The 132,918-nt window shown below is 40.4% G+C and overlaps 7 protein-coding genes across 11 annotated transcripts; 3 read left to right on the top strand and 4 right to left on the bottom strand.

Moving 5' to 3' along the window:
* Nucleotides 1-17,808: 17,808 nt before the first annotated feature.
* On the bottom strand, nucleotides 17,809-19,659 carry sox3 (SRY-box transcription factor 3). Its single transcript, XM_033632541.2, has one exon. It carries the CDS (start codon nucleotides 19,438-19,440, stop codon nucleotides 18,538-18,540), a length of 903 nt encoding a protein of 300 aa, XP_033488432.1. The 5' UTR covers nucleotides 19,441-19,659; the 3' UTR covers nucleotides 17,809-18,537.
* Nucleotides 19,660-43,150: 23,491 nt separating this feature from the next.
* Nucleotides 43,151-50,677, bottom strand: LOC117260459 (P2Y purinoceptor 4). Its single transcript, XM_033632403.2, has 2 exons — nucleotides 50,373-50,677; nucleotides 43,151-47,349 (listed from the first exon to the last, which is right to left on the bottom strand). The coding sequence occupies exon 2, from the start codon at nucleotides 47,315-47,317 to the stop codon at nucleotides 46,223-46,225; it is 1,095 nt and encodes a 364-aa protein (XP_033488294.1). The 5' UTR covers nucleotides 47,318-47,349; nucleotides 50,373-50,677; the 3' UTR covers nucleotides 43,151-46,222.
* A 6,805-nt stretch (nucleotides 50,678-57,482) lies between these two features.
* On the bottom strand, nucleotides 57,483-82,416 carry inppl1b (inositol polyphosphate phosphatase-like 1b). The gene is made up of 27 exons (XM_033633077.2): nucleotides 80,811-82,416; nucleotides 78,556-78,619; nucleotides 76,317-76,455; nucleotides 74,677-74,797; nucleotides 74,091-74,231; nucleotides 73,544-73,631; nucleotides 73,341-73,418; nucleotides 72,276-72,413; nucleotides 72,050-72,164; nucleotides 71,859-71,959; nucleotides 71,670-71,772; nucleotides 71,363-71,559; nucleotides 69,657-69,774; nucleotides 69,453-69,549; nucleotides 69,209-69,347; nucleotides 68,980-69,079; nucleotides 68,689-68,777; nucleotides 66,205-66,286; nucleotides 65,602-65,691; nucleotides 65,389-65,502; nucleotides 65,214-65,302; nucleotides 65,035-65,122; nucleotides 63,254-63,406; nucleotides 62,766-62,847; nucleotides 59,843-60,635; nucleotides 59,641-59,756; nucleotides 57,483-58,271 (listed from the first exon to the last, which is right to left on the bottom strand). The coding sequence occupies exons 1-27, from the start codon at nucleotides 80,945-80,947 to the stop codon at nucleotides 58,178-58,180; spliced, it is 3,666 nt and encodes a 1,221-aa protein (XP_033488968.1). The 5' UTR covers nucleotides 80,948-82,416; the 3' UTR covers nucleotides 57,483-58,177.
* Nucleotides 82,417-89,769: 7,353 nt separating this feature from the next.
* On the top strand, nucleotides 89,770-95,688 carry arr3b (arrestin 3b, retinal (X-arrestin)). Its single transcript, XM_078169397.1, has 16 exons — nucleotides 89,770-89,867; nucleotides 90,199-90,232; nucleotides 91,397-91,427; nucleotides 91,593-91,653; nucleotides 91,748-91,792; nucleotides 92,053-92,246; nucleotides 92,372-92,431; nucleotides 92,523-92,599; nucleotides 92,723-92,858; nucleotides 92,954-93,038; nucleotides 93,507-93,579; nucleotides 93,716-93,853; nucleotides 94,004-94,081; nucleotides 94,173-94,196; nucleotides 94,304-94,631; nucleotides 95,201-95,688. Exons 2-15 carry the CDS (start codon nucleotides 90,225-90,227, stop codon nucleotides 94,359-94,361), a joined length of 1,068 nt encoding a protein of 355 aa, XP_078025523.1. The 5' UTR covers nucleotides 89,770-89,867; nucleotides 90,199-90,224; the 3' UTR covers nucleotides 94,362-94,631; nucleotides 95,201-95,688.
* Nucleotides 95,689-98,506: 2,818 nt separating this feature from the next.
* rab41 (RAB41, member RAS oncogene family) lies at nucleotides 98,507-108,709 on the top strand. Of its 5 annotated transcripts, XR_004502006.2 has the most exons (9): nucleotides 98,507-98,689; nucleotides 99,838-99,896; nucleotides 100,328-100,381; nucleotides 101,281-101,386; nucleotides 101,721-101,832; nucleotides 103,393-103,486; nucleotides 103,884-103,977; nucleotides 106,366-106,432; nucleotides 106,656-108,709. XR_004502006.2 is itself a non-coding variant. In XM_033633277.2 (8 exons), exons 1-8 carry the CDS (start codon nucleotides 98,611-98,613, stop codon nucleotides 106,718-106,720), a joined length of 636 nt encoding a protein of 211 aa, XP_033489168.1. In that variant the 5' UTR covers nucleotides 98,507-98,610; the 3' UTR covers nucleotides 106,721-108,709. The 5 variants fall into 5 exon arrangements, 4 of the variants coding, with proteins under 4 accessions (XP_033489168.1, XP_033489166.1, XP_033489167.1 ...); XM_033633277.2 differs by lacking the exons at nucleotides 101,281-101,386; nucleotides 103,884-103,977 and adding an exon at nucleotides 100,674-100,779; XM_033633275.2 differs by lacking the exons at nucleotides 101,281-101,386; nucleotides 103,393-103,486 and adding an exon at nucleotides 100,674-100,779 and having other exon boundaries at nucleotides 98,508-98,689.
* A 5,011-nt stretch (nucleotides 108,710-113,720) lies between these two features.
* stard14 (START domain containing 14) lies at nucleotides 113,721-121,318 on the top strand. The gene is made up of 6 exons (XM_033633182.2): nucleotides 113,721-114,124; nucleotides 114,205-114,352; nucleotides 116,301-116,404; nucleotides 116,612-116,729; nucleotides 116,811-116,863; nucleotides 119,124-121,318. The coding sequence occupies exons 1-6, from the start codon at nucleotides 113,963-113,965 to the stop codon at nucleotides 119,331-119,333; spliced, it is 795 nt and encodes a 264-aa protein (XP_033489073.1). The 5' UTR covers nucleotides 113,721-113,962; the 3' UTR covers nucleotides 119,334-121,318.
* A 144-nt stretch (nucleotides 121,319-121,462) lies between these two features.
* On the bottom strand, nucleotides 121,463-131,085 carry pdzd11 (PDZ domain containing 11). The gene is made up of 6 exons (XM_033633183.2): nucleotides 130,933-131,085; nucleotides 130,247-130,354; nucleotides 127,258-127,398; nucleotides 127,028-127,126; nucleotides 126,691-126,751; nucleotides 121,463-123,427 (listed from the first exon to the last, which is right to left on the bottom strand). Exons 2-6 carry the CDS (start codon nucleotides 130,337-130,339, stop codon nucleotides 123,393-123,395), a joined length of 429 nt encoding a protein of 142 aa, XP_033489074.1. The 5' UTR covers nucleotides 130,340-130,354; nucleotides 130,933-131,085; the 3' UTR covers nucleotides 121,463-123,392.
* Nucleotides 131,086-132,918: the final 1,833 nt, after the last annotated feature.

The following is a 132,918-nucleotide window of genomic DNA, read 5'->3' as shown; positions in this document are numbered from 1 at the left end:
TTGTTTGTGTGAATTTATTTTGCTTGGCTGGCTGAAAGCTTAAAAATAATCTGAGGAGCTTATAACACCCCTGAAATGTCTTCTCAGTTTTGATTTAAAACAAGAAAAAGATCCTTCAGACATGATGGAAAATAGTAAGGAATGGCTCTAATGGAAGGCTGAACAAACTTAGAAAAGTTCACTATGAAATTAAATTGCTGCTGTTATTCAGTGGTGGATGAAGTACCCAGATCTTTATATAAAAAGTAAAAGTAGAAATATCATTGTGTAGAGTAGAAAAACTCAAGTCAAGCTTTAAAAAGTGTACATATACAAAAGTATTAACATCCAAACATAATTAAAGGTGAACACCACCTAAGTGAAGAGCACCAATGTTATTCGCATGGTCTAGAAAAGTTTAATCAATGTTTGTGAACATGAGCTACTCCCTCTCAAAGCCAGAAACCAGAGAAGTAAATCAAATTTGTGATCATCATCAAGTATAAAGTCTGGAGCTGCTTCATAGGCAGTGAATGGGAGACTGATTTTGTTGGACCCACAGATTTTTGTTTGCTCTGTTTTTTACGCCCACATGATTTTTACTCTATTGTAGTCTTCTCAGTTTAATCAGAAAATGTACCCATATAGACCAAATCATCATGATGTTGTGCTATAAACAATCAATTCCACATAGACACTGGTAATTGATTTGAATTGCAGAGATGTGTGAAATCTTGTGTTAAAAAAAAACTTGATTGGTGATTTCTATTGTTGTTTTCAGTCGTAACTGTAATATTTAAGGACAGTGGTTCTGGTTCTCTACTGGTGGGTTGCGGTCCAAAAGTGGATTGCACGTCTATTCTGATTACACCGCATGTCATCTCTCAAGACAGATTCTGCAATCTACATTGTAGAATCTGTCGGCAGCCCTGTGTCAAAGACGACTACAGAGGGAGGGGAGGACGGGGTTTTGAGTTTGAACGATGCTGCGCTTTAGCCAATCACAATGGAGGGGGCGTGGCCGAAACATGCAGGTGTCCCCAGGAAATGTGTACCTACAGAAACCGCAAGCTCCGCATCCATAGCGACCGCTCCACCCAAAACGCCGTCTCGTCAACGTGAAAATTTTTTTTTTTCCAGCGGATGTCTGAGTTACAACATGATTGAGCTAACTGGAGTAGTTTCATGTCGTATCAGACAATGGGAGGCTTTTAACAGATGACGTCCTGATGTCAGCTTTGCTAACTGTCCCTGTCAGCTGCAGCCACTGGTGCTTTCTAGACATTGTGATTTCCCAAAGCTGAATAAATACCACACATAGCAACACAAAACTGCTTTGCTAGCTCAATCATGTTGTAACTAAGATATCCGCTGGAAAAGATATTTTATTTATGAACCGTTTGAGTTATTACCTTATTTTTATACAGTCTATGGTTATTACAGACACCGCTAACGGCTACCGTTAACAGCTAACGGTTAGCCCAGCTAATCTACGATGTTATTATTGTTATTATTTACAAAACGTGTACACAGAAATAGTAACGTTTGTTCAGTCGTTGTATTTATAGACTTAACAAACATCAGATTAGTCTACACGGTGATATAGTGACGTGAAAAATGTGATATATAGCTAAACTCTGCTGGTTTTCTACCCGAAGTATTTGTAAACAACACGGCGATTCCCTGGGGGCACCACTGGAAGTGAAGGGCGTGAGCGATCGCCGAGGCCCCTGCACTTCCGTTAGTTGAAAAACTCCGGGCAGTGCCTCCAGAGGTAAAGGAAGAAAGGTGTTTTTTTTTTTTAACCGATGGATTTCCAGATTGCACCACATGTGACTTCCAACATGTCAGGTTTGTAAAAAAACACACTTTATTTGTAAAAAAAAAAGTGCCGTTCCCTGCCGTAGAGTAAGTGACTAACAGACAGATACTTAGCAGAAACAGCAAACTAGCTCAATAACATGGCTGCATTGCTTTGCTAGCCTCTTTGATAAACCAGATCCACCAGCATAGAAGCTCAGCAATGCTGCTGTGGACGAGGGCCGCAGCAAAACGCATTTTAGCCACCTAAAAATATCAGTATCCTTTTAAGCATATACTATATTGAGAATATTTTCTCTGCATTACATTGCATCATTAGCCAACTGAGGCAGAGGTAGACCAGCAACTCCTGTATTCTCAGAGTAAAATTACTATTTTTATCAATGGAGTCTGGTGGCTTTGAGATAACGGCATCAGATTCCTGTTGGAGAGAGCTGTCTGACAGGAAAATAAAGTGGTGACAGTTTTCTAAACATGGTGTACACTTAAACTGATATTGGCTTTATTTAGGTAGGCCTTTTTGTTAATGTGGCTAAAAACTAACCAGTTGAGGCAGCAGTTGTCAGTCAGTCTATACTCATAACAATCCCTGGGTGCTCTCAGTGTCATCGAGAACATCTTTTCCAATTAACTGTATAAAGCAGCTCCAGACTTTATACTCAATGACATCACGAATTTGAGGTCTAGCTCTCTAGTGTTTGGATTTGGGAGAGAATATTTCATGTTTGCAAATATTTTTTACACTGTCAGACCACAGGAAAAACATGTATGAAATTTGAAAATGAATAATGTATTGTATTATATAATTGAATTATAAATATTGATGCATTAGATTTTAGAAAATAAAACCCTCATCATGAGGATTTCATGTACTCACTATGGACAATTTTCAAAGATATTTTGTCATTAAAAAAACCCTGATTATTTTGTCTTGATTTATTAAAATAAGATTAGTTTTACCTACTATTACTGTCACTGCAGTTCATTTCCTGTGCCATCCAGTGATCTCCAATTGTGGTGATTTGAATCCTACTGCTTCTTAAAATTAAGTATTGCATTATTTTATAAGTGCATGGTCACGATGCTGAAAGCAGGGCTGGTTTTGTCACCTCGTGAAAATTGACTTTTGGATGGTTTTCATGGGTCAGTTGAGATTTGCTCATTTTACATACATGTTCTCCCTAAATGAAAGTCAAGCCGGCCAAAGGTTGAAAGCCGATCATGTGGCAGATCAAACTGATTCATAACGACACAAACCCAAACAGGGTGTAAATCTGGACGCAAATCTGCTTAAACTCACTCCTTCTGTGTCAAACTGCATTACGTCGTGCCCATCACCGGGGAATATGGCATAGCACCATATCAAACAACCACAGTTTGAACCTGTTGCTTTTGTGTTCCCCGTGCTTAATGATTCCCCCACTTTTCCTCCAACCTCCAGTAGACAAATCCTTCAGCTTTATTGCCCAGACTCAAGGGCTGCAGGTGCACAGGCCACAAAAGGGAGAGAAGAGAGGGGGGGAGTGGAGAGGGGTGGAGGAGGGGATGGGAAAGAGAATGGTCAGTCGGGAGATAAGAGAGGAAGGAACAGAGCCCCCCTACCCTGGTTTAACCTCTACACCCACCCATCCTACCCCTCACCCCCCGGCCCCGTCCCAGCTCCTGCAACACCTCTCTGTTTTGCTCCACCACCCTGCCACACGTGACGGGAGAGCAAACTGCGAGTGGTGCCGCCTGGCGCTACCAGGCCTTCCTGGGTGTGTATGTGTGTGGCAGGGGGCAGGCGTGGCAGAGTGGCCATGTGGCGGTAGTGGCCCTTTTCTTCTGAACCAGTAGAGGAGCAGTAATGACTATAGAGCTACAGCTGTGCCCACTGAGGCTTGCCCTACCTTGCCCTGCAGTGGCCCCTCAACCTCATCTCACCGTGCTGCCCTCTGCTTCTGGCCTCTGCTACTGTCAGTGGAAGCTACAGGGTATGAAAGTATTTATCTCCAACATCAACAACTGAGATCTCCTTATAGAACAACCTGCCCCTGCGTATTAAACAAAGACAATATTTAAAACAAAAGTTAAGGAGGATTTGTGAGGAGTGCTGATGATTCACCTTTAAGGGAGGGAGTTTGAACTGCAGACGTGGAGTTGCAGAGGGGGACAAGCAGGTTTATATTGTAATTTGTTTATTTCCATTGATTTCTATGCTCCCATGTGTTTTTTGTTGCCATTGAGGACCACTTTGGAAATAAGTGTTTTTAGTAACATAAGTGCTATACCTTTTATTAATACTACTCCATTGTGTCATCATGATTTTACAATAAAAATCAAATCTAAAGTGTTTAGAAAAAGGGGTCTTATAAGACTTTGTGGGTTACTAATAGTGAAGATGTTAACAGTATGGTATGTGTTATCTATTTCACCCTCAGAATTACTCATGTGCAAAATATATTTATCATGTGAACAAATACAAATCACTATGAGCACAGATAAATCAGAGAATTTACTTTAATGTATTGACACAAAGGCTGTGACTATAATGATCAGGGGTGTTGTAGTAAGGAAAAGAGTGGGACTGATTACACGGGGTCCCAATGGAGGGGGGACCCTCGAAAAACCTGTAATGAAATGTTTGGTTTTGTTTGCGATTCTTTATTTCTTAGTATTTAGCACCATAAGTGAATTAAAATTCACGAAATAAACTGGTAGACAGACAGAAATTTGTATTAAAAAATGTGAGAGCTCTCTGGGGCAAAATGGTTTAGTCCGCTCCTGCACTGTAGGATTCGTCTCTAAACAATTTCAATTTTCAGTTTTATTTATAAAGTCCAATATCACAAATCACAATTTGCCTCAGAGGGCTTTACAGCATACGACATCCCTCTGTCCTTTGGACCCTCGCAGCGGATGAGGAAAAACTCCTTTAACGGGGAAAAAAATGGAAGAAACCTCAGGAAGAGCAACTGAGGAGGGATCCCTCTTCCAGGATGGACAGACATGCAATAGATGTCGTACAGAACAGATCAACAAAATAAATCCACAAATCCATATGACAAAATGATATATAAAGAGAGGGCAGCTAAAGTTGAGCAAGTCACTGCTTATGCTGCTGGGGCACCAGCGTACACTGTCATGTCTTTTCCCGAAAAAAGGGAAATCGGGGTTCCAAAAAACAAAAGAAAGCAAACTGACTTTGTTAAAATAAATAAATAAATTTAAATATGCGTGAGAGACATCTATCAAGAGGGGAATGGCCGAGGGCCCCACAGAGACACTTATGCATGAGGTCTAAAATTTGGTGCTACATCCCAGCTAATAATCTGTATATTCATCTCTGGATTCAATGATTCATTGATTCATGGTTTGGTCTTTAAAATACCAGAAAACAGACAAACATCCGTCAGTTTCCAAAAGCTAATCTCCAAACAACTTTTTGTTTGTTTGTTTGTTTGTTTGTTTTTTTTTAGATGATATAAAACAGAAGAAAGCCACAAATCCTTGCTCTGGAGAAGGTGCAACCACAATGTTGAAAATGTATTTTTCTGTTGACTGACAAATCAGTTAATTAACCAACTACTGCAGCTCTAATTGAAACGGGTCGTGAGCCTTGGCTTAGATAATGTGATGAGAGAAAACAAAAGTCGATTTGATTTTGTTTTGTTTTATTGGTTTACTGTCCCCTTTTACCACCACTAATGTGAGAAACTAAATGAAAATGAAAGTGAAATGATTATTAGAACATTAAATGAAAAGAAACTAAAATTAAAGTGTGAAAGTAAAGTTTTTGCATTTGCAGATTTTATTTGGAAGCTTGGGACAGACACACAGGTACCTATAAAGGCCTCATATTCAGGCTTGTTGACTCTTGTAGGTTTGTTTATTTGTTTTATTTATAGTGCAACATTTCAAATCTTAAATTGAGATGTAATTAAGAACTCATTGAGCTGATATCATTAAATGCTTGTAAATCAATTTCGAAAGACCTGGAGATAGAATCATTAGAGTGTTTGTGTTTGAACAGATTTCTGGATACATGGCAGGTACTGCATTTTGTTCATTGTAGTATTATCTGTTTTTCTGTCCTGTCTTGTTTTTATCCTGTGCTGCTGCCTATTCTGGCCACGACTCTCTTGGAAAAGTTATTTTAACCTCAATGGGACCTATACCAGTTAAATAAAAATCTCTACATATAAATGAAGGTGGCATACTGTATGTTTTTGTATATAAAAATTTACATCTGCAAGTTCATATGTGTGTATTTGTAGATTAAGTCTTGTACTGTTACTTGGATGTGGTTTTACATGCCTGATCGGGTGTGTCATGTTTTTATAAAGACAAGAAAATTGATGTCATTCATTCAATCACTCACAATTTGTTCACTTACAGTATAATTATTGCTGCCACTCAGTCTGTGTCACACTGTGTTATCACCTTTTATTAAATCTGCATCTAATGCTGCGTCTGTTTCTAAATAAACTGTTCAGAGCTGCCGATTCTTGAGCTAAAAATGGAAAAGAATTAAAACCTCAACATCAAAGCAGGTGTGAGATGGAAAGATTTGTTTGTTTGTTTAAATGAGTCAGGTTCAGGAACGGCCTGAACAGGACACACCGTGTGAGTCACATATAGAGCAGAGGTGTGCTGCCAGTGAGGAAACACCTAACTGTACCTAATCAGAGAAAAACTTGGCATGCTGGGTCCGAGAGCCATCCGCGCCTCCATTTTTTCCACCTGTGGACAACAAGCTCTACGTGTTACCTTATAAGCACTCGAGATAATGCAAGCATAATACTCTGGCTCGCTCTCTGTGACACGTATGTACATAAACACACCGACCTGCCTATGTTACTGGAGCTGCTGTGCTGGGAACACACCCTCGGGGACAGGAATAACAGGCCACTCCAGAGCATGAGGACATCTGAGACACAGTGGCACCACACAAGCATGATGACTCTTTAACGTCTCCTTATCTCCATCCCTAATCCTCGGCCGCTTCACCGTCAGCTACTGTTTACACCAAGCACAAGTCAAGAGTAAAAGCAGAAAATGGACTTTCTTAATTCTGAATGACCAAAGTCCACTAGAAAGCCATTGAGGAAGGCCTCTAGTGTGGAGGGAGCCTCATATTGAATACGGATTGAAATTTACATGACAACTTAGGAAAAATGCTTTTTTATTACTCATTCATCCCCTAAATCACTTGGCTCCCCCACTCCTTTCCTCTGCCTGAGCTATTAAATCACCATCTTGACCCTGCGACCTGGGGCCGCAACCATAAAGAGCCCCCCGTGGGTCAGAGGCCTGATTGTAACATTTGAATATGAAATAGACTTGGTTGGGCCTGGAAACAGCCCCATGCGCTGAGACACTGGCTGACCCCCAGGAGAGAGGCCTGCCTCAGCAGCCCCGGGCCCGGAGGCTCCTTCTCCTCTCAGCGAGGATTTACTTGGACTTGAGAAGGAGGGAGAGGCAGGGAGAGGGCTGAAGTCGGGGGTGGAGGGTGAAGCGGGGTAGGGGTTGAGCGAGAGTGAGGGGAGAGGAGAAAGAGAGAGGGCAGACATTTGAATAAGACAAGAAGCGATTGGTGTTTGCATGACAAAGGAGCCCGCCATCTCCCCTGATTGGTGTCACAGCGCGGCACTAAAGCCATGCAGGCCCCCCTGGGGTGGGGTGATGTGTGGAGCACAGGCATGTTTATGCATCCAAGGTGTGATATTAGGGAGGGATAGTGGGGCCCGTCGTCAAGTTTCGGGTTAAGAAGTTTGTGCGCATATTCTTGAAAGGAGAAGACGTTTGCATCATTCTGACGATAAATTTAAAATTTTAAGTGAAAATCAAGTCCAGAATGTTATTTTTTCTCTTTAAGACTGCGCTTGAAACTTTGAGAAGCATTAAAGGATAAATAAAAAGTTTTTGGGGCCTTCTTTTCTATCAGATATACTCTCAAAAGTAATTGTTGAGATCTGTAAATATGGTGATATTGTTACAACAAAGTCCAACAGGGCAAGAAACACGAGCATTCAGGCATTCAGACAGGTTGTTAACAAGCCAGCAGTTTACTCACATTATCTAATTCTCCGTTTACACCAAAATTAGTGCATGTACACAGGTTTTTTTTAAAAAAAACATGGGGAAAACCTGCTTAAAATAGACAATAGAGTCCTTTCCCATTGCCAATAGACCAGAGACCTGGACACAGCTCTGCAGTTAACAAGTGTGCCTCTCTTGTTTCTACTAGTGTGTCACATTCAAAGTCTCAGACAGGCTGGAAAACAGAGTAGTAAACAGTAGAAAGCAGCATTGGGACCAAAAGTTATGTCTTTATTTATATTTTACGTTATATATCTCTTACTTGTTCAGTCTTTCTTTCAAACTTGGTGCAGACTAATTTGGAACAATGTATTCGTGTTGCTTGGGCAGAGACGGACAGTGTTTGTGGTGGCGTGTCATAGCATCTCACAGATTAAAGGGCTAAAATTAGTGCGTTCACTCAGGTGTTGCGTCTCCATCACTGCCAATCGGAGCCAGAGCTGATAAATATCTATGACTACTGCGGAGTCATTTCACATGGGTGTGAATGCCAACTGTAACCTTTCCCATTAGGCAGAAAAGTCAGATGTTAGCTGGTGTTAGTGGGATGTTTGTGCAGTGGGAAAGGGGCTAAAATCATTCACTACTACAGGGGAAACCAAAAGTGAATTCACCCCAAATTAAAAGAACAAGTGGCGATGAAGGCCGACAGTTGCGTCCCATCACATCCTCCCTGTTTCGCCCAAAAGGTTGCATCTGAACACAATGCAAAGACTACAGCCAACTAGCAGGTATGTTCTGCACCTGTGAGAGAGGAAACTGTCCACACCAGCAACGAACAGTAGTCTGTATTCATCATTCAAAAGCCCCTTTACACTGCCTGTTCAAGGTGGAAAAATGCTCCGTTATATGGCCTCGCTGGTTGGTATATAAGGTACAGTCTTGGAACGGGGAGACGGTGTAGTCTCGCCTTTAAGCTCCCACCGCCAGTAGTAACGGTAGTGAAACAGAGTCTGTATAAACACGTCAGCTGGCAGGACGGGTGTAACATTTAATCAGCATGTTATGCATGCAACCCATCACGGGAGATTTAAAATTTAGTACCTGCTAGCAGTTAGCGGCTGACTCGAAGAAGAAGAACAGTGGTTGTAACTGTCTGTAAATTGGAAAAACAATGAGGTTTAGGAGGTCCTTACCCTCTGAGCAGATGGCTAGATAAGCCGCCATATATCAGAGATGGTAAACAATTGTCATTGCCATATTTCACCATTGTTGTTGTGTTACATGTCATGCCTGTCATGCCTTTTTTGATTCTGCAATGCTGGCACGCAGTCTGTAATCACACACTGTAGAGGAATGACGCTGCCTTTGTTTGGTTCTGTGTAAAAATGCAAAGGCGGCATGCAGAAGGAACTTTGAAGCGGCCCTGTAGCACAATATCTGTGTAAAAATGGCTAAAAGGAAAACTAGAAGACCAACAGGACAGTCTCAAGATGCTAGCTAGCCCGAGAGCACATTAACGACAACCCCAATGTTGAAAGAACAAAGGATACTTACAGTGCGCTAGCAAACAATCACAGAAACAATTATGAACTGTTTCTGCTTATTAAGAGCTTTGAGAATAAAAAGATAAAAAGTCTGATTCAGTCTTGAGCCCTGCTGTTTTAGGTCATTTGTTTGCTTTCCTCACTTCCATTTCTCTTCACCTGCACTGTCCTAAACTGCCAATCAGATTGATTTAATTTATGGATGTGTTCTGCCATCTCCGGCACTGACTCAATATGCTGAACTAGCCAAAAAAAACAGCAGACAAGGGCTGACTAGTGCCAACGGTGCGAGACACGCTGCTAATACTAGAGCAAGAGGCACTCACTGAACACCCCATATTGAGCAACAGCAAACTGTCGGCTTGGCGTGTCAAGGCCTTTATGATAATAAACTGTCATAGCACAGAAAAACTGTGTGGCCACAACTGCAGTAAGTGTGAAGAACACTGTGGCTACCAATTTTACGTTTCAGTTCATCTGTTCATTCCAAATAAGTTTGAGTAGGTCGGGGGTTTCTGGGACAATGTCACCTACTTCAAGGGTTCATGTAGAAGGGAAAGAAGTTTAAGGGGGTCGAAACTCCAGCAACAAACTCTACTGCAAGACCAATGTGTCTTGGCTTACGGCCCTGATGAAGGCCAGAGGGCAAAAGGTGTTCAGGTAACTTGGGAGTTTGTTTAAAACTTGTATAGTTTTATGACTTTTCTGCACTGTCTCCATGTTCCCAAATCCAGCAATTAACTTGGCAAATAAAACTGTAGTACTATTATTAATAGAAAAAATGACCAAGGCCATGAAAATAAGCTGCAAAACAATGGCATTATCCTTTAAATCTTGGTGATCTTGATTAAAATAATCATCATCTCCACCTTGTTTCTGGAATTAAACACTGGTATGCTGCCCGTTGCCTCAACTCCCGAGCTCCCTAATTATTCCAGAGAGGTGTGAAGACCATCACCCTCATCGTCCCCTGCTGGGCTGTCAGTGGAGTCGTCAGCTACTGCAGGTGGACCTCTGGCACCACTGAGTCCTGAACCATCCATTTCCCTCCTGCACCCTCTCCTGCTAGCCCTCCTTCTTTATGTTTGATGGGAACACTGACAAATCAAGAACACAGTCGAGAGAGGATCATATAAGTAGGCAAATCCAGCTGCTATGAAGGGGATTTCACAGCTCAATAAGTTTGGACAATTTGTTTACAATCCCCATTATTACAGGCCCCTCGGGAGTAGGTGTACATAAATATTGATGCATTTGAGATACGAGCAGATTAGCTGGGTGTCTGGGCCGTGCAGGAGAATGATGCAGAAAAGCGCCTAAAGTGCAAGAAGAAGTACCACAGGGGGTCAAAAGAAGAGGGATGAGGATGAAGGAAGTGCGAGTGAGAGTTAGCGAGGTCACACGCTCTCACTCGCGCACACAGTGCACACAAGACGCACACACAAGCGCAGTGACCCCCTGCAGACAAAGCCTCCACAGGCTCATCTGGGCAGTGCTGCTGGCCCTCAGGGACACACCTCAAAGAGAGATGGCCTGACTAACTCTCCATGGCAACTAATCAATAAGTGACAGAGTCAGTCAGGACTGACCCATAGCCCAGTGTCTCCCACCTCCCCCCATGTTCCCAGGGTTACACTCCCATAAACCACACACACACACACACACACACACACACACACACACACACACACACGGGGCTACACTAAACTAAAACACAAAGTGACCCCACTAGGAAAATAAATCTTTCCTCCTACTTTGGGTGCATTTAATCATCTTTTTTTCAACATGTGCTTTTATTTTGAAGTGTGTGTGTGTTTATTGGGGATGCACACACACACACACACACACACACACACACACACACACGGGTACAGGTTACTGAATGGACTCAGCTTCTGACAATAGCGATATGTTCACACCACACCACTATTGTGTATCTGTCAATCTGTGTTCCCTCTCACTGTCCTCGACAAACACTAATCAATATCTGTGGCCTAGATGAGAGGCCTAATCTTCCCCCTTGTCACCCCCTTAAGTCCTTATCCCCCCCCCAGACTCTGCATTGTCTTGCAGCAGTCCCATATTTCTGCTGTCCCTAGGCACAGTATATACACTTGGCCCCATTTTCCAAGGCTTCCAAGACAGGTCAGAAGTGGGGTCAGAACTCTAGTTTGGTGAATTAAAAGCAACGCTACATGCTCCAGTGTTCATAGACAAAGTGATGGGTTCTTCAGAAAGGGGCCAGCTGCAGCAGACACACTTTTACACACTACAGTGTCTCACTTGGTGCCTGAGCAACCCAAACGCCAGAAAAAATGTTGGCATTAAACATTTCTGCAAACCACAGACATGTTACATTTGTACGTTATATATATAGCAGATACATTCAAACTTAGTTAACATGTTTTAGGCAAAAAAAAAAACACTTGGTTACGGATCGGAGAAGATCATGTCTTGGCTTTAAATACCTGGTTTGGGTGCACAATCCTCAGTAAAAAACACAGCAATGTCTTGGCAACAACCAACCACAATCAGTGCCACTATCCAGACAGGAAACACATTCATGTCTTGGCTTTAAAAAACACTTTTTGTGGCACTATACCTGCTGGAAAAAAACCTATGGGTCACTAAAAAAACACCCATGTTTCAGGGCTGAAAAGACGCTGGAAAACAGCTACAGGCCACTACGAAACACCCACGTTTGGGGGCTAGAAAGCTGCAACAAACACAATAGCGTGTACCTTACAACCACCCACATTTGGGTACTGAACAGCCGCTGGAAAAACAGCTTCAGTTTGCTGTAATACCCACACATTTAACAGGTGAAAAGCTGTTGGGGAAAAAGCTATGGGACCCTAAAACATCCATATTTGGATCAATGGTGTTCATTATGTCTTCAGTTTCTGATAATCACTTTAGTTGTTATTTTATCTCAGACATGTATTAAGGTTTTAAGGTGTGTCCGCCTTCCTCAGAAGCGTCACTTGGTGGTGGTTGTGACATGTCTTTATCAGCTTTATTTGATCTGTCAATCAACTGATGTTAGGGAGCCTAAAAAGGCATGTAATATCTTAAGACATGTCTGAGATAAAAGAACAACTAAAGTGATCCGTATTTGGATATTGAAAATATGCTGAAAAAACAGCTATGGGTCATGTAAAAACATCTGCATTTAAATACTGAAAAGCTGCTAGAAAAACAGCTATAGGCAACTAAAAAACACCCACGCCGCAGGAAACACAGCAACGGGTACCTTAAAAAACACCTACATTTGGATACTGAAAAGCTGCTTGAAAAATAGCCATGGGTCACTAAAAACATCTTTGTTGAGGGGCTGAAAATCCATTGGAAACACAGCAACAAGCCCCTTGAAAATTCCCACATTTCAGTGCTGAAGAAAACACACCAACATTTGAGGGCTAAAAAGCCACAGGAAACAAAGTGACGAGTCCCTAAAGTATCAAAAGCTGCTGGAAAAACAGCTGCAGGCCCCTAAAAGACACCCATGTTTGAAGGCTTAAAAATCCAGTGAAAACCCAGCAATGGGTCCCTTCAAAAAACTCACGTTTGAGCACTGGATTAATAAAAAACTTCCATGTTTGGGCGTTCAAAAGCTGCCAGAAAAACAACTACAGGTTGCCAAAAACACCCATATTTTAGGGCTAAAAAGCCAAAGGAAACAAAGAAACGGGTCCCTTAAAAACACCCATGTTTGGGTACCTCAAAACTGCTGGGAAAAAAGCTGCAGGCCCCTAAAAGACACCCATGTCTGGGGCTAAAAAACTGTCGGAAAAATAGCAACTGGCCCCTCAAAAACACCCACATTTCAGGGCTAAAAAGCCGCAAAACCATGCAAAAAAAACATGTTTGGCTACCTAAACACTGCTGGAAAAACTGCTACGTGCCCCTAAGAGACACCCATGTTTGGGCACTTAGAAGTCACAGAAAACAAAGCAACTACAGATTGCTTAAAAAACACCCACCTTCAGTGCCTAGAAAGCCACAGGAAACACAGCAATTTCTCGCTAAAAAACAACAGGTTTTGTTGTTCGTTGGTCTTAAAACAGTAGTCTGCAGCTTAGCAGGCATGTGACATGGTATACACCATCAACTCCCAATGACAATCTTTAGGTTAAATGTAACTTCAAAAACACTGATAATTATAAAACATGCAAATATATTAATTAGTGGTTTGCAGAAAAATGCAATGCAAACATTTTCTTCTGGTGACTGGTCTGGCCTGAGCGTTCCTCAGCGCTCATTAGAAACAACCGTTTGTATGTAATTGCCCTTACAGGTTATTCAGGAAGAGGCCTCTTAATCCAGTTTCATTCTTGGTTGTGTGCTCATGTGCATGTGTGCGTGTGGTTTTACACATCTTCCTCCAACCGCAATTACAAGCGAAAACAAGTTCAAGTAAACCTCAGTAGCTGAACAAAAACGTCAAAAGGATCCATGTCTGAAAAAAAGACTGTTAAACATACAACCCGGGCGGCGCAAAAAACAGAAACCTCCCATTTCAGCTGTTCGTGTGATTTGTATTTGTTTTGTTTGGGACAAAAGAGGCGGTAATCCCGTCTCATATTTGACAAGTCTCATATTCACACACACCTGCTGGGACAAAGTAAACACACCTTCAGAGTCAGACACCTTAATGGATGACCCTCGTATTAAAACCTAAGTCAGGATAAACCCTAAAGCAGGTATGTTGACATGACAGACGTGCCCATTCCGGATATGAATGATGAGAAGTCGCCACATCAGAGCCATCACTTGTGTACAGTGTATACAGTCTGTACATAGGTCGAACAACATCATGGTCGAGGTGCTTGGTGTCTTCTCTTTTCCCCACTTTTGAGATTTTAACATAGATTTTGGTTTGAGTCTCTGAGTTTAAAGGTTTGATTCCCTTCATGCTCTGTGGCACAGGTGTCAGGTGTTTCTCACATGTCTTTCAACAGAGATCTACTGAATCAGATCAAAGCTAACACAGAAAAAACAAACCTATCACACATCATTTTTTCCACTTGAACATATTTTTTTAAACGCATGTAATTTTGCACCCACGATTATTTCTTTAGGTACCCGACCTTATAGCAGCTCGGGCGCCTGAAAGTCTATAAGGCCTTAATTCAGCTAATTTACTTTCGACTGCCATAAACACAAGTAACTCGCTGCTGGGCGGATGCAGTTTCTTGAGTGGCGGCGTGCTTTCCTTTGAAGCATTTCCCACTCAGCATTCCTTGTGGTTGTGTAAGGCATGGCGATCCAACCACAGCTATCATTAATGAGCCATTTGCATCACGGAACAAGTCTGTCAGTGCTCACATGCGTTCAGGCAAGGAGCTGAAAATTGGGGATGTACTTAAAAGAGGAGAGGTATAAAAAAAAAATGGTCAAATGTGATTTTCTAGTGTCTGTGGTGAGTGCTGTCAGTGAATGAGTGAGTGAGTGGGTGAGTGAATGGAGAGGGGATTGAGAGGATGGTGCAGTGGAGAGGGATGGCTCTCAGTGGGTCAGCCCAAAAGCCCTGACCCCAGGAGGATTTGATGCCATTTTCCCACGCAGGGAGTCGACCTGAGAGGAGCTCGTTAACAACATCTGCCCCAGTTCAGGGAGATTAACCCCCACCCCCAACCCCCGCACCTCTACACACTCACACATACACACCGCTCTGCTGTCAATCTCAGTACCTCACACGAGTCCCACCGCTCTGGACAGGCCTGCCCAAGCTGGACAGGCCACTTTAGGGCCCTCCAGGCTCGCCTCAAAGGGCCTCCTGGAGATCCCAGCCACAGCAAATCAATACAGTCTGACTGTCATAGGTGCAGTCCCTAACCACGGTCACACACTGTACTCATCCACTCATCCGTTACATTCAAACTATGTTGTAAGTGATGTCTGATCTGTACATCAGAGGAGGTTCCAGATTTGAGTTTGAGATTATGTGAAGACTTGACAGTATTTTCAGAAGGTGTGTTCCTGCTGGAAGTTGCCCATCCAGTCGAGCAGGCGAGTTAGTGATGTCACCAACATCAGTCTGTCAGCCAGATTTGTGTAATGAGTTTTCCACTCATCATGCTGACGTCAAAAGAGACCTCAAAACACACTCCTGTTGCTTTTTTACCACCTTGTTCACATCTACTCCCACAAGACGTGCAACAAGCAGGGCATGTTCTGACATAATGTGAGGAGAGACATGTGAAAAACAGGATCGACTGAAACGCGGCCTAGAGCACTGCCGCTGTCGAGCTGGAGCCCTGCATGCACTGCACACATGCATAGGTGCGCGTAGACACACAGTGGCAGAATCCACTGGGAATCCGCTGAATCCATGTTCTACAGGGCTATAATTAGGTTAGTTTTTGGAGAGGGGGTTAAACAAACAGGGGCTGTGAGGTCATAGGCAGATGGAAGTGGGATATGCCTGCACTTGCTGAGTGGGCACAGAGCTCCACATGACAGGAGAGAGAGGCCCTCCGGGCACTCAGCAGGGGGAGAGCGAAGGGGGGGATGGGAGCAGGGAGCCCAACTCGGATGGCCTCACTGCCAGAACATTCAAACACGATCAATAGCCACGCACGGTCCAGCCACACACCTTACCCCAAACACTGAGTTTCACTGCTAAATCATCATTAGGCATGACATTTCTGTGCCAATCACACCGAGCCTCACTGAACTGTGCTGACATGTTCAAACTTCTGCATCAAACCTCAACATTTTGGTTGAAAGTTAACCCACAACTTATTTATTTATCAAAGGAGTTGTGCAGGTGTAAGCCGTACCGAGGTTACGTAATTTTCAGAGTTTGATAAATGACTGAAAACCATCAGTCCGTCTAGCCCACAGCAAACACCTCTGACACAGAGGAGCAGGAAGAGAAAAGCTGCTTAATCACAAAAAAATGAGTTGGAAAGTGTGATTAGGTGACGGGTGGCTGCTGGCACGCTAGAGTGACTTAAGACCCTGTCAGTGAATGCAGGGAGGTCTGGATAATCTTTCCCTCCACAAAGGTGCGTGGGGCTAATCCAGGCCGCTGTGCTGAGCTGTGGATCAAGTCCTACAGGGAGTGTGGGAAGGCCAGCAGGACTGCCACTGCTTCGGCCCTCTTGGTGGCCAGAGCTTATTTATCCTAAGGTACACTACAACAGCAGGCCGGTGCGCTCTCCAGCACACCTTTGCATTATCAGTGTCAGCCACAATGAGTGTTGTTCAGGGCTGTAGAGTTCATGAATGTGAAGCAATTTCAGTGTAATTTGTTAAAAATGAAATATAGATTATAGTTGCCTGATCATGAAATTTAACTCGGAAGGGAACACATCGCTGCAGAGCATTTTCTAAATGTTGCAGATGAGCACAACAGAAGTTTCTCTGCACACGTCAGGAAATATATCAAACACCTAAAGAGAAAAACTTGCGTCAACATGTAAAGTATTTAAATAAAATGCTTAAGCTGAAGTAATTTATTACATTATTTTCTCTGCCAAACGGAACGTCACAAATTATATATACTTTGGCACATCATCACAAAACTTTTCACAGCAAGCCTCTGATGTCATCACCTGCGCTTTATGGGTTATATTTACACAATTTATAACAGATTATTTGAAAAATGTGTCGGTTTACACCATTTTAAAATGTAATCTGATGCACATCTCATTTTTTTTAAATTTGTTTTAGTTTTATTTGCTTAGACTCTAATTGATTAGTTGAAAAAAGAAGAAATATTCAAACTAAATTCTTATGATAAAACACAAAAAACACATTTAAACTGAACAAGGCAACACAGTGATGACAACCTGTGGAATCATCACCACAAAAATATAAAAATGAGCTAATTAATTTAACTATATTAACGTGATAAAGCAAAACAAAATACAGGTTCTTTTCACCGACTGTTACAAAAAAATAAAAAGATGAAAAGTACCCTTATTTTCTATGAATGATATTTCTAAAACTAACAAGCCTGTAAAAAAGCTTTCAGGAAAGATCAGAATAAATAATGTAAATTTATATTTTTAATTTTAAATGGATGTTTAAAACAAATTAACATTTTAATAAGTCCACAAAAGCACTGTGTAATTATTTCACTGTTCTTTCAGGCTCGTAAAGGAACTGGAGAAACAATTTATTTGAATATTATCTTCTGCATGAGGAAATATCTGATGTGTTAAACTGGAAATATCACTGTGCCTGTATTTCTCTTTTTTAAATAAATATGCGGGCAAAAATGTTAAAAATGCAGATTCAACTTGTTTGAATATTTAGATATCTAATTCTATGGTTTGATCTTTACAAGATTATCATAGGGAAATAACAATTGTCATTCAGTGTGTTTGAAGATCTGTACACCTGTAAAAATTCTAGTTTTAGTACACCAGGTATTTTCAAAAGTCATATTTCCAAACCTCACATTACACACAAAAGACAGAGTCACGAATCATGTTTCGTACAAATTTATTCAGCATTTAAGAATAGAGGATGGTCTTAAAATATGTAGAAACGTCAGTTTAAATAAACCTTTTCGTTCAGGAGAATGAGTAAACATGACACTGTCAAAAAACCATCACAGAAAATAACATTTTACAAAAACAAAAAAACTTTGAACATTTTTTTTCCACGTGACAAAACATCGGGTTCACAAGCTAAAAAGAAAAAAAAAATCTTACTATAAATAAAACTTGCGTTTGCGACCCGCACAGTCTTAACATTTCATTTTAACCTAGGGGGTAATGAGGGAGGAGAGAAAATAAAAAGAGACTACAAAAAATTTGGACACAGTCGAGACAGCTGACATTCTACAAATTAAGTGTAAACATTTATGAACCAACTTTTTTCCATCCAGCTTTTCTGAAATACACCAGCCTCTCTTAATGAGGCCACATGCCTTTTCATAGAGAGAAAATATGGCATTAATTAAAATATAGAAGTCCAATTCTTCTACATAAGTTGATTGCTTATACTTGTGATAAAAAGCCTCTTTGCAATGCATTTTACTCTGATGGGCTCAACGTTCAGTTTCGGGTCCATTTCAGATTTCAAAATGGACAACTCAAAGAGATATTGAGATAAAATTGTTTTTTGAACGTTGTTTCTTTAGCAACCAAAAAGTTCAAGTATCCGAAGTACTTTTTTTTTTTTTTTAAAGTTTGAAGTCTCTTTCTTCCCCTCAGATGTGGGTGAGAGGTAGCGTCCCATTGACGCCAGTCCCTGCGGTCTGATAGTGCGGATGGACGCTGTGTAACCGGCTGCTCTGCAGGGAGGAATGCTCTGCGCTGTCCCCGCCGGGAGGCAGGTACATGCTTATCATATCCCTCAGGTCCCCCAAACACGCCCGCTGAGAGTGGGACGTGATGGCCGGCGGCGGTGAGCTCGGCTCGGTCTTGCACACGGACGCCATGGAGCTCAGTCCCATGGCGCTGGTGGTCTGCTGCGTGTACGCCGGAGACATGCTGTACGTGGAAGCCGCGTTCATGTAGGTCTGCGCCGAGGACATCATCGGGTACTGGAGCCCTGCCATCTCGTACCGGTGCATCTGCTGGATCTGGGGGCTGTTCATGCTGTGATGCTGAGGGTAGGCCAACTGGTCCTGCATGAGGGAGTACGCACTGTTTGTCCACCCGTTCATGTGCGCATAACCGTCCATCCGCTGCCCCACAGACACCGAGTTGTTGACGGCGTTGGCTCCTGGCGCCAACAGACCCCCGGGCAAAGAATACTTGTCTTTCTTGAGCAAGGTCTTGGTCTTCCTGCGGGGACGGTATTTATAATCCGGATGCTCCTTCATGTGCATAGCGCGTAGACGCTTGGCCTCGTCGATGAATGGTCTCTTTTCAGCGTCGGTCAGAAGTTTCCAGTCAGCGCCGAGCCGCTTGCTGATCTCAGAGTTGTGCATTTTGGGGTTCTCTTGAGCCATCTTCCTCCGCTGTCCCCGGGACCACACCATGAAGGCGTTCATCGGCCGCTTCACCCGCTCCTGGTCGCTGGCACTGTTGTTCTTAGCGCCCGGCGCCGAGCCCGAGTTGGACTGCGGGAGCGGGGTCTTGAGCTCGGTTTCCATCATGTTATACATTCAGGCGGCTTTTTAGTGTTTACTCACAGGCACATAAAAAGTTCACAAAACAGCGCCAGAAGTCAAAGAGGTAGAGGTACTGACCAGTCTCATAAGAAGATGGAACAAAAAGTTGTGCCCAAAGAGGCAAAATGAGTCTGCAGGTGCTTCTGGTTGCTCTCCGCTCAAAGCTGCTCTGTCCCCCACGGCTCTGAAACAGAAGTCTGTAAACTTGTTCGCCAAGCTCATCTGTTAATAGGCCTAGTGGTCGGACCATGTGATGTGGATTGACAGCATGACAATGAGGGACAGGCGACCAATCAGCGCGCAGCTCCCGTATCCAGCGCGTAACCAACCGGAGCGCGCAGCGTCGTGTTTTGGTTAGAGGAGGAGGGAGAGGTAAAGTTTTAAAACAGCAGCGCAGCTCAACAACGTGAGCGCAAAATGTTAGAAATTTACAACCTTTATAATGTGAGAAGTAACGGAAAATACAGCAGCTTTATTTTTGTTATTGAGCAGGTGTTTTTGGAGCTAATTACATCCGATGATGGGTTATTTTGTCAGCTCCTTTTCCACACTCGGGACTCAGCTGAATAAATCTGTATGAGTCAGACATGCAAAAACTTTTACAGACAGAAGGCTACACCTTATGTTAAATGCAAACGAGTACATATGCAGTACATACGCTGCAGGGAGTAAAAGTATTAAGGAATCAGTGTCATTAAATTAATTGCAGAGGCGAATCCCAACAGGCCACTTTAAATCAGTGCAAATACTTCAAGTAAAAAGTGGAATATTGGAATAAAATGTGCCCTTGGCAGATATAAATCGTTTCATCTCTACAAGCTGTCAAACACGCCTTTGTTGTTTTAATCACAATTTCGCTAAATATATTACCAACATTAAATATAAAAAATAATACACAGGTTTCGTTTTATTTTGGAGGCTCGGTGCTGTCAAAACCCTCAACACACTGATGTGATAAAAATGTTTCATGAGAGCATTTCTAGACCACCTGCTCGGAAGTTTTTCCTCCCTGAGCGCTGAGTGAATTTCCTTTAACCTGCCGAGTTTCCTTCCAGTGGAGGAATATCCCCTGAGTGTACGTGCGTAAAAATAAAACAGAAAAAGGCGCATGGCTCCACGGGTTAAAATAAATATTCGAAAGCATTATTTAATCTTAAAAAAATACCTAAACATGATTTGTAAAGCAGGACATTTTTAAATGAAATGAAAGGCACGTTCATGTGTCTGTCTGTGCTGCGTTCAGGTGCACCACAATGCAAAACTTTAATACATCAACGACCTCTTGTGGAGGGGACAGGCTATCTCTTTAATCCCCGAGGGAAAAGTTTACTTTGGGACTCTGCACACACACACACACACACACACACACACACACCATCTCCCACATACACGCACAGCTCGATCCGTCATGTGCGTGTCAGCTACTGTTTGCTGACTTGTTTTCTCTCGGCGGTGTTAATGCTTATTAAAATGATTACCGTGGAGTGGCCTTCGTTTGCATGTGTGTGCTTACAAACGACCTGAAACGCCGCTCGGCCGCTGAAACCACTCTGCAGCAAACCCCAACAGGGGCCAAACTCACACCTGCTAATGATGACGAGCGAATGGGCCCATCGAAAACGACTATTAACACCTCGGTATTTGCATGGAGCTCTGCAGGGATCGGTGGGGTATGTGCATTTTTAGAGCGTTTCACCTCCTGCAGCTTTCAAATCTGAAACAAGTCATGCATTTTATTGCAGAGGCAGGGCACCTGAGGGACCGGGGTGTGCAGGGGTTTTTTTAATGTGGGAGAAGAGCAGATATTAAAAGAGAACAATAAATAAATAAGAGTTTGTTTGGAAAATTGCGCTTCTGACTCAAATCAGATCTGATTTAAGGGTTTAAAGAGCTGCTTCTATTAAATTATCAATGTTCTTTCTTCCTAATAATGACTGAAAGTTTTGCAAAATGAAAAAAAGTGACAAGGAAATATATATATTTATAAAAGTTACACTATTACTCAAAAACAGGAGTACAGAAAAATGCATTTACACTCTTAAATGACGCACACAGGCACAAATAAAGATGATGATGTGTTATCTTCCAGGGAAGGAAAGCCTATAGTCCCCTCAGCCATATAGTTGCAGTAAATCAGCTGCAAAGAGACATCACTTCATGAATTTAATTTTCGCGTTCAATGGGGCGTCACAAACAGAGCAAGAGCAATAAAACTAACGTCCAATTAGCAGCCATCTATTCTCAGGGACCAGTTATTTGTTTATCTGGGCAGATCTCAATACTGATCCGCTTGTAATCTTCTTATGGAAATTGACCGGTAGCAGAGAGAGGAGGAGAGAAAGAGAAAAAAACACCAGGAGTAACCCGGAGTTTGGTAATGAGGGCCTCTGTGCAGCTAATTTCCTAATTAAGGGAAGGGAGGACCACCAGCACAGTCTGCTCTGATTCAGACTCAACAAGCCTGACAGCCTTAAAAAGGGGCTGTGAGGGCGCGCGGCTGCAGGATCCCACTGTTGAATGTTGGGAAATATGTGGATGTCCTGATGGGAGGATATAACCTGCATGCAGCCAGCTCGATGGATCATTTAATGTTTATTAAAAATGGATGAACTGTGCGCGCGTTTCCCCTCAAACTAAGGAGAGAAATCAATTCAGTTGAGCAGCTTTCGTTGCAGAGAAAATAAAATCAGATAATTTAACGCAAATATTTTGTTTTTATTTCACATTTGTGTTGCCACAGCTTTAAATCTACTTTCTAAATTTGACTAGGATAAAAATAAATTCAACTTTTCTTTAATGAAAGGTCTAATTCTGGCCTGTGGGCCTCGGGAATAAACAAAAATGTTAAGTTATATTTGCAAAGAGCTTTAAGGGAATTAAAATCTATTCAAGACGACACAAAACCACATTAATCCCACCCTTGAAACCAGTGGAGATCTCTGCATGTCCGCATCCTTTGCTCGCCTGTCAATGGAACTTTATGGTCAGACAGTTTGAATTAATGACGGACAAAATGCGCACAACTTTAATATTATACGGGGAGACACAGGCGCTGCGTGTCTGCCATTCAGCTGCAAATAAGTAACTGATAATAGCTTGTAATTTATTGCCCTTTTATTGCCGTTTTATCGCCACAGCCTGCGTTTACAAGTAGTCTTATTTCTGACAATTCCCACATAAGGAGATTTTTTTTAAATAATCGAAAGTCGCATCTGATGTCACAATAAACAACATTATTTTACGTGTCCATTTTAAACCCCACGACCTCCAGAATCAATAACTTTTTTTGTTTCAGCTCAGTGACTGCGGACAAGGCCTTTGAGTAACAGTAATTAACAAAGAATGGGTTTTCAATTACAGCCACAATGGAGACTGTCTCATTAAGATTTGCATGATTTTTTGGACCCAGGAATGCAAATGAAGATGCAATTTACGCACGGTCTGCTGTTCCCATTGTGTCGGCGTGAATGGTTGCGTCCTCCCAGTTCAACACAGGTAAAATAATATTCACGGGTCATTTGGAGGAATAAAAGTGATGCTATTATCACCTCTTTATTAACACAAAGCAGGGATAGTATTCCTGATGGTAATTTGACTTATTTGACCCAATAAGAGACAAAAAAATACTTAACAAAAATAGCGTAAAATGTTTAATGTCTGTGCGTAATGCAGAGCCATGGCCGAGGGAACATTTATACCCTATCAGATTTTTTGGGGGGAAACATTGTGACCTGATATTAACACATTTGTACAAACACTCATCAGTCATGGGTCATTAATTTATGTCAGGAAGGAGCTAAAAATAAATCTAAAGCTTTCAACTGAGTGCATTTTTTATCCCTGGATGCTGCTTTGGGAAATTTAGACATTTAAATTATGAGCTGGTCTTGCAACAGGTATCATAAAACCCATTTAATATTTCATACTGATAGCATCTTAGTCTTTACATGGCAGATCTTTTAGGAACCTAGCGTGATTTGGTTTGAAATATTATCAAAATGAAATACTTTTATTTAAAAAAAAAAACATGGGAATAGTTTTGCACTCTGCTGCTTGAAAACTTCCCCTCAGGTGCTACGACAAACTCTCTTTAAGAGGCAAATAACAAAAAATAACTAAAATAAGCACTGGAGATTTAAGAAGATCAAATCTAAGTAAGTTTTATCTTTAATGTGTTGAATTAAATATTAATATTACACAAATATGTGCAGATTTGATCCAGAGTAAGGACAGCCAAAACTTTAAAATGAACACCATGGTGTTTAGACTCATATGTGCATCAGGACAGAGAATAAATGGAGGTATATGAGGCCTGATCCTTAAAAAAAAATGGGATTATCTTAAGTGCATCTCCGTGTCATCACTTCTCCTCGACTGTTCCACCATATAGTGGCAGCATATGGAGTCTAAGTCATCACCAGAGAGGATGGGAAAGGCATGAAGCAGGCAGATTCATAAACTCACCCACACGTTGGGATGTAACCCCGGCGATCATCTCTAACCGTGGGCCCATCTGAGGCAGTGAAAGTTCAGTCATTAGGTGTCGGGACTGTCACTCAAACCTTCGGAAAAAAGAGACACAACACACACTCAGAGGACAGATGCATCGATTTTTCAGGAGAGCTTTAGTGGAGTGTTGCAAGTCTGTGAGGAGGGCTAATGGAGAACGCTGCATTCTTGCCTCCGCTGTAGCAAAGTGATTTGTGTTTTCATTGTGGTGACTGGGGGTGGTGGTGGTGGTGGTGGGGGGGGGGGGGGGGGGGGGGGCGAAGCCCAGAAGTGATGTGTCCGCCACCTTGCTCAGCTCTGCGGAATGTAACCGTCTCTACTTATTGACCTCGGCTTGTAAAACAACATGCAAAAAGCTGTTTGGCCTCCTGTAGCTGCCCGTGAAGAATGCTTCAAACTTTCGGCTCTTTTTCTCCCCGGCAGGCCAAGCATGTCCTTCCTCATTATGTTACTGTGTGAGCAAGGCCAAGGCTGCTGACACAGACCCAGTGTAATCTCTTTAACCCGCCACTGTCATGAGCAGACAAGGCGTGACCACCCAACACTCTGCTCCATCTCACTTAGCCAAGGGAATAGTTTTTCACTTCATCACCTCACCCTCTTTGGGGGGCTTGTAGCTGCTTATCATTTAGGGATGCACATTTCAAACATATTTGATCAAGTATGCTCGACACATGAGTGTGTGCAGGATTGCTCAGGAGCACACACACACACACACACACACACACACACACACACACACAGTCGGGGTTAATCATTGTTACAAGACCACTTAATATAATCTTGTGCACCAGTGTGCAGTTAAAAATTCATATACTCACTGACCCTTGGAGTTCCCATAATTGACACAAGCATTTTTTCCTGCAGTTATTGACTAATGAAGCTAGAAAGCAAATGGAATTATATCACAGGAGAGGACATCGGTGGAAGCATTTTTAAATGAATACACAATCATTATTAGCTCCTTGAAGTCATTTCTTAGACAAAGACTCTTTACGTTTACTTAGCAGATCAGGGGGAACACTCATATTAAAACATTTGGTATATGACGCGTTAAATGAAAAATAAAATACTAAATTACGGTGAATTATAAGCTCTTACCCATTGAAAGCTAATTTCAATTCAGTTTAAATTAGGCAGAAAATTTCAATAAATATGGTTTTGCTTCTGAGCCACTGGGTGAGGCTGGATTAAGCCATCTCGCGCGCAACATGATCACTCCTGTGTTTGCTCAGGAACAAAGTCTCGCCGCCTGAACTTCCTCAGCCAAAGCTCAGCTCACACTTGAACCTCTAATCTGTGCAATCTTCATTTATCCTATAGAGACATCATATTACATCTCATTTGCCAGTTTCAAGGGGTTCGCCACGCAGCCGTTTTCAGAGCGAGATGCACTCTGAATAATGCTGTAAACGTGCAACAAAAGAAAGCGCAGTTTAAATTAGGCCTCCGGATGCTGCTGCTTCTTTTTTTTTTTTTTTGCACCAGCATTAAAGTTATGATATTCTGTCAGCAAGCAGATGCCTGCTGCCTGTGAATGGCATTATCAAGCACCTCTATATGATGATCATTTTAAATACTGTTATTGCCTGACTGGCTAATTACAGCACTCATTATTTTCCATGTATCTTTTGAATCATTGCCATGTTCAGTTTTTGCAAAAACAATGGAAACTTTCTCCGTTTTTTGTTTGGAAGAAAGTGCTGAATCGCCACTTTTTGCTTTGCGCCATGCCCAAGCAAGCAGCCCTCTTTTGTTTTAGCCATAATTGAGATCCCACTAATCTAGCCTCTTTTTAAAAAATGAAACAGTCTCTTTGTCGAGCCTTCATTAGTTTAAGATAATATTGTGGGAATGCGCAATTAATTTGCAGTGCAACTTTAATTAATTAAATACACCCAATTTTGTAATATGATTAATGCCACCAAGTTGTTATCTGTATTCTCCTCCAAAATGAATATGTAACAGCGATACAGCACTGAGGCATTAATTGCAGAAATTGGGGCTTTTAAGGAGCCAAAACTAGGTTAGGTAATTATGAGAGGTAATTTATTAAACCTTAAATAAAGAAACAAACAAGCATAAATTGACATATAAATCATGAGTACCATTGTGCGTAATCTGTGATTTGGGAGAAAATGACAAATCTTTGTTGCGTGCAGAGCACTTGATAAAGCAGATAGTGGTCATAAATTTAGTCCCAGTCAAGGTCTCATTAGAGGAGGCATAATTTAATTAAGAGTTAGCCATCGCCCTCTAAATATATTAATTACCTTGAGCATGACGAGATGAGCGCGGTGATTATTGCGTATTTCATTAGAGTGAGTCTTCTGGGAGAAGAGCAAACTAAGGTGGGGAGCTGACTGTGTTGACAAGATAATGGATGGGCCGGTCTGAGATGAATTTGGTCACCTTGCCTTGGGTTGCGCTCGCAGGAGGTGAGACAGAGGACAACGCAGGTCCTCGAGAAGGTGGGGTGTCTCCACTCGGTTTACTGGGACTGTTTGGAGCTTTCAGGTAAGTGTTTGGAAAGTGTGGATCACATTCAATAAATTAATGAAGAAAACTGTAAGAGAAATATGAGAATAAATGATAATAGGAGCATATATAAAAAGAGCTAGCTCAGGATAAATACTCACAAGGCAGTAACTATAATACATATGGGGGGGACACATCCCCATCAATATAAAAATGTGATATAACTGTCCCCTATAACAAAAAATATAAAAAAATATAAATAAAAAAATTGCTATTTTACAACAAGCAGCCATGCACTGCTGTCGCAAATTTAATCATGATAATTATTAACAGCTAAACTTGTTATTATTGCTTTCAGTATTACAGAACACTGCAGTTCTGCATGTGTTTTGTCCCAGCGGTGTTGCCATACTTAAGCAAAACATGGTTTACAGGTGTATTCAAGTAACATTATTGTCTTTCTTATGTTATATTTGTCAGATAGGCCACACAAAGTCTGATTTAAGTGTCAAAAAATTGCGTGGATGTGTAATTTATGAAGACATTAATAGCTTTCATTTATTGCATATTTGTGTAGTATACTTTATAGCTGTATTTACTTGAGATAAATAATTTAATATAGTGAGAAACAAGTATTAAAACATTAAAAGTTTTTGTGTTAAGTGTCAAATCAATATTTAAAATGTGGAGTTCAGTGTGACGGACAAATCCGAAATTCCAAATAATATGAAATTACATGCTGTAGTTGACTTTGTGACTGCTCCATATAAGAAATATTTTCTTATAATTTTAAATTAGTTTAATTTTGACTGAACTAGAGACTGTACCTATGTTCCTAAGGTTGCTGTTTATGTCTCTTGTTGCTATAATCTCTGAATATGATATGAAAAAATACAAAAAAGCTAAAATCAAAGTGTGAAAGCATAAAAAAAAATAACTGCAAAAAATATTGTTGTGCTTAATTCTTAAAGCAGCTGATAAACTCAGAGCGACTGCCTCTGTTATGTTATTTCTCCATCTTGCTTATATCAACTTTCACTTTTCACTAACACAGCTAACAAAGAAGTACACCTCGGTGTGCCACCTTTTTCTACACACATCCACACACACACACACACACACACACACACACACACTCTCTCTCACACACACGCCCTCACACACCCACACACACAGACCAGAGGAGTGCAGAGGCGACGGCTCATTGCCCCATAGACTGATATGTCAATGAAACATACAAGATGTTGCCGCTGCATTGGAGCGATTTCCAGCCTCGCTCCTCTCCTGGCTGACAGCAGGACAAAGAGCCTAAGCTACTATTATCTGGAAGCAAGCTCTCATTCTTGCTTTCATCTTTCTCGTCACTTACACAAACATAGATGTACGTGCTTGTGCAAACACACGGGGCTCAGCAGAAAGTCGCCGATGCATCCAGTGTGCATATCAGACGGGACAAACCTTTGGTTATTGTAGGGGGGGTTGAACATTGTTGAAGTGGCTAAATGGTTGCGGCGTTGGCAAACAGAAGAACTGTTGCGTGAGTTCTGATTTTCGGAGAGTGTGTCAGTATTTTTGCAGCAGGAAAAAAGAGTTGTGACATTTAGCGCAAGTTAATATTGTTAAATATCTTAAATCTTCTGCTCAGAATGACCAACAGGTGAATAATACCTGCAGGTAAAGTCTTCACAGATATATGCTTGAACAGAGACAGTAAACACAACTCACAGGATACAAAGCTCTCTGCACCATCTCCCTGAACGCCCCCTCCCTCTTCTCTCCTCTTTTTACTACTAACCTCCTCCCACTCTGGCCAGAAAATTGAGGACACTCACCAAGATCTGACTGGTCCCGAGTCTGCTGCTGCTGCTTCCCAATCCCTCTGTTAGACACACCTTCAACAGCTGGCTGTCAGCAGGGCCAGGAGCAGGACCATGGACTGGAAGATAGCAGTGACATCCACAGCCCCAGAGCCTCAGCCACAGAGTCCAACTCACGGCCATTCAGACGGCAGCACCACCACCACCACCACCACCACCACCATGGCAGCTCCCAGTGCAGCAGAGGAAATATAAAGAGCGAGAGAGCCGGGCAGTCACTGGTGTGGTAGTGCACACTGCAGCTGAGCTCTCCCTGCTCTGGGACCCATCTCATTCAGCCAAGATTGCTTCATACAAAAGTTGACAATGCACCAGTGAAAGCCATTGTTGATATTCAACATTTTTTAAATAGCTGAGCAGAATAGACAACATGGCAGGCTGCAAAACTTGGCAAGGGAAACTGACCTGGAGCTTCCCGTTTGAAAGGGTTGCCACGCTGGGTGAGAGGAGAGAGGGCTATTGTGTTAAAAAAAAAAAAAAAGAGAGGGAGAGAGCTGGTGTGAAAGAGCTCAAAAAACAAAACATCTCCCATCCTGAGAGAGCAGAGTACAATGCTTTCTGTGCAGCAGGAAGAGGACAATCGCCTCGCACGGTCACAAGCATATAGGCATTACCAAGGAAGAGCAGAACAATCAAATCAATGCAATCAGATCCATTTTAAAACAGGAGATTATATTTCTGACTCTTGAACCAAACATGGAGGCTCTGACCACACAGAACACACAAAACTCAAAACACTCAAAACTATAGTTCACTCTCCGTGCGCAGGCTCGGCTAGCGTCCAGAGGAATGTCTTCCACAGGGCCATCTATTTCTCTAATGTTGCACAGATGAGGACGATACCGCCTGACGCTGGTAATGGTGTTCTGTTTCCGTCATTGTCAAGCTGACAAGCGGGCAGATTGATATGGATATTTAAGAAGCCTTTAAGCTTCCATATGTCAGAGCATCACAGTGCTGCTCGTGCCTCAGAAGCTATCACAACACCTAATGTAACGTGTGTGTGTGTGTGTGTGTGTGTGTGTGTGTGTGTGTGTGTGTGTGTGTCTGGCAGCCCTGAGGCGGCTCCCAGTGTTGTGTTTCGTGCATCCTCGTGTCTCTCAGTGGGAAGCAGGGTGGGAGACAGGGCCCGAGTGAGTAATGTGGATTTGAAAACCCCTGAAGGAGACAGCTGCAATACCTGAGACCCTTCCCATCCTGCACAACACAAATCCATGCACTCATTTAGTGACTTGTCACAATGGCAGATACTCAAAGTAACTAAAAGTGCATTTAGCCACCTCATATTCTGAGGCTGAATATTAAAATCTCCTTGAAACTCATAGATGTGTTTTTTATGACTTGTCTGATACAGAATATATTGTTGCAATTAACCTAACAACACAGCAGCTATTTCAATAAAGGCAACAAATGGCCAGGGCACAAGACATCCAGTCAATAATCCATATCCATTTACATATCCTGCAGGTCTGTATACATTTAGGGACTATAAGCAAAACAAAATCCAGGAAATAATTAAGTTAATCATCATGTTAAATTCAGCCAGAATAGTACTAACTATGCTAAATGATACTCCTCTATGGCATCTTGTGGATACATCAGAGCAAAATCAGCAGCTCCATTCACATTCTCAAGCTTAATTTTTGAGGTTAAAAAATATATGTATGTTTCTGAAAGAGAAATTGTGGTTAATAAGTTTTCTATCAACTGACTAATCGATTAACTTGGTGTTTACTCGATGTTCCCCCATGCAGTATATGTAAAAGTAATACTACAAATTGGTAAAATCAACATTTTTTCGCATAAAACAGCACATGAAGAAATCAGAATTACACCTTAAAGCATTATTATTGCACCAAATAAGAAAATATTTTATGTTTTTTAACTCTGACCTCACATAATCCTGGCACTCGCTTGCAGGATAGGTTGTTGCTTCACACTCCCTTAATCAGAACTGAACTAGGAAGAGTGTCATTCTCTTACAGAGCTCCTTATACATGGAGTAATCTGCAAAAGACCTTAAACTTGCCGCCATCATGGCTGTTTAAATACCTTATTTCTGATCTCGTTTTAACTGAGTGTAAATGCTTTTAACTATACATGTACACCTTGGCATCATCCAGTTTGTCATCCTGTATTTGTACTGTTAATAATCATTTATCGCTATTGTTGTTTGTTGTTTTGTATGATTTCATTTCTGTTTTACTGAAACACATGATGGTTCTTTGTTTGCTGACTGATTGTTTTAAATGTCTTCGTTCATGCTTGGCATCATTGAAAATAAGGATCTCCCTCAACTGATTTCCCAAGTCCTAAATAAAGATTTGATCGAATAAATGCGTGATATGCTACGAAAAAACAAATATAAATTCATTTTGTTCGCCAACTTGTTCACAGACAAACATTACAATAAGGCTGGCACAATATCACATCATTCACAACACGCTCACCATGGCCAAAAGATTTCACAACAGTAATTTTATCGCGATATCTAAAGAAAAATTTACATAATAACAATAATGCTATCAGTCAGTTTTATCTTTAACTGTGTTGTTGTGAATTTTGTCTCTCTTTTTGGCAAATGAGTACATTCAAAATTCAAATGAAGGGAGGTGAAGAGAGCCTGTCACCATAACTGTACAAAACTAAGAAAGCAGCCATTACACTTACAGGATAGTGTCAAGGGAACTGGATGGCATTGTTAGAGGGAGGCAAAGCGAGAACAGAAGGAAACGGAAATGATACAAGAGGAGCTGGATTATTCATACAGTATAATCATGTGTGTATCATTAACACTGTGTCAATATTTCATTTATAAATTATCACCAACACTGATATATATATCGCAATTTCCCTTGATTAGATGAATATACGGAGGTGATCAGATCTCAAAAAAGTCTGCTTTTCTGTTGGATGTCTTATCAACAAAATGCTTTTAAACGCCAATAATAGAAATGCAAATATGCTTATTTTGGATTTGGGAGTGCTCAATAAAAAGTCATGTCTGCAACAACAACACAGATATAGAGGAGGTGAAGATCCTTTGCATTGTCCTGCTGTTTCTGTGACCACAAGCAACAGTTATATGTACATTTCTGGAGTGGGCTTCTGAAATGTCATGCTCAAAATCATGTTTATAGGCATTTCTCATTAAATTAGAAAAAGTTTTAAGCAGCAAAAACACAGTTAAGAAAGTATTCTGAGCTCTGAAAGAGAGCTCGGGGTCTGAGGAGTGGTCATTTAAACACTAATACCTCCTACAGTGTCACACACTCATGTAAAGTAGAGGACTTCAGTTACAAAAGTTTTGTTCTGCAGTATCCTCACTTGCTCAACCACTGATCTGTGTACGTGTGTGTGTACATGTGTGTGTGAGAAGGCAGCACACAGAGAAACAGGACCAGTCTGGCCCTTTGACACAGGCAGGCCTGGAGTTGGAGATGTATAATTACACTGAGCACGGAGAAATTACAGCTCTGAGAAAGAAGGCAGGGCCCGCATAATCTCATAGGTGTGTCAGTGCTTGGCTGCAGGACAGAGAGAGGCAGAGAGGGAGAGAGGGAGAGAGGGAGAGGAGGGAGAGGGAACCTGTGGTGTCTTTACTGGAAATCCACGTCAGCGCCACCCATCACACACTATTAGCTGCCATCAAAGCTCTAATTTTACTCTAGCATTACACCCCGCTCCCTGTATCCCCCTCCCTCCCCTGCTGCTCTGGATGGCGCAGCCTGGTGGGAAAACGACATTCAATCCGCTGTCCGCCCCATTCAGGCCAAATTGGCAAATGACAGCTCTCCGCCTCTCAGATTTCGGGAAGTGAAAGGTACCACCGCCACCGTCAAGGAAGGAGGAAGGAGGAGGGGGTGAGTACAGGGGGGACAGTGAGGACCGGCGAGGCCCGAGGAGCGGACCGAGGTGGGTTAACAGCTTCCCTTGTCCTCCTCGGTGGTGACGGTGCCGGACAGAGAACACAGAGAAAGGAGAGAAGAATGCCTACTCAGCAGATCAAAGGAACTTCCCTGAGACCAATGGGAAAAGTTGACCTCAATCCCCTAATCGCCCACTTTACCACCCCGAGCTGAGCCGCGCGGGCAGATGGGAACGCAGCGTTTGCCCTCGAGGAGGTCAACAGCAGCGAGAGGGCAGCACGCAGAGCTGAATCGTATAGAGATAAGGATGGAGGCACGCTGACACGAGAGCTCAGGCCTTCACTGTGCCTTATGACCAGATTTTATACCTCTCTTCTCAGACAGAAATAAAGACAGCATGATGTGACATCTTTGGTCTGATAAGGAAAAGGACATAAAAAAGGACACCTTCAAAAAAAAAAAAAAAATACATGGAGCACAGCTCGACACACATGCATGCACCAAACAACAAGGTCTTTCATCCGCGTTTTACCATGACACACAGGGAAAAGACACAGAACATATTGTGTTAGACACTAACTGGCCGCCCGGCTGAATGGTACTCTTACTGCTAATTAAGTGCTAATGGCAGTTCCCCCTGCAGAGAATACTAATTAATGTTCCATTCTTCCGCGAGCTGAGCGCGTACTCCACGGCGGCCTAATGAGGGGAGGCAGGTACGTCTTCTCCCAGGCTGGGTTAATAAGCACAACACAGAGGGGTCTGAGTAGAGAGGGCCATACCAGGGGGCTGCTTCCTGTTCCCTAATCTTAACAGACCCCCCTCAGAACGCACACAATGAGCCTCGGAGGTAATGAAAGGATTTGTCCCATAAACTCGGAAAATAGGGCAGCTTGTGTGTCCGTGTGGATCGCACCTAAAAGTTTGGGTGCTTGTACGAATGTGACGTTAATGTTGAGGAAATTTTAAAGATATATGAGAACAAAACAACCTGTGTACAAATAGAAAGTGATATTTTTATTCTTTTAGACAAAGATATTTGTGAAAATTTGGGGGGATGGTGTCCATATTCCATGGTGGAGTGGTATATAACTATTGTATGTATATACTTTTTGTACCCAGCGATGCAAAAAGTATAAAAGTACTTGGAAAACTCCTTTTTAAAAAAGATTTCTGACACTGAGCACCATTTTATATTGGGTATGTCTTCCTACAGAATTACAACCCAGAAACTGCTGATGTCTCCCAGAAAACAACTTCTATTTTATATAGTTTCCGGCTGCCTGCGAATGTGCACGGGCGGAAAAATAAATAAATACATTACCTGTTTGGATGCAGAAAGCCTGGGAATCAGATTCAAAGTGCTAAAGAATGAATGGATGTGCGAGTATGCGGGTGCGTGCATGAGCGTAAACATAGATTGAGGATGGTATTGGAATTACCTGAGTGAGATAATGGTGGTGCATTAGATTAACTTTCAGTCCTTAAATGCAACACATTTAGGCAATCTTGTCCCCCAAAAACATGTCAATGTCTGAAAGGCCTCCCTCTCGCTATCAGGAGCCTCTGGTCCCCCACACTGATGCAGCTGGCAAGGCGCTACCGTCGACAGTCAAAACGCAGCGCCAGATCTAGTTATAAAATAATTGAATTTTCATATCAGAGGGGACCAGAGTCCCAGCAGACAATAGGACTGCTGAGTCCTCTCTGATATTGGCTCAGGCCCTTTGCCATGCGCATGAAATCAGTATGTTAATGTTCCAGGGTTTTCTTTTTTTAAGGGCACTTGTGCTCTCGCAATGTACTACCGATGCGGTTTCAAAAAAAATTGCAACTATTGATAAGTAGGCAGCCAGCAACCCCCTCGACCCCTCCTCCCACCCAACATTCCCACCCCCGCCTCCCCCCAACCCACTGAGGCTCTAGACGTTCTCGCACCCCCATCCTCCCCCATTATTAAAATTGTAATTTATTTTTCTAAATCAGAATGACAGCTTGCTTTCTTTTCTCTGCAGCAGGCAGTGAATCACCGAGCTTTAATTACTTTCGTAACTTCGCTGACCCTGTGAGCGTGCTGCTCTGCCAGAGAAAATGGGACCTCCAACAAAGGCCCCTCCACAACCACAGCCGCCTTCGGTTCATTCAAAATGCGAAAATTTATCAAACTACGGATTTTTATAAGATTTTGTTAACATTTCACCTCCTATCTTTTTCACACTCCCCCAAAACACCCCCGCTTGCAACAGCTCTGCACTCTCCCAATCTCCTGGCCCACCTTCTGAAGAAACTCACTGAACAACCTTATTCCAACTCTCCCTCTTGCCTTCTCTCGTGTGCTTGTGTTGACTCAACAAGGTCTCTCCGGGTCAAAGCGGCCAGAGGTCACACTATCATCAGTAACCTCCTCATATCCAGGCCGTGGCCCCGGCAGCAGGGAGACAGACAGCGCGGGGTCCTGGGGCCACAAAGCACAGATCAACAGGGATGAAGGCTACATTTGATCACTTTCACAGATCTTTGGCCTGCAGACATCGGGGGTCAAGCTTCATTCAGCGCGGCCGTCAGAGTCTATCACACGGCCATCCGCGGTCTTCTCTGACCGCAGGTCATCGCTACAAAGGAGTCGCTTCAGTCTCTGAAGCTGCCTCATGGATCACGGCCGCGATGCACGCGAGAGGCATGTCTGACTTTAAAGTTGAACAGGAAGAAGGTTTAAGCCCTCCTCTGCTTTGTTGCTGCAAAGTTCAGGCATGTTTCTTGTTCACCAACAGATCCCTATTTGCTTCACATTATTCCACGCTGCCTGACTTATTAAAGAAGCTAATATGTTGTAATCCCCGCTATCGCTCTCACCTTCTCACTGGCACACCTCTGTTTTGGGCTGTGCCACTGTGTGAACCAGGGGTGCGCAGGCACGGTTGGTCTTTTGCTGACTGCCTGATAATTGAATGAGCGATTATCCCTCCCATTAATAGACAATGATACAGAAAGCACTGCCATATGTACGGAATATTAATGAGTGGCTGCAGCGGCCTAGATAAGAGAAGCGCCATGCAGTTGCTGTAATAGGGGTTAAAACAATTTGCCCCCCACCACCCTATCCCTCCTCACACACACACACACACACACACACCACAGCTCCCATGCTTTCCACTATGCTAATCCTCCATGCTCTCACCCACCAGGCTGCCACCAACCAACCGCCCCCCATGGCCTGGGCTTGTGCTTGGCGCTGACCTCACTGCTGCCAAGGCTGCCCCGCCATTGTGTGAGAGTGCGAGCAGGGTCACTCCACAACAGAATGACATGCTAATGATGGGAAGCAGCGGGTGTTTAGTATTTATGTTATGAGACTTTTTGCAACAAGAGAGCAGGAAGCAGCCATTCAGATTTTTCCCCTGACAGAAAAAAAAAATCACAACTACCTCTTGTTTTTTTTGCTTCATCTCACTGAATCTGTCTTCATCTTCTTGCTGTCACAAGTACGATTTCCTGATATTCAGGTAAAGATGCAAGAGCAGCCCGAAGCCCACAGCGCCACAAAGGTCCATCCAGCATCACTCCTCCATCACATTTCATTAAAAGGCTGCAGAGAGTCAGGCAGGTGAAACAGTTGGGGCACACTTCTATATGAATCACCATGCCAATCAATATCTAACATCTATTAGCATTGGAAAGCAATATTTCCCCTTTTACCTTGCAATAATTGTGCTTAATGCTGTGAAGTACCTTATCATAGGTCTGACGGCAAAAGAAAGGCCAGTTACCATGGCGACTGTGAAAGCCATTGGTTTCCTTTTCAGCAGAATAATGAACTTCTCTCCTCTGTGTGTCACTCTTCCACTCCACTCTCAGCCTCTTCGATTAAATTGAAGTCCACGCGTCCTTGAAATCCCTCGTCTCTGCCTTATAATTTGCCAAACAAGAGAAAAACACAGAAAAAAAAATGTTCCAAGGCTCAACAAATGCATCACTTTAGGCTGAAGCGTGGGTGGATCTCACAATCAATACAGTGTATTTTTTTGAGATTTACTAACAGGAATATGTCCTCATAATTAAAAGCAAATACTTCCATACTTGCAGTTTCATTTTAGATGTTTTTTTTTTTTTGATAATGGCATGGTTAGAAATGACATTTTCCTTGACTCTGATTAGATGGTTGACATGGCTGTGAGGTGATAATTCTCTCTTCGAAAACCTGCATTCATCCTTTCTGATTAAACCATTTTTTAAAAAAGAGGTTTTAAACAGTCCTAAATAGGTTTGAAGTCCTTCATAATCACTTGCAATTACTTTTATTTTTTAGGTTTTTTTGCTTTTTGAAAGTGCAAAATGACTCAAAAAATGTCTTTCTGCAGGAGAAGACTTTCAGCTGATGGAAAGCTTTTCACAAGTATTTTAAACTACAGCTGTCACATTTATTAATGATGGATGCATGGAGCTGAATAGACTTCTCAAAGTAGTCTGAAACGCTTTTTTCCCCCTTATATTTCTATAAGAATAATAAAAAAAATCTTCTTCTCTCCTCTAAACGTCGTGGATCATCATTCATTGATTGCACTCGCTATCCACAGCGTCCTTGAGCACAGACATCCTCACTGCCCGGGGACATCAAGTGTTTTATTCAGTGGTGTTGTCTGCACGGTGGTCGATTAAGGGAAGGGAAAAAAAGCTGCAACTTATTCAAGTGAAGCTGGAGAGTGGAGACGCACGGAGGTCCAAACAGACCCATCAAATCTAGCCTTTTTTTTTCTTTAAATCGAGGCTGCATCTGGTTGACATGTCTTTAAAGAACAGCCATAATATAGGCGACAACACTGTACTGCGCTCTTTTGTTATTTTTAAATGATTATTTGAAGTCTTTTTGCGCTCATTATAATCAGATACTTTACTAGAATTTTTTAAATGTCGTTTTCGATAAGCAAAATATTTTAACGCGCATTAATTCTCCTGTTTTGTCGCAATTAACGTGCCAGCCGCCTAATTTACTAATTAACCTACTGATCAAATATCTCAATCATTATATTAAAAATTAATTCCTCCATTACCAGGTCTCATCCACTGTCACCTCTCCTGTTATACAGACTGTAAATGACACAACAAATATGCGCCAATTAACTTAAAAAGGGCGAAAAATACGCGCGCTGCAGTCTGACAGGCGCGGGGTGGGCTGGGGCCCTGCACTAGTAACATACTTGTTCCCCAAAATCTTAACTCTAATAAAAGGAAACGCCCTCCAACATTAATACAGACAATTAATATGAGTTACCTGGTTACATTTAAACTCCTATACAAACCAAAAGCACATGGCACCTCCATTTAAAGTATAAAGTAACTGAACAGAACTGAAAATGACTTTAAATTATGTACTAGATAGATAGATAGATAGATAGATAGATAGATAGATTCACTCAAAAATCAAGGATACAGACACACAATACACCATTAAAACATACAATCTAATAATGTATCTGATAAAATAGTGCACATGCAAAAAGGCATGTAGGGCCATTGTATTTGTCCATGTATTTATCTTCAATTTGCATTTTAAGTTAATCATTAATCATTATTTTTGTGCTGTTTTTATCGTTTAGTTAATGTTTCATCACATTAGATTTGCACTACCTCCATCAGCACACATTATTGGTGACTGACAGCACTGTGTAGATATGATCTCACTGCTGTGTTTTATTCTTATGTTTCTATTCTTTATTACTGTATTGTGTTTTTTATGTGTCGTATAGGCAGATGTATGCCTACTTTTCCATCTATCTATCTATTCATCTATCTATCTCAGTGTCTATTGTAGTAGATGTATTGTGGGATATGTTGTGATGTTTGCACAGTGGTATATGTACTCTGGTGTGTGTATTGTAGTGTGTAGAGTGTGGTTTATGTGTTTTATCGTGTCTTCCATGTTTACAGTGTATTGTGGTTGTATGATCGTTTAAACTGTATATTCTAATAACATTTTAGGTCTACATGTAAAAGCCCAACTAGTGACAAGGGTTAATAAATTAGCAAAAGCTTTAAATTCTCTGTGCAACACATCAGTTCCATACTCTGCATTGGAACTGTGTTAAATTGCATCGTCCCTATCAAATAGAAAATAAAATATCTACCATTAAATTACTCTGAATTGTATCACTTAGCAGTATTTGATAACTGCATAAGAAAATATTTGTCTGACAGTAGTTTAAAGTACATTAAAGCACTGTGTAGTAATCACAGCAATATCAAGAGAACAATTAGTGTCTTCAGCTCTCATCAAACCTCATCTCATCACAATGCACACAACACTTTATTGACAGCCCAGGACAGACACACACACACACAGGTCACTAAGTCAGCATGGCTTTATAAATTAAATTGTTTTGATTATTCTTCATTTGATGACATTTTAACAAAACCTGCCTCCTAAAAAGCAACCTTACACATAAAGTGAGCCAACAGCATGACTAGAACAAATCCGTCTCAATCTCCTGGCACATAGAGGCAGTTTTCTATCACTTTTTCTAACAATCAGGACAAAACCTCTTTTTACCCTATAGTCATGTGTCTTCTGTTTATCTAAGTGGTTATTAAACTGTTCCATGAACCCAACACAGGGAGATTTTTCTGATCTCAGAGAGGGGGCATGTGGCTCATCATTCAGCGTGACACAAAACATGAAAACATCACTATAAAGGTGTCATTTAGCTCACTTCTGTTCTATTCAACCCAAATGCTCCAATCAACTTTTAAGGATAACTTCAAGACAACCAAAACGTGTCTGAGATCAACAAAGGGCAGAGAGTCAACAATACAAACTGAAAGGTTTCCCAGAATGATCATCCATCATCTCCTCTGCACAATGCACCTGAATTATACTGAAAATTAACAAAATCATCTGCAATATTTCTCTGCTTTTCTGTGTGATTTTAAAAAGCTTTGCCCTCCATCTGAACCCGGTATAGACAGACACCCGCAACACAAGGCCAACTTGCAAAGCCAAGGCCTACCTGGCCGAGCTCAGTCTGCGTCACACATCATCACACACGAAATGAAATGTATTAACAAGAGATAGAAAGCAAACCAAATGTCAATGAACGTGTCCGCGTGTTCTCATGTAAGCCTATGTGTTTGTGTTTAAAATACTAAACATGTTACAATCACGTGAGGACAGCAGTTTAGCAGATTGAAACATCCTACCGTGTCTCTGTGGCGCATGGAAACCATCTTCCTCCGGCCTCGCTTCCAGGGGCCAAAATAAACACAAAGCACTTTAAACACCTACAGGTTTTTAAATAAATGCACATTTTTGTATTTTCCTGCATAAACTTTTCTCACTTGTTTATTTAAGACATTGAACTGAGCAGTTGAGCTCCCCTGATCTGCTCCTGGGTGCAACTTCCTGTCAACATCACACCACAGGGAGGCGCTCATGAGCTGACATCACAGGAGTGAATGAGCTGCATTACCACAGATGGAAAAGGTGCACTAAGGTGTCTTTTTGGCGGTTTGAAAATTGATTAGATTCATTTTATTTTTATTTTTTTTTGTCAAGTATATTGATTGACTTTTCTCCTTCTTACAAACAGCATGGAACAGCTCTGCACAACACTGGTCTGCACAACCATCAAGAATAAAAGTGATGAAACATTTAGATATGAATTCAAAACAACAGCGCAATCTGCTTGCAAGTGTTGAAGCCACAATATAATTTGAGAAACGGAGGTATGGAGTCCATATTTTCAGTTTGTATTTGAAGGTGGTTTGTCATTAATCCATGACAAAAAGCATATGCAAGAATATCATTCAATCTGCCGGAGCAACCAACAATAGCATCTTGACACGAGTGACCCAGGAGTAGAGACAGGATTCATACACAAAGCAATACCAAGACCTTTTCCCATATAATGTAGAATGTCTACCCAGTATTCACTTTAATTATAAATTATTAGATCATGTGTCAAATTAGCAGATTTTTGTCAATGTCACCTTTTTCTATTGGTGGAATAAGAAGTACAAAGTGAAGACGCTGGTAAAATGGACTGTCTGCTGAAAAAGAAAGGCAAGGGAAGTTTACTTATACAGCACATTTCAGTAACAGGGCAATGCAACATTAATATCAAGATAAAGTGCAAAAGAAACACATTATAAAAGGAAATTTAAGTACAATAAAAACAATAATTAAAGAGCCCAGAGAATATAAGATAAAAGACAGGTATAAAGTACAAGAATAAAAGTTACAGAGCAGTGTAAGATATGGATAATTGTTTGAATTAATAAAAGGCAGCAGCAAACAGAAAAGTCTTCAGCCTTGATTTAAAAGAACTGAGAGTTGCAGCATTAATATAATGTCATAATGTAGCAGAAGATCATAAACTATTTGGCCCTAAACTATTCAGTGTTTTATAAACCAACAGTGGTATTTTGAAATCAATTCTTTAACAGACAGGACGCCAGACTTCAGAACTGGAGGTATGTGATCCATTTTCTTGGTCTCGAGCAGCAGCACTCTGAATCAGCTGCACCTGTCTGATCGATTTTTGAGGAGACCTGTAAAGACACTGTTACAGTGGTGTAGTGGAGTCTACTGGAGATAAGTGCATGGGCGCATTTTTTTGAATCCTGCTGAGACATAAGTCCTTTAATCCTTGATATATTCATAAGGTCATAGGAGGCCGACTTTACAACCTGTTTTAATGTGGCTGTTGAAATTCAGGTCTGTGACTGACATGATTTCTGACTGGGTTCATGGATTTTAACAATGCAGAGTGAACCTGAGTGCTGACTTTTAATAGTCCTTGGCTCCAAAATGGTTACCTCAATTTTGCCTTTGTTTAATTGAAGAAAATCCTGGCCTATCTAGCTGTTCATTTATTCATTTCATTTATTTAATCTAAATGAATGTGTCGTCTGCATGACTATGGTGAGATATTTTGTGTTTTCATAATCTGAGCCTGCAGTGGAAGCATGTAGATGTTCAACAGAAGAGGCCCCAGACAGGAGCCTTGGGGAACTCCGTATGTTATTTTTGCCCACCCAGATGTCTAATTACCCATAGACACAAAGTAGTCCCTGATCTTTGAGTAGGATTCAGACCAGTTTGGTACTGAACCACAAAGTAATGAATTATAAGATGCAGCCTGTCATTAACTTCAGTTTTGAGCAAAAGGACCTAGAGTGAGTGGCAGCAATCAACCATTGGTTATTGGCTTGTTGTACATTGCAAATGTAAAAAATAGTATACATTTTCATGGGGATTAACTATTAATTAGTTTATTTATTTGGATTATTATAATCCTTCAGTTCACAACTGGGTACTACTGCACTGCTGTTATCATTCTATTGGTTTCTACTTGGACTTTTACAATGAGGTGGTTTTGGTGAATTCTGGTCTTGAGCATAGCGTGCATAAATAATGGACATAGCTGCCAAGATGTCACCCCTTGGTTTGTGGACTACCATTTTGAAGCCTCGAGTTCACCACCTTGGGTTTTTTGGAGCCAGAAGTGACCATATTTGGACAAGAAAATGGAGCTGTGGAGGGGTGAGGGGTGAATCTGACTCATAGACTGTAGTGATGTCTCGCAGACAGCCTGTCACTCAAGCAGCCCCATCCTTGAATGTGCATAATTTTAAGCCTTGTTAAAATGTAAACAGGTGAGTTACTTGAAAATTAGAGCCAGTGTTTTATTTTGTACAGTTATCATGAATGCTGATATTAGCTACAGTGGCCAAAACTGTTTTTTCTACTGGGCTGTAAATATGTTAACTTCTGCTCTAAAGTTGGGCATTTTGACATGATAAGAGGTGGTTATTTGAGGAACTGCAGTTTTCACTTCCATGTTGGCCTCATTTCTCAGCCCCAGAAGTTGCTGCTTCGTCTCAAGTTATAAATTCAATTTCAAGTGAACATGCTGTATCATTTTCTTTGTAGTTTATTTTTAGTTATAGATAACTTTTGTGTCATTATTCATGTGATGTGGACACACTTCTTTAAACCCTCACAGCATTACTTTAGAGTCCTATCAAAATCCTTAAGTTTCCAAAGATATTATTATTATAAAATCTGCATAAAAGGCAAGTTAATATAAAGTATACATTAGATGGTGTGGAAATACTGAAAGGTTTTTTTCTTTAAAGGTTGAGTTTGTATGATTCGGTGGCATCTAGTGGCTGAGGTTGCAGATTGCAACCAGCTGAAACGTCTCCTGTGTGCCAAGCCTGTAGGTGAACTACAGTAGCTGATGGGAAAAACATGAAAACACAAGTGGCCCCGTCTAGAGCCAGTTTGGTTTCTCTGTTCTGGGCTACTGTGGAAAAATGGTAGTGCAACATCGCGGACTCCATAGATGAGGACCTGCTCTGTACACAGACATAAAAAGCCCATTGTAAGGTAATGAAAACACAAGGATTCTTATTTTTCAGGTGATTATTATCTAAATAAAACACACACATTTCTGCCAATATATCCCCCTAAATCTGACAGGCAGGACCTTTAAAGAGACTTTAAGCATAAAAACAAAGGTAAGAATCTCACATTTGGGAGTGTATGCACTGATCCTTATCCTGTCCACATAAAACTTTTCATCAGTTACAGTTTTTATTTAGCCAGCGCCCTAAAGAGGAGCCTGCATCATGTTCTTGCCGTTGAATGGTTTAAAGAAATGATAACCTTTTAAGACTTTTTCACACCACTCTGGTGGGGCTTTTGTTTGCCTATCGTGTCTTGCAGCTTTCACAGGACTCTCACTCTGCATAACTGATGGTGGACTTTCAGTGAAATATAATTTTGTATTTGTTGTAATACTTTCACTTCCAAAACATTAGCTCTACCTATTCAGGTCACAGCAGGTTAGTGAGGGTGAGTTGACAAAGAAATTAAAGCCTAATGATATCGTGGTGGATTTCATACTAACCAGACAGGAAACATTCGTTGCATAATCAGCTCATGATACGTGACACACAGTAAATACCACAAACTCATGATGTAACACTTTATGATACACATCGAACTGTAATTACAAAAACATCTCCAAAGATAGCACTCACACTTGACATCATGAGAAACCCAAGTGGCACAGAGCTGTAAGAATACAACTGCTGCAGCAGTGGTTTATACGTCAACATTAAAAACAAGGGTGGAGGGCCACTCTGTAGCATGAAGTAAAACTTTCCAACGCTGCTTTCACATCTTGTAAAACCATCTAGGAGTTCAGCGTAAATTACCGATAGAAAAAAGGACTTTAAATTCCGTGTATCAATCCCAAAGGTAAACGAGTCAAAAGGAAAATCCCTTATCCTTCAAATGAGGCGTGGGAGGTTTGAAAAGAGATGTCTGGTCCAGCCTGGTCCCTCCGCTTCTCTCCACAGTTGAGCAAAAGACAGCTGTGAAAGCTGAAGGACTAAAACAGCTGGGATCAGAAGCTGCACTTACTGTAGCTGCAGTTTCTGGGTAACACACAGACATTGTTGATACAACAGGATGGATTGCCTCATTATTGCCTCATTTCTGAGACAATAGCCAGACTCTCTGTCATCTTCAGTCAGACATCAACTTCAATATTTGGATCAGTAAGCGTCCAACTGATGATAACAACTCACTGACTGACTCTTCCGTGATTTACTTTAAAGGCACACTGCGAGAGTCCATATTTTTCCCTTTCTCACCTGTGGTGCTATTTATCATTCTAGATTGTTTCAGTGGGAGTTGCCGAGTGTTGGCGATATTGGCCGTAAAGACATCTGCCCTCTCTCTAATATAATGGAACTAGATGGCACTCGGCTTGTGGTGCTTAACCCAACATTAATGTCATTTTCCAGAAATCATGACCCAGTTACTCAAGAAGATCAACAGACTTTGTTGTGAGCAGTTTCATGTAGGAACTATATTCTTTCTACCGGACTACACCCGCTAACTCTTTCACCATGCAGAAAGAAGGATAGTTCCAATGAAGTAGTTTAGTTGAATTCTGGTCTCGAGTTACAAATTCAGTTTTAAGTGAATATGCTGTATCACTTTATTCATAGTTTATTTTTAGTAATAGTTGCAGCACAGTCACAACTCATGTGGTGTGGGCAAATTTTGTTCAAACCCTCACAGCATTATTTAAAATTCCTGTCAAAATCCAGATGTTTCCAAAGATTCAAATATTGCAAGCTGTATTCGGGGTTATGAGCATAATATCACCGCGCAGAGGGAAGCGTGCATTTATTCACAGACAAGATGCTCGTGAAAGTGTGAGATGAAAACAATAAAGACGTTCTCCTCAGCTGAGCTGTAATGTTAGCTAGCTCAGTAAGCTAGGTGAGCTAGCAGTAGATGCACACTTCCCTGTGCACAGTGATATGATTGGTGTGTATAGTTCGGTAGGAGGAAACCACTTTTAGCATATAGTTCCAACACATTCTCATCCAAAATGGTCAAATACCGTCGAATTGTCATGTCTCATCTGCGTCTCATAGTGACAGGAAGGCCACAGAGCTGAAGCACATCGCAACTCAAGGTTAATGTTGTGAAAAGGGTCATGAGTAAGGTTTAGGCAACAAAAATACTTGGTTAATTTTAGAAAAAAAAAACATGTTTTGGGTTAATATAAGTACGTAATGTCACGTAAATATGTCACAAGTGATGTCAGTGCGTGACGACTGTTTTTAAGTTGCCTAACATTACATGAAAGCAACGTTGACTTTTGATTTCACACTGTAAACAAACTGTGGTTGCCCCGGGTGAGGGTCCGGTTTTGTTTGAGCCATCCACCTCCCCTTCCTCCCACCCTGCCTGGACTTTATCAGTCTTTATACAGGGTTCCCACACATTTTCATGGACACAATGACAAAACTTTTTCATGACTTTTCAAAGACCCATATTGAAATTTGCATTTCAAAAAAACATGTACCTCACTGTGTCTGCTGCACTTGCCACGTTGGTTATGGTACTTTTCTATACACAAGCATGCAGAAGAGCGTCGCTTCCCATAACAATGGCAGCCGTTATACATACACTTATACTGTCACACATACAGTACATGTAACAACTTATAGCAGAGGGTTTGACTGGTGTAAGCCATGGAAAATGAGAACTGTGCAAGTTTTTTGGGTTACTTTGGTCACGTGACATTGCACATCCAATGTCGATGCTGTAAGGATATATTGTGCAGCCCTAAGCTGACGCATATTAGAGCTACGTTATGTCAACGGCTAACTTGCGCAAAATAAATGTGTCATTATGTTACATTATGCGAGAGGTTATCCCCGGATGATTACTGTAACAATAAACCAATCACAAAATCATGACTTGTCCGGGTTTTCCATGACCATGGGATCACTGTTTATGCTACATCAGTTGCTCTTAACTATTGCCATGGATGGGTTTACACTGGCCGCTGCATCTCATATTAATGCCGAAGGCTGCTTTCAGTATGGATGTCACATTTGATGCCCTAGGAATGAGAACTAGCTGCTATTTCCATTATATTAGAGAGAAGGCAGACATGTCTATGTCCCTTATCTCCAACACTCTGCAACTCACAGCAAAACAATCTGGACTGATAAACAGGACTACAAGTAAGAGAAAATATGTATTTTTGATTTTGGGATGAACTTCTCTTTAGTTCACCTGTGACCACTGGTGTCAAACTCTCTTAACCAAATGTTTCAGTTTCTCTTCCTGTAATTTGATAGTAAAACTTTTCCTCTGTATAGGCAACATCTTTCCCCACAAAGAGGAACAGTGTACAGCAGCACAAACACTGTCAATCATAACTTGAGTTTGGTGTAATAATCCATTTGTGGCAGGAGACTGTATGCTGAGGAAAGGGTACAGATTATTTTTTACTGACTTAACTTCATTTTACAAACATAATAACCTCAAGAAAGTGAGGGGAGCTGAAACACAGTCTGTTACAGTCATTATTACAGAAGTTAGATGGAGTGAAGGTAAATACTGTAAGTTAATGTTACAGTAAACTGCTTCTCTTCCAAACCTCTCAGTGCAATAACAGGAATACTTAATACATAACATTTAATACATGTTTAATACTTTACATTTTCCCACTATCTCTCCAAATCTCCACTGGCATTAAGGGCTGGGTTCTTATAGTGCAGAGCGATGCCTTGGTTATTGTTCGGCTGTGTTTGTGGCTGCTCAGGTATTTGACTGCTTGTCATCTGTCTGTTTCCTGTCAGTACAGACATCATCTTGGACCGGTAGTGATCCCCGGCCAGGAAATACAGAATTGGGTCAATACAGCTGTTGATGCTCGCCAGCGGCCTCGTGATCTTGTAAGTAAAGTTGACAATGTTGAGAAACTCACAGTGAAGATTTAACACACGGGACGTGTAGTAAAGCGTCCGCGTGATGTGAAACGGGACGAAGCTCACTGCAAACACCACCAACACCACGATGATGAGCTTGATGGACTTCTGACGTGAGGCGGCGCTCTGCTTGCTGGCAGATAATCCCCTTCTTGGCCGGCACAGTGCCCGCGCCATCAAGCAGTAACACACCACGATAACCAGGAACGGGACGCCGAATAGGAGCACCATGACAACAGAGCTGTAGTCCACGTACTCCTCGAAGAACTCCTGGCTGGTTGTGTCATGGCACAGGGTGTCATTGTCCCTCCTGGAGGTGGTGACGAAGATGAGGTTAGGCACCAGGCACACGCTCACCACAGCCCACACCATGCCGCACACCAGGTGGGCATGGCGGGACTTCACCAGGGTCAGCGCCTTGATTGGATGGCAGATGCCCAGGTAGCGGTGCACGCTGATGCAGGTGAGTAAGAGGATGCTGCAGTAGAGGTTGGCGTAGAAGAGGAAGCGCACTATTTTGCAGGCGGCCACTCCAAAGGGCCAGTGACTGCGGTTGGCGTAGTAATAGATGAGGGTGGGCAGGGAAAGGACGTACAGGAAGTCGGACAGTGCGAGGTGGAACATGAACACCGTGCTGGGGTTCCACGGACGCATCTTCAGGAACAACCACAAAGCGGTAGCGTTGAGCATGAAGCCAAACACGAACACCACACTGTAGGACACAGGCAGCAAGATGTATTTGAACTCCTCATCAAAGCGACAGCTAGAGTTGAAGATTGCAATGAACACTGTCGACTGGTTTTGTGTTTCAGGGCTGCTGATGACCGTTTCCATGGTGATGTGACTAAGCCAGCAGGTGACCGACCCTTCAAAAGGAAGAAGATTTATATATTATTTATAGAGAAAATGCACATGTAGATTAATTAAAGGCCTGTGTGGAGGACTTATTGGCATCTAGCCTTGAGGTTTTAGAAACATCTCCCATATGACTTGTAATTTTCTGCAGCTGAACTCAGACAAGACATAAGTAATAATCTTTGGCCCTGATCACCTAGCAAGGAAATTACAACCCTTTATTGGTCCTCTTGCAACTAATATAAAATCTACAGCGAGAACTTTATGCATCACCTTTGATTCTCAATTGGACTTTGAACCACATGTCAATAATCTCATTAGATCCTGCTACTTAAACCTAAGAGATATTACCAAAATCTAATCAGCTGTGTCTTTTCCTGACCTAGAAAAGCTTAATCATGGCTTTGTATTCTCTACCTCGACTATTGTAATGCGCTGTTTACACGCCTCAGTGAACCTTCAGCAGCTCATCTTCAACATGCACAGATTGCTGCAGCTTTTAAAGCTCAACAAGGTTTAGCGGCGAGTTATATCACTGAGCTTTTGATTTCCTATGCTCCAACTCGTGACCTGAGATCCTCAAGCCTACTCTCAACTAGCCGTTGCTAGATTAAGGCTGGTGACTAAAGGTGACCGGGTTTTTGCCGTCGAGGCCCCAAAGCTCTGGAATTATCTGCCTGAGGAGATTAGACTGGCTAGAACATTACCTGTTTTTAAATCAGCGCTTAAAACATACTTTTATAAATAAGCTTTCCCTTTTAATGCCCGATTTGTACTTTTGTGTTTTTTTTCTTTTTGTTCTATTTTTTCTCTGTACACACTATATTCCATATTGTTTTGTTGTCTTATTTTATGCACTTTGTGACCTTGCTTAGATAAGCACTATACAAATAAATATTTTTATTATATTATATATGTCAAGCAGGTAAAAGAATTATGGTGGCTGATGCGAAAATCACAAATGGCCCTATTTTGAGCAAGAGTTTGATTTGTCTGGGCTACCATAGAAACAACATGGCAGTCGTGGATCAGCTCATTCTCAGGTAATGAAAACACAATGATTCTTATTTTCAGGTGATTAGAAACCAGTGAAAACATAGTTAAGATGCCCATAAATCCCACACACTGGACCTTTAACAGTAAAATGATACGCTGATAAATTGATGTGTTGTTTGACAGACAATTTGAGTGCATTTGTTTTTCAAGCAAAAGTATCAACCAGTCACTGCTGCTGATTTATATAACTAGAAACTGAATCTCTTTGGGTATAAGACTGTTGCATGTTTAAGTCGCCTTAGGTTCTTGCAAATTATGATTTTCTATCATTTTATAGAACATATGATTCATCAAGAATATAATTGACAGCTTAATCAATAATGAAAATAACTGTTAGTTCTTGGTATATAATTCATTCATTGAGGAGTCAGGTTTAATTTTGTTGTCTGTGTTTGACAGTGGTGAAAGAAGTATTCAGATTCTTAAGAAACACATAGCAACACTTGAGTGTATGAATAATTTGTTACAAGTTAAAGTCCTACATTCAAAATTCTGCTTAAAGGAAAACCACCTTTTATGTTAATGTCCAATCAGTGCTGATGGTAAATGTAGTCGACTGAAGCCATAAATTCCTCAGTTTGTGCTATACTGAACAGGAAAGCTGAGTTTGCAGCTGTAAAATCTGTAGTTCTTCCTGCATCCAGCGCCGTCATTCAACGTGACAGTGACGTAGTTGGAGGAACAAAGAACTACAGGCTATTTCAGGTACGTTGGGTAATCAGGGGGCGTGCTCAAGCTCAGAACCCAAACTTCCTAGTTTTCTTCACTTGTATTGCAAACTAACTACGTTTCCAGTGTTGAAAATGACAGCCTGTCATCTGCTGTTATGGATGAGGATATAATGTTTTGTTTGACTCAGCTAGTCAATCGTACTTTTTTGAGACAGAGAATATGGCTGAAGAAATGCAGCAGAGAGAGGCCGAGGCTGCAGCTGTAAAAATACGATACAGCCGTTGGGGACCCTCCAGAACCTGAGCTGCTGAGAGCTGTTGTTGAGGGCTGTCCCCAACACTGTGAGGGTTACTACACAAACATGCTTTACCCCTCACTTGGACCCAGGTGTGCTGATGACCCTTTTCGGAATCCAGAAGTTAAACTGGAAAAGATGTCCATGACCAGCAGGGCTCGGAGGGCAGATGACCACTGAGCGGGTATTTTTGTCATCAAACACTATGTCAGGAGGTCAAACGCAAGGCATCATGGGAGAACCCAGCTTTTCCGTCATTCAATATGGAACACACTGAGGCTGAGGAATCCATTGCTTCAACTGATCACATTTAGCATCAACAGTGATCGCCCATCTGCATTTCACCTTTAAGTACCAACGTATTTGCATCACTTACATACACTTAAAGCACCAAAAGTTAAAATATTGATCATGCATAAAATAATTTAGAATAATGTAGGCTATAATATATTATTAGACTTTGGTTATTAGTGACGCATTAATGTGATAATCACTTTAATGTTGCAGCTGGGTAGCTTTTGTAGTCTTCATCTATAATTAAGCATCACAATTTATTTATTAATTACATTTAGTATTATAAATCTGCAAAGTAACTAAAGTTAGTTTAAGTTAAGGTCTAATAACTGTAGTGAAGTAGCCTATAATACAATACTACACAAAAGTAGCTTCTAAAACGTAGTGGAGTAGAAGTATATAGTAATATAAAATTAAAGTATTTAAAACTGTACATTAAGAAGCCTACAGTACTTGAGCAGCCTTAATGTACTTAGTTGCAGTCCACCACTGGAGAAGAGGTTTTTAAGTAACAGTAATAAAGTGTAAATTCTCGACTAAAGTACATGTAACTCAAACTGTAGGCTATTTAAATATAGTAGGCTCCTGAAGTACTACATGTACTAGTTATTCTGCACCGCTGTTAAGTCAAAAATAATCAGTTTAACTGGTGTTGAACAACTTTCTCCTCGGTCACACAAACAAGAACCGAGTGACCGTGACACTGCGGTTACTCACCCCAACCGGGATCCCAAAAACAGAGCTGGTGTCGGGCTGGTTGGATCCGTCCCGGTGCTACACAGAAGTCCTCGTAACTTTCCAGCCGAGCTGCTATTACTCTCCTCTCTGTCTCCCCTGCTTCGTCTCTGAGCCGTCCTGACTGCGAACATTAGAAACATTAGAAACACACTGAAAGTTGTTTATCGGTGAGAGTGGTGTTTGAGTCCATGGCAGCGCTGCAGAGACACTGAGCGCAGGGACATGGAGAGCAGAAAGTGCACGGCTGAGATGGGAAGCCTCTCTGCTGAGTGGACAAAACTGCCGCCCAGTCCTCAGTGTGTAAGTCACTTTCAATTTGGTGAACCACGTGAGGCTGCTTACAGAGCTCATTTACACATCAACACCACTCCATAGTTTGACTTCCGACGCTACTTTTTCCCTCACAGCAGCTTCTCACGTAGCCTACTTCTACACTTAAAGAAATAAATAACTTCTTAATACTCCAGTTATGTTCTTTTAATTGTCTGGATTAAAATGTGTGCAGTAATTGAAAGATGATTATTGTGCTACTGTTTTCTTCCACAACAATTCAGAGATAAATATAAACCTTATTAATATAATTTATTCTCTAATTTATGATGTGCTCATGACATTAATGCAATATTATGAAATAAATCACCCAGGCTGGAGCCACAATACCAAAATCATACTTGCATGCCAACAACCCATACAGCACATGATGACAGTGGTGCCCCCAAGAGGGGGCCAGAGGGGGGCCATTGCCCCACTGACACATTTGCTGGCTCCCCCACTGGCAAAAATAATTTGAGGCCAACATTACAGTTCATTTCGGTGGAAACAAGGCTTTAAAGACAGTAATGTTGGCCTTGTTTCCACCGAGTAGTCCAGTACAGTACAGTTCGGTTCGGTTCACATTTTTTCCATTTCCACTGTGAAAACTTGTGGATGGTACCAATGAAACCGTTCCGTACTGTCCCCATTTTTGCTCCCCCTCTGTTGTGGTACAATGTATGAGTTGACGACATGAATCCATCAACACACGTTAAATTTCACTGTGACAACTTGGACCATAACTTTAGTTTTTATTGTCTCTCTTCGATGACATACAGTTTTAGTAATGACTGGATCTTTAAACGTTTAAACATTTTTTTATGTGAATTGCATAAATCCCAATCCTCACTTGAAGCATCGTTCCTAAATCCCTGCATTTGCTTGAGAAGGACTAAATGCACAAACCCGCTATTTTCAAATAAATGCATTCCGCAATCAAAAGAGGCGGGACAGGCATGATATGTAAGACAACAGTGTTGGCCTCAAGTGTGACATATAACATGTGTCAGCAGCACTTTGTAAACCATAACAATGGCATAACATGTCAGTCACAATCATTTACTGCCTTTGTTATATGGCGGCTGATCTTGTCATCTGCTGGGAGAGAAATGAGCCCCTGAATCTCATTGTTTCCCCAATTTGTGGACATTTGAGTTAGCCGCTAATTGCTAACAGCTGCTTTTTAAATCTCCTGCAGTGTGGTCGTCAACATAATATGTAATCAAAATGACACACATCCCCCCCCCCCATGGTCACATCTTTCTGGCTTTATGTGTTACACAGACCTTGTTTGGGGGCTGTTACTACCTCCGTTCACAGCTCAGAGGCGAGACAACTTTATCCCCACTTTCTGCAATTGTACCTTATACACAGGGCGGCAAGGCAGCATAATGGTGCGATATACCTGCTTTGAATAGACAGTGTAAAAGTGGCTAATGTAGGTTTTCTCTAGCTTCCTCCCACAGTCCAAAGACATGCAGGTTAGGTTTAACAGAGACTTTAAATCGCCCACAGGTGTGAATGTGAGAGTGAATGGTTGTCCATGGTGATATTGCCACTTTAACTCAAATAAAATATGTAACCATGTTTGCCACCATTAATATCATCTGTGTCATTCCCATGACGACATTTACTAGCACTCAATGCTGAAATGTTCTAGAAGTTAATATTTGCACAGCTGTACAGTAGTCCATACAGCTGTTATAAAACCCAACAGTTGCTCTCTGGAGCTGGGAGGGTTCATCTGGTGTGTCTCCTCTGTAATCTTTGTCATCTCAGGCTTTTCTGTAAGATTCACATGATAAGGAGTGGAATTATAACAGCTGATCATAAAGATATAAAAGCAGGCAGGATGAGCGATGCTGGTGTCAGAGGCGGATGATAAACGGAGGTCAGGTGAGGCGCTCACTTAATAAGTTACCAAAAGTTTGACTGACCCACGGACGCAAACAAGATCATATTCCCTCCAATAACCCAACGACTATAAACACATATGACTTAAATGACCATTTTATGGTCAATACAGAGATGTAAAATATGACTCTGTTTACATGCAAAGAGCAAAGGTTTAACACCAGGTAAATCCTGGCACTTTTGTTAAATTAAAGAAACAGTGTGTAAGATTTAGGGGGATTTCATGGCATCAAATGATGAGGACTGCAGATTGCAATCAGCTGAAACTTCTCCTAGTTAGAATTCCTTCAGCTTACATTGTTCAGGAGGTTTTAACCTGTCCTTACAATGGTGGCCAACACAAAAACACGAAAACACAAATGGCCCTATCTAAAGCTTGTGTTTGGTTTGTCCGTTCTGGGCTTCTGTAGAAACATACTGGTGCAACATGGCAGACTCCGTGGACGAGGACCCACTGCCTATGTCATGTAAGTCATTCTAAGGTAACAAAAACAGTACAGTTGTTAATTCGAGGTGATTATACACTAAAGAAAACATAATTATTATGTTATATTCAATTTCTGCCAATATTTTCCCTAAGTCCTATACACTGGACCTTTAACATATATTCTTCAGCGTAATAAAATGATTTGAAATCCCAATATGATGAGTAAAAGTTTGAGAAGTAATTGAGGTGAAAGCAAATACCCTACATTTGGAAAGTCCAGATCCCTTCACCCCATAGATGCAGTAAGAACGTGTGTGTGTTCATGTGTGTGTGTGTGTGTGTGTGGGTCAGCTTGGTGGCAGGCAGCAGAGTGAGTTTCTGTGTCTGTGTACTGTTTGGGTTTCTGTGGTTAAGATGTCAGGAATGTGAGTGGGCCACTGACAAAGCATGTTCTTCTTCAGAAACCCATTCAAAGCACAGCGTCAGTTTACAGCTCCTCACAGATGGAAAACATGTCAACATACAAACAAAGCTGATCTGTCCATTGTTAATAACTTTTTTCTCTGAAATCTCTGAGTTAACTTGTCATAAAGTGCTTTGCTAATTATTACTTATCCTGGATGTTTGACCTTTTACTGTGCAGAATGATGTGTGTGCAGAGCTTGATATTAGCAGACATGTTGTTACATGTACGTAATTACAAAGCTTCATAACTAGTTGGTTTGGTTCATTATGTAACTATGATAAAGGTTGTGTGAAAATCTGTAATCTCCAGTGCACAAACACTAAGAATTGATTTTTCAGTAGGGTAGGAGAGTTTTAAAGGTCCAGTGTGTAAGATCTAGGTGGATTTAGTGGCATCTACTGTAGCAGTGAGGATGACAGATTGCAACCAGCTGAAGCTTCTCACAGTCAGAATTCCTTCAGTGTTCATTGTTCAAGAGGTTTTTACTGGGAGCTGAATCAACCTTTAGAGGTCTCCTCTCCAAAAGAAGCATACCAAGTGATTTGAACCCATAAAAAAAACACTAAATAAAGGAGTTTAACATTACAAATCAGTGTTTTTCTGACGCTGTGTGTCGTGGACAGGCTGCAAACTATGGTGGCGGAGGTGAAAATGAAAGCGCTAATGTCCCTATCTAGAGCCAGTGTTTGGTTTGTGCACTCTGGGCTACTGTAGAAACATGGCAGTGCAATATGGCGAACTCTGTGGACGAGGACCTGCTCCCTAAGTAGATATAAACGGCTCATTCTAAGGTAATAAAAACACAGTAAGAAAGAGAAAACATACTCATTATATTATTTTCCATTTCTGCCAATATATCCCCTAAACCCTACACACTGGACCTTTGAGTTAAACTTTCAAAATGCCAGATATTTACATATTCAGAGACTCTGGACTTTATAATGAGAAGGATATTAAGATCTTTTAACAAGGTATTTTACCTTTTTGCTCAACATGGTTTTGATATCTGGAGAGGATATTTAAACTTTACTGTGTCAACATATGCACATGTATTTCAAACATAATTCAATAATCATTTACTAAAACATGCTGCTATGCAAACACCTAAAATCTATGTCAATCTAAACCTCTATCCAATTAAACATGTTCTAAAAGACAAACCCTTTTTTGCATGTTTCCAAACATTCCTAGCACCCCTACAGCTGATGTCATCACTCAAGTCTCCTGTGTACCTGCTGTCAGGTCAGAGGGATGTGTTTGGTCATGCCATAATAAGTAACTACCTCAACTGAATGTTACAAGGAAAAACACACATACACACACACACACACACACACACACACACACACACACACACACACACTCTGAGTGTGAGATTTTGGTGGTTGAGGATGAGATTGTCCCATCTCTCGCTGCTGTGGTCTGTTATTAAACTGAGCTGACAAATACAGCTCTCACATGTTTGTGCATTGACTTCATGTCAGTCACCCTCTATTCACAAATATAACTGATGTAATCATAACTGTGCAAGTTGTTTAACAGCGGAAAAGCAGGTTCTTGATCAGTCAACCATGCACTTCTCAAGAAGAACTAACTATTTCATAAAAATTAAAGAAACAGAAAGACTATGGGGTGCTTGGCTAAACCTAGCTAATAACACACAGTGTTAGTTCTTACATGACAGCTGCCTAAAGGGTAGGCTCTATATACAGACTCTACATTCAGTGAATGTAGAGTCTGTAGGCAAAACCCGGAGATCTTGCCTCTGGAAGAAGAGTGGAAGAGCCCTGGTTTCCGGTTGTAGGCTGTTTGTAGTCTGCGTGATATTGACCAATCACGTTTGAGCCGGCTGCAGTTGTTGCCAGGTTAAACAGTCCGTGTGGTGAACTAACGAGGCGGAACATAATTGGTGTCACTGCAAACTCTGAATCCATCGCAATGGTTCAGCATATTTACTTAAATATAAACGGAAGTCGGAAACGGAATTTCGCCTCCTCCGCACAAATCAAACCGGAATGACAAAAAATCGGGGGTCTGCCCCCAGAGGCTGTACCGCCGTCTGCCGGAAGTCAGACGCCGAATACAGCCGATGGGTGCCGAGAATGCTTAAAGGGTAACTTTAACATTTTTTCAACCTGGACCTGATATACCACGTTTTGGTGTCTAAGTGACTAATGTGAACAACAATTTTTGAAATTTGTCCAGTATTTAAAGGGACCGCTGCAGATGGTAGCTGTGCAGTACCTGCAGTGTAATCAGATTGGGCAACTGTGCATCATTACTGTCCATTAAAAGTGGTTATATTTGCCAGACAGGCTCAGGCTCCTTGTAGCAGCTGGTTCACCTTCCTCTGCCTGTTGTCACTCTCCCCTTGTCTGGTCTTGAATTGGTCGGAGCGCTTTATCCGCACACTCTGGCTCATATAAATATGGGCGGCCATCGAATTCAAAGGCCTCATCCACATTATTAAATCAACTAAATTATCGTCCATAACTCTAAGCTACCTTTACTATATTCCAACACAACACACTAATCCCTCTAACTTGGGTTTCCAGTGTTGTCTTTCTGCAGCAAGTCACGTCTCGTGAGATTTCAGAACAAGACTTCTTCTTGAGCGAGACTTAAGCTTAGTTCAGACCAAAGATTTGCAACTAGACAAAACCGTTTTAGAATGTTGCAGAGAAAAGTTGCACTGGTGTGACCTGGCCGTCTTAGCTCGACTCAAGCTGGCTGATGGTGTCACCTGCAACTCAGCTGGTCAAATCGCTGGCGGCTGGTTTTAGAACATAAAGCTCATCATCTGTTTCTACAGCTAAACAACTTGAAGGGAAGTCCACTGATCAAGTCATAATAAATGAAGATGCTGTGTTTGCTTGCTGCGGCAGGTGCTCTGTCCCCGCCGTCCTCATGTGTGCCAGTGTCGGACGGTGGGTCACTGCTGCTGCTCACTGTATGTTTTGCCCCCTTACACACACACACGCATTCTCGTTGACTAAGTACTTATATTTCATCACTACTACAAATGCAGCTGTAGCCAGTATCTCACGATCGCTATCCTCATTCATATTTTAAGAAGCTACAAATTATATTCAGACAAAAAATAAGCCTGAAAAGCTGGAAATCAGAACAGAAGTACAGAGAGTTGTTGCATAGAGACAATACACCATCTCATCTAGTGGCATTGGTGTGAACTGGCAGGTTTTTAGAACGTTGCAGAACAGGGCATTGCAAGTAGTTGCATGTTTTAATTGACCTCGTTGCAAATCTTTGGTCTGAACTGAGCTTAAGCTACACTTACTCTACTCCAGCACAGCACACTATTGCCTCTAACTTGCATTTCCAGCGTTGTCTTCCTGCAACAAGTCAAGTCTTGTGAGATTTCACAACAAGGCGTCTTCTTGAGCAAGACTTGGACACAATAACAAACAAACTGGATCATGTGAAAGCTAAAGAGACACTTCAGACACTTACAATAACTATCTCAGTCTCTCTGTGGCAAAAAATACTTTAATGGACTTAGAGTGACGATGCACAATTGCCCCATCTGGTTAGACTGCAGGTGTTGTGTGTCTAACGGCTGCAGTGCTCCCTCTTAATACAAGACCAATTTCAAAAATTGATGTTCAAATCAGTCACATAGAGAAACTAAACGTGGAAAATAGGGTCCGATTTGAAAAATGCCAAAGTTACCCTTTAAAGAGAAGCATCATCTTTTTATCATGGATCTGCAAAGTATTGTGGCCAATACTTGCTCCACGATTTATTTGTAAAATATTGTTGCATCTCTGGTTTTACAAGCTCTCTACTCTTGCTGCCCATATGTACTGCAGCATTAGACCATTAAGTAGGCTACATGTCAGCTCCAAACAAGCAGCATTAGTGTAATGATGTGATTTGAGCACTGCACCGGAAGAAAGAAATGATTTCCACCACTGCTCCACAGCATGAAATAACACTTGTGATTGCTCAGTGACAGTCAAGAGTTGCTTTATGCACTTTACTTCATAAAAGGTGGCATAAAACATGCACAGTGGACACTGGTGCTGATTAAGTGACATGATAGCAACAGTATGAGACAGTAAACAAAATGAGATATGGCAGGTCCTTCTATCCCAACTTTACAGACGCTGTTCCAGTAGATATATACAGCTATGGATTTTATGCTCCATAGGTTTAACAGAGGGCTTTTACAAGCTCAGATCCAGGCTCAATAATAGCTGAGTAATGGAAAGCACACAGTGGAAGGGATGAAGGTGAACGGTAAACACTTGAGTGAACGCTGGAAATTGAAGGACTATATTTTTATAGTCGTTTAAAATTCATTTAAAACAAAATCAATGAGATCTTGATACCACAATCAATATTTGTATTCATGTCAGTAACTGGAGTTACCCATCAAGGTTTTCCATTCATATTCCCACCGCTTTCATTATCAAGATGGATGATGAATAAAGCAGCGTTTGCAACGAGTACTTCCTGCGATATGTTCCCCTTTGCTGTGTGGACACAGACTAACTATTGTTACAGTATTGATCGAGTAAATGAAAGGACGGCAGGGCTGTGGTAAAGTCCAGCTCTCAGATCTCGTTTCGAACAGTTCTTCCAGTTCTGAATGAGCAGACTACGAGGCTACGAGGCGCCGGCAATGCTTTTAATCTCTGTGTGTCAGTTCCAGTTCCTGGGCAAGTTCTCGAGGATCCTGCGTCGGTGTGAAGGGTTCGTCACTCCTGCGGCGCGCAGATCCTCCTCGGTGATACCACTGTGGAGAAGAGAATGACATTCATATTAATTTCTTACATAGTTTGTAAAGACTTTCATAGTCCAGTAAATATTTGTAGGTACACATGGTGCGAACATCTTTACATAAACACACCATGACGAGATTTATGATCTTACTCAGATGAGCAGACTAGGAGGGCATACACAGAATATACAGGATAGTTTACCCACTTGCTCCCTGGTAACCTACCCACTTATGTAGCAGTACACCCATTTACCACTACATCACTGGATGGGCATAACTCTCACATGCAAGCTATTAATATATTCAGAACTACAACTGTCCTATGAACACTGAGGTCATCTACAAGCAAATATATTTTGCTCATGTAAAGGATGGAATAAAATACGACTAAAAGAGGTGAGTTACTCATCAAGTTTCTGTTTTATGTATTTATGTATTCCAGTGATTTAATTTTGTGATTGCATCAAAGAGTGATGCAGAACTTAAGCAATGTTTTGTAAAAGAAAGAAGAGCTGGTCAGTGGTGTGAAATAACACTGGGACCTGGTGGTGACAGCTTTAATGATACAGCTAATACTGCAAATAATAAAGCTAGTGTAAAGTGGAAACCTAGCTGTTTTTTTGATTGCAGATTTTGCACATGCAAACCACAGATAAAGTTCTGTCTGTTTTTTTTTTTTTTTTGCGTGCATAAAGTAGACAATAAAGAGTATTTAGACAGACAACTTGTCAACTTCCCCCCCCCTTAGTGCTTCTAAATAATAAGATTTTTGGTGCCACCGTCACAAAGACAACTGAATCGCTTTCGGTTTTCTTCAGAGCCGAGCAACTTCGGTTGTGCCACTGTCTGCCAGTAAACAGTGACAGAATTTACAATGAAATTCTTTAGTAACTGGGAAGTTTCCTATTTACACTGGATTGTGACATCCTGGAGGAGAGGCCAAGTGGTTTTGAGGGTTGTGTGGGAACTCAGACCAAATCAGTTTCTACCTTCGCTTCACACATTACTGGAGTTTTGGTTTCAATATTTGTTTATTTAGGAGTCTGGTGAGGAAGTAAAACTGGTGTGGCTGAACAAAAAATTTTGAAGTGGAAAGACGGACTCATTGGGATTTGTTTTCATGTAAGAATGTATTCTGTGGACAAATCAATAAAAAGGAAAAGTGTGTGTGTGTGTGTGTGTGGGGGGGGTCATTAGTCATTACATTGTGCAATCAAGTTGTACTTCATGATGATAAGTTAAAGCAAAGAAAGCCTATTTCCCCCTTTAGAGTGCTTTATTAATTTCCTTGCTGCAACCACATGTCTCAGTGATGAAGTCAATGCATGAATGGTCTTAGTCGCAGTGACTGTAATGGCTGTAATAGTATCCAAACTCATGTTACCTGAAGTAATCCAGATCATCCCAGCCACTGAGGCTGAGTCCCAGGGTGTATTTCTGAAGACCCAGAGTACTGAGGAGCTCCCGCACGGTCTCCGGTGCACCTTGCAGGACAGACACCTGAGTTGAGATAAAGCAGACAGAGTTTATACAGAGAACCAGGAGTCACATCTTTCTTGAAGTTGTCTTTGAGAGCTGTGTGCTACCTCTTTCTCCCAGCCGTAGCCTCTGTCTCCATGCATGGAGGGGCCATTTCTGTAACTCGGCCTCTGGTTGGGTATGGACGGGCCTCTCTGCTCTGTGGGGAAGAAGTCTACTTCACTGAGGCACTTGGCCATTTGCAAAGCAGTGAGGGAGTTGTCTCCTGTGGGTGCAGGGGGCTGCTGATCCGCCATCCAGGAAGCAGGGGAATGAGAGTGTCCTAAGTGAGTGGGGATGTAGGGGAAAGCTGGTGGCACCTTGGCTGCCCGGATAGGTTTGGTTCTTTCTGGGAGAAGCTGATGTTGATCCCTTCTTGTTTTTTCCCTGATGATGGCTGAGTGATTCATATACAAGTTTCTCAGGTTCTTCTCAGGCAGTATGGAGTCTTGAAGAATATTTTTTTGGTATTTGTCTCTGGGTTGTGGTGTCTGTTCCTGATACTGTGACACGGCGTTACTTGAGGGTGGTGTTATGGGAGATGGGTTTTTAGCAGGGAAAAGCTGATAAGAGGAGTTGGTTTGGGGTGTATGAAGGTCGTTGGTTGGAGTGTACTGGGGCAGGACGGCTGGGATTTCAATCTCTGTAAAGTCCGATCTGCGACAGGGTCTTCTGTCGAAGCCAGGACGTCCTGAGATTTTTGGGAGCTGCAAGGCCTCGTTTCCAGACCAGATCACCTGAGGGTCCCTTCGCTGAGGAAGAGCCTCCTCCACCCTGCGTGCCACTGACACACCTTCGAATATGAAGTAGGCAGGATTGGTGTAGCTGCTCGGAGTTAGTTTGGGAGGAGCTGCCAAGGACCTGCAATGAAAAATACATGTTACAATTTTATGTTACTAAATGTGTCCTCACCTCACACTCACTTTCTTCACAGGAGTTCGTAATGTGTTCTCTAGCATTCACTGTTAATATTGTTGCAGATATTCAGACCAAAGATGGCACTGAGCCTAAAAAAAGAGCTGTATTGATCTGGGCATGTGGCGTCAGTTACCACTGAGAAGATGAAATACAATGTAAGGATTCCAGTTTGAGTAATACACACGAGTTTAAAGTGTCCCTATTATGCTCATTTTCAGGTTCTCTACTAGAACATGTTTACATGCTTTTAAAAATCAAATGCCACTAGCATAAAAACACTTGCTGCGCCTTTTTATTTTTGCCAGGCAACCATCCCATCATCTCAGGCAGAGGGTACTTGCTGTAGCTGTGGTTGAGGGTGAAAGGCTGTCAGTAAAGAGTGTGTTGAGCACAGGGAAACGGAGATCTGTGTGGGTACATGAGACCCTAAAAAAGAGGGTGGATCACGGGTCCAGGAGCTTTGACAACCTGCTGTCTATAGTCAGGGCTGTATAGCTCTGGGTATCCAGCAACTGCCAGCAGTTTCTCCTTCATTGTTTACCAACTGTAAACTTATTGTCGTGACTACCACAGAAGGCCGCCTCTTAAATCATCCAATTGGACAATGGGAAAAAAACAGAGATGACGTGGGGCGCTTATACACTCTGACTTGAAGTTTTTTCAACTCCAGGAGTTCAGAGAACTTGGGCAAAAATGCCAAGTGCCTAGAGCGCAGGAATGCAAGGCGGGTCACAACGCAAAAACAGTCATTAAAAACAATAACAAAAAGCCGCCTCCAGCTGCTAAAACACTCTCTGTGTGATCCGGGCCTTAATGTTAAAAAAAACCAACACTTTATTTTCCTTGTACTGTCTGCTGCACCTGTACACTCTCTCTGAATTGCTCCATTTTAGTGCCTCTCTCTTTGAGCCCCCCTCTTGAAAAAGCCCAGTCTGCTCTGATTGGTCAGCCTTCATCAGGTCTTCTGTATCTTGGCAGCTCTGTGCTGCTGCAAGTGAATGACTGTAATGGAGAGTAGCAGCATTTTCTACAGTGAAAATCACCAATAAAACTTCTTAACAGAACCGGACATGTTCCTGCTGGAAAATGATCCAAAATTGGGAAGGAATTAACAACATCTGTATGACGACAGCTGGTAGCTATATGTAGCAGTGTACACAGGCTACGTAACGAAACACTTGCAGTAGCATGCCTGGAGCAGATGACCATAAAAAGAAATCTGTCACAATCTGACGTCACCTTATCTTGAATGTAGAAAAGAACTGTTGGAAATAGAGTATTCATAACACTCTGAGGCCTGAGGTCACAGAGATTACTTCTACATATGTTTACCTCATTATTTGAACATTATGACACTGTAACATTATATATATGACAGAAAATAAGGAAACGCATAAGAAAGGTCCCATTTATTGGCTCAACAGACGTCAAAACGCTACACATACAGCGTAAAAAAAGCATTCATGGTTTTTCAGAATAATTTAGATATCTACCGTATCACAATTCACAGGAGTTGGGAACAATATTCTGAGAAAGTTTTTTTCAAAATAAAAGTATGAAGTGGAAAGTGGGTAGAACTTTGAGCTTGGTTATGTTGAAAAACACATCAGGTAAAATGTGTTCACAATGTCAAAAATAATTTGTAAACCTCCAAAACAAAACATTAATTCCAAAAAAGAGTGATTCTTTTCTCGGATTAATATTCTGTTCAGTAACCCAGTTCATGTCACTTATATGTCACAAAAACCGACTCATTGACGATTCTTTTGGTCCCTTTGATTCACTTTTGTCCTTAAGCTCAGGTGGTGCATGCTCATGAATGCCCCGTTTTTTGGCTCAAGAATCTGCAGCACTGAGGAGTTAACCTGGCTCTAACGCACACCTGTGCATAGACCATACAGAAACAGGATTTTGGATTCACTCCTGCCTGTAAAATCAAGTTAACTCATTTTTCTTTAAGAGCCGGTGAAAAAGAACATTTTGTTTGTGAATCTAACATCCCAACCTTTCCTTGAGAGCTGGAGGCGTCCTGCTGCTTTACACTGATGCTCAGACACATTAAGAGGTCCTCACCTGTTTACTGGGACCCGTGTGGATGCAGGAGCCATGTGTCCTCTTCCAGGACCTTTATCATCTTTCTCAAAATAGAAACACTCTGAAAAAGTCAAATCACAAGAAAAGCATTTCATAATAAGCTGGCCTTCCTCAAACTGTGCGGCGCGTGCAGGCCAAAGGGCAAGCCAGTTTGCAAACAGCATTGCAGTGTTTGTGTGTGTTGTTGTGATGCCTGACCTGGTGACATAATACTCATCTGTCCTGTTTCAGTGTCTCAGGATGCATCTGGTCAGGGTCAGTCAATCAGGAGCCAAAAGAGGAAGCGGTCGATAGATACCAGCAAGTGTAAAGCCAAGCCAGGGATCATTGAGGAACCAAATAGAGGAAGCAATGTGAGACTCACAGGAGAGTGAAAGAATGCAGTGACAGTAGAGATAGAAGTTTAGTGGGAAGTGATAGTGCAAGCGAGGCAAAGGGTAGGAGAGGACGAGTTCCGGCTGACCCACCATAGGTCTTCTCCTGAGTTCCTCGTCTGTCCTTGGGCACATGGACCCTGACCCGTCCTCTTATGGAGCCCATCTCTTCACCGCGGTGACTCAAAAATGTCTCAAACTGCTCCGATGCACCGGTGAGCGAGCGCAGAGCCACACAGCATTCACCTGTAAAAAAAAAGATTATTCATTTTATCAATAAAACATTTCACCCTGAAACAAAGTATCCAACCTTTCCATCCACATAGTTTCAGCATGATTTCCATCAACCTCGACACTGACTACAGTTCAATGACTCTGAAGGTTAATTACATTTCATTTGGAGCACTTAGAGGAAAATTTATACTTTAACACTCGCAGTTCATCACCTCAAACTACAGTGGTCCATACACTTTGCTATGTGTAATTCTTCCTTTTGCATAGAAATGAAAAAACTGAAAGTATTCTCGGTAGAAAATAGTCATCAGTGAAACTGTTCACAGGTCAGCTCTTGCGAGATGTGTTTAATACAAATGTTTGGAGTTCAAAATGAAATCTTCAAACAGTATCAAAACATTATGGAACTATCTAGATTAGGAGATAAAGTTTAAGGCCAGAAGACTTAAGTTACGACTTTATGACACTTTTTAATGCCAGGCAGAATGAAATTAAAAAACCAAATTGACAATGATTTAAAAAAAAACATTAAGCTACATCAATTACTTAGTTATTTTGCACAAATATCTATTTTAATATGCAACATGACTTAGGGTAGAGTAGAACTGAGAGATGCCTGGCATTTGTTGATGTGTTTTCTTGTTGATTTTGTGTTTCTCACTCTGCCTGTGAGATTCCACTGCTTTGATTTTCATCTTCAGGAGTTTAAAAAACGTTTAAATTCACCAAGCCTCGTATGCATTGCCTCGTACAGGTTTTGGCAATGCTGCAAAATCTTAGTTACGTGTTTTTTGTTGAGTTTGCACTTCCCATGTTGTCAAGGGTTCAGTGCCAGGATTTGAAGTCAATTCAACACAGTGGCCAAACGGGGAATCCCAACATTTGAGTCCGTCATGTGATGCCATGTGACCAAAAAACCTTTTTCTATAGGGTTACATTTTAAAAGAAGTATCTGTAAATCAGTGGATACATTTTTTGAGTGTCACAAGCTCTGTAAAATGACTTGTTTCATTATCAGGATTTGACGCTTGCTTTTAATCCACGTGATTAAATCATGTTATCGTCATTCAAGTTAGCAGAGGGCTAGAAATCAAGCTTTTTTGGCTTCATGCACCACTTAAAACTTTCACAGGAATGAACAGGACCCTGCCTCAAATGTTGTATTCAGTTCTCTTGATACATTTATGCTAGCTAGCAAACAGTAGATCCTCTGATTTGAGCTTCCCAGCTGGAAACAAAATACTAATATCGTTGGCTCTGCTATCCTGATCGGCGTGAGGCATTTGGAAAATTGATTTTGAAAATAGATGTTCCCAATTTGCAATGCAACGTCAGAAAAAAAGATTTAAAAAATCCTACTTTCCATGTGTTAACATTTGTAAGAATTTAAAAAGATTGATTTAAAACATTTTAATACCAAAAAAGGCTTTAGTTTTTTATGAATGAAGTCAGTGTATTTTAAGACTATTTAAGGATTTGTGGGAACCCTGTTGATATCATATTTAACAAGAGTGTAAACAAGAAAAATCATTTCATGTTTTTGGATAAACTGTTACTTTAAGGGCCCTAATTAGCCAATCTAGAGGGACATTATGAATAGACTACTTAATTAGACAGAATTAATTTGCCGTGTGACCAACCGTATGACTCGAAACCGTCACATGACTTGACAGACAACAGCAGGTGCTGATCCTGGAGATACTCCATGTCGGACATAATTGGAAGAAGCTGTGACAGACATGAAATAAAAAAATCCATGTTAAGAATCTGACTTTGAAACAAAACCATACTTTCAACCATTTCCAAATAAGCCTCTGACCTTCGGCAGCTGTTTGAAGGACCAGCCCAGTTTGAGAAACCCGGGGACATCACAGCTCTGTGAGTCATTCTCTGTGGAGCGTCGTGTCTCTGCAGAGAAAGACATGAATTAATCTTTTACCACCGTTTTGCATAATGGCTTTATATAAAATGTCTCATAGGGTGCGACATCATACCTTCAAGGCAAGACGAATGAAATTCAATGAAGAACTTTGCCTTGCTCGCCGTCTTCACGATGGCCTCGATGCCTTCGAGCTCTATCCAGGCCCTCTCCATGCCTGGAGTTGTATCTGTGTGAGACAAACGCATCACAATACAGTTCACTTAATGAAGGGATTCAGTCATAGTCCATCTGTTTGTGTCCAGTGGGGCCACAACAATGACATCACCTGCTTTGGAGCTGTACTGTGATGTCACTCCCACTTGGAACGTGGCAAAAACAGGTGAGTGATCACTTGTGAAGATGTCGTCTGTGCAACCTGGTAAGAGACAAACCCATGGTACTTTATTATCGTAACTGTAATAATAGCGCTAAATATCTCACATGCACTGTTGCAGAAATCACCGTGCAGCGCTGTGAGGCAGACGAGCTGTCAATGATATTTCACAGGATGTGACAAAAGTGTGATTTAAGAGACAAAGTGTAGTTTTGCTACTACACAGTATGTTTTGTTTTGACAGTTTGCTGAGGTTAGTCAGAAACAAAAGCTCGGGCAGAATAGGAGGAAATGACTCTGTTTTTTTACGGACCACAGACCAGGATGTAGGGGTCGACCGTTATTCCTTTTGAGGGCTGCTCTCATTTTACAGTGGCACAAATGAAAAAAAAAAATGACCACAGATATCTAATTTGAGAGTGCTGCATCAAAACCTCTGGTTATGACAAGACTCTGTGCTGCTCTCATATGTTTCATTTGCATCTTATTTAACTGTTTCCTTCTCTACTTAAAGCTTTTTGAGTCATATATATATTTTAAATCTCCACATCTTACCATATGCAGTGCAGAGGACGTGTGTCTCGGGGTAGGACTTCCACAGAATCCTATCACACCATGATGGAACATTGACTCGCACCTACAGACACAGATTATAAATCAACAATGTATTGTATGTTTGTCAGTCTACAAATAGAAACAGTATGCAGTTGAGGATGCCTTCATTCCTGTTATGCCACACGTTCCTTCTTTAGACTCTGACTTAACTCTTAACCTCCTATTTTTAGTGGTCGTGGCTGCTGCTGTCAGTTCTGTATCCCTACGGAGCATAGGATTAAGGTACGCATAAAAATATCTTAAGAAGTGAGTCAACTGTATATTTAGAGCGTCTCTGTAGGGTAGTTGTGCTTTGCTGGGACAGTATGTATTACATACTGGATTTAGCATCAGAGTCTAAACTACATAAAGCTACAGGCTGAAAGTATGACAGCGGTGTCATTTAGATAAATGATCAAGACAAACAGGTGCAGGATGTGAAGGTGATTAACACAGCAATAAATGCAAAACTGAGTGACTCCAAAAGCAAACATTTAATCATAGGAACATACTTTGGGATCAACAGATCTTCATCAGGAGCTTAAACGGATTGTATGTAACTCTGGAGAAAGACAGATGACTGTTGAGTCTCATTCCCAGGTTATCAGATATTGATGCTTTGGGTTGGTAGTCGCACCAAACCACTAACCCAAAGTGTAGGTATTAGATAACCTGGGAATAAGACTTAACAGTCAGCTATCTTTCTCCTGAGTTCAATACAGCACCTTTAATATAAGCAAGACAAAGATTCTGCAGCCATGCTAGTGGCTCTGTACTTGTTCTTTTATTCTTAAACTTGTCTTACATTTTCTCTTAATTTTCTGTTAAAGGGAAGAAATAACAGAAGTCAACTCCGGATGCACCAACTGTTCTCAACCGTCCAAATCTGCTCTTACCCAGGTGGCTGAAACATGAATCCCACCTCATCATTAGTGACCTATTACCCTAGGTAATGCTCCCTAAACACTATATAAGGGCAGGTGTTGTGCCCAAGATGAAAGATGCCACCAGAAAAGGCTGTAAGAAGACCTTAAGCAGCTGTGAAATTAACGTACTGGTGAATAAACTTAACCAAAGCATCATAACTGGTGTTACAGAAAAATCAAAAACCTAGCAATGGCAAAACATTTATGATGCTGTAAATGTCAAGTCCGCAGAGGGATGCACTGTAAGTGAAACTGCCAGGAAATGAATACCCTTAAGTCTTTAGGGTATTACAGATATCTAAAAGCAGCGCTCTTGGCAATTTGGACCGGTCAGCAGCCGTTCATCTGTTTTATCAATTAAATCTGTGTGATCTCTAAAAACACATACTCTACTTGGGCAAAAGCATCTAAGAGCAGTATGTAAGCCTCTCATTATCATCCAGTCATCATCATTAAGTCTTAATTGGGATCAGTGGACCAATAGTATTTCTTTTAATCCACAAATTTAATAATCCAATTACTATTATTACATTATATTATAATCTAAATTTGATTACAAGATATTTACCTGTGATTTTTTGTTCTATAGACTGTAAAAGTAATGGACGTAGCTACTGTGATATCACCCATTCGTTTGTGTTTTTTGGAGCCAGAAGTGACCATATTTTGGTGAGAGGGTGGAGCTGTGGAGGAGTTAGGGGTGGATCAGGCTGAGAAATCAAGGACACTATCTGCAGAAAGTCTGTCACTCAAAGTGGCCCGCCCTTAATTATGCATAACTTTTAGCCTTAGTAAAATTTAAAGGGGTGAGTTATATAAATATTCAATCCTGTGCAGTAGTCATGAAGGAGGAAATTAGCTATACAGACCCAAACTGTTTTTCGTACCAGGCTGTCTACGTGTTTATTTCTGCTGTGAAGTTGGGCATTTTAACATGAGTGTCAACGGGGATTGACTGGCGTCTGGAGCCAGCCTCAAGTGGCCGTTTAAAGAACTGCAGTTTTTGGCACTTTGGTGTTAGCTTCTTTTTCAGCCTCGGAGGTTGCCACTTGGTTTTTTCATGTTACTTAAATTTAAAACTTGTATTTCCTTGCATTGGACAAACAGTTTGTGGACTGTGAAAACAAGATTTCTCTCTCAATAAGAGTGTTCTTAACCACTTGAAAATGTTTTCTTACCTAGGAGAAGCGCAAAACACTGGTAAATCCCAGAAATCAATGGGTACTAAAAACAAGAGGATAAATCCAAAGAAAATTTGAATGTATATTGCTTTCTGCACAAGGCTTACTGTCTACAAAATTTCATGACAATCCATCCAATAGTTGTTGAGATATTTCAGGACTCACCAACAGACCAATTCTGCCATGCCTAGAGCTATGCTGCTGAAAACCTTGATGTCACTGAAGTCATGGACGTCTTGCTTGTATGTGTCTAAACAGTTTTTTGGCAGCAACTCAGAGGTGCGGATATTGTATTTATTGAGGGCTTTTGTGCTTTTGTGAAACAAGAAATGACTCACCCCTGAAGTCTTGTACTTTTGCCACAGGTAGCAGTCTCTGGAGCCCCGTTCATACCGATAGGTGGGTGGAAATGCAATCTTCTCTTCCTCTTAACCATGATAAACAGAGAAAAAGTGAGTTAAGCAAAGGCAGAGATGGAAAGTCAAATTAAATCGTACTGTATTTATTTATTTATTTATCATGTATTTTGTAACTGTAAAATAGCCTTAAAGTGTTTACACATCAACTGTCTGATAAAGTTTTTATGGATTTAAATATAGAACAAAGGTCAACATCAAACTGAAACTCACTGAAATTGAGAAAGGACTTCCTCTTGTGTCTTTCTCGGGTCAGCTGGTCTGCACACATGAGCTCCTCAAACTCTCTCTTAGATACATGTTTGAGGATGTCCTGGAGTCAGTGAGGAGCAGAGAGAAGCAGGAACATCATGAATATCATGCCACATGTAACATCAAACCCGTCTCCAAACACTGTCAAAAAAGAGCAATGAATAATACATAAATAAAAAGTCTGTCCCACCTGTACGTTCAAGTCGAGTCTGTAGTTGAGGTCCCCACACCAGAAGAGATGGGTGAAGCGCAGGCTGATGTCGAAGGCACTGAGATGTTTGTCGCCCAGAGAAAGAAGCCTGAGGATGTCCACAAAGTTCTGGTTCCTCCTGAACATCATTTACATTACAAGAGACAGAAATATTTTTAATACTGCATAGAAATTAAATAGGAGCACGCACATTTGGTGGTACACATGTATACTAGCAATGTACCTCAGGACTTTCTCACTGCCAGAGGTCAGGTGGCAGTTAACAAACCCAAAAGAGGTCCCGTTAAAGAGGAAGGAGATCCCAACAGCGCCCTTGTTTCCTGAAACAACAACAACACTCAACCTCAAACCTTAAAACATTTCATTTTGTTGTCAGCTATGGTGCTGTACGTTTTCTGTATGTGCTTTATCACACAGGGCAGCCTACCCAATGTGTTCCCCAGGCCAGTCTTCACACTGGCCGTGTTCACATGGCTGATGCGACTCTCATGCTCCGGCTTCACAAACACAGCCAGCCTCATATTCCAGAGGGACTGTACTGCCACCTACAGGACAAAGCTCTGCATTACAACAGGTAGCAAGAACAGTTTCCAACCAAGGAACACATAATACAGATTTCTTAATTGGTTCAACACATATCTATAAAGTCAGGCTCTGATTCAGTCAAACACATCCACTGAAACAGACACTCAGTTTGTGTTTCTATTCATGTCTTTGTAAAAACAAATACACACAAAAATATCAAAACTCTAATCTATCGTTTAGATAGTATTTTCAAATATATTCCCACAAGAACACTGATGACAAAATATCAGAAACCTGATGTTCCTTCACACTTAATGCACACTGTCTACCAAATGTGACGTTACAAGGTTTCACTTGAGGGTGGACGTCCTTTGAAATGTTGAGGAACATGTTTTGATCTTGTTGTACGTACAAAACTATAAAATGAATAAAGCAGTGATTGTGATTTACATGAAGTTGAAACGTAAGCTTTGTAAGACTAAAGTGCCAGGGTGACCCCAGCATTACAGAGTAGAAGTAAAATGTTTATATAGTGGTCTGTTCAAATAAAATATCCTTAGTTTAAATTCATCTGGCTGGCCTAACATATTACCCAAGTACTGTTGTACATTGTTTTAAAATGTGAACTTACTTTGCAAAAATAAAGAACAGTTGCATCAGACTGTGCAAAATTAGATCATGCAAAGGTATTTGTTTCGCAAAATTGCAAATCTGTTTAGACAGCAGGGCAGTGTTTTGATTTGCAGACTTACTGTAAGAGTATCATTTGGGAGATGAATTTTAAATGTTTATTTATTTATTTTTTAATCTTAAGAATTAGCTGTGTTAGTTGTTTGAACAAAATGTATCTTGGTTTGGAGAAATGTGTCAATTCAATTCAGATAAACTGATAAATAGTGGGTGTTGCTTCACTCTGAGATGTTACGTTAAAATGTAGTGCGTTTTTGTTATATATTCATTAAGCACAAACTAAAATAAATTACTAAAATCAGTGACATTAATGAAAAATATCAGTGCCCATCCTTCAGGACTGGTTCACTGAACTTGGTCAAGTAGCCTTGTATGAGCAGATGTCTTATTGAAGTACTGATAGGTTTGACAAATATATTGGAAAATAAGGAAAATATATTGTATATCCATAACAGGAACTGACCCTTGCTCGTGCTGGTAGTACAATAAGCTTATATTATTATTTTTTGCTTGGAAAATCATTCATTCTGATATTACTTATGACCTGTGGGTTTGTCAGGGATTTTTTTTTTAATTTATTAATTTTATTTATTAATTTAATTTTATTGATTTCTTTACAAATAGTATTGATTAATTTGTATATTTATTTTCTTCTCTGTGCTGTGCTGTGTTGTGTTGCTCTACTTGCTCTATTAGAAACAGTACTGAATTAGCACTGCCCTGCTGTATACAACTTTTTTTTATGTATGCATAATCTATAAATAGACTTTGGTGGAGTCCCCCTTTTAGTATTCTGGGCATGTAAAATTGTGAATCCTTCTTCCATGAAAATATGGCAGCTGTATGATAATGCATCATATTTTGACATAAGAGTCACCACTTCAAGTTGAAAAAAGTTAAATAGAAAAGTAGAATTACTTGTTTGAAGTCGATGTGAGTGTAGCTGCGAAGGGTTGCTTTGATATGCTCTGTCCACTCTCTCTCCCCCTGAGGGTTTTCCTGAGTCCCCAACGCATAGATGTCATGAGGGAGTAAGGCAGTCGAGTCATCAGGAGTGTGTCCCAAACCGCAGCAGGTCACCCACGCCTGCAGGCTGCGAGGAGGAGGGGAACCACCTGTGTGTGCAAAACAACTGTAAATAATAATAATCTAAAAAAACGTCTCCCTCTAATTCAACCTCTTGTTGTCTGACAGTGAAAGACACCGTCATCACATTAATGGTTACCCATGTTCCAGGTGCCAACGAACACAGAGATCACGTCAGGTTCACTCAGCTGAGAGTGTCTGGTTTTCATCAGCTGGAGGAGTTGGCAGAAGGCGTCACGTTTCTGAAAGAGACGACAGCCACTCGGTGAATTATGGGAAAGAAAACAGCAAATTCCAATTACTAATAAAAATAATCATCCTTTCTTACCCGTGCACTCTCAAATGTCATCTCCCGCGGTGTGTTGTGGTGGCTGTCTACCACCATGCGTACCTTGGCCGGACTGCTCTGGAACTTGACAATCTGAAGGACTGATGAAGAAACAAGCCAGCAGACAATTAAACAATATATCTGCAACAGAGAGAAAGGTTATAGACACTAACAGGTGTATTGTCTCTTACTTCTGTCATGTGAGACCCTCTCTATACCAAATGTACAGGCCTTCCTGTCAAAGAGCAGCACTCCTGTGTCCACGTCCACGGAAACAGTCTGTCTGCCATACCTCACCATCTTCACCTGCACACACCAAGAAACACAACTTTTTAAAAATAAAATGAAACTAAACAAGAGGCCATTTATTTCATTTTGTTGGTTGTAAGATGAAGTGTGTTTTTCAACCTGATTTACCTGAAAGGAGTTGACTGGCAGCTGTCTGGCATGGTTCTTGACAGGTGTTACGGTGGTGGGCGCTGGTTCAGGAGGAGGCGGGTTTGGCTGCACTGCCAGATTGTGATTGGTCACTGCGTCTTGTAATGCTTTCAATACCTTTAGGAGCAGAGAATGTTCAGTGTTACAATCTGCAGTGTCATTACAAAACAAGACTGGTTTGTGCATTTTTATTTTAAAAAACCTCATCATCACTGTGACTAAAAGTTACAAGACTGTGAGCAAAAGTATTGCAACAAAGCACTGCATTATCACTCATTACTTAAACACACTGTATGCTTTTCTGGTACACTGTTTCCATAATACCAGACTTGCTGACTCATTGCTACCTAACACACCATTGGCACTCTACCCCCATAACTTGTCATTTTACCACATAACTTTAGCTTTAATTGCTCTTGTGTCGTTCATATTTTCACATATACATATTCTTATACTAGTTTTATATACACTCTAAAAAAATAATCTATTGCTTCAACTTAATTTGCATGCATCTTTTTAAGCAGTTCACTAGAGTCTTTTATAATCTGACAAACTCAACTAGTTTAGTACATCCACAAAAATATTTTGCTTTGATTTCCAAAAGCTTAATTAAATTGAACCCACCTAATATTTATCCAAAAGTTGTGGTGATGTTTAGTGTACAAATTATTTTATTTAAGATATTCTAATTTATTTATTTTAATCCCATCCTATCAAAAATATTAACTTCTTGAAAAACTGGCTTGAATAGTTTATTTTTTTATGATGAATAACTTCTTTATTTTAAGCATCATCCACTAACTCAATGAATCATTTTTTAGAGTGTACCTCTTCTTTTATTTATTCTTATTTTGTAATTTAATTTTACTTCCCTATATATCTGTACTTATTTCTGTTTTTGTGCTACTGCAACACCTGACTTTTCCCTGTGGAGATTATCATAAAGGCTCTCCTCTCCTCACTCCATCCCATCTCATCACTCATGAATCTTGCCATTATCAAGAAAACCCATAAACAGGTAACTTTGCGTAATTGTATATATACCTTTTTCTCCAACGAAGAAAGGAGGCTGACCAACGCTGAAATCTTACACAAAATGCTGTCAATCTCCATCTCTGGGCCCTGGTTCCAAAAATACAAGACCAAAGCACAATGACTTGATGTATATGGATGTGTTATCCCCCACAGTACTGGGTTACAGTTAGTTACAGCTCTTCAGAAAGCATGCTGCATGGTTTGTATCATACCTGTGCTTTAGTGTGTGTTAAAGAGCAGCTAGGATGGTCGAACACCTTGGCCAGGGTTTCCAGACTTGAGAGAGTCTGGTCAATCTCACTGTATAGATCACATCAAAACTTTTGTTTAATGACCATATATCTATTTACATACATTTTAGTGCAGTGGTTCCCAACTGGTCCAGCCACGGGGTCCAGATTTGTCCTTCATCATTAGTTCAAGGTCCACACAGTTTAATATATTCAGTGTCATACTTGCATTTGGCCATGTCGTCGAGCTAGTTTGCTGTCACGTAGCTGATCAGTAGTCACTCACTCTTCAGCAGGAAAACGGCACTTAAAAATAACACCTCTGTGCCGAAACTTCACGGCACTTCAAAACAAAGTGTGTTTTTGACAAAGTTGACACATTTGCGGGTCACTCCGCGAACCACTGTTTAAGTGTAGCATCTAATATCTTTAGTAAATAATAATATCAGTGTATGGCATCATCAGTCTGGAAATCTGCAAACTGCTTCTAGCTTTTAAGTGTGGTTCATCGCTATAAAAGCATGCCAACCTGTTTAAGCCTTGGCACGCAGTACCCAGAGTGCGCTTGAGGTGGCACATAGTCGTTGCCCCTTTGTGCACATTCTCAATGTCGAGAGGCAGCTCACTGAAGAGGTAGTCATTGAGTAGGCTGATCACCTCACCCGCAGTGCTGTAAACAGGATAAAACAGGCAGAATTCAGTCAACATTTCAGAAACAGTGCATGTCATTTCTGCTCTCTGAATATTACTGTTGCTTAAGTTTGATCTGCGAGCAAAAACCACACAGCAGATAGCACATCAACACTGTTTATTAATAGGCCAAAAAAAAGTCAAATCAGTGTGTCACATGATGTTTTCTCTATGCTTGACTGCTAGCAGATGCATATTTAAATGAGAAAACAGTGTGAACAGAACAGACGACATCATAAATCACCTCAAGTCAATAAACAGTCACATCTATAAAGTAATCTGATATTGTCACACAGAATAATCAGCTCTCAAACAGAACACAAAGATTATTTAGAAAAGCTACACCTGCAGCACAGATAAGCACTATGCAAGGAACATCTTGTGGCAATTGATCACCGTTTTGCAGTTGTTCTAGATAATCATACCTGGATGTGTTCAGCTCCTGCAGCTTATCCAGGATCAGAGCATGAGGGGCTGGTTTTGCTGGTGGTCCTGTGACAGGCACTGTGTTGGCAGAGGCTGAAACTGGAGACGGTTTCTCATCATCTGTGCATGAATAAAACATGACATCAAACAGTGTAATAATCCTGAAGATTTTCATTCAAATATATGTCTGTTAAAGGTCTAGTGTAGAGGCTTAAGTGGCATCTAGTGGTGAAGCTGCAGTTTGGTAACCAACTGAAACTTCTCCCGTGTGCCAAGCATGTAAGAGAACTACGGTGGCAGATGCAAAAACATGAATAGTCCAATCTAGAGCCTAGAGTATAGAAACAAGATGGCGGTCTCCATGGAAGAGGACCCACTTTGTTTGTAGTAGGGTTGAAACAGTATGAGATTTTCATGGTACAATAAGCATCTCAGAAAATATCGTGGTTATACGTATCACGGAAGTAGAGAATTTATATTATTATCAGTGAGAATGACCCTTATAGGAATGAAAACGGAAGGCTTAGTGTTAGTTGAACAAATGTTTTATGACTATAACTGAAACTTGAAGCCATTTTGTTAATGGAAGCACGTGTAAAAAGTCTCCCCTTGAGGGAGATTCAACGTCCAGTTGCATTTCTTTCAATATTGTAGGTAAGCAAATGTAAACAATATAATGTCAACTTTTTTATCACAGTATTCTTTGAAACCGATATTCCATTGCAATTGTAGTATAAACAGCCTATTCTAAGCAGACAATTTTTATTTTCAGGTGATTATAAACTAATAGAAACATAGTTATGAATATTATATACCGTTTATGCTAATATATGCTCATGAACCCTACAAACGGAATCTTTAAGTTGCTATCACTGAATGAGGTAACACAATGGTGACTGATCCACTGGCCCACTGATGAAAGTATTGCAATATGTATTATTTGCAGTATAAAAAAATTCGGTGTTGAGGGTGACCTTTGTGGAAAAAATGCTGTATTCAGTTACAGCTAAAGCAAACTGAACATTTCCTCCTGCTGCATCTTAACATTGAAAGCATTCAACTGGCTAAAAAAGAGCTGACTTTCATAATGAAGGGGTCAAAGAAATAGTGACGTGTTTTTCAGTGAGCTTAGCACTCACTCAAAATCAGTCCATAAAACAAGACAATGGTCATTTTTGGCATTTGCTGACAGAGGATAGGTTTGAAATATTGCATGGAATAATGGAACAAGGAGCAGCAGCCGCAGTGAGCTGTTAGATGGAAGAGCAGCAGGCGACAGGCTGCACACCTCTCACTTAGCACAGTAACCGACTCATGCCGTGTGTAGCATAAAATCAGATCACAGTTTCTCACAGAATGATGGAAAAAAGGCCAATAATTGCCTGATTTCTTTATTAAAAGGACAATAGTTTGTTTTGCTGCCCCAGACCTCCTGACCTGTTGTATTAAACCACATTTTCTGTTTCCACCAGTGACTACAGAGCTGACATTTTTGAGACTGACACATTAATAATTACCAATCCATATTTGCAGCCCTAAAAGGAGCACATTTTTTCATAGGTTTGTGTCATTTTATTATGTAAACATAAATGTATTTAACTGTTGGGTGATTTGTTGTGACAACAGCTAGAGGGCCCACCTGAGCTCTCATCCCCAGTGTCTGTATCTCTGGGAACAGCGTAGAGCAGAGGAGTGACCAGGCCCTTGTGGGGATGCTGGTAACCCAACACTAGGTCCTCCAGTGTCCGGAAACAGTTCACCTGAACCCCCTGTGTTGTCTGTGAGAGAAGCACACACATGTCAGAAGTCACTGGCTATATCTACTGTATAAATCACACAAACACGTATGCGTGCTCACAGTTTGTCATTGCTTTAAACATAAACTGGAAAGACCACAAAAACCATAAACAAATGCACTGTGGCGGATACCAGACACGATCTACACAACACACTGGTGTTGCATGCAGAAACATATTTTTGGATATATACAAAACAGTTTAAAACATTTAAGCTTTTTCTTTGTGTTAGATAAACATGCTTCGTATGATACAAAGAGATAGTATATACATGACATGAGGACCTACAGTGTTAAGGCCCCATTAAATACTATTTTATTGCAACTTCTCGTTTTTAGTTCTCAGATGTTTTTAGAAAACAGAAATGATTAAAGTCTTTTACATAAAATCTTTTTAAAAAATACCCCTGGACGACCGACTATGCTATTTGAATTAATCTGAATGTCTTGTTGCATGGAATCAAACACAAAGTGAAATAACTGTCCAATTCTAATTTGTATAATTAGGTGGTAATTCCCCGACCCTCTCTCCAAAATCTTCTTCACAGAAATATTTATTTGCATGACAGAAAAAGACACATGCAAATGATTTTGTGTGATAAAAGCATCCCTGGGGGGTTTAGAAAGATCTGCCAAACAGGAGAGGTGACATCACTGACAGCTACTTCCTGGCTGCAGCAGCAGCAGCAGTTGGCTGTCATGTTTCACCGTGGTACAACTATCCAAGTCAGTCTAATAAACCCCCCAAAAAACATAGTAAAAACATGCATACGTTCACACATTCAAGCCGCAAGGCTGCTCTCAAATCATCCAACAAAAACCTGCACGGCTACACTTCACTGGCACTCAAAGCAGTCCAGGCAGAAATTCAGATTAAATAAGCACAGGTGCTGTGCATACAAACTCATAATGCTATCGGTCACATGCACAGAATCAGCAGGGTTCACATTAGACCACAATACCGAGCTAGCTCTTTTCCTGTGCCCTCTTTTTAGAAGTTTTTGTTTTCATTTTGTGGTGAAACCGTTTTTTTGGCCCGAGCCACCACTCTGCTGTGCCAGGAACTCTTCAAATAGTATTTTTTTGGTACCACAAGGATCTCTTGAAAAGCAATTAAAAAGAAATGACAAGGAATAAGAGACAGTGAGAGACAAAATGGGCCCCGAAATATCTCCATGGCCATCTTGGAAAAACAAAAAGCCAAGCATGCTACTTGTGAGTTAGTGGAGCAAATCCAGTGAGGGGAAAATACGTACTGGAGGTTTATACTGATGGCAGTGGAAACACAACTGAAATAGCAACAAGGGTTTAAGGTCTTCATCTGAAAGCGGGGGATTTTTTTTTACAAGTCAGAGGCTTAAAGACGACTGCCAGACAATCATTATTAAACTCGTTATTGGACTTTAATATGCAGACATAGTTAAAAAAGCCACAGATGCTTAGTGGTTCAGGCCCTGAAACTGTTTATTTTTGTCACTCTCTCGTTTTCTCTCACCCACTGTGTGTGCGTGTGTGTGTGTGTGTGTGTGTGTGTGTGTGTGTGTGTGTGCGGGGTTGCAAACTTTGTGCATGTACGTGTTTTTTTATCATTGAATAATTAGGACATTTGCTGACTAAATGGCCCCCTGCTCAGAGCATCAAAAATAGACACACACCATCACCGACTCAAACTCTGCCACATCCAACAGACTCATTATGTCTAATACAAACACCCCCATATATACACATAACAAATAAGCACACCCATTGGTCAGTGACCCAGTATGTGGGTTGAGTAGGAATCTCTGAGACATAAAAACAATTTCTCCTCTGTGCTGCTGAGCCGATGCTGCAAGCATGCGGCCACATGGCAGAGATGCCATTCAAGCAACAACTCCACTGCAACAGAGCCTGTACAGAAAGGAAACACAAACATGTTCCTGTTCTCCGTACAACAGGCAATAACAAACCATTGTTTTATCCCTCTAACTCCATCTGACCGCCTGTGTCTCTCTCAGTGTGTACAGTTTGTGCCAAGACATCTATTGTGTTTCTCTTTCCTGTGAGACCGAGGAGTCAGTGCCCTGTGGCGATGAACACTCACCTGAACTGCTAGAAGGCCGTCTGCATCGGGGAGAATACGATAGGTGTGAACGTGACGCTGGAACCTGTGAAAACCAAAAATAGCCCTGTTATTAATGCCATTGCAAATTACTACAACACACTTCAGAACAAACATTCAAAGGGAAAATGTACTTAAACGTATCATCTAAATAAGGACCAGATGTCTAACTGTAGTTAAAGACACTGTAACGTTCTTAACGAGGCGCCAGTTGTTTTACAGATCACTAATGACGTGGCTTGTTTTGATTAAACAATGTGTGAGAGACACTTAGATCATCATCTCCATCAGTCACGTCACAGGAATTTGTTTCAGGCAGCACGTAAAGATGAAGCCATTAGTCAGCTACTGTATGTTACCTGAACAAAGGGGGGCCATGACAGCTGAATGACTGAATCAAATGTGTAGGGATATTTAAGAAACTAAAAGAGGGGATGACATATTGAGAAAAGAACGAAGGAAAGAGGGAGCACTGCGAGCGGCCCGGCTCAGCTTTCAGGAATGTATCTGGCTCAGGCTGATGAGCAGTCAGCGTAGTGCGGTCGCTGGAGCTCCCGCCCTCTTCCAGGGGCCCCAGGGAAGAAACAGGGGCAAGAGGGGAAACAGGGAGTCCTGGGCCAGGGTTTGACTGGCTGAGAGGGACTGTGTTCGGACAGGACGGTGTGACTTGCCTGGAGTCTGGAGGTTGGCCCGGCCTGTACGCAACACTCCATTCTTTGCTGGCAGATGATGGTGAAAGTGATGGATATGACAGGGAGAGCAAAGCTGCTGAATCAATTTACAGACGGGGACATTCTGTAGAAATCGTATGAATACTTTCCAGTCCTATATGCCGAAATCTTAAAGTTTCACAGATTCAGGGCGACTAGTTATGGTTTTTACATAAAGTAGAAGTGTTTCTTCTCACACAGGGCAGCATTTACTACTTCAAGACATCCTGAGTGAATCATTCATTAAGTATTTTCAAGGGGGTGGAGCACATAAAATTAGACATATAAAGTAACAGTGAACAACTTCTATAAAAATGACTTCTGGTGAGTGCAGAGAATCACAATCCCTTTCTTTTTCTTTTCTTTTAAATTCAGATCTACATTGCATCACTTACAAGAGCTGTACACTTATAAATGCATTAACAGTAAAAGCTCACAGGAGGTCATACAGAACGTACTGTCTAAGATCATGATAGCTAAAGTAGGTTAAGTTTGATAGGCAAAATAGGTAAAATAAGCTGGCTGTCCTTTAAAGGAACAGTGTGTAAGATTTAGTGGCATCTAGTGGTGAGGACTGCAGATTGCAGATTGCAGCCAACTGAAACTGCTCCCGTTTAGGATTCCTTCAGTGTTTGTTGTTCAGTGGGTTTTTACCAGGAGCCAAATTACCCACAGAGGTCTCCTCCTCTCCAAAACAAAAAAAAATGGACCAGGTGATTTAAACTGGTAAAAACACTGAACAAAGAAGATTCACGTGACAAATCAGTGTATCTCCAATGCTGTTCGGCATGTCAGAGACAGGCCACTAGCCCGGCACATGCTAACGTGAACTCATCTTTTTCTGTCTGATAACTTAGGATCAAGACACTCGGAAGGTTTTTAATCGGGAAGTTGACTTATCCGCAGAGGTCTAATGCAGTTTTTATATAAAAAATAATATGTTTTTATGATGCTCTCGTCACGGAGAGGCTGCTAACTAGGGTGGCCAACACAAAACAAAGCAAATGGCCCTATCTTGAGCCAATTTTTGGTTTGTCCGTTCTGGGCTACTGTAGAAACATGCCACATTGCGGACTTCTTGGATGAGGGTCCACTGTTTATGTAAATGTAACGGCTCATTCTAAGGTAACGACAACACAGCAGTTTTTAGTTTCAGGTGAAAAGCACCAAATAAAGCAGTTTGAAATGTAAAAAAATCAGTGTTCTTCCAACGCTGACATCACGAAGAGACCGCTAACTATCACAGCCAACACAAAAACGCGTGATCTTGAGCCTGTGTTTGTTTTGTCTGTTCTGGGGCATTGTAGAAACATGGCAGCACAATATGGCGATCTCCTTGGACAAGGACCCACTCCTTATGTAGATGTAAACAGTTCATCCTAAAGTGATGAAAACACATCTACACTATATATGTTATACACTAAAGAAAACATACTTATTATATTCTATTCCATTTCTGTAAATAATCCCCCAAAGTCCTACACACTGGACCTTTAAGTAGGTGAACGTGAGCGTGTGAATACTCACAGCAGGCACAATGCATAGGCTCCTGGCACTGACTCACTGTCTCTCACTAGGTAGCTGCCATCCTTCCCTGCCCGTGCCAGCAAGTCCTCTGCATGCACACGGCTGATGTCACGATGATACCATGCTGCCGTAGCCATGGCAATCAATGTTGTGAGATATGTTCATAAAAATAATCCACATCAGGTGAGGAACTTGACGTAAAACAAATTTCAACTGTCAGACTTGCTCAGATGGCATCACGCTGGCTGACTCATTCAGTGCAGGAGTGTGTTGAGTAGTCTTCTTTAGTGTTTAGAACTTTCCCATGATCCTTTTCTTCGTGACCAAAGTGTCAAACAGACAACCCATCACTTTGTCTGTACCAGCTAGCACTTCCTGTGCCCCTGTGGGGTCCTTCAGGGTCACACATCCTGTCGCAATGTAGGAATAAAGGAGAAACATCCAGCTGACTGCGAGGTTAGTCCACAGAAGCTCCAGTCCACCTTTCAGATAATGTCCGTGTTCAGAGAGACCCTGTTTCAGTTTTTGGTTGTGAGTTGCTGCGCCCAGGTGGGTGTGTTGCTCCAACAAACACAGACCATCACAGCAGCGCGAGGGAGGCAGAGGGAGGGGGGTAGAGGAAAAATAGCGAGAGGTGCTGCTCAGTCTGAATGAAGCAGCCACCCCTGAGGCAATGACGATGCCTCTAGCTTAACCACAAACACAAGCCCTCCTCTCGTCCCAAAACAAAAACCCCACATGCAAACAACAGGAAAAGAAGAACCAAGAATGGCAAAACAAACAAATCAAGCTGCACGTACGGCACCCACACAGTCACACACGCACACAGCAGAGGCAGAAACATACCAGATGGAACTCAGTCAGCACTAAAACCAGACAGGCATGCAACAGAAACCAGACTAATTCAAATGATTTCCCAGCTCTGCTGCCATATAAGGGAATAGAAACACCCTCTAAAATGTTCAGCTGATGACTGCTGTTGTCTTTGCTTCTTCCAGGCCCAGATTCCATTTAGAGTGTGTCTGAGTTGGACGTGGGCTACTCCGGGGGTCTTGCTTTCATGCTGGATGTTTGTGTGCTGGTGTGTGTGTCTTGTCAGTAGAGTCCCGTCCGTGCTGGCGTGTGTCTCCAGCGGTTCTTCAGAGTGCTGTCAGAGCAGAGGGAGGGAGCATGAGAGGCAGAGGACAACCCCGTCAGAGCGCAGGGCAGACAGAGGAAGTGACTCGACATTCCAGATGGCGGACATAGCCAGGAGAATTCTTGCGAGGGGCTCAGCTTCACCAGCAGTGTGTGAAACAGCAGAGTGCTTCCTTTTTTCTCTCCCTCTCCCTGTCTTCCTCCTCTCTCGGCCCCCAGCTCTCAAATTCCAAACAAAACACAGCTTACCACACACAGGTGAGCAGCCCGGCAAATCCTCAGTTTCTTCCTTGTTTTTTTAACATCTTTATCTTTAGACGTTTCATCCTCTGGCAGGGATATTTACTTTCTTTCACCCTCTTCTTCTCCTGTCCCAGCTTTTTTTCTTTTTGTCACCCTCCCTAAACTTCCCGTCCTCTCTTGCTCACTCCTTCCCTTTCAGCGAAAAAGCAGCCTCCATATGGTTATGATCATCCTTCACTTTCTTATTTTTGCCCTCCTAGAACATCGCCCATTATTCAGCCCTCCTACTTCCCTCCTTCTCCATTAGCTGGAGCGTAGAACTCTGTGGGAAACTGTTCAGTCCCAGATTTTCTGTTCTGCCTCTCACTACTCAGCAGAAATGTGCGGACCACCAACCGCAGGCCTCATAAAACAAATAGACATAAGTCCATCCCAATCTGATGACATATCTTTACAGCACATAATTGAAAGATATACAGTATCATGCCATTAAGTCTGTCCAGCGGATCTTTGAGCTTAATGCTTACATCAACATGCTAACATGCTCACAATGAAAATGAAAACATGCTGATATTTGTCAGTTAGCAGAGAGGTTTACCATGATGACCATCTTAGTGTGTTGTCTTGCTACTATTTGCTAATTAGCACTAAACACCAAGTACAAGGCTGATGGGGATATTTAGTCATAAACACAAGTATTGGACAAATCACTGTCTTTACATTTCATCCTGAGGGGAACATGAATGTGTGTGCCAAATTACACAGCAATCCTTCCAATAGCTGTTAAGACATTTTACTCAAACGCAAATGTCAACCTCATGGTGGAGCTGAAGGAAAAGTCAGGAGATCACCAAAGCCAGTAGAATATATCATCTGGGAACCATGAATTTTTGTACACAATTAATTTGATAGATGTTGAGATAATTCACTGGATAAGTGAAAACATTGACCTGCTTGGGGCACTAGGAAAATCAGGGTCTCACAAAGGTTTTTGGGGGGTTCATCCTCTGGGGACAATGGATCACTGCACCAAATTTAATGGCAATCCATCCAATAGTTTCATTTCACAGAAGGCCAAATACTTCAACCTCATGGTGGTGCTAAAGGAAAAGTCATGGGATCGTCAATGTTGGTGGGATTCATTGTCTTGGGACCGTAAATGTATGTATAATATGTAATGGCAATCTATCCAGTTGTTGCTGAGATATTTCAGTCTGGACCAAAGTGGACAGACAAGCCAAACGACAGACGTTGTCTACCACTAGAACATTTTTCTTTTTCTATTATTTCATTTCCAAGAACGCTTTATTGTCCTCATACGGTCTGTGCTGAGACACCTGTATCCCAACAAAGTCTCACTCTGACCTCGTCACATATTGACGTGCTTGGTAATTGACTTTCCATGTCCACATACAACATGCGAGGCACCCTGGGTGTGTTAGCTGTTGACGTTCTGGGACACCGTGTCAAGTTCTGCCTGTTACATGCATTGTCTTCTTTCAAGATACACTTCCGTTTTCACGGGAAGTTAAACGTTTACATACAGTGTCTCTCAAAATAAACGTATTACGTCAGTACAACACTACAAATTGATATTTTTTTTCCTTCAACAACAAACGCATGGTTGGGTTTAGGCTGTAAAAGCACGTGGTTAGGTTTAGGAAAAAAGAACGGGGTTTGGCTTTAGAATTTTACAGGACGTGAACACCGCTCTCCTGGGTGAAAGTCTGTGTTTGCTGGACCCATTCACCACCCCTCCCGCCCGCTCCACTCAGACTTTCGCCGCCTTAACTTTCATCCTTGTCCTGCCGCATTTCCCCCCCAACACTGCTGGGTGCTGCTAAGCTATAACAGCAACCGGCCGGGTATCATGCCGACGTTAAAGGACGCCTTTTTTCATTGGTTCTTCAAGCCGTAAGTCACTGCCCAAGCACCAGATTTTGACCACTTTGGCGTGAGACCGGGCTCTGTATTCTGAAATGCTCTGTTTGTCACCTTAAGCCCCCCTCCCACAAAAGCCCTGTCCGCTCTGATTATTAAGTGTGTCCGGGTCTTTCCCTATCTCAGCATCTCTGCACTGTCGCTGTGGCCAGGGCAATGACTATAAAGGGCAACCAAGATTACATGTTTCCCTGACGTTAGCATGTAGCTACATGTAGCAGAGTACTTGCAGCCAGGTGGATAATTGTAACAGAGTATATCGGTATCCTGGTAAGACCATCCTGATGACGTGAGCCCAGCATTCTGTTTTGCTCTCTTTATCAGTCTTGACTCGCAGCCACCCCAAACATTTTCCAGAAATTAAAATGTAATGGCAGCCAATCAGGGATCTGCACCATAGCTGACAACGTAAGCAGCAAATCAGGGAGCGTGTTGTAGTTGATGACGTTAAGATTTTGGACACAATATCCCCCTGTCCTCTACCACTGAAACTGGTCTGTACTTCATTGCAGTCCATTTTGTAAGGGAGTTAGTTACTCGATCACAGTTAGACTTATTTAGTTTGTGTCTGAATGCCTGGTCGAGTGTGGCTTGAGGAAGCTGGCTGCTAGCATTAGCGTCAGAGGCTGTGCTAGCTTGGACCTCCAGGTTCGCTGCTAAACGCTTTGCTTTGTGGTGGTATTTCTGGCTTTAAGTACTCTGATGGTACAAAAATTCCTTATTGCAGAAATTGCAGAGAACGGTGCTCCTATCAACAGTTCCATCTGGGCCAAGCAGCATCGTTTTGTCTGCCTCCATCATATGACAAAGCCACTGTGGCCTTCAATGACGCACCGGGTCAAAGGGCACCATAAAATGTGATTAAGCAGAGTAAATTTTTTTAACGCAATATTTTTTCTGTGATTAATTAATCAAAATTAAGAGTTATTTTGACAGCCCTAAAACATAAAACAAGGAAAAGTACAGTAGGTCCCCTTTAACACTGGCACTGGGAACATAGAAAAATGTATTCTTTTTATTGGTGGTTTTAAAAAGTGTAAGTGGATGAATCACAGCTAAATGAGCAAGTTATTCATGACTTCTTTGGTTGAAAGGAATCAGAAAGGTTTCACTGAAACTAGAACAAAAGCTTTGAGGAAGATTGGGCTGCTAACATTTACCAAAAACCACAAGACTTCACCATCAGTAGTACCAAAATCACACTGTTTACAGAGAGATGATTTCTCTCTCTTTTCCTTCCAGTTTCACCAAATGCTCTGCTTACGTAAGCACTGGATTGGACATGATATTGAAACAGACACTGAGACAGCGAGATGTACTCCATTTCTAAGAGCCGCCTGCTCACTTTCATCTTTCACACCGGCTGTGAGATCAGATTTTGAATATAATTAGCATTGTTTGATTTACCTCGAGTCTGACACCCTATCTGGATGACAGTAATGTTTGAAGAGCTGTAGTTTTGCTGGTATTAAACAGCACCTTCATGGAAATACATAACATTACACTTTATTATGTAATCAAGGCCAGGCAGCAGGCCAGGCTTTGATTATATAACAGGTGAGGCAAAATGCTGTTTATCTTAAAAAGTAATACAAAAATTGGTGAAGGAAGGAGCTGATTTCTATCAAAATAAAGACATTTTAAAACAGTAAGACATAATTCAAATCTCAGAAATATAACAAATTAAACATTTAAAGTTTAACAACGCCCTACAGCTAATGATATTTTTAAAAGAACGCAATCCCTGTGTAAGCCACGTCATGAATAAGAAATGGGTGGTAAAAAAGTGCTCTGGTTGTCCTCATAACAGCCACTCTCTGACTGATGGCAACAACCCTTTAAAGTTACAGCATCAGTTGAGTTGACTTTGTGAGTAGCAGCTGCTAAAAATACAGGCAACTAAAGGTCACATGGGAGTTGCAGAAAGCCAGCAGGTAAGCTCTGCGTATCACTGACTTTATACTCAGTCTGTGAAGTGCATTTATCATTCAGATCAGTGATGCTGCTGTACTACTCGCCATCAAAAAATCTTTGTTGAAGGTTACACTGACAGCTCTTCACAGAGTTCACCATCAGTCAGACGGAAGCACTGATTGGCTCAGCATCTAATAGAATATTTTGTCCCTTGTTGGCTACAAACAGCACCACTGCCTAAATTTAGCAACACGCTGAAGACTGTGTTGTTAAGAAGTGGTAATACCATGGTGCTGTAATGAACCGGGGCTAGTCAGCAGTCCCTTTGAGAGTTTATGTTGACTGTCTATATAAAGAGCTTGTAAAAAATGGCACCAGATTAAGTGTAAGGGGCTTATGTGAGTGAATGTAACCTCACACAGACAAAACTGGAAGAGGAAAACCCCAAGAGAGACAGAAAATAAGATTGGCCTACGTTTTTAAGCGTCTTTATCCAGGATAGTAAACCAACACACAGACCTATGTGCAGTAGCTACACTATATAACAAACATCACATCACAATGATGATCTGAAATGTTGGGGCAATGCATTTATATCCAGGTATCTTGCTCTGATTCATGTAACATTGTCTAAGAACTGCACTTTGACTCGGTAAACCCATTAGAGGAGTTAATATGAAGTTATCTTTCATTCACTGACTTCACAGTTCATAAACAGCTTACAATTACACAAACCTTAATCCTGTCTTCACCCCAAGAGCCCCATGAATAAATGTATGAATACACCGTCAGTATTTCTTTAGCTTTGATGGGGTGTGTCAGTTAACAAAGCAAATCTATTTTAATTAAATGCCCATGAGGGGTAAAGCCGTGCTGTTTCCTTTCAACCCAGATGTGGTTTTGTTTGCCCAGTGAAGCGCACAGAGGCTGTATCAGAATAACTGTAAATGCGGATTATAGAATACACAGAGCAGAAGATAACAGATGCATTGCAATTAATTATTTTAAATAAAATACTTAGAACAAGGTTCCATTTCTGAAGCACTGACAGAACAGCTTGGAGAACTGTTGCTAAAAAAAATTTAAATATAATTTTTTAAATATGCATGGAAACGCCTCACATTTATTTACTCTATACTATAGTGTTATGATCTGGCATACTGGGGCTCATGAAAGCCAAAATAGGACAATGATTAAATTTTGTAAGTGCTGCTAAAAGTCATAGCGACTGCCTCTATGAATAAACCTTTTAAAAATGGATATTCAAAGGCATATGATATTCAAAAACAGAATAAATTGATATCTCAGGAACATTACAAACTCTTATACAAACACCTGTGAGTGATGTGCCACACAAGACAGCTTTGTCACTTTTAAATGTCTTTTCCAAAATGGGGTGATAGAAGCGTAGCACTTTATGGGAAAAACCTGAGCACTGTCAGTTTTAAAGTTGTGTGACCATTTCCTGCCCAAACTGTGGTGCACTGGTGTTAGAATAAAGTCACTGCTTCCACATATCAGCACTCTTTGTTTGATAGAATTTCTTACCATGACATTTGGTACACTACAGCAGTCTAATGCTATCCAAAGGTCCTATCTATTCCAGATTTTTGTTGCACTAACATGAATATTAGAGTCATACATAAAATAGTGAAGCTGCAAGTTACTGTAAAACTTCAATTAAAAGCCTAGTCCCAGTTAAACGCCCAGTCCCTTTTACTAGGCTGGTGTAGCTACACATTTTGATTATAAAGGCCTGTCTCAATTAAAGGCCTGGTCTGGTTGCCAAGCACTTCATTTTTATAAAAGTTCTTCGGATGTATAAAACCAAGTTGTTGGCTACCCTCTTGAGCTAACATTAGTTAGCTAACAAATATAAATGTTTAAACCTTTTGTCAATATGGAGATGCTACACATTGTTAGCTCAGTTCATTTCATTTTACTGAAACCATGAGCACCAGAGAAGACCGTAATTAATTCAGATTTACCAGCATGACGAAAAAACAAGTGGTGACTCCCTTCTTCTGAAGCTATCATAAAGTCAGCATATGTGTCCATTCCTCGATTATCCGGTAAATTATTTATATTTCTTTAGTTCATAAGGGTTCACCGATGAAAGAATCAAAAATATGTTTCATAAAACGTAATCCAAGTTATGAATATTGTTTTAGCAAGATATAGTGGTGTTGTCTTGGGTGCTGTGAAACAAGTGTTGCAACATAACATGTAATTGATATGTTATCTGAAGCCTAATTTTTATAAACGTTATATTCATACTGGTTTGATCGTATTTCTTGATCTTTGCTGAGCAACAGTTTTGTGTAAAGGAATTAAAGGCCCGTCCCTAATATAAGCCTGTTGAGTTCATTGATTTACGCAAATAATAGCCCGGGCTACTAATTGAAGTTTTACGGTAATTCTGGAGAAAGATACTTGATTGTTAAGTCTCATTCTTGGGATGTCAAATACCGACGCTTTGGGTTGGCGGTTCACTCCGACAACCTACCAAAGGTTGTCAGTATTTAACGAACTGAGAGTGAGACTCAACAATCAGCTGTTTTTGTTGTTGTTTTTCTCTCTCTTTAATGTACTAATTAAACAGTATCTCGTCCGTGAACTCTTGGCTGATGATCCCTCAGGGTAACGTACAGCAGCGTTGCCCTGCCTGAGCAGCTTTAAAGTAATCTCAGAACCTTGTCCCCATATGACGGTTGAATGGAGTCCAACGACAACATCCAATAATCTAATTCATTATTCTTGACTGCAATGGTGTGACAATCCATCCACAAAACCCATCATCCAGCTACCTCTTTAATTAATCAATTACAGCCGACTGTGGAGGTGAGAGGATCCGCCATCAATCCAGTGGATCTACCTTTATAGCTCTGTGTCTTCTGTGTCTTCTAAAGGTCACTGACATTGAATGTGGGTCCTTTGAAAGACCTGAAAGTCAAGCTAAACCTCGGCCTCCTCCCCAAATGACAACCATCAAACAGTGAATTTGATTTACATGAGGATTTTGTACTCATAGTGGTACTTGTTGTAAAGCCCTGTTGCATACCAGTAAGTCAGCAGGTCACTCAAGATTTCTGTAAACCTGCCACCAGCACAGATTGTACAAAGCTCGGTAGAGGAGCCATCTGTCGTCCCGGCTACCATAACAACCAAAATCCAACTAATACCACTCTACTCCTGTCTAAGCTATAAGAAAGGAAATCCTTGAACATTCGCAAGAGTCCATTCACAAGACAATCCTTTAAACTCAGTGACTCTAATAGCATCTCACAGCTTACAGCAAAGAAGTTATTTAATAGGCTGATTTCATTCATGATTACATGTTCCTGCAATAGCTACAAGAAAATATGGAGGACTGTATTAGCACAATGTGGAGTACACAACATTGTTCATGTTCTGTAGCAGATACACTGGATAAATCTGAGACTGATCCAAAAACCAACAAAGACCAAGTGACCAATATAGATTCACTCCAGGACACGGCCTGTTTATTACACTCCATATCCCACCCCCAAAACTGCCCATGTCTCGGAGCCTACTCTCTGACAGTCACATACACAGCATTATTTTTGCACACGCTGTGCCCCAAACAGTAAAGTTCTAATGAATTAATCAGATTTTCTCTGTAACAACCTTCGTTGACAGGCTGGGTAAGCTGAGGGGAGGGCTCCGAGGTCGGGAGGTCATGGTTATAAGCAAACGGGAGGCGGTGATTGGCACTCACTCACGCACACGACACGGTGTCCGTCCACAGTGTGGGATTACAGAGGACAGCGGAGAGGAGTCATTGACAGAACTGAAGGCACGGTAAGTGAAATGTCTCTCTTGCTTACCAACAGGACACTTTGATAACTCAAGCTATCTCACAGAAACAAGATTACGGCAAGTTTGAGGAATATTATTTCTTGATTTCTTTACTTAAATCACTTGTAAAGTCAAAAAAGTACTCTTTCTACTACAGTAGGAAGTTATTCAGAAATTGTGATTGTCCTGCTGCAGGAGTAAGTCATTGATGGACTCTAAAAAACAATAAACTAAGAGTGACCTTAAATCCAAAACTAACATGCATCCAATCATCAAAGATTTATCAGAATTGTGTGATTTAGTAACCCATTCTTTTCATCGTTTTTATTTGCAGACTGGATTCATAACTTTCCAATCAACATGTCAAAGTGAGTATCAAGAGTTTTGGCTCATTTTCTTATTGACTCAGCAGCTATCCTGACACAGTAACTGGTTTACATTAGGTTTACACATTTTCAATTGAATTGCTTAGGGCATTGGAAATTCCATTAAAAGACATTTGATGAAGCTCCACCTTTCTAATCGTAATGATTTATGCCGCCTCAGAATAAACAGGAAATAACAAACAAACTTAATCTTTAAATTCATCTTGTAACTTCAAATTTAAAGCATTACATTGATTTTATGATTTAATAACCTGATTTTTGAAACTTGAGGCATCATGATCCACGCTGGGATCAAAGTGGATAACAACTTTATAAGAAAGAAGCCCAGTGGCTTTCAGTATATGTTACATCTTGGCAGAGGGTCTTCCAGGATGCGGATAAATCCTGATTAAGGTGGATTGTGTGGATTTGATCTTGGAAGCGAGGTTTACAAGACAGGGGAAAAGTTTTAAAGGGATTACTTGGCACACACCCGAAGGAGGCAAACACCACCGAGGATTACCTGTTTGTTTACAGCTATATGCGTGAAGCAAAGGGATTGTCCTCACAAGGTTATGTAACTCTGGGAATATTAAGAAAAATTGGGTGTATTGATTCAGAATTTCACACGTGTACCAAGAAATATTCAACACTCAGTATCATGGGTCTATTCTCAGCTGAAATGTTGGATCAGTTCAAGAGGTTTTCAGGAATATGCCACCTCTATGAATCTAGCCAAGCACCATGCATGAGTTCATAAACCACAATTTTAATTAAATTCTAAGCTTTTCATTTTACATGTCACGAAGCAAAATGTATTGACTTACCAAATCACAGTTATGTCCTACGTCCAGATCAGACACCTGTGCCAGCAGGTGCATTTCCATCCTGAGCGCTAATCCATGCAGCAGTGAGGTGGAGGGCTCGGGGGATATCCTATAATTGGAAATGACAACTATGGGAGGCGGTCGTCGCACAACATTATCGCCTAAGACCACTTTAGAAGTAGAGAAAATAAAGTTATTTAAAGGAAGAAACTACTGAGAGGACATTAAGACTTTGTCCTAAGGGTCTTGTTTTTTATTTAACACATCCAGTGAGCCTAAAAGTGTTTTAAAGGGGGAAATAACAGTGATTCACTGCCTTTTACTTTTCCTCTCTTTTCAGGGTATTCAAGAAGACCGCCGGCAACGGACATGTAAGTGGCCTCTATAATATAGTCATTACAGGGCACCTCTCAGGCATAGGGAGGAGTGCATATTGTATGTAGCCCGTCCAACTCCCAGAAATAACTTTCAAACTCTTGTAACCTCAGCGGAGGCGTAACTGTTTTCCTTTTTGATTTTTTTTCTGTTTCTCCCAGATTGCCCTGTACTTGGGGAAAAGAGACTTTGTGGACCATGTGGATTCAGTGGAAGTAGTCGGTGCGTGACACAACGTCTGGTTTAACATCCTCAAATTTGCACATACACGGGTCGCTGTGTGTTCTAATGCTTTTGGCTTTCCTCTCATTTGCAGACGGTGTTGTTAAAGTGGACCCTTCTGGTCTTGACGGCAAAAAAGGTATTAAACTAGTCATTATGTGGATCTGTCCCAAACAAAGATTTTTTTCTTAAGTCTGTAGAATATGATTTGTAGGCCTGGACATCTCTGCAGCACAATACTTAATTCAGAATAGTATTTTGACACATATTTTGCCTTTGACCAATGTTGCTCCTATAGCAGTAGACAAGTCTATACTGCAGTTTTGATAAAATTCTAATTAATTGTTCAGCCCGAATACAAAGACAAAAATACACTTAAAACATTCCCTTCCATTGCAGTGTTTGTCTACCTTGCGTGTGCCTTCCGCTATGGAAGCGAAGACTTGGATGTCATTGGGCTGTCCTTCAGGAGAGACATCTGGATACAGCGTGTTCAGGTGTATCCACCCACAGGTGAAAACACAGCCAAATCACCAATGCAGGAATCCCTCATGAAAAAAGTTGGAGAGCAAGGATGTCCTTTCTCCTTCCAGGTGAGGAGTCATCTCACTTTACATAACACATCAAATCCTGTCCGGTCAAACACCTAATTGGGCAACCTTCACCTTTGCTGTCTCCAATGTTATTTATTATTTTGCCTTGTTTCTACTTGTCTCAGATACCGGCAAACCTCCCATGCTCAGTCGCCTTACAGCCTGCACCAAATGATTCTGGCAAGGTACCACTACTGTCCATTTTCAATACTGCTTTTCATTCACTCTTTAAATGTTCGACAAACACATTCATCTTTGGGTTATGCTCTGTTGTAGGCTTGTGGCGTGGACTTTGAGGTTAAAGCATACGTCGCCAACGCAGCCAACAATGCAGATGAAGTCATTGAGAAGAAGTATGTACGCCCACAGTCAAACCACGTTGTCAGACGAGTCTTGTATTGCATTCTTGAGCTGCAGCAAAATAGAGGGCTAACCATGACCCTCTTTGTGTCTTTTTTTTTTTTTTTTTATCTTAGGGACACGTGTCGTCTGATGATTCGCAAAATACAGTTTGCACCAGCCAGCAACAAGGCAGGACCCACGGCTGATATCACCAAGCAGTTCATGATGAGTGACAAACCAGTTCACCTGGAGGCCTCCCTTGAAAAAGAGGTACATTGAAGTCTACACTCTGTATTTCTGTCATCATATGCATATAGCTAATATCGCCAAATGAATAATTTCAAATGAATTCTTTCTTTATTTAGATTTATTACCATGGAGATCCAATTGCCGTGAAGGTAAAAATCAACAACGAAACCACCAAGGTTGTGAAGAAAATCAAAATTTCAGGTGAGCAGTGAGGATGGGGTTAAAGCTTGATAAAAGTTAAAGGTATAATATACAGGATTTTCTTTAAACAGTATATAGAATCATGCAAAAACTCCTCTCAATCATCATTTATGACCAACTAGAAGTGTGTGGGGGTGTATTTATCTGCAGAGACTCTACCCTCTGCTTGTATGTTCTTATTTTGCTGTGATCGGGACATTTTTGAGCACATTGCGCAGGTGAGGTTGACTCTTTAAAAGAAGGTTGCAACCAGGTACCAGACCGCCAATTTGGGGTTTGCTTCCACTTGCACCTTCCATGGTGATACTGTTTACAAACAGTAAATCCTTAATAAATTGTGTTTTCTACCTAGCGCATAAGAGTGAAAAAGAAGACGAAAAAGGGTTCAAGTGTGTCTGTGTATGTATATATGAACAAGAGTAATATATTTGAACTGATCACTCTAACAGAGCTATTTTTCATTTTTAGTTGAGCAGCTAACAAACGTGGTGCTGTACTCATCTGACACTTACACCAAGCCAGTCTGCTGTGAGGAGTTTGGGTAAGGCTTTCAGATTTCATTTTCAATTTAATTAATTTACGAATTAGAATTTTCTACTAAATTAAATATCTCTCTGCTAGAGTATATTCTCACGTCGCGATACCCCTAAATCTAATCAATACACTGCTACACACAGGGAGACAATTAACTCCAACTCTACATTTGAGAAGTCCTTCCAAGTCACCCCCCTGCTGGCCAACAACAAGGAGAAGAGGGGTCTTGCGGTGGACGGACGGCTAAAAGACGAAGACACCCACCTTGCATCAACTACTCTGTAAGCCACTCGAGGTCTCTCATCTTGTGAGGTTTTCATCCTCTTATTGAGAAGTGGTGGCTGTACAACTCTACACTGTGTCATCCACTTAACGTGTCTTAGACCAAATCCTCAAGGTGTGAAGGGTAAACTATTCCTGTCTCCTCACAGGAGTCAAGGAGACAAGGAGATGCAGGGAATCATCATCTCCTACAAAGTCAAGGTCAATCTGATGGTGTCTGGCGGAGGGTAAGGCTTAACTAGATAGAAAATATTCACACATAAAAACTTGAAATTGTGCAGACTAAAGGTTTATTTTATTGTGCTCTCTCACCAAAAGCCTGTTGGGTGGCCTAACAGGAAGGTAAATATTCATCTCTTTCATTTGTGTTCACATGTTATTAGTGTAAATAATATGTATGTTACTATTCTGTGTATTTCTAATAATATAACCTTGTTTTTCACTTTCAGCGATGTCACTGTGGAGCTTCCTCTCACTCTGATGTCCCCAAAACCTGCAGGTGAGTGAAGTGTTAAATGCTTCCTGAGACATTTCACTTAAACCAAAAACACAGTGCGGATTTATTAACCTGTGTCATGTCACGGTCCTCCCCTTTTATCCTTCTCCTGGATGTCATTGCTGCATCCTGAGCAGAAGTGTGAGTATATTACAGTCTCTATGAAAAGACATGGATTTGCCTGTAGCTTCGATGTTTGTGACATGCTGCTTATATTTTCTCCTGTGTGTTTGTGTGCTTTATGAACCACAGCGTATTGGATTAAAGCCTCTTTAGCTCAGGTGAGATCCCCTCTAATTCGCTACATCTTACAGTGTTTACTACTTCAAGGTGCTACAATGCATGTCCTACCTCTTAAATGAATACTTAATTTCAACACTACGGTGTTGGACTCATCATGATTCAAGTTCATGATGATTATATCAAAAAATAATCTCAGGACTGTTTCGTTTGTTAGACGAGCATTTGCATCATAAACTTAATGAGGTCTTATGAAATAAGCATAGATGTAGGTCCACGAGTGAGTGCACCATTTCCCTCTACAACCCTGCTGCTTTTGGATTAAATATTACATTTGAATCATTGTTGCTCCACCTCTAAGATGACATTTTGTTAGATTGTCTCATGGCTGCTGACTGGGAAGTTGCACAATAGCTATTTCTGTATGCATTAGATATAAATCCCACCTTATCCATATGCAAAAAGGGGTAGTCTGCATTTGTAACAGGTAACATGCAATTTCACAGTTGCATGTTACCTATTTTGCCTTTGCGGTATATAAAATAAAAAAGTTCATTACCTTGGTGTTATGTTGAACTTGCAGAATCAGTTGTTTGTTCCATGCCAACAGGGCGGACATCTCAATCGAAGCCATGGAGGACTGAGACAACCAGCTAAGGAAAATCATCTCTCTGACAGAGAACACAGAATACAAAGGAACTCAACAACGATGAAGAAAAGCACCAAGTGTCACCAAGTCACTACAATGTTCTTAATTCATCTGTAAATATACGTTTTTATTAGGCATTACTGTGAGAACTCAAAAAGAGTCACTGAAAAGAGTCTAAACTCTGAGTGACATTCCTCTGATTGCCATTATAGCACTGAATAGAAATAAACATGTGTTGTACATTTTTCTTTGTCAAAAGGAAAGTCCCATAGTATGTAGTGTTATGAATACCAACCATGCAGGCATTTATTTATTCTTAAAGTTTATTGCTGTGTCATTAGATACATTGATTTGTTGACTGAATGTACAACTGTGGCTTGAATATCCCCAAAACACTCCTACTTGTAACAAGAGAAGTTAATAAACATAAAACACCTTTGTTTCCCTGATTATTCGGTTGTGTTTATTTTGCCCAGTATTTTCATATTAAGACTTAGATTTTGTTTTTAAAACTGAGAACATTATTGTACCAACAAAGTGCTTGATTAGAAATTTGACACATTCAAAAAAAGATAATATAAAAGTGTGAAAAACTGCATTTTGTTATCAAAGCTCTTTGGATCCATCTGTTTCTTTTCTACTCAGACCTCACCCAGACACCGTCATTTTTATGTTAACTGTATACATTTCATTTGGGGCTAAAATTAACAGTTACTGACGAACAAATGTTTCTCTGAAACATTGCCTTAAAGCACTGGTCTGAATCATACAGCTAAAGATAGAAGCTATAAAGCTGGCTATCTTTTTGCTACACATTGATGCGGTTTTCACAGGGACCACTTGTGCCAAAATTGTGACTCACAAGGAAAACCACAGGTTTAGACAACCTTCCTCTTCGTCTGCTACTTTCTTTTCTATTTGCCCTTAACAACAAATACACTAGCTGGTGAAGTAGCTTTAGTAAAGTGTCAACAGCTAAATCAGCATAACATAATTGTGGGCCTACTACAGCGATACTCAACCAACAGCTTGCAGGCCTAATCTGAACCCTGATAAGGTGCCAGTTGGCCCTCCAAACATTTTCTGATTCTCAAAAAAAATTGCAATTGAAAAATTGACTCACATTGTGAATTTTACTTATACATCTAATGTAAATGATACAGATACACCAATCGATTGGTTGCTGACCAGAATCAGCCGATCAGACATGACCGGTGACCAGCCAGTCAGTCTCAGATATAGTCAGTCCAGTGCCGATCAAATTTACACGCATGTGAGATGGCGACACAAATGGCATGGGATGGCATGCATGCTGCACATGATTTTAGAGCTACTGTGTTAAGCTAAGTAGCAGACTGGGTTTAACCAGTGAAATCTGGATTATTCACTGAGTTGCTAAGTAGCCCAAAAATGTAGCATAGCAAAGCTGATGCTCATGTAAGTGGATGGAAGAAGCTAAAAACACTTAGTTTCTTAGTCAGGGAGGTAAAACTCAATAAAAACACAAATAGGGGTGGTCTACCCTGGTCTGCTAGTTATCTGATTAGTCAAGATAACTAGCAGACTACTTTGGTACTGGAAAATAAGCTCTAACGTTTCACATAGAAAAGCTTATGCTAACCATTTCATGTAAGTGAATGGAAAATGCTAAACGATTAGTGCCATATTCAGAGAGGTATAGTTACACAAAAATACAGATTTAGGTGGTTTAACCTATTTGGCTGGTTATTCAAGTTAGTTTTATTACCAAGCAGGGCCCATTTGATAGATTTGGTAGTTTATTCCGTGGCAGCAAAACATTTTAATGCTAGTGATTCAAAGCAAAATAAAGCTATTTGAGCTGAAAGGGTGTGATCAGATCACGGTCCTGAAAAATGGTGTGATCAGTCAAATGAGCTGTTTGAAAACTAGGTTTTCTATATATATTTCTACGTATTTATCATGTATGTATTTTTATATTTCAAGTCAAGTTTCCAGTGGTTTAAAACAAAAGTTCCAAATATGTTTGTGTATGCTGTCATTAACAGTTCTTAGAAAGAAAGAAAATCAGAATCTACCAACATCGGAATCGGCAGGTCAGACTTCCAATATCCAAGTTCTGGATATTGGACGTCTGACCTGCCGATTCCGGCCAAGAAAGTTGCAATCAGTCTTTAGAAAATATGGTACCAGAGTCCATAAAAATAGCTTGTTTATCAAAAACAATGCCAAGAGAAGATGCCCTGTACTCCTCCCAGAGGTACAATCTAAGCCCCAAGTGTCCTCAAAACCTAGAAATGCACACACCTGACCTGTGTGGAGCTGCTGCAGCTGGCTCCTGGCCTCCTGCCATTTTGCAAAAGCAAGTCGAGTAACCCTGGCCTGGCGTCGGAGGGGTCAAAGGGTACAGATGACCCTGGCCCAAGGCCAAGGGTGGGCCCATGAAAAAGGTCTATGGTTGACCCTAAAATGAGATCAGTTACAACAATTTACTTACTGTCTTAAATCACTGACAAGACAAGTTATGTGGATTTACACCAGTGGTTTCCAACTGGTGGGTCAAGGTCCACAAATGGGTCGCAGGTCCATTCTGAAACTGACTTGCTAATGTGTCAAGTTTGTAAAAAAAAAAAAAAAAACACTTTATATTGAAGTACAGTGAATATGTGTGCAGCAAAGGGTCATTTTCTGTTGTACAGAAAATAAAAAACAGACAGCAAACTAGCTTGACGACACCAAACGCATGTATGATGCTGAATATTTTATACTGTGTGGACCTTGAACTAATGACTAAGGACAAATTTGGACCCTGTGGCTGGACCAGTTGGGAACCACTGATTTACACGATAAATAAATGTAATTTTATAATTAAAACACATTTCAATGTGCCATTTTATACTCTCTAATCAGGCACTGGAGGGCATTTTCAGCCCAGGACACACATGTGACTACCTCTGCTTTTTAAAATAAGAAAACAAGGTCTTAACAGTAGATAGAAGTAAAAGTACCCCCCCTTATTGGGTGTGGATGAGGGGCCCACTTTTGAAAATGTGGTCCCCCTGCCTGCATTTGCAAACCTCTGGCCTGCCTGGCCTACAGTGTGTATATGTTCACTCCTTCTGTCACCAAAATCTATTAAAATACACTTTGTTGGACACATAAAGAAACAGCACTGTATCCTAATTAAAAAAATGGACATGTAATAAGGCTTTACATTACCATCTCTGCCGTTTCTCAGTAGTTGCCTCTTGGTTGCGCTATTTCACTTCTGTAGGTTTAAGAAAACAATAGCGCTGGCTAGTGCAGGATAAAGATACACTACTTGCTCCTCTCCGGTCTAGACATCACATCATTAGCCAAGTCAGCTAGTTAGCTGTTTATTTTTGGACAAAATGTCAACCACGACCGGCGGCGGAGAGTTTGGCAACCCTCTACGAAAGTTCAAGCTCGTCTTTCTGGGCGAACAGAGTGGTAAGTGGGGAGCGGCGGACTTGAACCAAGTGTTAATTTGGTCGGATGTGAGGAATGTTAGACGAAGTGGCTAAGACTAACGTAGCATCGGCTAGCTAGGTTCTAGGGCTAGTTTGCTGTTGGCTAGCAGGATAAAGTTATCCACCGGTTGTGAACGGCCAGTGATGATACAAAGCTAAATAATAATATTTCAGCGTCCACAATACGTTTAAGAAAGAGTTAGGTCGCATAAAGATAATGGACATGACATTTTTTCTTACTCGTGATGATGTCATTGCTTAGCTGGCTAGCGCTAAATCGGCAAGCTAGCTATGCATCTCGCCCTTTAGCGATGAATGCTCACAAAACGTAGAGTTACCGTTTCATAACATGAACGTATTTGGTTTATCTACATATTGGCTTGTTGCCAGCTTAACGCAGTGAATATTGTCCTTACCGTGGCCATTTGTGATGCATCAGCATCATCTAAAAGCTAACGGCAGTTGGCTAACTACTTTTTAGCTAGCGTTAGCAGTTAGCTGTGCTAGACTGAAATGCACTATCTGTAACGTTCGTTAATAATGACGTTCACTTCTCAATGAAATGTGACTGTCAAGAATTTGTTACGAATTTTTGCTTCCAGACATCAGACTGTGAATTCAGTTTGCCCGTGTCTGTATGTGTAGCGCTATTCAACTCACTAGCATCATTAGCTTCCCACGGCAGCACCCTTGCAGAGCCACGTCGGCCAGTGGGTGCAGAGCAGTCGGCCTTAACCCCACCATTTACCGTCAGCTCACAGGGACTGGCACTGACTTTATCGTGTATTATTGTATTTTAGGGATGATTGCGGAGGATGGCAGTGGCATACTCTCTCATCACGAAACAAATAGAAGTAGCCAAGCCTTTTTCATTTTCCAAAATCTTGTGGCTCCACCCATACTGCCAGCTCAGCGTGTGGGTTCAGCTGTCCACATTGCATCAATGATAATAGCACTTTACTCACCATGTGTTGTCACGGACTCATTGATTTTTTGTCTTTCTCCTAAAATGCAAAAATAGAAATTATACACAGGGGTGTTTAATCTTGACTTTGCTTTTTTTTATGTATAAATGGTCTTTTATTACCAGGATCAAATCTCTAAGTGTCTATTGCTGTGTTTGTACAGTTGGGAAGACCTCACTCATCACCAGGTTTATGTATGACAGTTTCGACAACACTTATCAGGTAATAACATATGTTCATCTCAATATGACGCAGAATTAAGGCACTGATTGATTGCATTATGATCAATGTGTGATGTTTTCCAAAAGGCATTTTTCACATGAGACATTATGACTTATTAATCACAGGTGTAATCGATAACATTAATTATTTATGGCTGTTCCATGATCTTCCAGATTCTGTTTTAGCGTACATATTGACTTACTGGTTTGATATGGGAACACTTTAATGGAATAGGGCCATCGCTAATGTTTTTAGCTTCACCTGTGGTGTTCCTTCTGATGAGTCAAAGTGTTTTGAAAAAGGTCTATAGATAATGTTTAATACACAATGTAGTCATCAACTTAGTCTAATATTTATTCTTAGATATATATCTTATGCATTGTCAAGTGTCATGCTGATAACAATGTTTAAATGCAATGATTGTCTTACAGGCAACTATTGGCATTGACTTTTTGTCAAAAACCATGTACTTAGAAGATCGCACGGTAAGCCCTGTATATGTTATTCTAATTCTCATCACTCCCATTGTTGTAGTTTTACAACTGCTAGAAAAGCTTTAAGCATGCATTTGCTTTTTATGTAATAGCCACCATTTATTTCCCTTTCACCATTTCACATTGTTTTCACATTATCCTAGATTTTCTCATTCATTTTGTCAGACATTTGATCATGTTTTTAGCTTCCATCATTATTTCAAGTTTTTGTTTTCCTTCCATCCCCTGGCTGGGTCATGAAACGCCCTCCCCCTTCCCACAATCATTTCACGGCTGGCCACAGATTCGGCTGCAGCTCTGGGATACAGCCGGACAGGAGCGTTTCCGCAGCCTCATCCCCAGTTACATCCGCGACTCAGCCGCTGCTGTGGTGGTTTATGACATAGCCAGTAGGTATCATGGCCTTGCCTCACCTCCTTGTCCTTCGTTTCGTATGTGGAAGGGCAAAAAAAAGAGCATATACTAGCCTTGCAAACCCCACTGGACAGCATGATGAGGATATATTTGCATCAGCTGTGGTGATACTAAAGCATTTCTCCAGCAGTGTCCAGGGGGGTCTATGCTTCCTTTATGCTGTTACATATGAGGCTGATGGAAGAAATAACAGTAAATGCCTTCCAATGTCACCTCATTGGCAGAGATCCTCTGAAACAGGCTATATAATGATTCACCAGGGCCTACTCTTACATGTCTTATCAGCGTAACGCTGGTCATCGCTGACCCTTCTGCATTTGAATGATTCTCCCCATTCCTCCATAAAAAGGCCATTTTCATCTCTGCTGCTTGGCTTGCAGTTCCTTTATGTCTGTGCTATTCTCCACTTTCTTGTTCTGCCTTTCCCCTCCTTTATCTCTTTGTCCTTTTCTTCCCCCCTCCGTTCCAATCCTCAGGTCCGGCTCCAGCTTTGGGACACTGCTGGACAGGAGCGTTTTCGTAGCCTAATTCCCAGCTACATCCGTGACTCTACCATTGCCGTGGTTGTTTATGACATCACCAGTGAGTCAGGGCTGTACTCTAACCTTTCTGTAGGGGTCTAGAGCAGTTGAAAGGAAGCTGTGTTTGCATAGTTGCTACTCTAAGTACTTCTGCTAATAACATTCAGAATCTCTCTAAGTATATTTCCTTTCTTCAAGCTTCTAATACTTTCTCTTGCTAACACGACTACTCTATGAGCTTTTCTTCACTAAGATGCTCTACCTTTTTAATGAAGACTTAATAACTGCTTGAGCACTCTTTTAACCATAGCTAGATAACAAAATGTTTTACGTCTTTTGTGGCTACATGTGGTCGATGTCTGTAGTAATTTTGTGTGGGTTTTTTTTATCCACAGATCTTAATTCATTCCAGCAAACCTCAAAGTGGATTGATGATGTTAGAACAGAAAGAGGAAGTGATGTCATTATCATGCTTGTTGGGAACAAAACAGACTTGGCGGATAAAAGGTACATGGTTGTGTGAGATGTGTGAAAGATTGTAATGATTTTCTTACTCTAGTTACAATGATTTATAAATAGACTGTTTTATAATTCTAGAGCAACTAGAAAATAGGTAGCATCAAGTAGGGATAGGCGATATATCGATTATACTCGATGTATCACAGCTTGTTTAGTGGGACGTATAAAATGACTATTACACAGTCATCGACTATAAATTGTCACAGCATTTATTTTTTTTAAAGCCACCAGCATGAAACTCATTTTGGCGTATTGGTTCGCTCGCAGCTCTCCTTTGACTGGGTGATAGTGTGAGCAGACAAGGCGTGTGTTTTTGTGTCTGCAGGGCTCCAGACTATGTCCGTTTAGTCGCATTTTGCGACCATGGAGCACCAGTGTGACATGAAAATATTATTATTAAATGGACTGGAGAGGCGTTAGTTTGTTTCCTGCTCACAGGGAACAGTTTACCGTTACTGCTAACTGCTAACATGTAACTGTTAACCAGAAGTTCACAGCAAAAACATCAATGCTTCAAAATAAAAGCACCAATGGATCCGCTTTGATTTATTTAATTGTAACAATACTTAATTCAACTTTATTACAACAGTATTTTATTTAACTTTATTATAGCAGTACTTATTTCAACTTTATTATAACAGCATTTTAATTAACCTCATTGCAACCATAGTTTGCTTACCTTTTTTACAACAGTACTTTATTTAACTTTATCATAACAGTACTTAATTTACCTTTATTATAGCAGTATTTTAAGTAACTTTATTGTAACACTACTTCATTTAACTTTATTATAGCAGTATTCAGGTGACCTTTTAACAGTATTTGCATTAACTTTATTGTAACCATAGTTGACTTGCCTTTTTTACAACAGTACTTTATGTAACTTTATTAAAACAGTACTCACTTTACATTTTTTACAACAGTTCTTAATTTAACTTTATTGTAACCACAATTTACTCACCCTTTTTACACAAGTCTTTAATTTAACTTTATTATAACAGTTTTTTATGTAACGTTATTATAACAGTACTAATTAACATTTTTTACAGTAGTACTTTTTTAACCTTATTGCAACAGTAGTATATTCAGTAATAAAGTAGTATTGTCATCTATGGTAATTTAGAGGAGATTTCAAAATAGAGATATGTTTTGTGTATTGCAATATAGCTTAAAAATACTACGATATTATTTACTGAGCATATCGCCCAGCCCTGGTATTAAGTATTATAGTATATAAACTGCCAAAGCCTGGAGTCCCACTTTTTTTCCCCTCAGTGTATCCCATCTAATTTTGACTCTTACCATCCCTTGGCATTTTACATACTTCAGCCTTTTTATTAGTGATTTAAGTACTTTTATTTATGTATTTCTTTATTTCTTATGATTTGATCATGTTTCTGTTCTGCCTTTTTTTCCGTTGCTTTACTTTTTTGTTCCCTTTCCTGCTCTGTTCTCTCCATGTCATTTTGATTTGATTTTTTTTGTGTTTCCCTCAACACCACACTCCACACCACCCCCTCCCCTCCTCCCTTCCCGGGACCATGGCAGGCAAGTTTCTGTTGAGGCGGCAGAGAGGAAAGCTCGTGAGCTCAATGTGATGTACATAGAGACCAGTGCCAAGGCTGGCTATAACGTCAAACAGGTTGGTGTCCAGCAACAGCAGGTGTAACAGTGCTGACAGTGTTCTTTAGGTTAGGGAGGCCAGCCTGTGCCGTCCGGGATGTACAACTCCTCCATGTTTTCATTATATGGATCAGCGCGTGGCTGTTGAATGAATGAGTGATCTCCGGAGTTGTTCTCCTGCTGCTTCATCTTTACTCAGCACAGCAGCTTCTTTCCCTTCGTCTCCCTCTCTGTCTGTCTGTGTTTTAACTAAACTAACCTCTCTCTTTTTCACCCAAAAAAACAAGACTCTGTGTTGAGCTCTCTTTGTTTCTCTCTCCATCTCCTCCCTCTCCTTTTGGCCTGTCCTCTTTGCGATGTTTCTTTCCACATCTGTCTGTTCGTCCATCCCCCCCCCTCTGCTTCCACCTGAGCAGACAGATCACCACGGAGGAGGGCGAGCAGAGAGCTAAGGAACTGAATGTCATGTTCATTGAAACCAGCGCAAAGACTGGCTACAATGTGAAACAGGTAGAGATTCTGCTCTCTTGAGGTAGTTGAGCTAATTCTGCCCAAAACAGTTTACATTTAACTCTTTCCACCTCCTTTTTCCCCTCTCGCGGCTCATCATGACATGTCTCGATATCCTCAGTGCTGTATTAGTTGTGTTTTCCCTCCACAGGCTTTGCTTTTAGATGTTTCAGTATGTATTCACCTGATCTGCACAGGGTCACTGCTACTGTGCTTAATTTTCTTGAGTACTTTTGTCTGATTCACTAAAACTTCTGCAGCTTTCAAAATGTTTCTGTGACTGTAATGGATTTGCTCAGTAGAGGAGGTTAGCACGGCAACCTTCACTTTCATGCTGTTATCTCAGCCAGCAATTACAATCACGTTTTGTGTCACTGCTTTACCTGCTTCTTGTGTTTGTACGGAGTTCCTCTGGGGTCACACAGAAGAAGAAAATACTCTGTAAATCTGTGCGAACAGTTTTGGAATCTGTGCCCTTGGATTCATGCTCTGTTTACGTTTCTTCAGCCCACTACCTGAATGTTTACTGTTGCTATGGCAACAAGTGCCTGCTAATGCTGGCCTATATATGTGTAGCTTAATCTTCCAAACAATGACAAGCCCTAAAATGACAATTTCTGACTCATAACTAACAGTTTCATCACTCAGGACTTTAACCATTGTGTTGCCACAAGTTATATTGTCAAAATTAGAAAAATAAAAGCTTAACTCCCTGTGGAGCCACACTAATATAAATGATGGTTGTTTCCACTAGACCAGGGGAAGGCAACCTGCGGCTCCAGAGCTACATGCTTCCTTTTAGACCCTCTCCATTGGCTCCCTGTGGCTTTGACATGAAATTATCTGGAAATTAAGAAGTTATTTTTTAACATTCAGATATGCATTTGTCATTGTTGTAGGCCTACAGTTATTATTGCATTCTACAACAGTAAAAATGTGTAATCAAAACATCAAATTAAAAAGTGTTTTAACATTTTATCAACTTGGTAGAGAAAGATTACCACACACTTACATCTATACAGTATTTCCCTTTATTGTTGAGTTTTCGGGTCTATTAGACCTTCATACTTGTATGCTCTGATGAATGTCTAATAGACCGAAAGCTCAACAATAAAGGGAAATACTGTATAGATGTAAGTGTACGGAAATCCTTCCCTACCAATTTGGACTTTCTGATGTTTCCAGCACTTTGCCAAGACCAAGCCATGCATCAACATTTCATCAACTATAATGTGCATCATACATCTACATTACGACCTGGTGCCCTTTCCTCTAAATTTTGCTGAACTTCAAAAGCAGTGGCTAGCCTGGAGTCTCTCTAGCAAGGCTAGCTGTGGATTACATATCCAAAAATGGCAAAGTCTTGGAGGAAAATGGAGGATTTAATATTGTGAGGACAGATTAATTTTCTTTCCCCACCAATGCTGCAAAGTTTAAGTAGTAAGTAACTGTAAAAAGCCCATTGCGGAGTAGCCACCTTGCAGTAAATCATGTTAATAAATGCTCAGCTATTCATAATGGTTTTTGCCAGTAATGGTTCTTTGACTAGTAAAGGTTGCCGCCCCTGCACAAAACTATAGTATTCAAGTTTTTTTTTTTCTAGGATTGTTAAGTGCTGACCTGCCTTACTCTGCCTTTGTCTGCCCCTGATTGGTGCACCCTGACATTCTTAGCCTAATCTTAAGCAATATGTTTGCTCAAACATGCCTAAACCTAACCAATCCAACCAACAAAGGCAACGAGTACTAGCCAGTCAGAGTGAGACAGGGGTGGGTCATGCCTTCACCATCACCAAAAAAAAATACCTCCAGTGCCCATTTGGTGCTGTGTAGAAAAAACAAAATCCAAGGACACTGTTTATAAAAACGTTGGCACAGACTTACACATTTTTACCATGTGACCTTGGAGGGTTTCCGTGTTTGCCTGTTATTCAATGAAATATATTGATTGGGAGTGACTACTTGTTACTTTGATCACTTTCTGTCTCTACTGAATAGCCTTGTGACAGTAGGGGTGGGTGATGACTATGTTTACACCACATATTGTGAGGCAATATCATCATCAAATTTTTTAGTTTATACTGAGGTAACCATGCCTTCAGTATCACTGGCCAGTGTGGGGGATGGAGCAAATGAATAAGTGAGCTTACATCAGTTCAATAGTGGACTGACAGGATATTTTGCATCAACGTGAACACATTTGAATAGATTACACAAAAATATACTGAGTTTCCAGAAAATCCGCAATATAACAATATGGCAGTTTCATTACATACACCATAGAAGAAGATTTTATCCAGATCACTCACCCCTATTTGAAAGCATTTTACATTTGCTACACATTAGCAAAGGTGCTCAATCATTTAATTCTTCTTTCTTTGTTTTGTAGCTGTTCCGTCGTGTTGCTGCTGCATTGCCTGGGATGGACAGCACACCAGAGAAAAGCAAAGAGGACAGTATCCTTTATAAAGCCGCTTTCAACAGAAACTGTTGTCAGGTTATTATTGCCATGGCTATAATCCTGTAATGAACAGATAAGCTGGTAACAAGTACTCGTAGTTTACCCTGCAGAAAAGACAGAATGTTCAGTGGTGAGATGGCTGCCAGATAACACTGCAGAAAATACTGAAGTGAAAATTGCCAGTTCATCGCTGATGTTGCTTAACCAAGTCCTCTCAGTGATCGACATCAAACTGGAGAAACAGCCAGAGATGACTGTCACCGAGAGCAGCTGCTCATGCTAGTACACCTCACCCTCACCCAGCCTGTCTCCTCCCCACCAACAGCTTGTCTCTCAGTGGCCACTCTCTCCACCCTTGGCGCACTGCCACTGGGATGGAGGACCTGTCTTTTTTTTTTTTCTTTTCTTTTTTTTCCCTTCTCAACTCAGTGACTTTTCAGAGTAACCGTGTGGATGTGCATTACTGTATTGAAACAGATTATCTTGGGGAAAAAAAAGGTTCAAAAGTAAACATTTAAAACAAGGAATAAGTTAAACGATATGTTCAGATTTTCATCCAGTTGCATGGCATTATATAGGATTGCAGACTGACATAGCTAACCGCTCATGAGTTATTGCACAGTTCGGAATCTTAGTGCTGTTACTCTTGTCATTGTTGTAAAGTAAAACTGCTTGGGATTATTTAAATGACTCCGCAGGGCTGAGTTCTCGGCCCTTTGTATTTTACTTTTTTATTTTAAATGGAGAGTTTGCCTACAACTATTCTATCTCTGAGATTACTGATTATTTCTTGCGTATTTTGAGGAAGTAGAGGCAGGATCTTACCAGTGGATTTACGTCATCGCTAACCATCATATTGCCACATTAGACTGAAATGGGCCCTTCTCATTGAGGATTGTGCGTTCATTAGATATTATTTATATCTAACACATCTGTGGGCCTAAACTGCCAAATTCAACAGTGTGTTAGCAGACCAGACTTAATAATTTGAGACAGCATTTAAAACAGTGCAAAAGGGATGCGTAACCAAGTAATGAGGTCATAGATCATCAAAGGGAAACCATCCCAAATTCACTAGCTACTAACCTGAAGCTATGTCTGCATTAAACTACAGCAACTGTCTTACTGATGTTGGTAAATTAGCTGCACGCATACTAACACGTCTGAGGAGGAGTGTTCTGCCATTAGATGCCCCCAAATAAAAAAAGAAGCCAGTGTTTAGTTTTTCCACGCTGATGGAAAGTTGTCACTTTGGTCGCTATGACGTACCCACCATTTCATCGACAGTTTGTGTTGTGTTGAGTACACTATTGCAAGAACATGCAGCATGCTCACCATGCCGGATTTATATGGATAAGAACACAGATGCCTTGCTTGTTTGTTCACCAACGTTGTGCACTGAATCAAGCCACAATATTGTAAAATATAAAAGAAGCCGGCTGACTGGTTCATGGCTTCACTAGTTGTTTTGTAGAGCTGGTAGGTAAGAGTTTGTCCTCAGATACAGCTAACGCTTACTAACACCCTTGCTGTAAAAAAAAAAAAAAAAAAAAAAAAAAAAGTGCAGAGAAGTTAGTTGCAGTATCCTTTTGCTGTATTGCTATTGCCTGTGTAGGACTGTTGGTTTTTTGTGTTTATTTATTTTGTAACTTGGACATACAGATAACATTGTATGCTTGACCAAAAGTACAGATGCTGACACGCATGATGAAAGTTTATTTTATTTATTGTTTGCGTGTCTGCTGGGGCTCCACCTACAGGCGACACTTTGGCCCGGTAACGTTTTTTTTTTTTTTTTTTTTTCCTGTCGCACTGCTAGAAAATACTTTTTGCAGTGTGCGTAGTCAGTAGCTTGGTTTACAGTCACAGGTTAAGGCTGCACTGTCTTCACACACACATACACACACACTCTCACACACACAGTGTAACACAAACCAACTAACTAGCCATAGCACAACAAAAGACACTGGTCATTTTGCTGTAGCTTGTTTTGAAATGTCAGCGTTTTAAAATGGATTTAAAAATGTAAGTATTTAATTACATCAAACGACCATTTTAACATGAGCAGCTCTTCTATTACTTGTCACTGACTAAATACTCAGCTTTGTGCTCTTCTGAATTGTGTCTGTCCATTTGAAATATGCTGTCTACTCGTGTTTAGCAACGTTTGTGTGAATAATGTACTATTACTATCTGATGTATAAAAAGGAGAGTAAATGAAACACAAGTGTAGGCCTATCACATGGAATAAAATAAAGATATTTCACCAAAATTTAACAGGTGTGATCCCTTTCTTTATGAAGCACTGCTGCTGGGAATGGTGGGTTTCAGTCTTATGGCACATTCATCATGCTAATATTTCAGATGCTATTGATCATTACACATTTATGTTCTGTACAACACAGTATTAAGACAAACTCATTGGTATGTGACATGAAGTTAACACAAGTAACAGGTGTAAATCACAATGTTTTATCAAAAATAAAAAGTGAAATGGGACGACAGGTTTTTCATGTAAGAACTGTTAACTATTTGTAGAGCACTTTTCAAGCTAATTTATGAAAGATTCACCACTTTATTTGCATGTCTCTGGTAAATCTGAGTGAATTATTCTTTGGTGCTCACGGTTTCAGTAAAATAACTGAACTATTACATTATAAAGAATCTTACCGAGCTAACGATATGTGTAGGATCTCCATATTGACAAAAGTTTAAACATGTCCTCCTGAGACCTGAAATTTTGTTTGGAATGCATTTTTAATTTCTTCTAGCTATTTGGGATCAGAAGGACCTGATGAGCGTAAAAAACTAAACACTGTGAATGATAATTAATGTCTTCAAACGAGTATGTCCTAATTAACAGCATCTTAGTTTGTTACTGTTGCTAAAATTAGTCACATTTGTATTCCATATCAAGCTACAAACATTATTAATTATAAATAAACAAGTTTCAACCATTAAATGTGATCAGGTGTGATCACGACTTTTGTGTCGGGATCGGCTGCAGATTGACCTGGCAGAGCAGGCTGCCATTTTGTTTTTACATGGATTAATGTATTGTGGTCTTACTGCCACTAGATGGGACAAAAAAGTTTCCACGAACGAGGACAACAGGTCTAAGTAATGGAGAATGATATACACCCAAAGTAAACCCAAAATGTGGTGTACTCATATGAGGACACGGGGTCTCAGGAGGATATATATATTTGTTTGCACAGTCTTAGCAGCTAACTAACATTAGCTTCAGCGGGTAGCAAACAAGACAGTTTAATACATCTAAAGAGGTTTTATAAAAATGAACTACATGGCAACCAGACCAGGCGTCTGACTGAGACAGGCTTTTATGTGTCAAAATGTGTGGCCACGCCCAGCTAGTGAAAGGGACTGGGCATTTAACTGGGATTAGGCTTTTATTTAAAGTTTTTCAGTATGTAGGTTGTTATGTGTGCCTGTATATGATGTGTGTGTGAACAGTCATGTGTTGAACTGTTTAAGAATTGTATGCTGAGATGTTTTAATGTGGAACATTAGCCAATGAGCTACAAGGGATCCAAAAAATTCATAATCAAAACTGTACATATTGTACACACACGTCTATAGGCGATACCATACAGGCATATCTGAGAAATGTGTGTGTCACAGGCCGCTAAGTACACTGAAACTACTCATCACAGGCATGCAATGTCATGACAGAAAGGTGTGGCCAAGAATGAACATGAGATTGCATCACACACACGCACTTACGACTTTCTTGATATTCATCTTTGCCTAAAAACTACGGAAAGCATGTGTTTTCAAACTGAATTTCAGAAACTGAGGTGTTTCAGAAATTTCGTTGACAATTTTGACCCACATAGGCCTGTTTATACCAGCATGGTCTGATTTCCTTTATAGCCATGTCTTATATAGTGGTGGAAAGTAACTAAGTACATTTGCTCAAGTAGTACAATCATGAGGTACTTGTACTTTACATGAGTATTTCCAATTTATACTACTTAACACTTAAACTTCACTACATATTATTGTACTTTTAGCTCATTTATTTTAAAGCTTTGGTTACTTTAAAGAATTTAATTAATACAAAATATAATCAAGTACTCAATTATAATGTCTAATTATAGGTTAAGCTGCCCAGCAATAAGCTATATATAGGTATATATCTGGGTGTTCACACAGACAATAAGCTGGTCTGGACTAAAAACTGGAGTCTGTAGTGGAGGTGTCAGAGAGGAGGATACCGAGAAGACTACTCAGTATTCTGGACAACGCCTCTCACCCCCTGCATGCCACTCTTGAGTCATATCAGAGCATATTCAGCCGTGGACTGAGACCACCGAGGAGCACCAGAGAAAGCCACAGGAGATCTTTTCTACCTGTGGCCATCAAACTGTGTACTGTAAAACTTTAATCAGTAGCCCAGGCTGTTATTTGCTTAAATCACTGAACTCAACAGGCTTATATTAGGGGCAGGCCTTTAATTCCTTTTACACAACACTGTTGCTTAGTTAAGATGGGAAATATTCATTCATTCATTTTCTGCTTATCCTCTTGGGGGTCATGGGGGGCTGGAGCCTATCCCAGCTGATACTGGGTGAAAGGCGGGGTACACCCTGGACAGGTGACCAGACTATCACAGGGCTGACACATATACACAGAGACAGACAACCATTCACACTTACATTCACACCTATGGGTACCAGTTAACCTAATCTGCATGTCTTTGGACTGTGGGAGGAAGCTGGAGTACAGGCCTCAAGCCTCTAATTTGGACGGGCCTTTATTTGTCAACATGTGTAGCCACACCATGCTAGTAAAGGGACTGGGTGTCTAATTGGGACTCGGCTTTTAATTGAAGTTTTAGGGTAACTCCTCCCCCTTCTGTAGGGAGGAGAGCTGAAACAAAGGACACTGACAACAAAATTCACCTATACATTAGGTGCACTACAACTTTTACATGATGTACATTACTACTATTGCTTCTTCAAAATAAGTTAAAAAAAATAGCCGCCCACAGACGCCATAATGGGAGATATGATGAACTCACTGTCTATGGTTTAGTTTTACTCACTGCTTGATGATCCAGGTGCTACGGTTGGTTTTAGAGTTGACTGATTTGCAGGATGTAGGGAGAGTTGCAAGATGACGCTGTGGCATTCCCAAAAATAAACAGGCCTTTCCAAAAAACAAAGTTCAAATCAATGGGGTAAACATTATCAAACAATAAAAACTAAGATTAACCAAAAACACAGCGGTTAAGGACTGTAACCCTGTGGTGTCTTCCATGCTCCACACTCACTTCATCACACCTGTCTTTAATTAAAAGTGCCTGAGATGCCAGGTCAAGTGGCGCGTTAAGTGACTCAAAAAATAATAGGAAACTAGGACTTGCTCAAAATGGCTATAACAACTACTTTTCAATATCTCGTGCAATATTTTCTCAACATCATGTGCAATACTACTTCTCATTGTTGTATCATACACAATTTAATGTTGATTATCAGTATCAGTATGATGTTGCTTTTGCTCATTTAACATGTAACATCTTGTATATTTTGAATATTTTACATGATATTTAATACTCTATTGTTTCTAAAGCTGGGCAGTGTGTGACCTTGACCTGGGGAACCCACTAGTTGTTATTTGTTTGTGAACGTTGAGTGTTGTTACTGTATTTTGTGTTACTGTAATTGAAGCATTATCGAGCACAAGAGTTTCCTTCGAGACAAATTAAATTGAATTGAATTTAATTGAATTGAATAAAGTAATTAAAATGAGTGCTGTCTTTACCAGCTGCAACATTAAAATAATACATAAGTTTATCATTGAGGTGAGGAGATATTTTGTAATGGTCATGGGTCAGAGTAATTTTTCGTGTTTGCGTTGTTTTTGTATTAAAAGCTTGTAGGTTATTAGTTATGAAAAAAATCAAACACTTACTAAAAAGTCCAAGATAATAGCATTGATTTGAGTCAACTTTTAGCTAGCGAGCTAAAGCCATGTGGCAGCTAGCTTAAAATGTTGAGGTGTCAAGAGGTCAGCTGGGGATGGTTGTCATAGTTGTGTGACAGTTCAGGAAGACAGTCAGCATGGCAAACATGTAGTCCATATGTTCTCGGGTGTTATTGATCACACACACACACACACAATGTCGCTTTTGTTACTCATTAGGAAACAATGTTGTATCTAAACAGTTACATACTTCAACCTCGGCTGTTTGACGTTTTAACAAAAGTATCTGGTCACATTGTGATGAAGATTTATCTGTTCCAAACCCACTGTTTCATTTAATGTGATATTTATAATGAATTGATATGATACAATGGCTTCAATAAAGGCTAGATTTGTTTCAGACCTGTAAATTCCTTCATGTTTCTTCTCATTAAAGAGCGTAATTCAAACAAACAATCACCTGATTCAAATTCATGGTTTAAACAAGAGGCTTATTTGGTTTTTCTATAGCCTATTAAAAAACTAAAAAGTTACATATTCTAAATCATTTTTTCCCCATGAAACCCCACTGATAACTATATGGACATCCCTGTGATGGCGTTGGTTGTCATAGTGTGTCATAGTGTCTTTGATGATTAATTTCTTTTTCTTACAACAAGTTGTAAAAATAAAAGTGATACCCATTTCAAGCCAAGACTTTAAGCTTTTATTTAATGTAGGAATGATTACTGAAAGATGTTTTGGCAATTCACACAAGAGTAAAAAGTGTGACAACCAACCCCGGTCTCCCCTACTTAAAAAATATTTCGATGCTGATTCTTTGGTACTTTGAACTGACTTTTACTTAAGTAAAAGATCTGAGTACTTCTTCCACCACTGGTTATTTAAAATACATTTTTTAATTCATTTAGAAATATTTCACCAACAGATGTCGGAATCAACTGTAGACCCAGTCATGATGATAAATCCAAGCTTGAATTATTATTTTTTATGTAACACTTTTATTGTTGTACATTTATAATCGTGATGATCGCTGCATTTATCAACCCTGAGCAATTCTCACCCACCCACTCCCCTGAGCTGCCCACAGTCCTCAGCCTACTTACTATATGTACCCTTGTTTGTGTCTTTCACACTCCGTGACAATAAAACACCACAACACTGCTCCTTTTATGAATTCACTCGGTATCAGTTCAGAAGTACAGTAGCTGTGTGATAGTTTTAAAACAAGTACTTTGAAACTGGGTTGAGTCTTTCTTTGTTTCTGTGAGAACGGGGCGAACTGTTCTTTTAAACGCGCTACCTGCGTAACACACCTGGATTCCGGAAGTGCCGTGACGTCAGCGGGAGAGGTGTTGGAAGGCATGGCTGAGGAATTCAACACAAAAAAATCCTGCTCGACTTGATTGGTGATCGGCTCGCATATATTCGTGTCGCCAGAGGCAAAGAGACACAGAGGACTTAAATCTCTTCACACACACACACACACACACCTGAGGAGGACTGAGCAGGTGACTGTCAGATTTATTTACGGGAAGTTTTTTATTAAGAAGAAAGTTTTTAAAGCTATTCAAAGATGTCTATTTTACCCGACGAGGCGGTTTTTGCTGACTTCAGGAAGCAGTGTTTATCATCAGAGAACTGGGCCAACAAGTATGATAAGCACGGGATACAGGTGTGGGTCGAGGTGTCTCCTAAAAATAAAGACAACAACGTCCCTAAAGTGCACAAGATCAGGGTAAGTACACATTAACTTCTCTCTGTTAGGACCTCAGTGTCTCTGGGCTGTGAACCTGACATCACACTCATGTGTTGCAGTGTAAGATGACCATCAAAGATGTCTCAGCCGCCACCATGTACGACGTCCTTCACGACGGCCAGTACCGTAAGAAGTGGGACCCCGCCATGTTGGAGAGTTATGACATTGCCCGGCTCTCTGCTAACGCTGATGTGGGCTACTATGCATGTGAGCACTGTTCAACCTTACCACATTTACCTGTGTGTCTGTGTCTCACCTGAAACCTCCACCTGACTCAGTTTCACCTGTTACACACCAGGAATGCAGATTAAGAGTTTGGTTCTTATTTAAATATTATTTGAAATATATTTTATGGATAAACAGCATAAAAATAATACACGTTAACATATGCCAGGGGACTAAAACAAATCTTACATCAGCTCATTAAATGTTACACAAGGTGCACATGTTCTTATTTTTAGAGTACTGAATTGACTTAATCTACTGTTTAAGTTCAATTTCAGAAATAAAAAGGTTTTACGATTGGAAAATTTTACATATATATGAGATTTTGCAAGTAATACAGTCAAATAAATGATAATAAGGGGTGAGTAAAAATACCTAACAATACGTTTTCACAAGAAAGGGAAAATTCAAAATCAAAATACAGGAGTATCGATGAAAATAGATGGCATAAATATTCTGGAGTCAGTTGACAAAATGAATGGACCGTTCTGCATATTGAGCACTTTAACTTTTAGTACTTAAAATATATTTTGATGCTGATCTTTTGGTACTTGAGTAAGATTTTGGATGCAGAGATTTAACTTGTAACAGTAGTTTTACTTTGTGGTATTACTGCTTTGGGTATTTAAAATACATTTTTTGAAATGTTAAAACAGATTTTTGCAAGTAACTGAATCAAATTGATGACATAGTATTAATTTGTTTTGGTAGACTGCATTTTTATAAGAAAGGGAAAATTCAAAATCAATAAACGAGGAAATAAAAGAACAGACATCTTGCCAAAAAATACAGGAGTGGAGACAAGATTAAAATAGGTGGCATGAATCTTCTGGAATCAGTTGATAAAATAAGCAATCCACAACAATTTCCTCCTAAGAGATTACCTTTTATACCAGTGGCAAACCTCATAGTGGCCCTTTTCCCCCTTTTTTTTATGAAAATAGAATTGGGGGGGGGGGGGGTGATCCTACTAATGATATTGATCCTAGTGATACTCCTGCATTTATGGGTATTGTGAAGTGGAGTGTATGTGGAGAACATTAGAGGAAGAAAAACCAGCCATCCAGGGTGCAGTACAAAAAAGATTATTATTCAAGATTTTAACTTTAACTTTACTGCCCCACAGATTGGGAAATTTGTCTTGTGCCCTACACCCATACTGCAGCCATAGAAATACAACGCACACCATAGTACATAGACAAGTCAACATTCTACCCAACGTAGCAATAGGAAACACAAAAAGATAAATTAATAAATAATATCATGCGCGGAAAATGCCTTTTACAAAAATGCAAAACAGCACATTGTCATAACCCAATGCCAGTTCTAGCTTCATCTGCTATTGTTTAAGAACTTTATAGACAGAGGTATGAGTGAATCTCCATCAGAGCGCAGCAGCTCCGTTTGTCTCTTGTTCATGTTTGTACCAAATATGCTCGGCCCAGCACTGTTTTATACTGTTTATATGGAAGAGTAGTGCTGTTTCAAGGAAGTACAGCATTAAAGTCAGCGCTGATTTTTTGATTTTATGTTGTGACCTAGTCCTTTAGCATCATGTTGATAAAAGGTGGGGCAAATTCTTTGCAAATGACAGAGTAAAATGCACCTTAATTTGAGCCATTGTAAAACAATTATTTTCCCATCAGCAAACTCTTCTGACTCTTGTTACTCAAACTAAATTTGCTTTTCCTCTTCTACATCATGCCGTCTCCTTTAACTTCCTTGTCTAATACATTAGAATCTCTTTCTTCTCTCGACACGTTTGTGCGCCACTGAAGCCCTCGGGAATGAAGACTGAGCGCTCTCCCGTTCCACCAGTGTATTTATTGTCATAACAAAGGAGCACTTGTTGAGTGTAAGGTTGTGCACAATGAAGAAACCCAAAATAACCAGGTGTTTATGGGTTCTGTTTTTTTTTTTTTTTCTGCAGGGATTTCTCCAAAGCCTATAACCAACAGAGATGTGGTGACTCTGCGTTCGTGGCAGGTGAACGAGGACGAGTACATCATCATTAACTTCTCAGTCAAACACCCGGTACGACGACGACACCTCCTCCACACACTCCCACTGTCTTTGAACGTGACATTTCTACATTTCTATTCAGTTAAACAAGCAAATAATCAACAATGAAAATAACTTAGTTGGAGCTGTAGTTTTAGCCAAATTGCATGACGTGTCTGTGTTTTTCGGGTAAATTTAGTTTTTCTCATTGCTCTCCAAACTGTTTTTATTCCACTCCAGAAATACCCTCCTCGCAGCAGAATTGTGCGGGCCGTCTCCATCCTCACTGGCTATTTAATCAAGCCCATCGGACCAAACAGCTGCACCTTCACATACCTTTCACAAGCTGACCCCAAAGGTAAGACCAACACTATATTTTCCAAACTGAGAGTTCCTGCTGAACATTTTTGGAGCTCTAACATTCATGTCTTTGCTCCAGGTTCTCTTCCAAAGTGGGCAGTGAACTACGCTTCCCAACTCCTCGCTCCAAAGGTACGTACCGTAACGTGTCGCAAACTCTTTTCAGTAAAGGTTGTATTTACTTGTAGTCAACAAGGTGATAAGGTTAAAAATACACGAGGGCGTGTGTCAGGCAGGCAATTAAAAAGCGTGTAATAGGTGTGTGTGCGCATAATGGAGTGAGGGTTTCATGTGTCTTAAAGGACAATGGTAACCATAGAAACCCAATTTAAGGGCCTGTCCTGGTGAGTTTGCTGACAAAGGAGTATCTCAGCCTGAGTTGTCGCTCTCTCTCGGCAGAACTCGTTCCCCAGGTTTCATATGCTCCGCTGACTGAAACTATTTAGAGCAACGTGTGTGAGTGAGAAGCCGCCATTCAGGCTTGTGCCTTTAAACTAAACCAAAACATTGACCTTCATTACCTACTAACAGTACGGAGCCCAAAAGTTTTATTTACTAATATCAAACAAGAATTGACAGCCAAATATTACTCATGAAATATTTATACAAAATGATTCAAGAATTCATTTACTTTTAAAACTGCCTCTTTATTAGGAAATGAGTGCACACAACATATTGATAGTCAATTAAAAATGAATTAATAACTTTTTGTACAGGCTCAGTTGAACATTGCTATAATAGTGTGTGGTTATAACCAATCCAACAGCACACCTGGATTTGCATCACTGCACACCAGTGTACCGCGGCACACCATTTGAGAGCCACTGTCGTAAGGGAACAAGTTTGTTATCTGTGCTTTAGTTATCCCATTATCTTGCATGCATACGTTATCTTGTTTGCACAAGATAATAAGTTGTGCTCACAAGGTGAAAAAAATACCACGTTATGGGACTCTGGGGGCTCCACGTGACAGTGAATCTTTAAATTAAAATCTTCATAAGGCAATATAACACATATCTCAGGGCTGGCTTATTGGTGAACGTTCAAACTGGGAATGAAAATAATTTAATCCTTAATTGTAGGTCACTTTAAATCATTTTGAGGCTTGCTTGTTTTAATTTGAGTGACTGGAGCAGGGCTGCAACTAATGACAAATCATTGTGGATTAATGTGGTGATTATTTTGGTCTATAAAGTGTTGAGACCAAGGTGATGTCTTCCAGATGCTTGTTTTGTCCGACCAACAGTTCAAAACCTCCAGATATTCAGTTTACTGTCACAGAACGCTAAGAAAACCAGCACACCTTTACAGCTGCGGGGCTAAAACCTTTTTATTTTAGCATTTTTGCGCATCAAACCCTGTAGATTGATTTAATATAGTTGCCCATTGAATTTTCTGCTGATTGACTAATCAATTAGCCGGCAAATCTTTTCACCTCTAAACTACAGAATTACTGACGGCAGAAAAAACACTGTTATGTAAGTGAACTGTGTCATATTTAAGAGAGGAGGGGTCCTTTATTGTTTGACCTTTTGGTTGGGAGAAAAACGGCCTTACAAAGTCATTGCCTAATTCAGTCGAAGCTGCAGTTTGGTTTGATGAAGCAAACTTATGTTCAGTATTAGTTTTGTTTGACATCGGTGGATGTCAAGAATTTATGTGCCTTTTTAATTTAGTCTTTGTTAACGGCTTAACCCTTTGAAACCTGAACAAATTGGTCTGATTTGTTTTAAAAAATATGGGAAGAAGGCAATGAGCAATGAAAGAGGGGAAAAAAAACAAAATTAGCAAGAAATTGGTAAAAAGAGAAAATTAAAAACAATAAATTAGTAAATGACCTGGAAAGAGTGCTCAAATTGTTATTATTCTGTGACATAATTTTAAAAATAATTAATAATGTAATCACAGTAATCATGTCAAATATAGTTTTCTCTAGTTTGATTTTATCATTATTTTTTTGAAAATTAATATTTTATTTATTTATTTTGCAATTTGTGAGACATTTTTTTCCCCAAGTTGCTTATTGCCTTTTCCAAATGTTTTTGAAAAAAAAAAAAATGCACCACTTTGCTCAGGCTTCAAAGGTTTAAATACTTGCAAAAGGCATCTAAAAGCAGCACAAGAAAAGTGATGTCACTCCAGGTTTCAAAGGGTTAAATATGAGTTTACTATTAATTTTAATCTTTTTGTGTGTGTTACATTTAACACGTAATCGTAGACTTTGTCAGAGCTGTAAATAGTGAGACTTGTGTAACTGCCTGCCACATAACCTGTTGCGTAGTATTTTGTGACCAGCTTTATCTCCAGCTTTGTTGACTGAGAATGAAGGTGCGGTATGTGTCGGACTGCAGCCCTTTGATAATGGTTTCCTCTCTTGAACCGCTCCTTCCAGGTGATGAAGTGTGTACACAAGGCAGGACAGAACTACCCAGAGTGGAAAGAGAAGAACTCTCCTGACCTGAAGCCCTGGCTGTACCCGGAGCAGAACACATTGCCCATGATGGACCCTGCTGAACTGTCGATACAGAGAGGCGACTCGCTAGAAAATTTGGACGAGAGCTCAAAGGTGGAAGTTCAGCAGGACGGCGAGGACAGCAGTTAAATCTTATTCGAGTGATTGAGTGCGGCAGAGAGATCAGGAGACTGTATATACTCACACATTCAATAAGACTTGAAAACTCTGACTCTCTGTGATGTCGCCCTGATGCTCTTGAATATTTATCCAGTTTTCCAAATCAGTGCCTTTTGGGATGAGCAAGAGCATGAAGTGTTTACAGCTGTCTTTGCAGACGGAAATGAGCACAGATCAAGTTGCCATTCACCTCAGTCCATGTTGAACTAAGCTAAACATCTCACCAGTGTTTGCCACCAGGCTTTTAAAACGTTTTTTGGGAACACTTATTCGGCTAGTCCACCGACAGATAGTTTATGGAATATCTAACAGTATTTGGAACAATTCATGACATATTCTCAAAATAATTTAATGGGATTTGAACTAGTCACGAAATCTATGCTGCATAGGTCGAGTGACTAGTTTAAGTTCAACTATATTATTCTGAGAACATGTAGGTATGTTCATAAACCGGGGCCGCATCATTGCCAAGCTGGCATGCGCCTACAGTGTACCAAGTAGGCAGAGTCTGCACACGATAGTTATCGTAGCCGGCAGATACGCCATACACGCTGCTAAATTGCAGCAGCAAGAGCAGCGTTTAAGTCACCATGACCACATGGACCAAACAAGCACAAGTCAAGCTAGATTGATAAGACAAAGAATTGATGAATGTCACGTCTTACTTCATATTGTGAACATCGCTGTCCATGCAGGCAATTATTTGGCAACTATGAAAGCTACCACGTCTTGTGCGCTAGTGTTGTTTGTCCTGTCTGGTGACACTTACATGGTGGCGGCCACTGGCTGACAGATTACACTCTGTTTGAACCGTTTTCCCGGCCCTTGCCATTCCAATGGCGCAGGCCCATTCTATAGACAATCTAGTAAACATCTACAGAATAAGATGAAACGGTTCAATCAAATCTCAACCTAAAAAACTGTCAAAATGTTACCAATACTCTATATACCTTATGTAGGCAGACTATCCTAACTAAGTGTTGCCCCTTTTTGTTGTCCAAGTACAGGCTTGGAGGTGTCAGGTTTAAATGTGTCACAGTTACAGCACTACATTTACGATGGGCCCTCCGTCACGATGTTGTTTTAGTTGCAGCTATGTAACATACACACATTTTAAATGAAGAAATGGAGCACGGTTGTCTACTTTGTCTTTACAAGTGACTGTGAATAGTTAAAAGTAGAGTGAAGTGAAATTATTCTTTTCTTTGTTGAATGTCAGATAAAAAGTCATTTTTTATTTTGTTAAATCACATTATAATATGGCTAGTTGCAGATAAAACATCCTGGGATACCATAAAATCTATTACAGTGAACAGTTCTGGGCATCAACCTTGAATCTGTTTTTCAGAAACCCAAATTTTAGCGTAGTACAAAGAAAAAAGAAACTTCACAGTCACTATATTTGCTTCTAATTTTTGGATTTAAATGTGAAGATTTTTACTCATGTTACTTCTAACCCTTGGGTAATTTAAGTTAGTCATGATTAGTAAGCAACTGTGCTGTTTGTATTCTCTATGTGTAAAACAGGAAGTCAGTTTGAAGGTTCGTTGTGTTCATTCAGATGTTGTGCAATCAAAGGGTTAAGCAATGTAATTCTTATTATAAGTTATACAGACCCTGAACTTGTATTGGCACTCAAGGAGGAGATCAACTGTCGATCCCTGAGGATTAAAATCTAGTGAGGTTGTATTTACATGTAAACTGTACATAGTAAATTTTATCATTTGAATATCTCTTTACCTGAAGGATTAGAACGACCAAAAATGTTTTATTTTATTTATTTATTTGAAGTTTCTGTAAGCTCAGGTGAAGGCATGGTGGGTGGAGAAAAGACCAGGGAATGAAGCCGTGCAGGCCGAGCTATTTTGTTTTTTCTTCATAAGATATTTCACATTGAGAATGTTCATGGTCTTGACTTTTTAAATAAACCTCACAAGGTTGATGTGCTTTGGTAATCCCTGTCGTTGACTGCATTCCTTTCAAGATGACAATCGGTCTCAGGAGGAACCAACATACAAAGTCGAGCAAGTGTGAAAACAGGGCAAACTGGTTCATTTCCAGATGGTTCTGGCTCTTCAAGTACAAAGACAAAAGGTTACTGGGGTTTAAAACTTTTTATTTCTTTTACCATGTCAATGTCATGTTCATTGAAATTCTGAAAAACACTTGAAGATCAGTAAGTTCATCTGATGGAAAAGTTATGTGTATGAAAACTATTAGTGTACAAAAGAATAAGACGGTGTTCAGGTGAAACAGGCGGTGATTTGCACACAAACAAATGCTTTATACGAGCATACTGCAGTAACATCCAGAGACATTCAATTGTTTTCTATAAATGTTTGAAAGTGTGCAGATTCACTTTGTCCAAAGCTTGTATCAGCTGATTTTACTGATTAGCACGCCTTGAACCACAGAGGCAAAAATGATAAAAGTACCTGACAGTCTTGAGCTGGAATAAAATCCTGCCAACATCAGGGTCTCAACTGCACACAGATAAACAGCATGTAATGTGCTGTTATCATGCACTGTTATCATGCACTGTAACTGCATGTTAGAAGTTATACTTGTCAACAGTTTGGCCCCTCAAATATACAATTCGTACATAAAATATCATTCAGCCCATAAGCAGGTCATTTAAAACATATATTGTATGAAACATGAACATGATTGATAATATTTAAAGGGGCTCTATGCAAAATTCAGAGCGCATGAGTTTGGACACGGTTCTCAACATGGAGGTGTCTGAGCAGGTGGCTAGCAGCTAACGATGCTAACAACAGCAACAGTGCTGACAGAGCTAACATTTTTAACCAGGGACAAACCTATATGTGTAGCCGAACTTAGTTTATCACAACAAACCACCGAGAAGCTCAGATTACAAACTGCCGATCCATCTCACGCTCCATTCTACCCTCACTCATGAACAAGATCCCGAGATACTTTAACTCACTCCCAACCTGAAGGGGGCAATCCACCGTTTTCTGGCAGACAACCATGGCTGCAGACTTGAAGGTGCTGACTCAGGTGCTCAGCAGCACCTTCACTATTTATTTACACAGTAAATAGTGGTTTGCTACTATATTAATGCTCTGAATGTCACGCACATGCTCGGTCCATAACAGCAGTCACTGAAATATATTTACACAACTTGATATTCCCTAAACAACTTTTTTGTTAAATATTTAAAAACTGGACGTACAGTTTATTCACAGTGATTCTTAGAACAGTGTATTTACCAGAAGTCTTGCACATCATTTGCTCTTACATGAGGCCCTGCTGTCTGTGTACCATATGTGTCAGTGTGTACTGAGGTCCAAGTCATAAGTACATTTGTTACATGTACATACACCCAGTTGCCAGTTAATGTAAGAAACATACAAACAGTGATATGTTGCTGAAAGTTTTAGGAAAACACCTTTGAGTTTAAATGATTCTATCAAACATTATACCTTTTCATGATTGTAGGATTTACTGTCAGCTGACTTATTGCATTAGTTTTAGCTTGGCGTACCTAATTGACTAAGAACTCAGCGTATGTGTCTTAACTTTATAGCAGTATCATCAAGGCAAATGTGTACAGTAGACACAAGTCCTACTCTGTACTCGATCAAAATATGTCTAGTAGAAACATCCAATTACAGGGCATGAGGAAAAGCGAAGATAAAACGATTACGTTGGGTCTGTAAATGTTAAAGCTTGACTGGAAAAATATGCATCAGTTCCATAATTTATAACGTGAAATGTCTATATTAAGCTCCTGTTTGTACTATGACTGCCTTCACTTGCTGTGAACACATCCTGATGGAGTAGAAATCATGTATCACAGTAGACCAGGGAGCGCTCAGATATCTGGGTGAGATGAGTATATAACAGAGTATATGTTGCCCTTACATGGAGGACTTTGAATCAGGCTGTTAGTCATGCATCAGTCATCTTGAAGCTGAGACAGAATGGAGGCCAGAGTCTGTAGGAGGAGGGTAATGACGTGCAGTGACGCGGCTGTCCAACTCTTTCTCTCTCTGCTGCCACCTAATGTACGGTCCTCTCCTTCTGTCTTTGGTAATCTGATAGAAGAACACACAGAGAACAACACTGTAGTACTGAAAGGGAATTTAATTATCAGACCTCCTACCAGTATGATTAAATTCTGTCACTCCAAAGCATGTCTTTTTGTTGTTGAAGACGTGCAGTGAGATCAGACAGATAGTTATCTCAGCGACAGCATGTGGGTACTGTAACATGCTGGCAGCGAGGTGCTGACAAGCTTCAAATTCTTAAGGTTTGTTCCCTCAGAACGAGATATGTTATTTACAAAAGCCTTTTTCACACATTCATTTTTCACTGTCATTCTGATAAGGCATGTAACACATCACATATGACGTATACTGTAGTATGAGCACACTGGGGGATGATAAAAGGGTTGCTCTATCATGCCCAAAGTGAGTTAGGTTCTACTTTACTTACTAAATCTAAAGGGGTAGTATGTAGGATTTAGTGGCGTCTAGCAGTAAAGTTGCAGACTGCAAACAACTGAACACCCCTTGGTTCACCCGTCCCTTTCCAAGTGTGTAGAGAACTGGCAGAGGCCATCAGGTAACATAAAACCACAGAGGCCCTCTCCAGAGTCATTGTTTGGGTTGTCCGTTCTGGGCTACTGTAGAAACAAGGCAGTGAAATCTGGTGGGCTCACAATGTACAGATATGAAGGACTCATTCAAGGCTAAAGAAAACACAACAACTCTTAGCTTCTGAGGTCTGTACTATGATGCCAGTTCATCTTACCCAGAATATCTTTTCATTATCTGCCTTGACTAACCCGTCACATTGGTCGTCTGGATAACTGGTACTACAAAGCTGGTTATCAACTAGTTCAGTCAACTCTGGGTTTCCTATCCAGCCACGAGCACGTTCATGTGAAAGCGGGTGTTAATTACGAGCAACATCATCAGGACCATGAATGAAGTACACTGCTTCATATCATATGATATGAAACGGTACCAAAAGTGTCTGACAAGGGATGTACAGGGGACATGGGATGCAAACGATACTCTGTAATGTTATAATGGAAAATGTAATTGCATTCATAATAACTGGATCCAATTAAAAGTGTCTGGATTACTCTTCTAATAAAATATTATCTTCGTTATTCAAGTTCTCATCACACAGGTGTCTCATTATTTTAAGTTGCAGCGATGGAATCAGAGTGTAAAACAGCAACACTATCACTGCAGACTAAAATAAACTTTGCATAAGTTGAAATCCTGCAAAAATAATGTGTTCAGTGTTGTTAATGATCTCCGTGTTTGTTAGAAGCTGTTTTAAAACCAGTGGAAATAGAGCCCTGGAACAATGAAATGATTCTGCTGACCTCAAACAACATATAGGCTAACCTTTTTTACCTGAGACTCTGCTCCAGAGCAGGTTATCTTACCCAGAGTTAACCCTGAAGTTACCTCGCTAACTTCAAATCCTGCTCCGTATTACAGGCCTCTGGTGAATATACACTAATGAAAACATAATTATGAATATCAAGTTACATTTCTGCCAATCGATCTACCTTATGCATTCACATGGATGCAGGCAGACAAATAACATCTTCTGGATGGCACGGGAAAAACAAACAAAGAGTCCAATATGTTGTGATGGTGATGTCGTATTGTTTACAAAGAATGGAATAAAATATATTAAATTAAATCTTCTTTTTTTTTGTCTACAATTTTATGTAATTCTTCTAGTAATGTCCATTGACTGTCCAGATCACCCATGTTTCTCCTCATGTGATGGACGTACGTAAAATCTGGTCTGTCACAGAGGACGCCAAAAAATGACAATACTTTAACTCTGGACTTCAATGCCTTCTAGCGTTACCAGTATTCTCTGTCCACCTCACCTGATTTTACCACCTGCTCTTATCCACTAAAGTAGTGGCTCCCAACTGATGGGCTGCAGTCCAAAAGTGGCTCACAGATCCATTCTAAATGGACCGCAAGTGACTCGCAAACGTGTCAAGTTTGTAAAAAACACACTTTATAATAGTGTGCGGTAAATTTCTGGTACAGAGCTTTAACACTGAAGTGCCGTTTCCTGCTGTAGAGTGAGTGAGAGAGTGGACAGCTTATCAGAGACAGCAAACTAGCTTGATGACATGGCCAAACACAAGTATGACACTGAATATATCAAACTATGTGGACACTGAGCTAATGACCAGTTGGGAACCACTGCACTAAGGTAAGATCTGGTTTGCTGTCTTCCATCTGCTTGAATCTATGTGAATGCAGCATAAATTGTACACACTGATCCTTTGACATCCTATGTTTTCTGATGCTGTTAAAGGTCTGTTTGTATCAGTAGACATTTTTAAACAAAACCAGAAAGCAGGGCTACATTTTAAATCATAATCTGTCCAAAAACACAAAAGGCTAATTTTACACATACACCTCAAACATCTCAGTTCCTGTACATTAATTTATCTGTTATTTAAGGTAACAAGATACTGATTAGGCCATTAAAGACAAACTGTGTAGTCAATCAAGTCAATCAATAATGCTAAATGCTAAAATAAAAAGAATGTAAATTGCATTCACAGACAGTGGGTATTGATAAGCCATTAAGCACCATTACTACAACTGTATTATTACAGTTATTATCTGACAGGTATTTTTTGTTTGTTTTTATCATCATGAATAATTTCTTTCATCCTATTTCCTCTCCACTGTAATGTGTTAGATGTCATGTGTTCCAAGGCTTCATTTCGTTACTCAGAAAACATCTGAAAACAACATCTGACTCTAATTTACAAACAACATCTGACTCTAATTTACAAAGACTCTTAACACTTCATTGTTTGTGGCTTTTTTTTGTTAAACTGTACATCTTCAACAATTCTGTCTGGAACTCTTGTTTGATTATGCAATCTTCGTTTTTATCTTTATAGGGGAAGTATCTTCATCAGACATTTATGGCTTCTAAACCTCTCCTGCACAGTGTTTTAAATTTTAATTTCCTTTTTACTGTATTTTCTGTACTTGTATGTGCAAATAAACTAAACTAAATTTGTTTCCTCCAGTACCAAAATTAAAAGTAAATTAGAAATACTACATTAATAAAAAAATGCTCTGTAACATTTTTGATTTCTATATACAGAAATCTCCCAAAATATCTTCACAATGAGCAAGACCAAAAATGTTTTACCTACATGAATGAACATTTCTAGTTCCACTGTAAAGCAAATGGTATAGCAGATATTAAATCTGGAGTATGGACTCTAGTTACATGACTAAAAGATTGTTGTCATTCTCTGGATATGATTTTGTAGCGTCAGACTTACTGTAAGGAAAGAAGCGGACCCTCATCAGTATTTCTCGTGCCGTCTTCAGAATCTCTACAGCCTAAAGAGAAAGAAGAAATTAACTTACTGCAATACAATAAAACAGCGTTCACCTATAAAAACTGCAACATTGGGCTCATCTCATTAAGACACCATATACATTCAGTAAAAATCTAAGTATTAAAATATGTAACAGGCATGTTCTAAAATAAAGGCCCATTACACACAGATGTTTTTCAACATATTCCAACTACAGTGAAGACGTAGTGTAGGTACTGAATAATATGATGATTAAAATCTTCGTGGCTCTCAGCATGAGAGTTGTGCTCTGACTCACTCTTGAGTGCTCAATGTCCTGGAAATCAACCTCATTCACAGACAGAACCTGGTCTCCCTCTTGCAGCCCTGCTCTGTGGGCATCTGAGTCTGGGACCACCTGCCAACACAACACATCACACACATGCACAGAGATTAGAAATCACAATATGGAAACAGTCAGTCAGCAGCACAAGAAGTTCAAATGCCGGTAAAAGCTGAATGAGTCAGCATGGCTACACACACACACACCTTGGATATGAAGATTCCCAACTGTGACGCCTTGCCCCCACGGATATTGAAGCCCAGCTGTGCTCCTGGAGGTTTCTTCAATACGATGGTACGAGGCAGGAACTGGGTGAGTTCATTGTTGTAGTCAGGGTGATGAACTCGCTAAAAATGTACAAAGAAAAAGAAAAGCTGACGAAGTATGACCAGAATGGTGGCATGGTTTCCATTAAGACCATGTGAGCTTGATTCTTCTTACACATCTTGACTTACTAACAGCAATCTGGGACATCACATACTAGAGGATTCAAACGTTTCATATCTTTCCACTGCGGTGAATCAGCAGAAAAGGCAGACTGATAAAAAGATCTTAAGGTCCGCTTATGTGTTTTTTGTTGAGCTTTCAACTGCATCACATCGCAGTTCACCTTTGGGTTCAGATTTGAATGCCTTCTTGATCTTTCTTCGCCTGTCAACTGAAACCTGGTCAATGACTTTGACTTGATTTTTACTCTGATAGCCAATTGCTGTTTTGTTTCTGGTGCTGATTGAGTTTCTTGTCCAGAGAAACACATGGGATTTGGACTAAATGGGCTCTTTGTGAAAACACGTATTAGAAACATTAAGGACATTCAATTTAAACAATGACAGGGGTTATGGGGCTTTTGCCAAACCACCCCCTACACCCTCCCCCTACCCACTTTGACTCTGTTTCCACATTCATGCAGTTGGTATGCTACATTAAGTGCCATCCAAAACCAACTAGTAGGGAGTGGCAGTGACCCTGCAACGATGCCGACTTACTGACCACTTGTAACGCCTAATTGTGTTCGTCATGGGAGACATTCAGTACAAATAAAGTTCCATACAACTACCCTTTACAAATGTTAACCCCTTTAACTAAGACCGACATTCAATATTGTCCTATAGTTGTTAACATGTTAAAGATCACACTGTATTTAGGATAAAATATCACCTTCTCTAGTCTCTGGAAAACGGTCGCTTTCATTTTAAAGTGTTGTATATTGTTAGTTACACGAACTGTTGCAAAAAACAAGCAGCCTATAAATATCAGAGTTAGAAACGATAAGCTATTTACAGAAACAAGAAAAGAAATGCCACCAAAGAAGCTCAGGGGTAAGTTTTATTTGTAATTTTTTTTTTCTAAATTTGTATCTACTTATTTATTTATCAATATTTTTTTTTATTTAAGTTATTTCTTCTAATGGCATGAGGATAATAAACAAACATTCAGATAAACAATAGTGGCTCAAACAGATCAAATATCAGGGCCATAAATACATAGAGAACAACAAACAGGTTTAAGTTACATTTTTCACTATAATTATGGAAAGTTTCAACAGTTCCTTTTTCGGATGCAGAGAGGGAAGTTTGTCCCAAAGTTTGCCGCTATATTTATACTCAACACTTCAATGAAGTGTATTTCTTAAAATGCTGAGTTTCAAGTTTAGAAACAAGTCCTGTTTCTCCTCTGAGGCCAGAAAAAAAATGGTTGCTACTACATTTCATCCAGCTCTGGATTATGGTGATTTGTCGTACATGAATGCATCTGCACATTGTTTGCACATTAGATACTGCATATCATAGTGCACTGAGATTTGTTAGAAATTGTAAAGCCCTCACTCATCACTGTACGATTTATTCCAGGGCTGGTTGGCCATCTTTGACCTTTCATAGGCTCAGTTACTGACATTTGTTCAGTTGTAAAGCCAAATTGGGTAAACTTCCATAATAGATTTTCACTTTGATTAAACAGAGATCTGATTGTAGCTACAGTCTGAGATCTCAAGATTTAGTTTTGCTGTCTGTTCCTAGTGCATGGACATGCTCTGCTCCTGTCGCTTGGAACAACCTTCAAAAAGATTTGAAACTAGGTGAACTGGTCTTTTTACCAGACTTTAAAGCTCTCAAGAGTACAAGGATGAATGAGTCGGTTGGGTCTTGTCATTGTGCGTAGGTGTTTTAGTATTTTTACATGTTACTGTATATCTTCTATGTTTTTATTGTGCAGTTGTTTGGCTGTGACTTTTTGTGTGCTGCTGTCTTGGCCAGGTCTCCCTTGTAAAAGAGATTGCTGATCTCAACGGGACTTACCTGGTTAAATATGGTTTAAATTAAAAAAATAAAATTCAGCTGTGAAGTAAGGATAGACCGATACATCGGCCGGCCGATATATCGGGCCGATATTTGAGTTTTTTACTTGTATCGGCATTGGTCGATACGCGCGTGGGTTCGCGGATTTATTTTTCCCTGGCACTTTTTTTCATTTGAAAGTATGTGGTTAAGTTGAACAAAGCCGTTGAATCCTACTGTGTACAGTAGTTGTTGTTTTATTTATGCTTCAGCTTAAATATTTGTTTATTTTATAAAGACATTACTGGAAGATTTAGGAGCACTGAACTCTTTTTTTATTTGAATGTATAATAATAATAATAATAATAATATTCTACCTGTTCTGCCTCAACTTTCCATCGTGTTTTAGTATTTTTTACTGTTCAATAAATGTTTCTTATTTTAAACTTGAGACCTGTAATATTTGTTATCATTGTGTCATTTTTTTTTATGTAAATTGAGGAAGCAAAAGCAGTATCGGCCCCAAATATCGGCTCAAGAAAATCGGCAGTCCATAATCGGTCATCGGCTAAGGGTGATGGAAAAAAATCGGTATCTAAATCTAATCCTAAAAAATCCATATCGGTCTATCCCTACTGTGAAGGAGACTACAAACACAGTTACACTGTGAGGGCGTGGAAGTAAGGAGGGCCTGATTTGGGAAAGGCCCATGATCTCATCCCCAGATATCACCACCTGTTATCATGCTGTGATGGCATCTGTGCCATCTCCATGACAACTGAGAAATCTCCACCCCCAGATGAAGACCTGAAGATGCAGTTGAAAGCTTTGGAAAAGACAGTTTAACTCTGTGCTCCTTTTTTAATCTGTCAAAGTTATGGAGTTAAACTCAAGTTGGTTCTTCTCATATTTAGCATACCTCCTGTGGAGCTATCCATGCTGGTGGGTTCTCATAAGAAGGCAGGAATACCACCGGGAGCTGGTAGTCATCATAAGGAATCTTCTGATCCATTTGTAATGGCAACAACTTAAGCAAAAAAAGCACAGTAAGTTACACTTGAATGAAAAGTTATTCCTGAAGATTTGGTGCAATGCTTGTTATAAGAAAACAGGTAACGGCTATCTTCAGGAGTCTGTATCATTACAAATCAACGCTAGATATATAACTTACATTATGTTAATTACAGCATAACAACGAGCAAAGAGACCAAAACATTACACCGTTAGCTCATTTTCACGTTACACGTTTTACAACAAACCTGTCTCCAAAGAGTAAAGCTCCTGATATAATACAAATCCTTAAATCAACGTGAATATACTGAGGTACATTTGGATCAGATGAAAACGATGAATTGAAGTGAATCGTGCTTTAGCGGACAGTGAATAACTTCACACTGCAATATGCAAACAAGACGCTAGCTAACACTACCGTTAGCTTACTAACGTTAGCTAACTCATAAACGAGCCTTCTTCGCTCTCTCCATTACACACCTTCAATAAACTAACATTCACTGCTATCATCATGTGAACTATAACGATAGGGACAGTGCATATTCTGAGGATAAAAACACAGAGAGACACCCATAAAATAATGAATTGTCTCACCTGCCAAGCTGAAGCTAGCAACAAGCACTTTTTCTTGTACTAATGGACGCCTGTTTCCCAGTGCACCACCGCCACCTACCGGCACGGAGTAGTTACGCCATCATGCAGTCCACCACAGTGATCGCAGAGAGGTGTACAAAACAGTGTTAGAATAAGTATTCAAAAATGTTTACACAAGTAAAAGTGTACCACAGTGTACAAATACTCTGTTACATGTCTGAGTCATGCATTCAAAATTTTACTTAGGTAATCTATCTGTATCTGTATATACTAACTGCAAAATATCGACAATAATATGTGCAATAATGTAAATTCTGCCACTCAGCCTGTCTGTTCATTATGATATCCTGCTTTTATTCTTTACTGCTTACAATCAATCACTCAGGTGCATTATCAGTATTGTTAAACTCTGCAATATCTATACTTTAATCAGTCACTAATGTAAAATAAGCCATTCAGTCTTTGTCGTTATTATATTCTGCTTCTTTATGATGCTTCTTTATTATATTGCTTTGTGTTTTCATACTGTTTGCTTATTTTCCTGCTCTTGTGTTGTACAGTTTACTTATTTTATGTACTTTAATTTTTCTTTTGCACTTTCCCTTTGCTGCTGTAATGCTGCAAATTTCCCTGCTGTGGGATGAATTAAGGATTATCTTATTTAAAAATTAAAAAATATATCCATTTATTAGCATAAAAGTATAGCCGAGGCTACTTTAAGTACCAAAAGTAAAAGTACTGATTATGCAGAACGGCCCCTCCCAGAATAACACGCACTATAAATATTATATTATTGGATTATATTAATGGTGCATTTATGTGCACATGACTTGGTAAGGATGGGGGGGGGGGGGGGGGGGGGGAATTGTATTTACATTATGTACTAATGGGTAATAACTGTTAATAAAGTCTTAATTTACAATGACTGATCATGATTTATTTGAAATTATCACTTAAATGTAATCTTTATATATTGCAGGCTAGCTTAATCCATAATAAAACATTGTATTTGATTTATATTTTGTATTAATAATCTGCAAAGTAACTAACTGAAGTTATCAGATAAATGTTGAGGAGTAAAAAGAACAATATTTGCCTCTGCGTGGAGCAGAAGTATAAAGTAGCAGAAAATTGAAATACTCAGGTCCAGTACAAGTACTATAAAACTGTGCTCAAATACAGTTCCTGAGTCCAAACACCTTGGGGAAGGAGGAAGACAGGTGGAGGTAAGTTTGTGCTCACAAAGAAACTACTATTAATACAAAAACAGTTTGCTCATGCGGAGTCTCTCTTTATCCTTTAAACTACACAATTTACTGCTGCAATGAATTATTAATCGATTCATATTCTACTTATATTCACAGGTGGACACCAAGGTGAAACAGCCTGGCGTCCTTCCCGAGAACCATGTGCTCTGCAAACTGCAACACAAAGTAACAGTACTAAATACACATGAAATCAATTAACTCAATAAACCTTTTTAAAAAACTGTGTTTCATTTAATTTAATACATGCTGAATGTGTGTTTTCAAATTATTTACAATTTACCATTATAATTTATCATTTCATTTATCCTCTTATAAAGATAAATACAACTTGACAGACTATGAAAAAGACAGTTGCATGCAAACACCAAGTGATGTCAGCTCTGTTACATACATCCCATCTGTGCAGTAACACATCGCTTATCATGATAATTTCCAGTCTCTTCCAGTCTTCCTGAAACACCTATTGGTATTGACTTTTTTCCTAAAGTTGAAGCACAGTGTTTTTACAGCAGGACCAGTGAGCGTGTCGTTTTCTTAAGTGCCTCAGTTCAAACAACTCATTTCACTCTAAGTTGAAATGACGTGGAACAATGTGCCTTCTTTAAATGATGTGTTGCAGCGACAACATAATGTCTCCAAACATGAGCTGAAACCTGTTTAAAAGAACCACAACAGTCCAAGTCAGTATCCAAGGTGGAAAGCTGCAGCACTGACTCTA

Source organism: Epinephelus lanceolatus, chromosome 7, assembly GCF_041903045.1.
Source record: "Epinephelus lanceolatus isolate andai-2023 chromosome 7, ASM4190304v1, whole genome shotgun sequence".
NCBI classification, from domain to species: domain Eukaryota; kingdom Metazoa; phylum Chordata; class Actinopteri; order Perciformes; family Serranidae; genus Epinephelus; species Epinephelus lanceolatus.
The sequence above is the reverse complement of the archived record's forward strand: the minus strand, read 5'-3'. Positions and strand labels throughout refer to the sequence as shown.

Excerpts from the sequence above, each read along its gene's own strand:
- sox3 (XM_033632541.2), bottom strand. The coding sequence starts at position 19,440 with ATGTATAACATGATGGAAACCGAGCTCAAGACCCCGCTCCCGCAGTCC.
- LOC117260459 (XM_033632403.2), bottom strand. The coding sequence starts at position 47,317 with ATGGAAACGGTCATCAGCAGCCCTGAAACACAAAACCAGTCGACAGTG.
- inppl1b (XM_033633077.2), bottom strand. The coding sequence starts at position 80,947 with ATGGCTACGGCAGCATGGTATCATCGTGACATCAGCCGTGTGCATGCA. Across the intron at positions 65,123-65,213 it reads CCTTCAAACAGCTGCCGAAG|CTTCTTCCAATTATGTCCGA; the intron begins GTCAGAGGCTTA and ends TGTCTGTCACAG. Across the intron at positions 60,636-62,765 it reads ACACGGGTCCCAGTAAACAG|GTCCTTGGCAGCTCCTCCCA; the intron begins GTGAGGACCTCT and ends TTTTCATTGCAG.
- arr3b (XM_078169397.1), top strand. Across the intron at positions 91,428-91,592 it reads AGACCGCCGGCAACGGACAT|ATTGCCCTGTACTTGGGGAA; the intron begins GTAAGTGGCCTC and ends TGTTTCTCCCAG. Across the intron at positions 93,854-94,003 it reads CACCTTGCATCAACTACTCT|GAGTCAAGGAGACAAGGAGA; the intron begins GTAAGCCACTCG and ends GTCTCCTCACAG.
- rab41 (XM_033633277.2), top strand. The coding sequence starts at position 98,611 with ATGTCAACCACGACCGGCGGCGGAGAGTTTGGCAACCCTCTACGAAAG. Across the intron at positions 99,897-100,327 it reads GTTTCGACAACACTTATCAG|GCAACTATTGGCATTGACTT; the intron begins GTAATAACATAT and ends ATTGTCTTACAG. Across the intron at positions 100,780-101,720 it reads GGTGGTTTATGACATAGCCA|ATCTTAATTCATTCCAGCAA; the intron begins GTAGGTATCATG and ends TTTTATCCACAG.
- stard14 (XM_033633182.2), top strand. The coding sequence starts at position 113,963 with ATGTCTATTTTACCCGACGAGGCGGTTTTTGCTGACTTCAGGAAGCAG. Across the intron at positions 116,405-116,611 it reads ACTTCTCAGTCAAACACCCG|AAATACCCTCCTCGCAGCAG; the intron begins GTACGACGACGA and ends ATTCCACTCCAG. Across the intron at positions 116,864-119,123 it reads CCCAACTCCTCGCTCCAAAG|GTGATGAAGTGTGTACACAA; the intron begins GTACGTACCGTA and ends CGCTCCTTCCAG.
- pdzd11 (XM_033633183.2), bottom strand. The coding sequence starts at position 130,339 with ATGGATCAGAAGATTCCTTATGATGACTACCAGCTCCCGGTGGTATTC. Across the intron at positions 127,127-127,257 it reads TGGGAATCTTCATATCCAAG|GTGGTCCCAGACTCAGATGC; the intron begins GTGTGTGTGTGT and ends TTGTGTTGGCAG. Across the intron at positions 126,752-127,027 it reads AGGACATTGAGCACTCAAGA|GCTGTAGAGATTCTGAAGAC; the intron begins GTGAGTCAGAGC and ends CTTTCTCTTTAG.